Below are 102,005 nucleotides of genomic sequence, written 5' to 3' on the forward strand. Positions count from 1 at the left end.
GCAGTACCAGCAGAACATGGCAGAGCCCCTCATGCCAGTGACCCACGGGCCCTGGAGCCAGCACCTCGCTGCCAGGAGCGATCCCACCGGTCCCTGCTGCGTATTCCCTGCTCCTTGCTTCTGCTGGCACCAGCTTTCGTGAGGCCACAGAGTGAACCTGAGCAGCAACTCAACGGGCTGAAATGAGCTGGCTTGTTTTGCCAGGTTAGGCTTAATCTGGATCACATCCACATCACCTCACAAATGTTAGTGCTGGTACACGGGAGGCTGGTGCAGATGTGAGCAAGAGCAGCTGGGGAAGCGAGCGAGGCTGCTCTTTCCAGCAGCAGTGCTGGCTTAAAGGGCTTGGGGAACTATAATATTCTACCCCTCTCTTTCCCAGCATATTTACTGGGATGTCAGCCTCTCAAGAGGGCAGTAGCAGCTGCTTTAACAGCCCTGAAACTCCACAGTAGTCCTTAGAAACCTTTCATATGTTCTTAAATGTCAGGCCTCTGGGGGCCAATGCTTGGACTCCCTTTCCACAGACATCCCAGATCTTTTCCGAGATGTCCTGACTCACCACAGCTATCTGCTGAAACAGGTTTAACTGTATCTGACAACGTGTTTAGTGAACGAGTTGTTCTGACCCGGGGCTGGATGTTGAACAACGCGGGGATCTGCAGTTCTGTCAGGAACAGGCTACATTTCATTTCGTTCTGGTGCCTGCAGCTAGTTCTAGGGAAGAGGGTTAAAGCTAGCTCTGCTTCTATTTGCTTAGCTGTCCTCTGCATATGAGACTCAAAGCAATATTAAATACCATTGTTGACAGCAAATGTTTTGTGAGAAGGCTATGGAGGAGGTTGATTACACTTTTCCGAAGCCTCCTCTTCGCCATTAATGAGTTAGAGTCATTAAAAGTGATGAAGCTCAAGAACCTCTACAGCGTATGTAGCTGTACAGAGAAAAGTCTTCTCTCAGTAGCGGAGGAGTCTCACAGTGGTGTAGTAGTCTGTCCACCATAGCGGACACTTTCTAACTCGCAAGCTGCGTGTCTGATAAATAGTCTGAGTACGCCAGTTCCTGACACTCACTGGTGTGTGTTAGTCTTACCTAATGATGCACAGGAGGATTTTGACGCATTTCAGTTGGAGGAAATTACTGTCTTACGCGAGTCCTCTGCCTATCAGTGTTATGTCATTCTCCAGGTAGCAGTAAGCCCTCTTCGTGTCAGTCTAGCTGAACACAGCTACCTCAGATGCACAGAACAGCACGTCAGACTGCCTCCGAGGGGGACATGCAGACAGAGGACTTGGAGGTGGATCTGAATTTCACGTTCAACTCCAAGGATATTTCCTCAGTCAGAGCACTGGTGATTTACTCCTGTTTATGTATGCAACCCTTGCTGTCCTCAAGTTCCTACCGTTCACCTCCGCTCAGTGGGCAGCTCCACGACTGCCTGAGTCGTACCTCAGTCATAATGAACCTTCCACGTGGAACTGCTCCTGGGAGAGCATTTTAACCAGCAACAACAAGAGACAGGGCAGCAAACTTCCTGTCTAGCTGCTGGTATTCTTTCATCCGAGGCCATTAACAATGGCAGAGAAACTTGCTTTCATGAATGTGCTAGAACATGATGGGGAACATTGACGGCCTCAAGTGTGTTTGCAACCAGGTGACTGAACAGGAAAGAAGAATCAGAGAGGATATGATGATATTTAATTTATACAATGAATTATAAAATAAGTTGCATGTTATTTATAATAATTCATTAATAGGATTATATTTAATGGGCCTCCCGCTTTGGCCTCAATCCTGCCTTCTCTCTTACTTGCAGGCCTGGTGGCTGGCTTCGAGTTTGCCGTTCCAAGTGTCTGGAGGGAGCAGCTTTTAGAGGGAGGAGATAAGAGACAGGAGGTAATCATGGGCTGAGGGAAAGTAGTCCAGAGGAGTTTAAGTGAAGGAGAAATGGAAAACAGAGGGACAGAGAAACTTCCTTCCCCAAATGTACTAAAACATGCTGGAGAACGGCAGTGGTGGGGCTATCCAGCGTACGTGTGCGTGGAGAATGAGAGAGGATACTGCTCTGGCACCAGTGCGTGGAGACAGCAGAGCACAGACTCGGAGTTTGGGGAGGGCAGAGGCATAGAAGGGAGAGAGTGAGGAATCACAGAATCCTCCAAATAGGTGATGTTTGCCATTTTTTTAAGTGTGACCAAGAAGGGATATGGGACAGCTGTGTGCTAAAGGCAAAGCAGCAGTGTGCACAAAGCAACCAAAAGCTGGGTGAAAAGATAATCTGTGTATCTATAATCTACCCACAAAGTCCTCTTTTTAGGACGCTGGTGGTGGAGGAAAAGCCTAATGACAGGAGGAATGGTTGCTTCTGGTGACTGGGGCCATGCTGTGCAATCCTACACACTGCGTCTGTACAAACGGGTGAAGTGATGGTCCACTCATGTCAGGACGCAAGACGCCTCCCTTTGCTCCTGCATGTCTGGTTAGATGGGACTGGTGGATGAAGCAAGGATAGAGTTTGACAATACAGATAAAATTACTAATTGCTGAAAGGAGGGGTCCTGCCCCTGGCTGTAGTAACACTGCCATTCATCTAATGAATGCCGAGCCAATGAGCTGGTTGAAGGAGCCAGACCAGCAGAAAATTGTCTTTCTGTTGTGTTTAGTAGGATTAATTTTCTGTGAGCTTAGCTACCTGAACCAGCTCTCCTCAGGATGAGAGGAATGCCAGGAATGTGTATGTGGGGACAGGACGGGGAGAGCAGACCGGCTGTTTTGGCAGCAGCCAGCTCTTCGGTCAGCTTCGCCGTGTTGTCAGACTGCATCACGCTGCCATCCTGGCTGCGGTCGCCGTCAGCAGCAGTGCTGTGCTGGGGGTGCTGGTAGCCATTCCTTTCCTGCAGGTAACAGAAGGGGGTGAGGGGAGAAGTCGTAACAATCACCCTGCCCCCCTGTCCCCAAACCGGCAAGCATTTGCCCAGGTGGCCAGTTCGAGACACCAGGGTACTTCGCCTGCTCTTGATGAGCTCCTGTCCTGGCATTTCACAGCAGAATCCAGGCAAGCCCAGGATGCCTTCCCAGATGTTTTGGGATCATTCTAGCCTGGATGTGGAGAATGTCTAACACTTTCCTGAAGCTATGCGAGAACAGACACTGCGTTGGGGCCTACTTTGGGTTCAGTTTAGGTTTAACTTTGGCTCTGCAGAGTGTAAGGTTTTCTAGAGCCCACTGGGTCTAAGTAAAGGCTGTTGTGGTCGTTGGCAAGGCTTCATTTTGACAAGTCAACTACTGTGCAGAAGAGGAAAGGGGATATAATTCTGGCCTGTTAGTTAAAGCCTCAGTGCAGCAAGCATCCGAACACAAAGGATGAGTGTGAAGTTCATCCAGACTTGAAAAAACTCATGGAGGAAAAATTTCACATCCACCTGTTATCCAGATATGTGAAGGCAGGATAAAGGTCCAAATCCCCTCATTACCGAGAATGGAGACAACAAGGGACTGTGATTTTTTTAGCCCAAATGCAGGAGGGAGCTGGCAGTGAAGGGCTAGGCTTAAAATCACATAGGCCTTTTTTCAGTGTTAAAATACTACACTAAAATCAAGTGGACTGACAAAAGTGAGCCCTTCAAAACAGCTGACAGATCCAAGCTGTGCCTAACATTTCTTTTTAACACTTTTGATTCAGTTTAGCACGTGTAAGACAGCATAGGAATTTTTTTCTTAATGATATTTTGACCCAGTCTCAGGTGGCCTTCTACCGACTTAACTGTTTTTCAGGACCACAGCCCCATTTAATTACAGGCAGCCTATTTGCAGAGTATGTGAGGAAAGAAGGGTTGCAACAGAAGTGTTGAGTGTTACTAACTGGGAGACTGGGACACCTGATAATGAAGTATTTATCAGAACAGAAACTGACTTTCTGATTCAGTGACCTGCTAATTAGTGATCTAGAGTGCCACAAGAAAGACTGGAAGAGAGGCGGAGGTCTTTCTAGCATAATAGCGATGACCACACTCAGTGTGAAAAACTCAGATTAAAATCCCTTAATCTTAATCAAGACAAAGATTGAGGATTGATAGTATTGCACGGAAGTACCCTAGCCTAGGTCACCAGCTGGTCTCTGTGGGAAGAGGGGGACGAAGGCTCTGTATTTTGCCCAACAATTCCATGCTGGTCTCAGAATGCCACTGTGTCAAAACTGGGTATTCATCTACTCCCAAAACTTCAGTTTTGAGAAACTGTCATTTTTAGATAAAGAAGTGTTGTCAAAATGTTCCAGGCTGGCTATGATGCTTAGATAATTAGCTAGTTTTAAAATGTTTGCCTTCCCTTGGGTGTTCTAGGCTATGGTAGAGACTGAGACTTTGATTCTGTGTTGTTATATTATTCCTTGGTTGCCATAATTAATTACAGGCATTTGCAAATCCTGTAGGTATGTAGCTAAAAAGATCATCTAGACCATCCTCTATTTCCAGTACTAAATGTAGTTAGACCTTTCTGGTGCGTGTTTCTCTGACCTGCACCTAAAAATTTCAGTAAGGGGATTCCCAATTTCCATATGAAGCTCATTCCAATCTTTCACTGTGAAAATTCTCTCATACTTAACATAAAGATGCTCAGTGTGAGCCTCATTCTTCTCCCTTTGATGTCAAGTTCCTAAAGGTATTAGGTAAGAGCAGAGTTTGGCTAATACTTTAAGAAATCAGCCTCAGGCTATTTGCTCTGAGAAGCATTGTAGCGACGTGGAGAAACTCTTGGTCGGCTGTTCTGGAGATGAGGTTTCATATCACAGTTCTGCAAGTTTTTTCTTATATAACCTTTATCATATTACTTGTTTTTTTCACCCTGTTAATGGGTATACACGTATCGTATATACACGCAATAAAAGAGAATGAAAGAGTTTCGATTTTTTTTTTTAAGTAGCTTCTTGTAGTCCCATCAGAAATGAGAAGCACAAATGGGCATGTGGAGGCTATATTGTCAAAAATACAAGACATACACAGTATGGTGAGCCAGCAGTCCAGGTCCTGTGTGGCCTCTGCTTATCTCTGCCTTGAGGAATGCTTATGTCTTTCAGAGTGAGCAATACAGTACTGAAAAGACAAAGGGGCTGCACCCAAGAATTGAGCACAGTGAGAACTGCCTTATTGGCCGAGCTGGAATCTCCAAGTTAAATCTTTCCTGAATTTTTCACTTTTTGGACTTTAGAGACAGGCACCTCTATGATCTCTTCTGGTATTTTTTACTTGCCACACTTCCTCCTCTCCAGCAGTGATGTTCTACGCAGACCACTCTGCAGTCAGACTTTCTGTGTGTAACTCACCAGGAAACAGATTTTCTCTGTGTTTTTTTAATCTCTGTATTTCTGTCCACTTTCAAAAGACTCTCCATACACTGCACAGAGGTCCTTGGGCTATTGTGGTCCTGAGACTACATATGCATTTAACCTCTCACAAGCTGGTTTGGTGGTCATTACTACAATTTTGTTTCTTTTTTTACTTAATTAACAAGGAATGACAAATAACTTTTAAACAAAGGCATTTAAAGATATTTGATGTTCCTGTCCTCCTAAGTTTCTATCAGCACATAATTTTGTTTCAAATGTTATCATAAAACATGCTTTTTCTGTTTTCACACAGAAAAGCAGACTGATCATTTTTATGTAGGCCTGTGTTTTATATGTTAAAATGAAACCATGCAGGTTAATGAACCATTTTGAAATATTCTAAGTATATAAAGTCCCATAACAACTTTTTGTATTTTTCTCTTCTCAGTCACATGAAGAATCAAAATCAACTTCATAAGCCAATTGTTAGCCCAACGTGTGCTGGGGAGAGCTCTCTCCTTCTGAAAAACAAACATGCTTTAGACTAGGGCAAAAGTACAGACCTTTCGACTTCAGTCTTTCCGCTGCTCAGAATTCCTGTCTAAGTGCAGATTTAAAGTTATATTCATTTTCCTCCTTAACTACCTGCTCCTGCTTCTGCAGAATAAAAGTCAATGGAAATCTCATGATCGAGTGGGGAAAGAGGATCTCTCCACGTTCCCTGGGACAAGCAGGGCTGGGGCACTCCTGATAACAAGAGGGAAAATCGTCCGTATGGGTATTCCAGGATGCTCTGCAGATCATGATAGGGAGAAGCCCAACTGCAAAAACTCAATTCAGGTCCAGCAGGTCTTATTAACTCTGGTTCAGTGCCAATGCTGCAAGACTGCCAGCTGGCACCCGTAGCTAGTGGAGCGTCTTTGCAGCGTACTTCCCCGGCGCTCTGGTTCTGAAAGGGCCTTGTATGCACCAACGGGGCCAGCACGGGTCTGGCACCACATCCTGTCCAATGCACCCTTTTAGGACTTGAAGCGTAGATAACAGGCCCTTGGAGCCCTGGCACATATGTATTGACTTCTTCCAGAGCTGACTTGGATGTGTCTGCACTGCTCTTACCAGAACTCCGAGTTCCAGAAATGCAGAGAAGAGCCGCCTGACTGCACGGGGAAACCCAGGTTCCACTGGATTTCTGGCTCTGGCTGCGTGCTGAAGTAAAAAGGGCATTTCTAAGGTTGAACCGGTAGTTTATAACAAATTTGTCATACTTTCGCAAAATTTTTCTACTTTGCACACAGAGTAAATCTGGACACTTTGAGACCAAATCCACCCTTAGGATGACATTACAAGCTGAAAAAGGACTTTTAATAGAAGCTAATTATATTTTTAGCAACTTAAAGATGCTTAGTTCTCTCCATAAGACTGAATGCTCAGTTTGAAATGTCAGTGTGGTCTGCATACATTTGCTACTGCTGTTTCCCAGGCTAAATGCTATTTAAAAATATGAAAATAAGAGATTTTTTCAATAAAAGTACAATCCTTACAGGGCATTATGGACCTTGAAAGGCTTGGCAAGTATGGAGATCAATTCCCTGATCTGGAATTCCTGGGCTGGGTGTGCAGGAGGGAGTTATGAGAGTTCCTTGCTCTGGTCTCCAGGAGGGCGTTACCCCTCTCTGGCACCAGTGCTGCAGGAGGAAAAGCAGACACGAAGCAGAACAGGCTCCTCAGTGCTGCACCTCACTGAGTTAGGTGAAGCCTAGCAAGCAAAACCTGAACTCCACGCCTGAACTGTTCAGGGGAAGCAGAAATAGGACCTGATTACTTTTTCTGAGCTTCTATATCCTAATGGCTGCTGCTACTGTTAAATGTGATAAACTCCTGTTTGTTCACTTTAGCTCGCCGTCGGTACTCCCTGTTTGCTGGGGCAAGCCCAGGACGTTTCCCTCCCCACCTGTCAAACCTGGAGTGTGCTTTGGCATCCTGCCATTGCAGAGCCTCAACGACTTGAGCAGACCGCTTCAGAAACAAGACAGCCCAGTACTTACGCTGCCTCTGCTTCATGACCTTGTCTTCCCATCTGTATGCTTTCTGAAGAAGAAAGTGTTTGCTGGTCAGAGAGGTTTTCCACTTGCGCCTCCTTCAGCTTTCCATTACCGCTAAGAGGTTATATGGGGTGCAGCGCTATACACTGTACTGTACTATATGCAGAGGTGTTCAGACTTAATTTATTCCCTTCTCCTGGATAAAGATTATTGCAGCTGTGTGTTTTGGAAAACTATCAATGAAGGGAGTTCAGCTCATACAACACACTTTCAATAGGGTACTGTACTCTATATTTCCAGGTTCTGCTTTAATTACACTTGCATATTACCTTGGAGGAAGCTGAAATCTGGAAAATGTTTTCTCATATACCATGTCTTAAACCTTCCTGACCTTCTGTTTTATACCAAGTACATTTATGTTTGTGATGAAAACCAACCAATATGGGGCAAGGTTTGGCTATCTGGGATAATCTATCAGAGGCACATTGTCAGTCCCTCCTAGCAAAGACTGAGCAATGTTCACTAAGAAATGTCCCCATCGTCCCTCACCTCACCACTTTCCAGCAGTCATTCCCTCTTCCCTCCCTTCACATGGCTCCCAACAAGAGCCACAGGAGGTGGCCACGTGCTGTCAGTCGGGCAGAATAGTGGCCCTCTCCTGTGGCAGTGAGAGGCTCCTGCTGCTCTGAAGAATCCTCGGGGGACTGAGCGACAGGGATCATGCGGTGTCAACATATTGTCCATATCCCGAAAAAACAAGCAGAAGGCCCAGCCTCGTTTAGAGGGGCTGTGTCCAGCAGTGCACTCCCACAGCTCCTCAGAGGCTGGCGAGCAGGAGCAGCACCAGCATCCTCAGCGTGCCTCACACCGGGCCAGGGAGGCGAGCACTGCTGTTCAGCTTCCGTGCTGTCTGCACTGGAGACCACAGGAAAAAAAACAGCCTGATGTCCAGAATTAAAACCTCCTCAAGACAGCAGGGAGAGCAGGGCACCAGTGAGAACTTTCGCATGCCACATGCCCTGTGGCCAGGAGTAAGAGGTTAGAAGGAGTAAGGAGGTAGAAGCAGGTCACAGAGGTGCCCCATGGACTCGCAGCAAGAGGTGCAAACCTCCTTCAGCGATCAGAAAGCGTGTGCTGCTCAGGGCTGACAGCAGAACAAAAACTGTATGAATCAGGTATCTGCTCCGGAGCAGCATTCAAGTAACCTTTAAATCTGTGCCAAAGAGAGCACATCTTCATCTTCACGTCCTCAGGATGCCTGGAGAATATCCTGAGAGAAAGGATAAAACAGCGAATATGTGTGAGCAGCAGAGAGTCTGTCCAACCCTCTGCCCACCTCTTGAAGCCCAGCACTTCAACATTCAAGAAGTACAGATTGCTGTCAGCATCTTTCTTCTATTACTTCTTGAAGACCTCAGTCCTCCCGGAGGCACAGGAAGGCGGTGAGCCCGCCAGCCTGGGCCACAGCTCTCTGCTCCTGAGGCTAGCGCTGACGGGGCTAGTGAGCTTGCATCTTTACTTGTCTCGATGCCTCACCCTAAAAAGCAAAGTAATTTTTACTTCATAATGAGTAACAGGAATGATATAAATCTTGTCAAGCAGGAACTTTTAGTGGGACTAAGCTGCTTTTTCACTCAGCTGTAAACAAGAATTTTCAACTATGAGGCAAGAACTTATAAAATGGAAAGTTTTTCATTAGAAAGCAGTGATTATGGAAAAGCAGTGTTGGTCATAATAGAAGGCTGAGTTTGAACTCCGAATGTGATGCTGTAGTTGAGAGGGAAAGCTGAACCCTGGACTATAATGAAGGTCAAAATCCAGTAAAAGTACAGAGATGGTAGTTTCTCTGTGGCATTGATGAGACTGTTACTGCAACATTAAATGAGTCCTGGTGTTCACACTACACTAAGTATTTGGAGAAGTGAGAGTCTAAAGAAAAAAACACAAGATGAAGAAAAAGATCTGGCAAGGAAGGTGCACAGCAAAAGCATAAATAAGTTGATCTACCTCTTCTGTAGAAAATGAAAGAAAAAAATTCATCACAGTAAGCATAGGTGAACAATGCCCATGGGAGTAAGCTTTTTCATGTAGCAGACAAAGAAGCCAATTCACTGGTTCAAAGTGGAAACTTGACAGTAGGTAGAAATAGCTGCTTATTAAAAAATGAGGTGCTAATATTCACAGAATTAGCTTAGAGCTGAATGTGGTGAGCTTTTTAAAACTTTCGGTCTTTAAATCAATCCTGGATCTCTCTTTCCAAATACATAATAACCAGCTATTACATAGCGTCATTTAATTCCAAGGAACTTTAAAAATAGGCTTCCTTTTAAAAAAAAAATGGTGGGAAAAGAGAGACCACATCAGAAGGCCATGCTTCTCTAACAGGACAGTGGCCAAAGCCCTGTTAAGTCCTACTCAACGGATTAAGCCAGGAGGTCCCACTGTACTAGTTCAGTGCAAGTTTTGGGCTTCATACAGAACATAAGAATGGTTTTGCCAAGTCAGACCATGGATCCATCTAGCCCATCTCCTGTAGGCAACAGCAGATCCCTAAAAAGAAAATAAGGACAGGACAAATGTGCAGCACGGTTTTCCCGGCACGGCTTCTCAGCTTCCAGCAACCAGTGGCTCAGAAAGTCTCATAGACTCAAGTTCAGTGGATTTTCCTGGATTTTTGTTCCATGAACCTATTCAGTTTTTTAAACGTGTAGACTTTTAGCATCCAAAACAGGGTGTGGTCAGGAGTTCTGCAGCTGGGCTGCATTGTAGGAATCAGTATCTTTCTGCTTGTTTCAAACCTGTCCTGGACGGGTTCCATTTGGTGCATTGTGGTTCTTGTTTGGCAGAAAACTTGCTGCCAGTTCACATTCTTAGCCCTCATCACTTTTCCTTCTTGCCCCAGTCACCTCTCACTGAAGTGCTCCAGCCAATCTAATTACTCCTCTCACAGAAGCTGTTTCGTACTTCCAGTCGTTCTTACTGCCCTTCTCCAGCTCTGCTGTATCACAAAGTGTTCAAGAGTTGTGTAAATCCCTGGAGTACTTGCATATCGTTTTGTCATTTGTTCTCTATTTCTCTCCCAGTCATTCCTAAAGTTGCGTTTGCTGCCTTGAATGCTGTAAAAACTGAGCTGATGTTTCAGGGACTCGAGGTAAAATTTTTTACCTAGGCTAAGCACTGCTCATCAGGCTAAATGATCTTAATTGTTTTTCTTGCCTTTATCGCCTATGAATTAAACTACCATCCTTCAATCACATTATAAGAGTCAGTCAGTATCACCAGTCCCAGAATTTGCTTATAATTGCCAGGTCAGCGCAATGACCCTTTATAGTACTGAATTAAATTCCTTTTCTCCTGAGTCTCCCAAACCTCTGGAATTTCTCCAGAATTCCAAGATTTATTAAAAATCAGTAGGCTTGTTGGTGAAGGTTAAATGTTTTAAAACTCTGACAACACCAGCACAAGCTCTTCATCACTTTCTTATCTTACTGGCATGGGGAGTATTTCATTACTGTTGCAAGAAGTGAATTATTTCATATGGCTTTTTCTCTTACCAAAACCATTATAAAGTTTTGGGAGAAAGGTAGCTCTGTTGTGTTTATACTTTGAGATAAACAGGAGGTCATTTTTCTTAAAACTCCAAAGAATCAATCTTTTTGTAAAGTTTCTATGCCTCAGAAAGATTCCAGCTTATGTTTTCTGGAACTTATTGATGAAATATTATTCACACAACATTATTCCATAGGAAAAAAAAATGAAGTCATCAATAAACTTGTCCCATTTGTGTAATATTTCTGCATACATCTGAGATTCATCTTCCATCACTGAGCGACACCAAGAGGGTTTAAATTCCAGCATAGATGCTATGAAGTGAAGATGTGTGGACTGTAGGCAATAAATGTTCAAACATCTCAGCCTTGACCAAGCCTGGGCACCAGGCTATAGCTCAGAGATCTGTAAAAAAACTATGACATATACTGGAGTAGCTATTTGGGTGCGTGCCCGGAGCCCAAGTACCAGCTATGCTGCTGCCAGTCGCTCAAGTCCATCCTTTCTCTCCTCTCTCCCTCCTCACGCATGGTATTTCTTGCCTGTAGGACTCATCCAGCAGCTGTTCTCACAATGTACCTAAAATATCAGCCTGTTTTCCCGGTCCTTAGCCAGCAGTAAAAGGAATGAGTTGAATGTGGAAGCATTTAGCACAAGTCCTTCCTCTGTGTGACCTGTATCAGAAATCTAGGTCAGATCACCTGTTCCCCAAAGGGTGGACTCCCTGCAGGGTGCACTGGGGTAGATGTCTATCTTCGCTCTCCTTTGCAAGCTGTCCGGATTCATATTGTAGGGTGCAGGAAGGAACGTAACTTTCCCAAGCAGCGGTCAGAGCGCAGCTGCGCGGTGAGAGACACGGAGAGTTCCCCCCTCCTGGTGCCTCCAGACAGACAGAAGTGCAGCAGGGAGAAAGAGCTGGGCTCAAGCCCTCCACACCCTGGGCAAGTAAGAAAAAAAATAAAACCAGGGACTATTATGGTTAACAGGAGCCTCTCCACTGTTTTGGTTTTTTTTGTTTTGTTTTGTTTTGTTTTGTTTTGTTTTGTTTTGTTTTGTTTTGTTTTGTTTTGTTTTGTTTTGTTTTGTTTTCCTAGACAGTAAGGCTCTCTCCTGCCTGCAGCCGAATCCCAAAGGGACAGAGAGACCCAATCTGCAGGTACCTCTCCCCAGAGAGGAGACTCATTTGGGGCACCGTGCCTGGTGTCAGCACACAGACACTTCAGCTCGCTCTCCCAGGGCCTGGCTCTTCCTTCTGACTGTCTGTGAAGCCGCTTCAGTGCACTGAATCAGCCTGCTGGAGCGAAAAGCACCAGAATGCCAAAGCTAGGCACGCAAAGTAACTGTCCAGAGCTGCATGATCAGACTTTTTAACCTCAGGCTGCACATGGCTTGGAGAAGACAAAGTGTTCTTCTGCCTATAGCGCAGCAGTGAAATTTGTGATCTGTCTGAAAATCTTGTAAATGAAAGTGCCTCATCATCCAGACTCGGGTTTTGTAGCTCTGTTGCTTTGGACCTCCCACAAGAGCACACATGGCCACAGTCAATATTGTGCTAAAGCTACTGCTGTTTCTGGCTGTTCAATGCCACTGTCAGAAGCCATTCACCTTTGCTGGGCTTCATCAGCCTGCTCTTGCTCTAAGCCTCTGGGCCAGAGGTCTGAGTAAAGCCCTGAAAGCCACTAGTGTGAGAAGGACAGGCGAGTGGAAAGAAAGGATAATTATTCATACCAAGCCCTCAGAAAAAGGTTATTTTTCCTGGTAGGTGTGTAGACAAGTCTATTCCTACCAGCAGCACAGCCAGCACTGTTCCATTGCTCTGCAGAGGGATCTGGACAGGCTGGATCGATGGGCCAAGGTCAACTGCATGAGGTTTAATAAGGCCAAGTGCCGAGTCCTGCACTTGGGTCACAACAACCCCATGCAACGCTCCAGGCTTGGGGAGGAGTGGCTGGAGAGCTGCCTGGTGGAAAAGCACCTGGGGGTGCTGGTCGACAGCCGGCTGAACATGAGCCGGCAGTGTGCCCAGGTGGCCAAGGCAGCAGCGTCCTGGCCTGTATCAGCAATAGTGTGGCCAGCAGGACCTGGGAGGTGATCGTGCCCCTGTACTCACCACTGGTGAGGCCGCATCTCAAATACTGTGTTTTTGGGCCCCTCACTACAAGAAGGCCATTGAGCTGCTGGAGTGTGTCCAGAGAAGGGCAACAAAGCTGGTGAGGGGTCTGGAGCATAAGTCTTATGAGGAGCGGCTGAAGGAACTGGGGTTGTTCAGTCTGGAGAAGAGGTGGCTGAGGGGAGACCTTATTGTGCTCTGCAACTACCTGAAAGGGGGTTGTGGCAACGAGGGCGCTGGTCTCTTCTCCCAAGTAACCAGCAATAGGACAAGAGGAAATGGCCTCAAGTTGCGCCAGGGGAGGTTTAGATTGGATATTAGGAAAAATTTCTGTACTGCGAGAGTGGTCAAACATTGGAACAGGCTGCCCAGGGAGGTGGTGGAGTCACTATCACTGGAAGTGTTCAAAAAACATGTGGACGTGGCACTTTGGGACATGGTTTAGTGGGCATGGTGGTGTTGGGTTGACGGTTGGACTTGATGATCTTAAAAGGTCTTTCCCAACCTTAATGATTCTGTGATTTGGGTGTACATTCACTCTACAGTTACTCCTGTATTCAGCCCATCTTATGATTCACTCTTTCACCCAGTCTTCAGCCCCTGTGTCCTCCATTGCTGTGGGACTGCCTATCTGCCTCTCCCCAAAAGTCGCTCCCTCTCAAGTCTTTTCTCCCAACTCACATTCCCGCCGGTGCTTCTTTACAGCTCCTCCTCCTGTGGCATGTGCTTTTCCCCGCGCTACCATTAGCCTTTTATCCTCTCTAGCTGTGTTCCTGTAATCTGATCACTAACCGTATGAGTTAATGACTTCTTTGCCATCTGAAGTTTATGAGTCTTATTGCACCTTTGCAGAAAAGAGCTCCCGTGAAGATATACAGCCCCTTCTCTCAGCCCGTGGAGGACCCCAGTTGTGTTTCTCTTTCAACATTTATGGAGAAATATTAATGTTTTGAAGCCATTTGCATAAGCAAAATGAAATGTGTCTGGTTTTATCAATAAAAGGCTTCTTTCTGACTCTATGCTGTGATAAATGACATCTTGTAAAAAACAGGCAGAGAGTAACTGAACATACAGAAGAAATACCCTCAATTTAACGGCATTTCTCTGGCAGTACAATGGGCAGAGTCTGCTCATCCTGGATTCCTGGATGGCAAAACCTGGCACAAGATATTACAGCAAAGAAACTCTTAAGAGAAAAAACAGTGAAAAGAGCATTTTCTGTCTCCTAGCAGAGGGTCAGCCAATTAATCACTATTATTATTAACAGAGTAATTTTTTCTTGACAGCTGTGCCCTCCAAAATGACATCAGGGAGAACTGAATCCATTCGCATTACTTCAGCTAGCCAAGTCACTGCAGAAAGTTGAAACTAGTTCTGAAAAAAACAAAAAAAACCCCGCAGCAAAATAGGGATATCGGTGAACTTGGAATGACAGAATAAACTGGGCTATTCTGAGCACTCAGCAAAGTGTATTTACTGCACTGTATTTACTGTTTTTCAAAAAATTATTAAGATTTCCTTGTTTATTAAATTTGTTGAGAAGCAATGAAATCTCATGCAATTTTATTTTTAAATATCATTTTACTACCCAACAGCAACAGTAAATTCATAAAATAACACGTGGTTGACCAGGACTATGGAGTAGAAAAAAATTGTTTGCTTTGTACGTTCTTATTAGTCTTGGCTAAGATGTTATAAAAGCAGTATCTTTTAACACCTTTTATTATACAAGGGTCAAGGGGTTTTTATGTTTCTTAAAGAAAGCTTCAAATAGCCCACATAGCGGGTTACTGCATCTTTCATATGGCTGCTGTATAAACAAGAACATTTTACACAGGAAATGACATAACCATGTAAAAGTGTACATGGAGTTTAGGCACATATTCAAACACTAATGGGAATGCATTGTTTTAAATGGCATACTTTTATGTTTACCTATTGAGCTTAGTACCCATATTTTAGCCAAATACAACAAAAATTATCCACACATACCTGTCTTATAGTGTACTGTTTATTTGAAATTTGGACTTTCACAAAGACTCTCGTGGGACAGATAATGACCCTAAAAAGTGAATACAAATGAGGCATTCTCAGCGAGAGAGTGAAACTTGCCATCATAAAGGTGGAAAGCTGAACTTTTAACCTGTATTGCTTTACAGCTCAGGTTTCTGTGTGTTTCTACCGTCCAGTTGCTAACACCAATTCACCCTTGGGAAGAAAGCCATAACAATAATTTAGGGTGTCTATCTTTGCACATTATATAATGACCAGGCTAAAGAAAGTAGTGCCAAACTTCTGCAATTTCAAGGTTTTCTGTTTCTTTCCAGTTTCTTTGCTGGGGGTCAGCCCCAGACTGTGCCCTATCCCTAAACCTCTGTTTTCAGAGAGGAATGAAGGTTGAGTGACGTCCACCCAGGTTGTGCTTTTGTGCTTGTCCATGATAATGAATGTTTGTAATGGCCACCATTCATGTATCTTGGGAAGTTTCGATACGTGTTTCTGTTCTCACACCAGATAACCAAAACTGCATGTTTCCAGGTAAAGTCTTCACGAGATTTGCAACAGTTTGTGAGTAGAAATTGAACGGACATGTGGAATTCAGAAAAAAATGACAGCTCACTGTGGCAGCATCTTTTTGTTGCTATTGAAATTTTAGGTGAATTAAGAATATCAGAAACTGCTTTGAGAAGAGCAGTGAAAGAGGCCACTCTCTTCAACACAGATTTAAGTGACCATAACCATTCAGTAAGTACCTTATAATTAATTACAGAGACATAAGTCTGTGCTCGATGATCCCAATGGCTCAGACAATACACCAAATAAAGCACTTATAGGCTAGTATACATTTTCATCATGGTGAAAGTCAGTAGACCACTCCAGAATAAAACAGCGTTGAACTGGAATTCCCAGAGTTATCAAACAATTTCAGTAATGTAAATGCAAAAGAATACTCTGGACATTGCAGCACTGGTTTATAACCAGTGTTATAAACCAAGGATATTCCATGAGGGTTAAAAGTGGAAAAACTGCCCTAGTCCTGCAATCTACTATACCCACCATTATAAACTCCTCACTTTGAGCTGGACAAAACTTGGGTAGTGCTGGGATCATCCCTTCCAGATGTCACCGCTTTTGAGCTACCAGCTAAGCAAAGTGAATGTCATATTACCTCCTAATCTGAACACTTGGGCTGACCTACTAGTGGCTTTTTTTTTCTTTTTCCTTCAAGGTATAACTACTACTAGCAGAATTTTGGTTTTTGAACCATTACTAAAGCGTGTTTTTTAAGACTTCAGTGTGTCAGTATTTCTTTTCATTTTTCCTCAGTTCATACTGTTTGCTTTGAGATAATTGCAAATTCTTAGCATTTTTTTTTCCATTTAGATGCTGATACATACTCAATTTAATTACCATTTACCTGAATCTTTATCCTGCTTTATTCATGTATTGAGAAATTCATACAAGGACAAGAAACAAGAACGTCTGAGAGTTACCTGTTAGCTTTTAAAAGTTTGTATCATGACCATCCTCACTTGGATCCTCAGGCTGATCAACAGCTCTGCAGTGTGAAGTGTATAGCAACTCTCCTCCCCCGATTTCCAAACTATCATGCGTGTAACACCACAAAGCTGTCGCAGCATCTCACAAATCCAGCTGGAGCTGAAGAAAACTGCCAGTTGCAGGCAGCTATAATCCCAGGAGTTACCTTGTCTGTTAAGACAACTTAGATTTGCTTCAAGTGAATTTAAATAGGCAGTATTTGCTATTTTAAACTGATCACCCTGAGCCATCGAGGATCGTGCCTGGGTGGTTTATAAATGGCATGGCACAACAGAGAACAGAGATTTCACGGGGAATGTGCAAACAGGCATATGCATGGGAGAGCAGCACTCTCTTATGGAAGGAAGGAAGGAGACAACCCTTTCCCATGGGCATCTAGCCAACCTCTCCAGAAGGTAGATGTGGTCAGTGCTAGAGAAAGGATCCTTAAAAGCTGCAAGCCAGTCGCCTAGAAAACAGCCAGGAGCAAGAAAAGAACTGCTTGAACAGAATGGGCAAAAAAAGTCTGAGATGCCCTCTTGGCTGTGGACTTGGTAGGAGAATGATTTCCCTCCTACTGTAGCAATGGTAAATCATATCTAAATCAGCTTGTAGTAAAGCCTAGAATTAAAAGCTCCTTGTTGTTTCGAAAGTCGTATGAGACTGACTGGTGATAAGCAGTTAGTGCAGGGGACAGTAACTGTTGGTCCTGGCCTAAGACCCTGTCAGGACGAGGAAGAGCAGGACCTGGGAAGTACACACACTGAGAGTCCAGAAGGAAACAGAGGAGCCCTGGGGACAGCCCTGACCCATAAAGTAGATCCACAAGATGTCAGAATTTCTCATGCACGTTATGAAGTAGCTTCAAGTGCTCATCACCCTACATGTCTGTTAACCTGCTAGTTAGTGATTCGCCCTCCTGCCGAGTACAGCATTCTGACCCACCTCGTTCTGTGTTATCGCATGGCCTGCACCAAGCAGTATCAACTCCTGCAGGCAGAAATCACGGTGCTAAGCTATTACGAAGAGATCATACATATGAAAGCTCCCTCCCTTTTCTGTGCCACCATGCTGTAGGTTATGGTACATGACAGGTCTGCCTGCAAAGGGGAATGTTATGTGTCTGGCAGCAAGGCCACTTAACCAGGTATTTTAATCAGGTTAAAAGGCTCAGCAGCCTAGAGAGTGCAGGAGGAAGGGCAGAGCTTTTTGTCGCCGTTTCTCTATGGATATTAACCTGGAATTTATGATGGTTTGCTGCTAGTGTGAGCTAGAGCACATCCAGTCTGGGGTACTGACGGGGAGGACCTCAGGGGCCACATTCAGCCACATTCAGCTCCCTGCCACTACCCACATGAGCAATGCTGTGCAGAGGAGAGTTCAGATCATGTGACTTGATGGTTTAAACTGTGATGAAACAATATCAAACCTTAGCATATTTATATTTCATACTATTTCATACTACAAACCTTTATATTTCATACTATTGATAAGCTACTTCAATAATTTCTGATGGTTCTTATGGCCTTTCTGATCCCTCTACAGTTGACCATCTGGTACCTAGTTTTGTAGGTGGAAACATACGCAGAGTAATCCCACAGTAAATTTATGCACGTCTAGAATAGATAAAGAGGATGTGCAAACACACAGCCTTTGGAGGGTGGAATAAAAGGATATCAGAGCTCTTCTGCAATCATCTGCATAACTCATTTTTGCCCTGATAAACATCAAGTGATAGTGTCATTCCCCAACAGATCAAACCATGCCATACTTTCAGATCTGTCTTCCAATGTTTCCACAGTTTCTCTCTGTGGCAGCAGAGTTAGAGGCAAGCAAAATACATGGTCATGTTTTGCATACCACTAGTATTTTGCTGCACTGAAAAGTCCCTTTCACTTGTATTTATTGCACAAAAACATTAAAAACAATTTCTTAATAGCATTCTAATTATGCAGAGTTGGACAGCTAGACACAATGTAGCACTGTGTCAATAATTTATTACATCTTATGCCATAATTGAACACTTGTACTATGAGCATTTGAGAACAACTTGGACCTTACACAGAGTAATATATCTTGCTACATAATAATGGAAAGGTGGATACTTAAGAAAGATATGTAGCTTGGAGGAAAACATACATGGAAGCAAACAGCTCCTGCATCACCTATCTCCACATAAAACTTAAAACTAAATCAACATATTATATTTAATGACTCCTTTTTTATATATGCATAGTTTAAAGAGCTAATCAGAAAGAAATCATATTACAGTGTAACTATTTACACCAAGATGGGAGCACACCAGAACACAAACCTTCTCTTCTAGACATCAGGAATCTTTTTTTACATTTCGTAATGGACAAAGTACATGGGACCCAGACATAAATTCAGTCTCAAGAACATTGTTCAAAGGATCAAACAGGTCATATCCACAGCTCACTGATACCATCTTTACCCACTGCCTCGAGACTAAAAGCAGGCAATCTATAGGTGTGGAGGTATAATCTTCTCTATCATGGACTTCAGTTAGAACCAGCCTCATGTCATTGACACGAGGCCTTGTATCAGGCTGCATGACAGCATCCAAATGCTACTGAACATGCCCGTGGTGGAGAGACAATTAGAAGCACTGGATTTATTGCTACATCCTTGTAAACATACATACCCTAGAGGTAAGAAATCTAGTTAACCTTGTTTAAGGAGAGGTTATGTTCAATGTGTCATATTACCTTTCATAACATAATCATGTGAGCAACTGTTCTGCTACCTACAACCACATGACTCCACTACCATGTCCTCATACTGCTTGTAGACCACATTGTTTGCAGAGTCAATGAAAAGAATGCTAATAGGACTCAGCCTCGTTGGGACACAGCAAGTTGGGGGTGTCGATTCTGGGTCCATTGAGTTCATTAATGTTTGGATTACTGCATGATTGGTGGGCTCCAGATGGGACCGAAGGGGGAATTCACAAAGCCCTTCGCAGTGATATGCTTCATACTCTAGAGGGGCTATTATCCAGTCATCCCAGCCCATATCCTTAAAATTCACGTGGAGGGCTTTTCGGCTACACCTTGCCTTCAGATTCTTAGTGGGCCTCTTCCCTTGCCGTGTTGCTAGAGGAGCTCTTCTCTTCCGCCTCTGATTGAATAAGTACTCATAAACAGTTTTGTCATCTTGGCCGGATCTAGCTTTGATTTCATTGAAGAATAAGTCTCTTTTTTTTGTCCTCCCAAATACCAGGAAGAGAGCCTTTTCATTGACCTGTCTTCCTGTTCTATTAAATCCCACACTCCTGAGATCAACAGCTCTCCCCCTGTCAAAAGTTTCCAGCTCAAAACACAAGTTAACCAAGTTTTTAAAGTTTCTGAAAAGTTTCCAGATGTCAAACACTTCCCACTTTGGTGTATCTGTGATACTGACAGTACGTGAGTCCAGGAGTGTTGCTGCTTGTCTGTTTGTAGAGCAACTAAATAGTTTCACTTGAGAAGTTTTTCCAGAAGAATGAGACTTCCACGTATCAGAAGGTTTTTTCCTCAATATTCGAAGTTCTGCTCCCAGCAAACCATCTTTTTCTAATGCACTGATGTCAAAAATGTATTTTTGTTTTCTTATAGTTGGTGCTCGCTCATCTAAAAAAAGCACACACATTTTTAAATGTATATCAAGCACAGATCAGTATCAGTTAATCAATTCTTAATGGTTCTCCTGAAGTTTGCTCATAAGCCTAGAAGTTTTCTTAATTAGCCCACCAGACAGAAAGGGTAATTTTTGTCTAAGGGATCAGCTCTGTGCAGGGATCTAGAAGAGCTCAGTGACTCAAGAGGGAAATGAGTTTCTGAGTTTGCCTTGCAGAAATCTCATTTCTTTCACTGGCGGGCATTTTCTAACTTCAAAGTAGCAATTAGCCAATTGAAAAATAGTCCTTTTTCAGAGCTGAGCACTCACAGGGCCTATTCACCACTTCTATCCTACTTAAATTACCGAAACAGAGCTTCAGTGGTGCCCAGGCCTCATGCTGGCTCCAAACATGAGCAAATTTACCCTTAGACGACACAATAGTGAATTAGTCCTTTAAAACCAACATCCCCCAGGAACTGCCAGACACAAGGATAATTGCCTTATTAACTTAACCTCACGATTCACGACTTTTTCAAATTGGGAAGAAAAACATACCTCCCCTTAACCTGATGTTACATTTGCTTGGTTAAGCTCATGAGCAGCACTAACAAGGAATATGGCTGAGCCAACATTTTAGTGATGTTACATTAACAATGCCTTCCAGTGGCGAGCTGAGAACCTGAATGCAGCACTTGTGAGCAGCGCATCATCCCTTCCAAGAAACCAAGCTATTCATCATTGAATGGAAAACAAATCCAGTCCTGGATGAGTCTTCCATCACCATTACCTTACCAGCTGTAGCCTGTGTTGCTTCCTTCAGTACATGACAAAACTCTTACTAATGTCACTGGGAGCAACATGGGGCTCTCTGGCCAGAGCAGTAAGGTCAGCATTGTTCTTTGTGAGCCTGGTTATTTCTTGTGTGAAAGCAGACACTAGTCCAAATTCCAAAAAAAGTTTGGAACCAGAGTGTTGAACTGCAATTTCTGGAGTCCCAGAAGTTATTTACTCTTGTTAGTCTGTGCTTAGCTGTGGGCTTCTGTGGATGGTGGCACCTGAAAGCATAAGCTTTGAGCTAGTACAGATACACCCACCTTCTGCTATAATGACTCTTGGGTCTACACTGTAGTTCGTCACAATTCTACCTTGAACAAATTGAGCTGACCCTTTGATACTGAAACTTGTGGGTTTTTTTCATGGAATAGCCCTGTTCTTAGCATATGTTTTTAGACATACTTTATAATAAAATCTAATATTAGCCATTTCCAGAAGCTATTTATGGAAGGAAAATAAGACAAAAATTTAAAAGATTTTTAAACACCTAAGCATGCAAAGACTGATTGATTTTCAACAATATGCATCTAAATTATTTTCTAAACGTTTTGTTTGGCTGCCACACAACCATCTAGTTCTGCCTCTAAATGAATTTTCCAAGATAAGGCAGGAAGACAAAATCTGCAGCAAAGCTGTACGATTTCATTTACATTAAAAAGAGCTATTTGACTTTAACAAAGTATGATTATTTTCTGATGCTCTCTACATGTACAAACACACTCAGACATCTCTATCTGTCCACACACACACAGACACACGAGCTCCTTTCTTACCTTGTCCTTTGTCTATAAAGCTGGTTATTGTATTGGCAAGTCCAGCCTCCAGTTTTACACTTCCATTAACACCTTTTCTTTCTGCATCTGAGAGAGTCCTGTACAAAGAGAGCATGTATTCATGTGGCGTTATAGGGGGATGTCTGAAAGTTTCCTTAGTTTCCCTCTGGGTTACAGGCTCTTTAGTCTTTTTGGTTTTGAAAGAATCAGTGTCAGTACTGCTTGTGCCAGTTTTTTTCAAAGCCACCTTGCTGCTAAGATTTTGAACCTTTGGAGTCACTGTCCTTACTCCAGAAGGTCTGCTGGGGAGGTGTCCTATCTTGCCCTCCGTGGCTGCTGTTCTTGAGAAAACCTTCTTTGATTCATCGTTCTTGGCCAGCACAGCTCCAGCCTGAACAGCAGTGCTTTTAGCCCTAGCCTTTGAGGTCCCAGTACTATATCCATGGCTTGCAGTCCTCAGTGTACCTGCCCGTGCTGAGGGATTCCTCTCTTTTCCTTCTGCTTTTAAAAAACCTAGTTTAGATCCTGGATTACTCTGGCCTGCTTCAGAATTACTCAGCGCTCCAGGAACTAGATCCAGAGACAGCCAAGTCAAATGCCAAAGCAGTAAAGTGAGAAAATGCAGGATTTTCATCCTCTGGTCTTCCTCTGAATGCCACTAAAGAAAAAATCAGAAAAGGTTCCTCCAATTTGGCAGAAGAAAACATGAAAGAAATTAAAAACCAAAGTCAGCAAAAATGGTTTTCTTTTGAGATTAAAACATTTCAAATCTTGTTGTTCAATACTTGTATCCAGTCCCATAGTGGAAATGCTCATGTACTCAGATACGAACTCCCCTGACTTCAGTTAGCAGCTATAAAGAACTTGTTCTTGAAAAGAGAAAGTTTACCACCTCGTTTTCTTCTGTAAAACTGACTGAAAACTTGAAGGAGTCCTGTTTAAATCCAAGGGTTTTTTTTTCCAAGAAGGAAGAATGGCGTAATGCTGCCTCTGTGTTAAAAGGTTTTTTTAAAGTTTTGAATCCTTTCCAGTGAAAATATTTCACACACAGAGACCTGCAGGTGCTCAGAAATCTTTTACAAACCTGAACTCAGGAATTGGAAACGGAATTCCAACAAACCTATTTAATTACTCTCTGATGTCATGCTGTCTAAACTAATTTAACTGCGATATATTTCTTTAAAAAAATCTTCTTTACCCTTTTCATTAGCATGAGTCATACTCTGCCTCATGTGAAACAGTTCCACAGGCTCAAAACTCCAGAGGATGCCTTTTCAAGTGGCAATACAACCTTTACCTTAGCCTTCAATGAACTTCATGTTTAAATGGGACAAACTGCAAGATCAACAAGTGAGACCTGTCATACAGTCCACTGGACACATACATTAAAATATCTAAGTATAATTTGTTTAGCTCTTTTTCCAGAGAACTGTAACAGTGGCTTCACTTTGTCCTCCTGTGACTGAAGGGCTGGACTGGTAACGCAGGCGCTTAGCAAGGGTAAAGTTTAGTTTTTCACAAACACAACACAGCCATGCCCACAGTCAGTGTATTTTGGCGTATTTATTGCTGTGCTTTAAAAGAAATCCAAGTAAGCCCAGTTGGAGAAGAAGCTTCTGCCAGTGGGGATGCCCTTCGAGGTGGGCAGCGGCGCACTGTGGGGCAGCAGTGCGCCCTGCAGGCAGGCAGAGCCGCTCGGGGAGCTGGAGTCACCCCGAAACCCCAGTCTTTCCTCCAGAGGCTGCTGAACGCCAGCCTTTGTTTTAAAATCAGATGCAAAATTTTGAAAGGCCTCCTACCCCACGGCCACAAGAAGGCTGGTAGTTAGAAACCACTGTTACTTATGTGTCAAGGCTATCTGCTGCTTTCAGCCGTACAAAAGAGAGTGGGGAGCAAGCGAGTCTTTCACAAGCTGCAAAAAAATGAACAGTTGTTGTTCTAAATGAGCCTTTAGGAAATGAGGCACCGGGATGGATTGAACAGGGATTAACGGGACCCTTCTCTCACCTCGTGCTGACGCTAAGCCCAGTTCTCTTCCCTCAGCTGTTCTTATTTCTGAGGCAAGAAGGGAAAAGATGCAACACTTTTTAGCTTGAATTGTGCGTGCTTTAGCATTTCCCACCCTGAAACACCAAACTACTTTCAGAAATAACAACCTGCAACCCTTTCTACAGGAGGACCTCTGAATGCTTTACCTTGTTTTGATGGAGAAACTGAAGGATAAAAGAGTTCACTGCTTTCACAGAAGTCACAAATAAAGTAGATCCAAAAACCCACCCTCCTGATTTTGACCTAATGGCCCTTCGTCTGATGTCAGTTGTAGTTTTGCTATTCCCCATCAAAATAAAGCAGCTTTTCACAGAGTTACTTCTGACAAAACCGTTCCCCATGGTTGGGGCGAGGATCAAGATAGGATGTCCTGTTATGGCCCTACACTAATAACAGAACCACAGAATGGTTTGGGCTGGAAGGGACCTTTGGAGGCCATCTAGTCCAACCCCCCTGCCATGAGCAGGGACACCTTCAACTAGATCAGGTTGCTCAGAGCCCCGTCCAACCTGACCTGGGATGTTTCCAGGGATGGGAACATCTACCACCTCTCCGGGCAAGCTGGGCCAGTGCTTCACCAGCCTCACTGTCAAAAATGTCTTCCTTCGATCGAGGCGAGATCTTCCCCTCTTTCTGTTTAAAACCGTTACCCCTTGTCCTACCGCTGCAGGCCCTGCTAAAAGGTCTGTCCCCAGCTTTCTCAGAAGCCCCCTTTAAGCCCTGGCAGGCTGCAATAAGGTCTCCCCGGAGCCTTCTCTGCTCCAGCCCGAAGCACCCCAACTCGCTCAGCCTGTCCTCACAGCAGAGCTGTGCCACCCCTCTGAGCACGTTTGTGGCCTCCTCTGGCCCCGCTCCAACAGGCCCGTGTCTTTCCTGTGCTGAGGGCTCTAGAGCTGGACGCAGACGCAGCACTGCAGGGGGGGTGTCACCACAGTGGAGCAGAGGGGCAGAATCCCCTCCCTCGCCCTGCTGGCCACGCAGCTTTGGATGCAGCCAAGGATACAGTTGGCCTTCCGGGCTGAGAGTGGCCTATTGTCCAGCTTTTCATCCACCAGTACCCCAAGTGCTCCTTGGCAGGGCTGCTCTTAATCCCTTCATTCCCCAGCCTGTGCTGAGTGGCCCCGACCCAGGTGCAGGACCCTGCACTTGGCCGTGTTGAACCTCATGAGGTTCACACAGGCCCATTCCTCAAGTTTGTCCAGGTCCCTCTGTATGGCATCCCCTCCCTCAGGCACGTCAACTGCACCACTCAGCTTAGTGTCATCTGCAAACTTGCTGAGGGTGCATCGATCCCACGATGTCATTGATGAAGGTATTAAAGAGTCCTGGTCCCAGTACAGACCCCTGAGGGACACCGCTCATCACCGATCTCCATTTGGACATTGAGCCATTGACCACTACCCTCTGGATGCAAGTGGAGTGGATTTAATGTGGGTTATTCCAGCTGTCTAAGCTCAAACTCAAGTGGTTATCTTCAATATGTAGATGGAAACCCTCAGTCCAGTGCAGGCTTTAGATCAGATACAGGACACATAGGAAGAGATGTTCAAGGCATATGACCTCTCGCCACTGGCCAAGTTTACGTGTACCACTGGAGTGGCTTGGTTCATACAGCCCACTCGTCCTTCTTGGCCCATTCTGTAAAGGCAGCTCCTCACACAGTCTGTGTAGGGATTTGAAAAGAGAGAACTAACCGAGTCTCTGCTCCTTGGAAGTGCACTGCCTCTTGGTCTCCCAGTCCTAAAATTATGTCTACATGAGCTGTGCCACCTTCTCAGACAATTTCAGTGATTCCCTCTGGACATCTAGTGTGGGCTAGAGGAAAGGATCACTCCGGGGAGCTGAAGAAACATTTCACAGTCTTGAAAAAGTTGCCATTCCCTGAGGATAAAAGGCCCTACCCAGGTCTACATATCTGCATGTTCCATGTGACAGTGAGGTAGACCCTGGAGCCCCAGCACACAGGCCCCTTTCCAGGATACAGGCTTCTCCCTTCTTTCATTCTTGGGCAAAGGCACACACTAACACTTCCTGTGGTCCCGAAGCACGTACCTTGTGATCATATTGCCACCTGTAGGTCTTTGTCATTCGGATGCAGCACTGCTGCTGAACTCCAGCCAACTAAGTCCTACCCAGAGCTGCAGCAGGCAGCAGCAGGGTCCTTCTCAGGGGAAGCTCAGACCACCTGCTCGATCTGTCAGAGGACGCTGCAGAATAAAGGCAAGGGCTGAGCCAAGCAGAAAATTCTGGTCTTGCCCACAGAGCCCAGAACTCCCTGGCTGCACCCTAAAATATACCCTCTACGTTTGGTCACCCCAACATGGCTCCAGGGAGGCTCCGTTTGACATGAGATGCCAAGAATCAGAATTTGTTCACTGCTGCAAACTTGCAGTTTGAGCTGCACGTGGAAATCTTTATTCTAGTGATCTACCAGGAATTTCATTGTCCTTTTCCAGGTGAACTAACTTCCAGAACGGACTTACAGGATTGAGTTGGGTAAACTTCATGTATTAAGCCTTTGCTGTCAGATTGCTTTTGCTTATTGAAACTAATTAACATTGTATTTCTGGGATAATTTAGACCTCTGCACCATAGCTTTTTGGGGACAGATTTTTAAAAGCATGAAAAGCTAATTATAAGGAAAGAATAGCTCTGTGCTTTGTGAAAGGAAAGAATTACAGTAAACTCAGAGATGCTATAATTAAAAATTGCCTTGTCTTGGGACAAAGAAGAACAAAGATAATAAAGTTCCTGCTACCATGGGAAATTGTGACATAATTTTAAAAGGCTGTGCTACAATGCCATGATGATAAACAAAAAATTGGAAGTCCAAGGAAAGAATTGTGTCACTGTTTATCAAGGGACTTGGCTACGCCTCTGAACAGGAGCGAGCCTACAGAACACCTACTTCCCACGACATGTTCTGCCTCAAGAACGCTAGCAGTGAAAAGTACCTGGCTGCTGCACTGATGCATACGTGGTGGCTCCCGGGAGCCAGGGACAGCATGAAAAAGGACGCAGGAGCGTTAGTTCCCGCCTGGAGCCGGCGGAAGCCGGACCGGGCCTGTCAGGCAGCGGCGGGGCGGAGCCGCGCGGACGGCAGGTCCGGCTGCCGAGCGAGTCATGGCGGCGGGGGGTGAGGAGGCGGCGGGGAGCCAGGCGTCTCTGCGGCGCCGGCTGCAGAGCTCGCAGGAGGCGCGGCACCGCCAAGCGGTGCTGGTGCGGCAGCTGCAGGCGAAGGTGGGGAGCGGGGGCGCCCGCTCGGGGGGAGCTGCCCGGGGCCGGGGTGCCCTGGTCGCCCGCGCCGCTCTGAGCGGGGACTCGGCGGCGGCCATCTCGGGGGGCGAACGCGCGGCCTACCCGGGGCCCTCCCCCGCGCTGCCGCGGGAGGGACGGCGCCGAGCACGGAGCTCGGGGAAGGCCCCGGGAGCCGCCCTGCTCCGCCCGGCCCGCCCAGGCGTGCTCGGCGCCTCGCCCTGCCGCGCTCACCCCTCCGAACCTCTCCTTCGGTCTGTTCCGCACTGAAAGCAAGATGCCCGGCTTGCAAACGCCTTGGCTCGGCCACGTTAGCAGGGCACTGTCCCAGAGGTGGGAGTCGAGCCGGCGGGGTGCTCTCGGGCCCCGCGGGCAGAGGCAGGCAGCCCCGGCCTGCTTCGCCCGGGGCGCAGGAGTGCTGGCGGCGAGGAGGGGGCCGGGCCGGGGCGGTGGGTCGGGGCAGGCCGTGCCTTGCCTGGGCCAGTGCACGGCGGCGGGCACGGCGCTTGCTGTGAGGTCGCGCTGCTTTTTGCCCCTGCTCATCCTCTGCAGCCAAACAGAAATCGGCGTTCTGCAGTGGCTGTGCACGACTGCGCTAGCTTTACCTGCTAAACATTGAAAAGCTGTTTGAAATCTCCTTTCTGTAGCTTCAAGGACCCACTGGACTTTTATCCCATTGGAATTACTTATTTGGGGTACATGGTAGCCAGAGGCTAGGCATGGCCATCTAAATCTCTCTAGTCATTCTGATTACCACCGCTGTCTCAGGATGAGCAGATACGATTTCACACGACATGATATGGTATGATATCACACTATGTGTGAAAGATAACCCTGTCTCACTTCCTTTAGTATTAGATAAAGTTAAGATTCCCTACATTATAACAACTTCTTGTTGCCTGTGTGGGCAGTGCTGGGCAGGGCCCGGTGCTGGGGCTGTCGGGACCGGGAGAAAAGCCGGGGCAGGAGGAGCCGAGCCCCTCACAAGCTGCAGCCGCTCATGGCCATTGCGTGTGCCCATCCAGGTCCTGCAGTACCGGGCTCGGTGTCAAGAGCTGGAGCAGCGAGTGGGAGCAGCAGGGGTGAGTGTGCAGGTTGCGGACGAGAGGTCGCCTGCGTAGCATTCGTTGACGCAGACAGCACAAAGCTCCCCGAAGCCGGGGCAGAGGAAAACGAGGTTCTGCCACCTGAGGCTGGAAGGAAGCGCTGTACGGTTGCCCGTCGGTGGTTTGTCTGGTTGCCGCGCGTAGAGCAGCTGGTAGGCGCAGAAATGCCCATCCAGAAAAGCCTGTCAGGAAGGCTTTTAGCTGCGTGCAAGAGGGCTTTGCTGCTGGAGCAGCGTTTGTCCTAGGTCTCGGGAGAGGGCTGTGCTGCCTGGTATGCTACATGGCTGTCCCTGAAAAAGAGCCGCCTGAAACATGGCATGTTGGAAGGCGAGAATGCTGGCGTTCCACGTGCAGAGCCGGCTCTGCGCTTTTCTTTCCGCTTCACGGCTAAAGTGAACCCAGGGAACGAAGGGCAGGAGAGTGGGAGAGCGTTCCCGGGCTTCGGGTCAAAGTGAGCGCTCGCGGTCATGACCTGAGGATGCCTCGCTGTGAGAGTGCAACAGTGGGAGACTGAGGAGAGCTGCTGCCATTAGCTAGTAACGCCCTTCCCCTCCCTTCCTGTCCGTAGTCACAACACCGTTACGCCGGGAAGGAGCCCCGAGCTCCTGAGATGATAGCCAACAAAGGGAGGGGAAAGCGATGGGTGCTGACGGGAGCGAAGGGAACAGGAGAATTTGACTAAACATGTCCTTTCTCCTTCAGGGCTCCCTTGCAGGCAGGTGGGAAGCTGCCGAAGAGCACAGCCTGGAGAAAGTACTGCTTCAGTGGGAAGAGGAGCAGCAAAGGTACCAGGAAGGAGCGTTCCCTCATACTTGATACACTGGATGCTCGTGGAAGTGAGGGGAAACCCGTCAGTGCTACCTGGTCACCCCAGGGGAAGCGGCTGGGCAAGCGGCTTTGAAAGGAGAAAGGTCCACAGTCTGTTTTCCGTGGGGCAGTCCTAGGGGTGTGTGCTGAACAGCTCTGTTTTGGGTGGGGGGCTATTCCGGGCGACCTCCAAAGGACCCTTCCCAGCCTAAGCAGATGAGCTTGCCCTCACAGAGAGCTCTCAGTTAATGCTAGAAAGCACTTCTACTGCCTCTCGGTTTGACAACAAAGTCTGTGTTGAGGGAGCTGGGAAATGACGGGGATGCTGCTTGTGGACAGCAGTTGTTCAGAGGCCTCATTGTTGTTTCTCCCTTTCCTAGGTGTGAGAACCTGGCTGAAGTGAACAGTGTCCTGCGGGAGCACCTCGATAAAGCGAATGAGGTTAATTCAGCCCTCAGAGAAGATGTTGGAAAACTGACGGTGGATTGGATGAGGGCCCGGCAGGAGCTGGAATGTAAGGAGAGTGAATGGCGCGCTGAACGTGAGGTAAGGAGCGGCTACGGGAGTGTCACAGGCGATGCCAGGGTGGAATGCGAGTGCATTTTATTTGTGGCCTAGAGGACTTGCTGTGGGAAGGTTGTGGCTCTGTTGAGGCTGTGTTGGTGTTGACGAGCAGAAGCCAGGGGTGTGAGATGGAGGAGTGCGGGAGAAGGATGGACTTCACAACTCTATGAGAGTTATATTCCGAAGCCGTTTATTGTCTTGTCTGACTCCAATATATATCATAATCTTTGTTTAGTCACTGCGCACACACTCATGATTGGTTACAGCTTGTTACACGCATTATTGCAATTGGCTATATACAAAATATCACGCGCTGTCCATGCGCCTCTCACACAGTCAGGATTCGCTGCCTGCAGGTGTTCCTGTGCTCCTTTGCTGCCTCTTAGTTGTTTTCCACAGCTCCTTCTCCTCAAGGCCGAGCCGTGCAGATATCCAGCTGTTTACCAGCTTCTCAATGCCACAGCTCCTTCTTCTTAAGGTCGAGCCGTGCAGATCAACGCCACAGCTCCTTCTCCTTAAGGTCGAGCCATGCAGGGTGATCCCAACATCTCCCCCTTTTTGTTTATCTATAAACAAAACCTGATGTGTCATTTGCAACCTAAGGACTGTGAGGAAGATCGACATCTGTACATTGTATCGTCCTGTGCCGCGAACTCAGCCCAGCAGTCGGTAGGTGCCAGCTTTACGTGGGCGTCCCCACGGAGGCAACGGTGGCCTTGCCGTACACCAATCCCCCTGCTCTTTGGGAAATCCCGGTATTTATGCATTTGCCAAGGAACGAGTTTCGACGCACGTTGCCAGCGAGTGTCGGAACACGCCTCGGTTGTCACCTTTCAACACAGGGAACCTATGGCGCATGTGCCCGCTGGCCAGACGTGCTGCACGCGCCACAGCCATCCCGTCTATTGGTTCGTAGGCTTTGTTCACATGGCATCTTACCATAATCCAGCAGTCACATATCAACTATGCTTAAATTAATAGCAGAATATTACAAGGCAAACAATTCTAGTTGTACTACTCCTAGCGATAGAAGCTTTAAAGCTATGAAAACCAATATTATATCTTACCAAAGGATTTGTAGTTATAGAGCACTTTGCCTTAAAAGCTTTCCATGTTTGTCTAATGATAATTCTCAAATTAGGAACTAGGACACCCATGGCACAGTCCCCTGACCAGTTCCCGGGCAGCTGTTTCCCAGCCCATTGATCTCCACACAGCCACCATAACCCTTCTGGCAGATTGAAAAGGTATTGCCCGGGGAGGAAAGAGACAGACGGAAGGTGTCTTGTCCTGTTTGATTTGCTAATGTTACCCATACATTTTCTTTTGGCTGAGATGGCATCCAGGTTGCGATGACACCTGATAGTGTCAAGATGTGTCCGACGATGACGATGGTGACTGTTTCACCCATGGTTTTACCCATTTTGCGGGCACCCAACAAGTTCCAGAATCTGTAATGACACAAACATAACCTCGTCCCCAGGTTAGCAGTTGAAAAGGTCCTTCCCACATATTCTTTTCCAAATTTTTAACTTTTACTTGCACATTTTGTGTTAACTCAAACAGACTTCCTGTCATTCCTTTTACATGTTTCTCCTTCTGCTAGATGCAAATAATTTAACACATATAAGGCTTTATTCAAACGTTCTTGGGGTGGTGTGGTAGCCTCTCCCTCTTTTTGTTTTTGCAATAAACACTTCAGGGAATGATTCATTCGTTCAACAATAGCTTGTCCAGTTGGGGGTTGTGGTATTCCAGTAACATGCGTCACTCCCCAATGAGCAAAAAATGGTTGGGTTGACTGGGCTACATAACCAGGACCATTATCGGTTTTAATTTGTAGGGGTATACCATGGGCTGCGAATGCAGCTCGCAAATGCTTTTGTACATGCCTACTAGTTTCTCCTGTTTGTGCAGTGGCCCAAACTACTGCAGAATAGCAATCAATTGAAACATGAACATATTTAAATCTTCTGAAGTCAGTGACATGTGTCACATCCATCTGCCATAGTTGTAGCGAATGCAATCCTCGGGGACTTACTGTAATCGCGATTCCTGGGCCTATTTGTTGACAATTGGCACAAGTCTGTATAATAGCTCTAGCGTCACCTGCACTTAGATTAAATTGTCTCGCTAAAACTTTGGCAGATTGATGGCAAAAAGCATGAGAGGCTTGTGCTTGACCTAAACGGTCCGGGGCAGGTCCAGCCCATACTGCGGCAGTCAGCCGGTCAGCTCTTGCATTTCCTTCCACCAGTTCCCCTGGAAGGCTGGTATGGCTGCGTATATGCATAACGTAATAAGGACATCGTCTTTTCTGCAATAAAAACCAAAGTGTTCTAAATTGTTGATATAGCTGTTCCTGCTGTACCTGTCTGAGGATTGAACCTTCCAATCTTTGGAGTACTCCAGCTACATATAAAGAATCAGTAATTATATTCACAGGTTCTTCAGACCATAATTTAAAGGCTTCAATTACTGCCTGTAGTTCTACCTTTTGAACTGATCCTGGCACGACAAGTACCCGTTCTTTCTATTCTCTGTGCTCTCGCCATACTATTGCTGCCTTGCCTGTTTTCCCACCACCATCTATAAATACTGTAGCACCTTGAACTGGATATTGACTACACTTTGATTTTTCTCCTACTTCATGGTTTTTAAAAAAGGTAAACATTTTGTGTGATGGATAATTAATCTGAATGTCCCCTTCAAATCCTGCTAATGCAGTTTGGAAGGGAACAGAGTGCTGCAAAGCCCAAGTCAAATATTCTTGTTGTAATGCTATTAAAATTGTTTTCAGGTCCTTTGCCGACATATCAATAATTCTGTTGCGTCCTTTCATAATCAAATTTGCAAAACACTCTACTTTCGTGGTGATGGTTTTTCTGTGCTGCTGAGGCAAAAAGACCCACTCTAAAATTCTCAGTGGGTCTGCTTTTGATTCTAGCTTTGTTATCCACTGTATTATAAGCGCATAGGGATGTCGCTCGTGATTGATTACTGCCAAAGTGATCCCTATCGAGGGGTCTATCCTAGAACTAAATGCTTGAGTTACCTTTTCAGAAATGTTTGCTACTGCTTCCCGGGCTTCCTTGGTCAATTGTCGAGAAGAGTTTAACCTGCTATCCCCTCGCAAGAGCTGAACCAAAGGCTCCATATCTTGGTTTGTGATCCCACAAATAGGTCGAATCCAATTAACATCTCCTACCAATTTTTGTACATCATTTAATGTTTTAATCTGAATTCTTAATTCAACCTTTTGGGGGGTCACCGACGTTTCAGTGATCATCCACCCCAAGTACCTCCAAGGCGCTTCAGCTTGTATCTTTTCCGGTGCCACTTGCAGCCCACTTTGCCTCAAAAGCTCAACGAGCTCCCCGATCCTTTCTTCCGGATTTAAGTGATCACCAGCCATCAATATGTCATCCATATAATGATAGATGAAATATTGAGGCCACCTTTTTCTGATTGGCTGTAAAGCCCAATTTACATAAATTTGACACATCGTGGGCGAATTTTTCATGCCTTGTGGCAATACTGTCCAATGATATCTTTGCATGGGTTGCGCCTTGTTTGTACTTGGGACTGAGAATGCAAAATGTTTGGCATCGTCTTTATGCAGAGGGATTGTAAAAAAGCAATCTTTGAGATCTATAATCAAAAGCTTCCAATACTTCGGTATCATACAGGGAGATGGTAGCCCTGGTTGCAAGGCTCCCATGTCCACTATAACCTTATTGACTTCTCGCAAGTCATGCAATAATCTCCATTTTCCATTTTTCTTTGGAATCACAAAAACAGATGTGTTCCAAGGACTAGTGGTTGGCACAATATGGCCTTTTTCTAGCTGTTCTTTTACCAAATCTTCCAGGTGGGCGACCTTTTCTGTGGTCAGCGGCCATTGATTTACCCACACTGGATCATCGGTTTTCCATTCCAGTTTGAGCACAGGTTGCGTTTCAATGGCCACTACCGAAAACCCTGCGGATCGCTAGAGAGTGATACATTCATTTGACTCAGTACATCCCGCCCAAGCAAACTTAATGGTAATGCGGCTACATAGGGTCGTACTGAACACACTAGCCCGTCTGGATTTTCACAGGTTAGGGTTGTTACGCTCTGTTGTGTTGCAGAAAACCCACCAACCCCTACAAGTCTGTGAGCTGGAGACTGAGCCTGCCAGCCTGGCGGCCACTCTCGCTGACTGATTATGGTCACATCAGCTCCTGTATCCACTAACATATCGATGGTCCATTGTCGCGGTCGCACGGTGGGGTCAGGATGCCTAAACTTCATTTTCAAAGTTGGTTTTCTTCTGCTGATATCTAATGCTAGAAAGATTTCTGGTCTTCCTGTTGAGCCAAACCCCCCATTCCCCCTCACTGATTGCGCTGCCTGAGGTACAGAAGCAGTAAAAGGCACCAATTGTGCAATACGTGTGCCTGCAGGAACCGCAACAGGAGGAGATGGAGTCCACAACATTACTTTGATGGTTCCCGTATAACCAGCGTCAATGACTCCAGGGAGAACAAAAAGTCCCTGCTTTGTTGCTGAAGATCGTCCTAATAACAAAGCACTCAATCCATATCCTAATGGTCCATTCGCATTAGTTGGGACATCATAAACCGATGTGTCCCATAAGGTAACTTACTGTTGTTTCCACGTCCACTCCGGCGCTCCCTCTGGTTCGGGCGCTGAGGCTTGCCAAGCAGCCTGGTGGTGCTTCCCCATTTGTGTCATCGCGCAGGGTGCCTTCGCGCTCGGTCACCCGTTTCCCAATTTCATACCATCCCGATGATACTTTGAACAACATTCTGAGGCTTGATGACCAAATTTTTGACATCGACTACATGGTGCTCCTGCTGGGCCTATTCCTTGCTGAAAGGGTCCTTGTTGGAAGGATTTATGACCTGTCTCAATCTACCTAGGTCCTTTCCTTGTGGCCTTGCACTGAGCTCTAAAATGGCCTGTTTTTCCACAATTAAAACACTTTTTCTCCCCTTTTCCATTTATCAATGGCTTAATTGCTGCTGCAAAGGCACTTGCGAGTGTTTCTGCCTGATGTGTGGCAGAGCCTACTCTGTTGCAGGCTTCTACCATTTGTACTAACGTTGCTTCTTTTGGCAAAGCTAACAAAATTCTTTTACAATCTACATTGGCATTTTCTACCGCTAAATTCAACAACACTGCTAGTTTTGCGTCTTCATTGGTATACACCTTATTCAAAGCGTCTCTCGGACGATCAACAAAAGACATATATGGTTCATCTCTCCCTTGTCTAATTTGAGTATAAGATGGTTGCCTCTTTCCCTCCTCAGGGACTGTTCGCAACGCATTCAACGCTAGTCACCCAACTAATTGCAAGGCTTCTAAGGGCAGCCGAGCTTGCAATCTAACATCCACAAACAGTCCCTGGCCTGTCATTTGTTCCATAGTAATGTTCTGAAGTGGATCGCCGTCTTGACGCTCCAGGTTTTTCAGGGCTTCTTGCATACAGAGTTTATACCATCTGTCTGCCCACAATAACCTTTGGGTTGGTGTCAATAACATATCTATCATCTGCCGACAATCCCATGGTGTAAGAACCATTCCCGTGAATATGTTATCTAATAGAGCTTGCGTGAAAGGTGATTGCAAGCCATAATTTTGCACTGCCTTCTGCACTTCCTTAATCAAGTCCCAATGAAATGGGTCCCAGCGATTGGGCCCGTGAGGCTGTACACTAACGGGAAATGCCATCAGTAACTCTGTTTCCTCGTCTTTCATCGCTCATAAAAAAACGTCTTTCCACCGCTCTCTAGAGTCGCCTTTCATTCTAGGCTCTTGCCTCCCTATAGTCTCTACAACAGGCTCTTCTCCTTCGTCGCTGCTGTCAGGCAACGGGGGCCGTAAAGGTGGCAGGGGCTCGGCTGAGGTCTTCAAAACTACGGCTTTCGATCGGTTAAGTCTGGGGGTGGTGAAGCCTGCCCCATCAATCTTTCACACGAGCACACAGGGGAACATTGAATACATTGTTCTGGGCAACTTTGTCCCATCTTGCCCTCACATATATCATCGTAGATCTGTTTCTCTGACTTATCTGATGCAGCCAGTTCACCTGGTGCATCTGGCACCTCAGGAGGTGCAGTCGGAGTTGCTGAAGGTCCTGGACCCTCTGACTCAGTTAAAAAGGGATTGGTTGAAGGCGGTTTAACAGCCTCCTCCATATCAGCTGCAGCTTTTCTCTCTGCCTTTAAGGCTTTTAATGTGGTTAATATCAACTTCCACGCCGTCACTAACTCTGCGGCGGTTTTCTCAATATGCTCCCATAACATTTTTCCTATCTCCTCCCACGTCTCTGCCTTAAACGCCACAGAGGCATCGGGGGGTACCCTTTCTTTCGGCACCAAATTAGGGACCTTTTAAGTGTATATTCATCATATTTCAGTCCTCTCTTAGAGAGCATATGCAGCAGGAGTCTGACTATCGCCCCTTCTTCATGCGATGTGTTCTGCCCCATGCCACCCCGGTTGCTCACCTCACCTCGCTGGGTGCTTCTCCGTTGCAACGTGTTCCTTTTTCCTTGCGTCAGTCCCGCTGACTGCAGTTCTTCCAACCGGGCTTCTCCCGTGACGTCCTCTGCGCTCGACCGGTGTTCAACTATGAGATCCCATAGATCGTATCACGTTGGGGTCACCAGTTGTGGGAGAAGGATGGACTTCACAACTCTATGAGAGTTATATTCCGAAGCCGTTTATTGTCTTGTCTGACTCCAATATATATCATAATCTTTGTTTAGTCACTGCGCACACACTCATGATTGGTTACAGCTTGTTACACGCATTATTGCAACTGGCTATATACAAAATATCACGCGCTGTCCATGCGCCTCTCACACAGTCAGGATTCGCTGCCTGCAGGTGTTCCTGCGCTCCTTTGCTGCCTCTTAGTTGTTTTCCACAGCTCCTTCTCCTCAAGGCCGAGCCGTGCAGATATCCAGCTGTTTACCAGCTTCTCAATGCCACAGCTCCTTCTTCTTAAGGTCGAGCCGTGCAGATCAACGCCACAGCTCCTTCTCCTTAAGGTCGAGCCATGCAGGGTGATCCCAACAGAGGAGTGTCAGCAAATTGTGGTGATGGAAGATGCCCACCTGCTGTGAGCGTACTGCTCGGTCTTGGAGGCAAATGCTTGCTGTTGCTGGGCACTGCAGGGCAGTCACAGAAGACCGCTCGTCTTTTTAATAGTCCTGGAGTGTCCGTCTAGAGCAGTGGAGACCAGAGAGGACTGTGTGCTTTGAGGTTCAGAGGAGCCAGCAGAAGAACAAGGCAGGCCTCCCTTAACAGCCTGTTGGCAGGAAATCTGACGCGGGTCTCGGAGGGGCTTGTTTTTGTCTTCCTCCACCACGACCGCTGGACACCTCGGCAAGGCGAGAGGAGGAATCGTGATCAGTTTGCTTTGCTGCCGTCCACTCCTGCAGGAGGAGCGTGGACGTTCCCTTCTTGGCAGTCAGGTGGCAGGTCTGCTGAGGATGCTTCTGTGGTGGCTCCTGAGCCCTTGATGCCCCTGTTGCAGTGGTTGCTAAAGGAGACCTGGGGATGGTGGCTGTAGTCTCTCCTGTGTAGAGAGACTTGTGCAGTGGCAGCGAAGGCTGACTTGGCATTTCTTTTTGTCTTTGCACGTTCAGCTTTATGACAGCTACTTAAGGGGTGAACATAACCGTCTCCTCGGCCTGTGGCGCCAGGTGGTAACCTTCCGCCGTCATTTCCTGGCAATGAAGACTGCCACTGACCGGTGAGTAGAAGCTAAGGCTAGAGCTCTTGCAGAAGAGCTGTAGCTTCCCTTCACACCTGCTTTTTGAGCCTCGATGTTAACTTTAGTTGTGGCTGAAGCTCAGATTTCTCCTTTGGCAGTCTGAAGCAATGCCATTAAGCATGCTTTAGGCTATTTTCAGAACCGTTTTGTTCAATGCTGGTTTTCAGGTAACGCTGAGGGGCTTGGGCTATAGGCAATGCAGGGGCCCTAAACAGGTGACTTGACTATGGTGATGTTTGGGCATATTCACAGAGACACAGGTGTGTGTGGACACATTGGAAGAGACTCACCAGCGCTATGCATGCCGCACGTAGAGCAGTCCCTTCTGATGAAAGAATGATGAAAATCTGCCTTAAATCTCACTGAGTTTCTTTTCCCGCTGCTCCCAATGGAGAGATCATTCATGGATATATTTTTTTTTTTCTTCTGAATTCCAGCTTACATTTATTCTGGTCGCTTTGTATGTGCTTAGTCCTGTACCAGCATTGCTGAGAGAAAGAATATCTTCTCTACCCTGTTTCTGCATTTATCCAATTAATTTTGCTTAGTCCAATACCTCTTTTTGTGATTGTTTTCTTGTATTTGGGCTCTCTGAAGTTCCTTTCTTACAGTTGCCTTCTACACAAACAAATGTAGCATAGCCGTAATAGTACCTTCTTCTGGTGTCAGCATGCAGTTTATTTCCAACTCTGGGTTATTGTCAGCCATTTACCTTCTTTGGCGATAAGCCATCCTTAGTGTGTGGAGTGTGCCTGACTTACTATTCAATTCTTGTGATATTTGTGCTTTTTTTGTTACAACATTTTAAGCTTATTCTTACAGCACCTTGCTGGAATGTTTATTCTGTAGATATTGTTGTGAGCCTCTTAGCAGTCCAAGGGTTGATAATAATAGCCCGCTTAAGGCTGATCCCCTAGGTAGGTATAGAAGCTGGGGACCTTGGTAAAATGCCTTACATCTGTTGATGATAACTAGAGGATATTAATAAGAGAGAGCAGGAGCAACAGTTAATAAGAGTAATGAGAGGCTCATGAAGACTTCTGGCTGTGCCCTCCATTTCTTCCTCTCTCTGAGGAGAAAACAGGCTCATTTCTCAACCGTCCCTAGACTTGTTGCTCACCTGTCAACATGTGTCCTGGTCCCAAAGTGTCAGATGAATGATTCGTCCGCAACGAAGATGTCATCTTTCCTGCCAGCTTTTACTGTTGCGCAATTACGTGCTTCAGAGGTGAGTCGGCTGCTAAAGATGGTGGCGTGAACATGAGCTCTTTCTTTATTCTTCTTCAGAGATTTGTCTGAGCTGAAGGCAGAGCAAATGAGGGTTTCTGGATCTATACTTGTAAACTGCTCCCATCTAAAATCCGTCGTACAGCTCCGGCAGCCCATCACGCTGGGTAGAGCTGTCCTCAAGGATCGGGCAGAGCAGCAAGCGGGACAGGAGATAAACCAGGAGACTCAGGAAGTGATGAGCTTACAAGTCAAGGGGGACCTGGAGAAGAAGGAGCTTCAAGACAGGTGAAGGTGTTTTAAATGTGGCTGTTGCCAGCGTGATCTTTTGTGGCTGCTGCTTGGATTGCTAGCTGGGCTGTGCTCACGTTTAAAACACAGCCATTCTGCACAGCCTTGTTTCTGTCCCTCGTCAAAGTACTGCCTTCCGCAGAAAGGACAGAAAAAACGGTCTGAGTGACAGCAGCTCTTCTGAGTAAGCCCGGACTGGAAAAGAGATTGCGTCTTTCAGTGCTTTTGCCGTTAAGTGGTTCTTGGTGAGCGGTTGAGACCAGTATAAAGAGAGCTCTGTCTCTCGTACAGCCCTTTTGCTAGCCAGGGCTGTGCTAAAGGGAGTTGGGAGGCATTTGCCCAGGGCCATCATAAGCAGTGTAGCACCTGTGTACTGACAAGTCCTTGCAAGGCTGAGTGCAGAAGGCCTCTTTGGGGCAAGAAGTGCTGTTTTGCAACATTGAGCATATGAACCTGTAGAGATGAATGCTGCCCTTGCTGTATTTTCTGGGTTGAACTTTCTCTGCTATGCTTCTGGGAGCTGCTGAGCTCTTTAACAGGCGATGGTGTGCAATGCTTCTGGAATGGCACGTGGACCTTCTGTTCTCAGGGTGATGGAACTCTCGGCCTTGCTTGTACAGTCTCAGAAACAGAATGAGGAGAAGGAGACGACCATGAGGACACTTCACGACACCGTGGAGATTCTAGTATGTTTTCCCTTTATCTGGGAGGTGGCGCAGCGTTTGCTCTCCAGGCTCAGCACAAAGAGGTGTAGCTTCCTCAAGAGAAAGAGTGGCAAAGGTGCTAACTGTCTGGGAACGTCAGGCACATGGCCCAATATTCCTCGTGCGTTGGGCCCATGTGGAGTCAGTCCAGGTGCAGGCAGTGGCAGGGGGGCTGGAGACAGTTCAGGTGTCTTCCTCAGGGGGGTTGCAGCGGTGCTATTGTGCCTGTGGCTTTCAGTCTCTAGGGATGAGAGTTCCTTGGAATGGACAGCTTGACAGCAGTCTGTAGAAACTAGCTGTTGGTCTTTCTCCTCTTAGTTTTTGCAAAGAAGAAATTGAATAGATGTGGGAGGGAATATACTGGAGTCACTAGGGCTGAGGCTTATCGGCATGGCAGTGCTACTGAGGATGGGAATGCTACAGAGGGGAGCAGCTCTCCCCTGCCCACCCTTGCCTTATTCTGTTCCCAGGAAGGAAGTCGATTAGAGAAAGAATATGAAGCTTCATTGACTAGAAGTGTCAAAGAAGAGAATCTTTCCCTCCAGAAGCTGATAAAAGATATAATGGAGGTGAGTACAGAGTTCAGAGACTCATAGAACCATGGAATAGTCTGGGTTGGAAGGGGCCTTTAAAGATCACCTAGTCCAACCCCCCGGCAGTGAGCAGGGGCATCTTTAACTGGATCAGGTTGCTCAGGAGTTGGGACCACAATCGCGGAGCACTTGTGGCCACAGGGACAAAACTGCTTTGTTGACTGAAGAAATGAGAGAATTGAGTTTTGAATGACTCTAGGGTGAAGTGGGGGGAAAAGGAGAAATAGATAAAGGAAGCCCAATAGAATGAGAAAGAGTAACGGCTTGATGCGGGCTTTCAGGTGGTGTTAGATGACAGTGACAGTACGGTCAGCATTACCTGCCCTGAGAGTTCCCAGCATGCAGAGCCTAGCAACATCCTCTCTTGTCTGAGCCCCCTTGATGCAGAGCGTGCCTTTGTATTGGTTCAGGAAGCACTGGCAAGGAGGCGAGGAGCAACACAGGTGAGAATTTCTGCTTGTCTTCCCTGCTGGCTCAGCTGCTAATGCCATGCTTAGCTTGACAGCTTTCCATTTACTTTGCCAGTTGAGCCAGTTCCTTTCTAGCCTGCCCACTCTTGCTATTGAGTATTGCTACCTTGAGTATTACCTTGGCAGTCTCGCCAGCTCTGTGTTCTACTTCTTTTCTCTCCTTGATCTCCACCCCCTCGTGACAGCTTTTGCCTTCAGGCGAGCTGTCTCTCTGCTTGCTGCTTCCACTCCAGCTACCTGGAGCCATCTTCCCTGCTCCTTATGGCTTTTTTGTGCTCTTTCCCTGCCCATTCCTTGCAGGCCGTAAGAGAAGAGCTTTCTGCCAGGCAGGACTCTCTCAATTTCCTGCAGCAGCAGCACAGACAGCAGGAAGAGAAGTGCAGGAAGCTGCAGCAAAGGCTTGAGCAACTGGAGGAGGAATGCAAGGCGTCCAGCAGCCACCGGCAGCACCTCCAGGCTCTGGTAGAAGCCCTCCAAAGGTGAGTGTTTCCTCCTCCTCCTGCGCTCTAGAGGCAATCTGCTTCCAGTGCTGGGAGTCCGGAGGATTTATGGGCAAAGAACTCGCCTGCCCTGCCACGCTTGGCACTTTGTCATCCTCCTGTCACTGCTTTTCATGCTCTACTGTGCATCGTAAGGCTGTCTTGGAGATTCCGAGCGTTGTTGGACTACAAGAGGCCTCCCTCTCGACATGCTGCTTCTCTGAATTGTGTTCTTTGGGTGCCCTTCCTAGCCACTGCTGCTCACTGAATGAAGGCAAAAGCCTGCCTTCCTTTCTCCTTCCCTCCTCGGTTACCTGGCAAGGGGAAGAGCAAGGTCTTCCTTACCGTGCTCCCCACAACTCCATCCTGGCGTGATGAAAATGGGACCTGTGACTCTTCAGGCCTCTGTGTTCTTCTAAGTGAGCCTTGTCTCTGCAGTGACTGTGCAAACCTTGAGCAAACCAGGGAAGAGCTACAGCAACAGCTTGAAGTAACGGAGCAAGAAGCCTCGCGTCTGCGTCAAAGTAACTCTGAACTGCAGTTGAAGGGAGATTCAGCCCAGAGGGAAAAGGTGGAGCAGCAACAGGCGATGGAGAGAGCACGTTGTGACCAGGAGCTCCTGTGAGCGTTAAAGCTTTCTCTGGGCAGGGGTGGGCATTGCTGGACTTGAGGAGGCCCACCGTAAAAGAATGAATTTTGCATGCTCCTCGTTTGTAGCACAGAAGGGTGATGGGACTGCGTGGGCAGGTCTGGCTACCTACTGACACACAGCATAGCTGCCTCCTTGTACTTTCTTTATGACCCTTTAAAAAAAGTCATTCCAAACCTGGCCAGAGTAGTTGCTGACAGGCATAAGCTGAAACAAGAGAGGCTCAGACTGGATTCAAGGAGAACAAAAAATTTGAACCATGAAGGCGATCATGCAGCAGAACAGGTAGCTCAGGGAGGCCATCCAGATGCCATCCCTTGAAATTTGGGAGACCCGAGTGGAGAGAGCCTCGAGCAACCTGGGCTGATCCCATAGCTGACCCCAGGTGCTTTGAGTTGAAGATTGGGCTAGAGGCCTCCTGGGGTCCCTGCCAGCCTGAACCATCCTGTGATCCTATGATTATTGGACTGGAAATTCATACACATCTCCTCCCCAAACAGATTGCAGGCTCTTCCTTCATCTCACTGCTGAAGGCAAGAGCAATTGTGGGAATATGAATCTGGACTTAGAAAGTCTGTCTTGCCCAAAGACGAACTTTGGAAAGTCTCGTATCCAATGTGTGGAAAAGGAGAGAGAGAACTAACAGGCAGGAAGCGGTTGAGAGTACCTGAACCTTTTGGAAACGTTCTGTGATTTCTGGAAGCTTGTTTTACTTTCTCAGTGACAAGTGTTTCACCTACATCAATGACAAAGAGTGAGGCAGCTCTAGTCAGGGAATTCCAGTATTTGTTAGGTGCAAATAGGAAGCTGTTGGAAGTCATTCAAACTGCCATATCTGGGACACAGGATGTGCTCTTGGTTTTGGAAATGAGCATATTTTTACATTAACCACTTGTTTGCCTTTCCCCTTCTCCTAGACTGAAGGACTTAGCCGCACTTGAAGGCAAACATTCATTATTACAGAGTGAGCTGGCAGTCGCGAGAGAGGCACTGGAGGAATCGCACCTTCAGAGGGATCTGCTGAAGCAAGAGAAACACGAGCTTACGGTGGCACTGGAGAAGGTATGGTCACCATCTTGCTAGGCAGCACTTGTGGGAGAGGGAGTTGTGATAACAACACCACCGCAGATGCTGCTTCTGGCAGTAGAGAACAGGGACAACGTTGTTCTCCATCTTGGAAAATGGTGATCAGAGCACCCAGGCTCTTTGGGGTAGTTAGTCCCCACGTGCTTATTGGGAGCGCTGAACTGGGAGTATGTCAGAAACGCACGGGGGTGTGGACTTGCTGCTTGAAGTCGGGGATTTTCCTGCCTTTGTTGTCATGTTGTTCTTTTGTCTCTTCAGGCTGAGCAGTCGGTAGCAGAGTTGACCGGGGCTCACAATAAGCTGAGTGCTGAAATAGCTGATCTGCGTGTTGCAACAGCAACCATGAGCAGCATCAATGAAGCTCTCGCACTGGATAAAGTGCAGCTGAACAAACTTGTGCTGCAGGTGAGCAGCGCTGCCAAAGAGCTTGTGAGGTGTTTGTCTCCAGCTGCTGCTGCTGCTTCTGAGACTTCTTGCCTTCCGACCGTACGGCTGACTGAATATGGACATGTTGTTCCTCTTCCTGTGCATGCCAAAGCTTCTTCACAGTAAACTCTGTATTTTATTTATACATAAAACTGTATTTTGTTTCCTCTCTGCTTCTGTGATTGTAGCTGGAGCAAGAGAATGAAGTTCTGTCAGGTAGAGTGGCCGACATGGCGAGAGCAAAGATGTCTGACCAGGAGAAGCTGAGCCTGTGTAAAAGAGCAAATGATGAGCTCTGCGCAGAGAAAGCCCACCTGAAGCAGCTGCTGCAGGAAGCAGAGGAGCAACAGGAGAGGCTGCAGGCAGAGCTGAGGTGGCTGGCAGAGGAGAAGGAAGAAACCCAAGAGAAACTCAGTCAGGTGAGACCAAAAACCTGGTGCTTCTGGGTGGGCATTGGGCTGCTTGGCTCAGTGAAGCTGCATCCGTTGGATTCTGCAGTGGTTTTGTCCAGGAGACACATGGCAGTGCTGGAGGTCATGCTTTTACTGTCATGTTTACTTCTTCTTGGAAACGTCTTGATGGCTTGCAGAGCTTTTGGTAAGCTGCAAAGAGACGATTGCATTGTCCATGAATCTGAGTGGGGCTACTACTCTCACATGTGGTCAAAGCAGCAAACTGTGTAGCTCCGAGTCCTTTTTCTGAGGTGAAAAGCAGGGCTGCATGTTCCTATTTATGTTTTTCATTGAGAAGTCTGCAACTTTCAAAACTCCATTTGTCTGAGCCTAGAGAGCGGGACAAAGCTGCAAGTCAGTGCCTGCTGTCATGTATTGCTAAGAGTGGCAGTGACATCCTGAAATTGTTGAAATGGTATTGTAAGACATACATGCAACTTTGTGGCTGGAAAGCTGCCTAGGGGAAAAGGACCTGGGGGTGCTGGTCGACAGCCAGCTGCGTATCGTCTGGCAGCGTGCCCAGGTGGCCAAGAAGGCCAACAGCATCCTGGCTTGTGTCAGAAACAGGTCCTGCCCAGCAGGACTAGGGCAGGCAGTGATCGTGCCCCTGTGCTTGGCAGTGGTGAGGCCCCACCTCAACTACTGTGTTCAGTTTTATGCCCCTTGCTCCAAGAAAGACACTGAGGTGCTGGAGCGTGTCCAGAGAAGGGCAACGAAGCTGGTGAGGGGTCTGGAGCACAAGTCTGATGAGGAGCAGCTGAGGGAACTGGGGATGTTTAGCCTGGAGAAGAGGAGGCTGAGGGGAGACCTTATCACTCTCTACAAGTACCTGAACGGGGGTTGTAGCGAGGTGGGTGTCAGTCTTGGCCATTATTAGGTGTGCGGTGGGACTCGATGATCTTAAAGGTCTTTCCCAACCGAAATGATTCTGTGATTCTATGGATTGTTAGAGTCTCTTTAGGCGTTGAGGAAGAAGAGGAGAAAGAGGTGATCACACAAGACTCTTCAGTCAGGACTAACTGATTTTGGTAGCCTGGAAGAAGAGCTTGGGAGAATCATGTCCCTGGAGGAGACTAGGGAGTTTGTCATCACGGAAATGTCAGTGTCACAATGTATGATCTTGGGTATTATGGGATAGCTTTGAGAGAATTGTTTGTTTCTGACGGTCTGTTCTCTGTTAGATAGCCTTAGTTTTGGAGTATGTGGTATGTTTGGCAAATACCCAGCAGCGGTGTTAGACTGAAGAAAAAAGCCCAAAAATTGTGGTTAATCTTCAAGCTGGAATACCAGCAAGGTATATTAGACAACTTGTTTGTGTAAGACAAGTAAACAGTGTTCTTGACATGAGCTACTGTGCCAACAGAGTCTACCATCTCTTTGGCCACATCAGCCAGACTTTAGACACCAAAGTAGGTGACACTTTGAGTATTTTCTTTTTCTAGAAGGTGAAACCATGTGTATTTTCACTTTCTCCCATGAGCAAAGATGCTTTTGCTCAAACCTTCCTGAAAATTTCCAGCACTACAATAGATCCTGGTAGAATGTCAGTTTGCAAGGTGGCAGTTCTGGAAAATGCAGAATTTGTGCATGAAAACACGTAGTGTGGGATACGTACGTTTGTCGTGAAGGAGCTGTGTGGTCCCCGGCACGCCAGCAGGGCCTTACGCATCTCTTCCAAGTTAACGGTGCCAGTGCCTTTTGGCAGCCCAGGGTATGAGCGCGGTATACAGCAGATGCTGTTAAGCTTTCAGCCCACGGTACAGGAGCTCTTTCTGCGGTAGCTGGTTCACCAGTGGCACTGGCTGGCTCTGCACAGAACTCCAGAGAAAGGGCTCTAACTGTATTTTGTCCCGCTTTCAGGTTTACCATCAGCAAGAGTTGGCAAGCAGTGGTCTGGAGCAGTTGCGCCAGGAGTCCTGTCGCCAAGGGCACGCGCTGGCCGAGGCATCCAAAGAGAAGGAATTGCTGGTGCATGAGAAGGCCGCCCTAGAGGTGCGACTGGCAGCCATGGAGCGGGACAACCAAGGCCTTTCAGAGCAGTTGGCGGAAACCAGGTAAAGGCAGGGAGGAGAGCCTAGGCAGGACGTTATTTAATGTCTGTAATTATAAAGGTAATCATTACACGAGGTTTTATTGCATCTTGCGTGCTTTTCAGATGTTTTCACCTTCCATGCACAGAAAATGGAAGACTCTCGAGCCAAAAGAAAAAAGAGTCTACCATGATTTGAGTGTTATTTTCTGACAGCTAAAGCTCCCCTGAGCCTTGGGCTCATGTTTCTGCCCCCTTGCACTTCACACAGGTGTGAAGTCCAAAGCAAGCCAACTTGGCTCTGCGTTGAGTAGCAATTAAACCATGCAGACATTTACTGAAACCTGAAGTTTCTCTCTAGTTTTGGTTTCTTGTTCTGTGCCTTTGAACATAGATCTTCCCTTAATAAGTAGCTTGGCATGGGATCTTCAGAATTCAAGGCTGTTGCGTACGGACATTGTGAGGAGGGCACTGCCATTTAGGGTGAAGCTAGAGGCTGAAAATCTTGAGGGCCTTCTGTTTCTAAGCTAACTCCTGTCAAGTATGGTGCAGGACCTAGAGCTGGTTACAGCAGTAGCAGAGAAACCTCTTTTGAATTCTCACCAGTCTTTGGGGATTGTTGCCCATCACTGATGCCTGGGTCCTGGGCTCCTTACCACCTGCTGTTCAGAGACAGACGTTGTGGAGAAGTTATACAGGGAAGGAACAAGCTTCTGTGCTTCTGCTGTATCGGGTTTCTGAGATCACATGTGACAAGTTCTGCTTTTCCCTTCCACAAAGAAAAAGAGAAAAAGACTTGAGATGTTTGTCCTCCTCTTAGGTGTTTTTTAGAAGACTCCTGAACTTGCAGATCTGTACATTTGGTATTTGAGATTGATTGTCGTACTTCTTGACTTCTACACTTTACCACTCCAGAGTATGTTGTTAGCAAGGCTGATAAACGCCATTTTGACTCAGTGTGTTTCTTGAGAGCTGCTGCTTCTTTGGAGCTCCAGCTTCTCTTATTTGATCCAACTGAATTATGTTTGGTCAATTATTGGGCTGTTATTAAATTATTAAATGTTCAGCTTCTTTTTTTTTTTTTTCCGCCAAAGAGATAAATGCTATTTTTAAAAAGAGATCAGTTAGTTATGAAGAACCTTTGGCAATAGATAATGAAAAATCAGCAACTGTTCTTGCCAGATGCTGTTCTCAAGAGCCTTTTGTTGTCACAGTTTTGGAGTCCCATCTTTTCTGTTTTAGAGCCTGAGTTCTATTTATCCATGAAATGGGGCACATTTACTCTGGACTGCCCGAGATCGGCGTAATCAGAAATCTGTGCTTGTTCTCCTTCTTGGAGATCGATCCTCCGTTGTCCATCAAAGCAGTGAAATCCTCCCGTTGAGGGTTTTACTGTTGTACCACTCGGGTGCCCCGTTGCCCTGAAGGACGTTACCCTGATGGCATCCCTGTACTAGTGAGGCGGTGCTGTGTATTGGAGGACGCTGGCACGCAGGGCGCTGTGTGAGGTCAGGGAGGTAACTGCAGCTCCTGGTTCCAGAATCCTGTGTATCTATGCACCAGCTGGTTGAAGCCTCTGGAGTAACAGTTTGCCTCTGCAGTACTACAGCTTCCTGTCTAAGGAGTGACAAGTCATTTGGGCTACTGCCTACTTAGTTAGCAACGTGGAAATAAAGGTAGCAAGTTTTTCTCTTGACCTTCCCAGCGTTTAAACGGAAGGATACCTGTCTCTCCTTTCAGATCGTTCTTGTTCAGATAAAATCTAGTTCTGATTTCTTACAAATGCTGCTACCAGCATGAGATTTTACTATATCACCTGATGTATTTCTTTGGCCCCTTTTAAATATAGGGAGTCTGGAAAACTACCTACCTATACCTATGCTATGAACAGCACTAAAAAGTCATGAGTCAGGGTAATACTCTTCTGTTTTCTGTGCTGCTGCAGAGCAACCTGGAAGTGCTGATGAGATTAAGGGCTGCGAGCAGAGGCTGGGCTTTTGCTTGCCGGCACAGACGTTGTGGGCACAGCTACCCGCGTGTCCTAGATCGGACAACAGCAATTTAAGATTTGTCTACTGAGATCAAACTCGGCTGGGCTTTTTGCGTTACGCTTGGTCATAAGGAAAGCCCGGGCATTCCCTCGGAGGGGCCTGCATTGCTCTTGCAACGGTAGAAATGTGATGTCTGTATAGAAGTTTCCATGCAAGCCATTTTCCATCCTCAGGTGTAGGGACCTTGAACGACTTCCTACTGGAATAAGTCTGTGTGGGTATCAGGAACAAGAAGCTCCTTTCTCTCCGTATTCACAACTTGCAGGTCTGTGAAGGAGGCCCTGGAATCCAGCCTGTTTGAGGCTCAGCAGCACTTATTTCAGCTGGAGATCAGCAGGAGTCAGCTTGAAATCCAACTTCACACAGTCAAGCAAACCAAGGAGGTGATACAAGGTGAGAGCCTCATGTGCCTTGTTTCTGGTGGTGCCCTGCCCTAGGGAAGGTGGTATAAAAATGGCTCTGTGTCCGCAGTGCTTCTGCGGAGTGAAGGAGCTGGAGGCAGATCCCTCCTAGACCGAAATTCAAATGGCGTAAGGTCAGCAAAGTCAGAAGCGCTGCTTGTGTAGACTCTGAATCTTGCCGTTTGCCGTGTTTGCAGGGGAAGTGCAGTGCCTTCAATGTGAGCTGGAAGCAGAGCGATCTCTCGTGAAGCAGGAACGGGAAAACATGGCGCAGCAGCTCTTGCGGACAGAACAGCAGTGTGACAGTACCCTCCAGCTTCGGGAGGCTGATCATGAAGCGGAAATAAACAAGCTCCTGCAAGACCTGGTAGGAAACAATATGCTTCTGAATTCTTGACGCAAGCCTTGTGGGCTGGCTTCAGGAGAAGAACAGCCTGAGCATGTGAAAGGGCAGCAATCATCTGTCACAGGCCACACGTTGCTAGGCCAGGCAGCAGAGCCAATGGCTCGCACTTGAAGGCCCGTGAAGACCCACGGGGCTATGGTGGGAGAGTATATGCAGCCACAGGTTCTGTGTGGGCGTAAGACGAGTTCAACAGAAGATTGGGTGGTCTCCACCCAAAGCATGGCAGCAAAGGGCTAGGATCTTACCAGATTGCCCTGAAGTCTACCATGAAGTAGATTCCTACCACTGCTGCCGACTGCAGTCGCGGGAACATTGTTCCTTTCTTTCTGTGCTTTCACAGTTGACAGAGGTACTGTCTGTGGGCTTGGTGCGTATAGGGCAGGCCCCTGGTTCCTGGTACTTCAGTTCGTGGCCTGTGTTGTGACTAGGGCATCAGGGTACTGGTCTCTTTCTCACCCTGCAGTCCATCTACACCTTGTCATTGATGAAAAGGCAGGTGAGCTTTGAAAATAGAGACTCTGAGAATAGAGAGAAATCATGAGGAGAGAGGTGCTAGGAAACAGGCAGCCATCAAAGAGGGGAAGGAGACATCCCCTTTTCTTTGTGGTTGGACTCAATGGTCTTAAAGGTGTTTTCCAACCTAAATGATTCTATGGTTCTTCTCTGTGCTGAGCCTCCCTTTAAGTTCCTTGATGGGACATGATTTATGGATGGCAGAAAGCCACTGCTGTGCACTGTTGAGGTGGGGATTTGTGGGAGGGATGAAGCTTTGCTTTTTTTTTTTGCGGAGCTTGTCTGGGAGTTCATCTTGAAGCTTTTTCTTCCACTCATCAGGCAAGCGAGCGGGAAGGGCACCATTCAGAGCTGCAGGAGATGCTGGAGCATTGGAAAAAAGAGAAGGCAGAGACAGAAGGTGAGCACGAGAAGCAGCTGTTTGATTTGAAGCAGAAAGTTGCTACTATGCAAGCTCAACAAGAAGAGGAGTGGACCAGAGTTGAGAATGCCAAGCAAGAGGTACAGACTGTGAAAGGAGGACTTGTGTGGTTTTTTGCAAGGCTAGAGTTGTGGGAGATGGCTGTATATTGGGCTGTGTGGAATATGCCCTACCTGTTTTCTACATTGAATTTGGTGAGGTGAAAGGCGAGCAGGGCTATCTTTGAGACTAGGAATGAGACCTCTCATAGAAAGCCAGGCAGAAATGTCACCTTTCAGTTAAGTTTTTTGTGCTGCTCTTGTGTTCTGGCTCTTTTAAGCCTTACCTCAGAGTATCTTCACAGTTCCCTTAACAGTCCTCTTTTGGTATTCACTCCATTTAAGACCAAACTGAGTTTGTAGGACTGAATCCCCATGAGGATAAGGTTTTTGTTTGGAGGAGAGGGGGGGCATGGCAGGATTGTTGACAAAAGAAAAAAGTTTTTAAATACTTCTCTGAAATATTTCCGAACAGTAAAACAGAGGTGCCTTCTTGGCTGTGTTTTAAGTCATTTGCTGGGAAGCTTGTGTGCCCAGATCTGCTGTGCCAAAGGAGCCCTCTCATACACTGAGAGCCCTCCTTCTGTCTTGCCCAAAGTCCTCTTTATGCAGACTGCCTAGGGACAGCAGTACCCCCAACTGTGTCTACAGGTATTGAAATGACAGCACAGTGCTCAGAGATGGCTGCATCCCTGTAATGTCAGTACTTTACCTAAGTATACTGAATACCTTAGAACTGAAGTCATTTTCACCAAACCCCAAGTAGAATACATGAGTTTTCTGAAAAAACTGCTAGCTTTGGCCCTCTGGCAGCCTTGCATTTTCTCTGCTGCTAATTAGGTGCAAAAGTCGCTATTGAAAGACAAACAGGACACAGCAGAAGACGAGGGATAGACCAGCAAGGCAAGACACTTGAGAAATGCCACACATTTTCCTGTTAGATGACTAAGAATTTGTTGCACACTCAATCACAGATGGACCATGGATGGACCATGTTTATACTGCCAATCTCTTGTAGGAAGCTGTGTCTCCAAGTGGGCAGATAATGACTTAGAAGACCAGCAGCATAGTGCTTTGAGAATGTGTAAGCCCATCAGTCTTTGAGCCTTGCCACAAGAATTTTGTATGGGAAGCTTAAATCCATCTTTTCTTTCTCCCTGTGCAGGTCCTGCTAGAAAAGGAGCGTGAGAAGGATGCTTTATTAGAGACACTACTCCAAACTCAGGGTGACCTAAAAGAAGCCTGCCAGCAGCTAGAGCAGCTCAGGCAGGAGATGAAAGAGAAGCAAGAAAATGGGCAGGTAAGTGTGATTAGTATGGTAGGTTAAAAGAACAGACAGTTGGCAATTGGACATAAGCCAAGAGGGGCTGAGAGAGCCCAGTAACAGAGTGAAGGACAGTAAAACCGAAATAAAATGTAAGTCCTGTGACTGAGAAGGCAAGGACTACTGCAGGCACTGAAAGCACAGAGCCTGGTAAGCTCCAGAGATAAGCAACAGGAAGGAAAGGTTAAAGTGGAGGCAGACCTGGGCAGGAAAGCAGAAAAACGTGGATGAATGAACGTGATTTTGAGACAGGAAGAGGAGAGAGGTGACCCTGATGGCACGTCCCAGTAACTTGCTCTCCATTTGTGTTTACAGAACATGACAGAAAAGCTGCAAGCAGAGCTGGACAAAACTCGGAGAGAGATCAAGGCAGTGGAGGAGAGGCACAAGGAAGAAATCCAAACCACCAAAGAGGAAATTAACACTGTTCTGCAGGAGAGGGATGCTCTACGAAACCAGGTGACTGGAACAGCAATAGATGACTCTAGTCATCAAACAGGTGGTCTCTCCCCTTCTTGCCTTTCCATTGCAGAGCAGCAGGCTGATGGGGTAGTCCCTCCGACTGCCACCTTACTGTGGTCTCCATCTCAGCTGGTCTGAAGGAGACTTACTGGTCAGCTGAATTGCAGCTGCTGCCCTGGACAGATGGGTTAGTCCCTCTACCTGTTTGCCAGTGATCATCAGAATGGATTTCTGCTGGCCAGTTACTGCTAGCCATGTTCCGTGAGGTGGTTTTTCAGATGAACGTGGTGACCCATGTGGATTTTTCAACAAGTCGGCTGTATCCACTGTGAATCTAGTACTGTCATGACAGGGTGAAATTTAAAGTTGTTCTGTCCCTTTCCTCACAGTGTGTGATATGTCTGGCAGTGATAAGCTGTAGTCTTTGACTGCTTTGTTCTGTTTTGCTTGAGGTGGAAGAGTTGACGTCTCAGTTAGCAGCCTCCAAAGAGTCCCAGCAAGTGATTGGCCGCAAAGCTCAGCAAGATCTGAGTGAGGCACAGGAACTGTCAAGGCAGAAGGTGCTGGAGGTTGTGCACCTCCAGAAGATCCTGGAGGAGAAGAGGAGTCAATGGGAGGAGGCAGAACATCAGAACAAGGAGCTGCAAACGTGTCTGCAGTCCTTGCAGGAGGAAAGGAGTCGATGGGAAGAAGCGGAGCACCGCAACAGAGAATTTCAGACTTTGCTGAAGGTCCTTGAGAGTGAAAAAGCCAGGTAAACAAAAGCCAGTGAGAGTCTCCCTTCTGTTTGATGGCTTGATGCTTTTTCCAGATCTTTGCATATACAAGCGGCTCTGGCAGCATTTCCTAAAAAGCAGACTTCTGAACTACCCATGCAGAGATGTTTCATTCTCTTGATGCTGTGTTTCATTTTCTTCTAATCCTTCAGTTACTGTTTTTCTGAAGACAGTGGCTTTTGGAGTAGTCCTTTCCTTCAAAGGCGGTGTTCTTTTGTTAGGTCGGCACATTAATACTGATAAACGAGACTTTCAGGGGGTTCAAACCTGAAATGCACCGAAGGAGGCAGGTGGAGCTGCAGTACAGTGAGCTGGATTGATCCATCAGCTCCTCCTCGGGTCCAGTAAACTTGAAGCATTTGGGATCTGTATCGGTCTTCCATCCCGATACCTCTGGTTGGGAGAAGCCATCTTAAAACCATGGTTTTGAACTAAGCCAGATTCCCCTCTGAGACACCCAAGAAAGAAGAATGTTTCTGATTGCCATCTGTTTCCTCGCTCCTCAGAAAATCCCCACAGGTGTCTGGAGAGGCTCGAGCAGGGTCCCTGCCAGCCTCAGCAGCTGCAGATAGGACTGACTGTCCAAGGAGTGCACGAAAGAAGAGAAAGGGTAGGCAGTACTTCCCCTGGTAAAGTCTTCAGCACATGTCTTCCCTGAAGAAGAGAAATAAAAGGCAGTGCAGTCTTGCTTCCCCTGCGAGGGATCCTGCGTCTTCTAGACGGATCTGAGCATTTCCTCCAAGCCTCCATTACCACGGCTGGTGTCAGCCGTCGTTTCTCTAGCTGAAAGTGATATGGGTGCTGGCAAAACTCCCCAAAGATCACCTTGCTGTCAGTTGCTGCTCTTCCTATCAGGACATGCAAGCTAGGGGGAGAAAATGTCTCTGCATTATTGACAAAACATCTCCCTTGGCATCTCATTAGTCAAAAGAAAAACTTTCCTCTTCCCTGATGTCTTCATTTCAGGACTTGGTTGTGTTTCTATTCACATTCCCATCTCCAGAAAGATCGGGTATGTAGGCAGTAATTCCCCTTTCTTCTGTGGAAGCAAGCGTAGTGGGCACATGCTTGGGTGTGGCTGCCAACCTGCCTTAGGACTGAAGCAGCAGCCCGGATGTTTAGACAAACCTCAGCAGACAAAGCACTTTTCCCCTTGGTGGTGGAAGTCCTAAGAGTTTATTAAACGTTATGCCACATAGTAATGAGTTGCATGCTTTGTCTGGCAGGCTGACCTTGTCTCTGGAGGAGAAGGAACTGAGCCTCAGAACCCTGGAAGAAAACAACCTTGCCCAGCAAAACGAGGTGTCTCAGCTTCTTTCTGCTGTTCACCAGGCCCAGAAGCTGCATTCAGACCACAGAAGGGAAATACAAGAGCTCAACAACCAGGTGAGCTAGGCACTAGCATTCTTCTCCAGGGACATAGAATCCCACCTTCAGCTTGTAGGCCCCAGCTTGTTTCCCCTCCCAACAACGTACACACCTTCTGTACTCTGCCCAGGGACTTTGCACATGGAGGTCAAGGCTGGATCTGCGATGTTCTGCCTGTGCTTTCCCCTATTCTCTCATGGTTCACGGCATTAAATCTCTGAGGAGAAACGGAAGGCTCCTTTGGAGCTTCTCAGTACCTCTGTTACAAACGTTGTCCCCAGATGGCATTTCTGCCTTCGACGGGCACTGAGCAGTCTGGTGAAACAGAAGTGGTTATGGCAGTCTGTGGAAGTCACTTCCATCTCAGCCGGTTCCTCGGGCATTTTGGAGATGCCCCATGAAGGATGCCAATTGTCTCCCTTTCACTTCTACTCCTGAGCATCCCTGGCAGCCCCTCTCTCCATGTGGGGATGCTTGATCTGCCACCTCACCTGCCAGCCACCCGCTCTCACACTCACCCCGCCCACAGAGCTTCGTTTCTGAGGTTGGAAAGCACGAAAGCCTGACAGTTTGATCATTCCTTTGGGGATGGGGAAACTGCTTTCGGGCCCCTCAGCCTCCAGGTACCTGTTTCTAGCTTATTTTGCTCAGTTTGAATCCTTGGCTTTGTGCCTTCTGTTTCCAGTGGTTGATTTGCTTGAGGTGATTTCTCCTTCATTGCTTCCTCTAGTTCCCGCTCCGCTGCCTCAGGAGCAGCGGTGTCCCTGAGGCTCTGTGCGTCTGTGTTCTAGATACAGTCACTGCAGGCGGTAGTGCTGGAGAAGGAGGCTGACCTGGCAGCTCAAGAGAAGCAGCTGCTGCAGGATCTGGAGGAGTCCCGAGCCGGCGAACGTTGCCTGAGGGAGACTCTGCGCACGCTGGAGGCTGAGACGTCTGAACTGCGCTTGAGGCTTCGTAGCACAGAGAACAGAGCAGAGGCATTGGCCGCGGAGCGTCAGCAGGCTGACAGCGCCCGCTGTGAAGCGCGATCCCAGCTGGAGCAACTGCACTTGGTTCTCCACCACACGATCTGTGACAGCAGAGACTTGGTCGCTTGGAGCTCAGGCAAGTGTGGCAGACTGGCTGAGCAAGTCCATAGAGCACGTACAGGAGAGCAGATGGAGGGAGGGGTGGTTCGCTGTAATCCCGATGTGGTAGCCTCATCCTTTCCGCTTCGGCTGCCTCAAGCCTCGGGAAGTCTTGAAAGCCTGTTATCGCTGCAGAGAGGCAAGTCCATGTTTGTACATGGAGAAATGACCAGCATGAAAATGAAAGAGGGCCCAAGTCATGCCAAGTCAGAGGGCACGTGCCTTCTTCCTTGGGGCAGCGCTGTCTTTAGCGGTCATCCAAATAACGCTAGCCTGTGACACACGTCTTGCTGTAATGTGAGCTCTCAGACGACGTCAAAGGCACCGCCACCTTCTCCTGTGTAGAAAGGTGGCCTTGTTGGTTGGAGGCCCTTCAGTTAAAGCTTGAAACAGAATGGCTTCTTTCTTCAGAACAGGGACATGTGTGGGGCCAAACTGTTTCTCAGGCCAGGGACCCCCCTGCAGAGCTGACAGTGGACAGAGTGGCAGCAGCCCTACAAGACCTGCATCAGCACCTGAAGCAGACTCAGCAAGATCTGGTAACGTGTGTCTGGTGCAGCCAGAGATCCCGTCCCTCGGTGGGACAGAACCGACGAGCAGAGTGCCCAAGCCAGAATGGGGGTAAATTCTTGTAGGGCAGGTTGGCTTGCTGCCGTGGGGAGTAAGGAGAATGATGATAACAGCTACCATTACTGTCCAACACCCCCTCCTGCCTTGGCTACTTCTGCCTTAGCGTTTGCACCTCTTTGTCTCCTGCCAGCAGTGAGGTGATGCTTCTCTTCTCTCCTCTTCCAGAATGATGCGAGGAAGAAGGTAGAGGACTTGGAGCTGGAGCTGAGCAAGAGGCAAGCTGAGAGGGACCATTTCAGCGCCCACAATCAAGAGCTGCAGAAACAGTTGGCTCAAAGCCAGGAAGGTACAGCTTCTCCTTTCCAACCCACTGACCCCATCCTGTCTCACCAGCGGGGTTCTCTGATACCAGGCGGAGGGAAAGTGCAGTGCCCAGAGATGGGAAAGGGAGTAAAACAACAAGCAAGAGACTTCTCGGTAGAACTACTAGTGGAAGCTTTTGAGAGAGAAGGATCCAGTGGCTGGCAGTGCATCTCGCTGTGCTACCGGTGACACATGTGCAGAGGTGGTGCCTTCGGGTCACGGGTCACTGCTAGGTAGGGGTAGCTTGATGCCTCACAGCATCCGTCTCCATATGCTCTGTAACAGCACCAACCTGCAAAAAGGCTTGTCTTTAGTGACTTCCTTTTCCTCTTACGTGGCAGATTCACCGAGCGTTAGTTCAGTGTTAAGTTCCTGCGTTATTGCATCCTTTCTTCCGCTGCTTTTCCTCGTTCCCCGGTGCCTCGTGCTTCTGCATCCTTCTTACCTGTTTTCTTGCTGATACTGATTTGGTGTCTGAGCTTAGAGCCATAGCAAACACAGGTTCTGACTTCCCTAGCCACTTCTTACTTACGCCTTTGCTAACGTGTTCACGTTGGGTTTATCTATAAACTGTTTTTCACATGTAGCTAGTCACCTCTTCCTCTAATCTGCAGGCCATCCCAGAGCCTCCAGGGCTATTGGCCTCTCTACATCATAGCTGGACAGGCATCCCTGCTCCTTCCTCTGTCATTGTTTTCCCACTCTCCCCATCAGAAAAGCTTTTTCATCTCATCGCCTTGTTTTCTGTGTCTCAGACTGCAGGAACAGGGAAGGGTGGGCATTGCTCATTGCCTCTGCCACAGGCTGTCGCCTGCTCATGTCCTGCCTTTACGTGCTCAGCATTTCTTCATGTTCCCGCTCTGAGATGGCACTGCTGGTCATTTTTCAGACTCTTTACAGGAGAGATTGTCTCAGGCCTTAGATCATCCCTTTTTCTGGAACAGCCGTAGTTTTACCACATGTGTTACATATGATAAGAGCTTCTGTGCTTTAAATTCTGCCATTGGATGGATCCTGCTTGGCCCACGCCTCAGTTCTTTTCCTCTTTAGTTCCTGTCTATCAGTTTGGTCTATTGGCTTAGTTTTAGCTCCTGTCTATCTGTAGTCCTCCTTGCTTCAGGTCTCGGTCCTGGTGTGATGCTCAATTGTTCTGGCCTTGCTGTTGTCCTAGTATCACTGGGATACTTCCTTTCTTCTTTTTTCTGCCCATGCACAACGTACTCCCCAGCGTCCTTTTGGACAAGTAGCAAAGTGCATCTTCAAGCACAACACTGACATCTGTTCTTTTCTCTAACGTCTCTTAAGTCTTCCTGGTCAATTAGCTGTGTTATAGTCAGTCTTTGCTTTTGCTGCTGCTTCCTTTTCCTTTCGCGCACTAGATCTGGCTCTCACCTGCTGTCTGTGTCCTTGCTTCATGGACGTTGGTTCAACCTGCTTCTGACACTGTGGGTGATGTGCTGCCATGCCCTTAGCCCCGGCCTTTCAACAAGCAGAAGAGCAAACACATTTTCATATTCTTCTGAACCTTGCCACATTCCATTCTTCTTTTTTTTCTCTGCCTGGAAGTTTCCTGTACTCATGTCCCCGTGTGGGCTTAGTCCTGGAAAACACAGACAGGCAGAGAAAAAATGATGTTTTCTCGATAGGGTGCAAATCAGGGTTTGGTTTTGCTTCGCTTTTCACTTTCTCCTTCTCCTTCCCCTTTGCTGCTGCAGAGACACAGATGGCAGAATGCAAGAAGAACTCTCTACAAGCTGCCTTGCAGGAAGAGGCCACTGCTCTAAAGGAGGAGGCTGTGACTCTGCGTCAAGAGGTGGCATCTTTGGAAAGGAAACTGGAGAGCACCGAGAAGCAAAGGAAGGATGTCCTGGTGAGGCTGGCAGATGCCGTGAAGCGCCATTCCTTACACTTTTTTTTTGCCTTCTGTTACTAATTCTGAGGAGCAACTTTTTCCGTTGGAGAGCTGATTTTGGGTGGTGGTGTACAGGTTCAGTCCAGATGTGAGAAGATACAGAGTAGTTTCCCTCATTTTCCCCTTCCTTCCACTCCTCCTTCCTTGTTTCCCAGGCTTTTGCTTTCCTGCCAGGCCGTGTAGCTGCATTAGCAGGGTCATCACCTTGGGTAAGAGAAGACAGTCCAGAAAGGAGAGATTGCTAAGATGACCAATGTCACAGACTGTGTGGAGAGACCACAGACCACTACAAGAGCAGAAGAATACTGCTTAGACCAGTGGTGTTTTTTCTGGTTTAACTTTTCCAGATGCGTTCTTGTGAATAAGTAGGAAAAGATGCCATAGTCATAGAAAACTCAGTTATGATTTGGGGTGTTTATTTTCCTCAGTTCTGAAGATTTCTATGCTTGAAGCTTAAGTCAAGGTAATTTCCAAACTTGTTGCTACTTACCTTGCATGGTTTGGCAATTAATGGTGTCCAAATCCATATGTAGATTTATCAATGTCTGGATCAGGAAAACAGGGGGAGAAGACAAAGCTGGATAAAGAGGGGCAAAAAGAAAGATGGGACTGGCTGAAGAAGCTGGGCAAGACGCAACCTAAAGAGTGGTGCAGGAAAGGGCTCCACCATCCCAAGAGGCAGGGAGAGAGGGGGCAGCGGTCGTTCACTCTCTTATCCAGGAGATGAACAAGAGCCACCTGATGAAGGTAGTGAGAGCTGCGCTGCAGGCAGAGCACAGGTGGTGGTGTACTTACAGCAGAGCAGACCTGTTGAACGCCTTAGCAAAGGGTGCCGCAAATACAGCAGGTCTGCATGGCCTCAGGAGGAGGCTGCGAAAGTTCTCACAAGCTGGAACAGTGCTGGGCTTGGGGAGGTATCATGTCAGTCTGCCCCACCCTGAGGCTTTCTTCCCAGTGTATGCGCTTATAGGCACCGTTACGTACAGGAGAGTAGCTTAGACATTTGAGCCAGTGCAGCTGTTCTTACATGACCAATATTTTCCCACTTCTCCATTTCACAATGACTCCCAAAATCAGCTGTGGACAGAGTTTGGTAAACACAGTGCACTTCCCAAATCTTCGTTGAGAGACAGCAGAACATTTACATCGAGCAGGGAAACCAACTGAATAGCTGCTAATTTCTAGTAAAAGCTCAAACTTCAGTGCTTGACTGCCACTGGAGCAGGACTTCAAGGCTACTATGAAACCCAAACGTATGTAAACGGAATTGTTGATTCATTTCCTCCCTGTTTTACAGCATGAGCGGGACAGACTACAAGCACTTCAAGAAAAACTGGTATGGGAGATAAAACTTCTTCAGGAATCAGTCACAGGCTCTGAAACCCGAGCAAATACAGCAACAGATATGAATCACTCCCTGGAACAAGAACTCCAAACTACATTGTCTATCTTAAAAATTAAAAATGAGGAAGTGGAATGGCAATGGGAGAAAATCCAGATGCTACAGAAAGACGCAGCAGAGGTGAAAGCTTTGCAGGAGACTCTCACTCACATGACTGCCCTCCTGTCAGAGAGGGAGGGAGAATTGAAGTTATACCAGGAACAGATGAGAATGCTGGAAAAGCAGAAAGAAATGCATAAAACTGCTCTTGATCAGGTTATTAAGGACATAGCAGAGGAAAAAGAGAAGACAGAATCCCAGCAAGAACACATACAGGAGCTGGAGAAGCAGCATGAAAAACAAAGGACTGCTGTCAGCAAGATGAGCCAAGAGCTGGAGGAGAGAGACCGGGAGATCAGATCCCAGCAAGAAAAGATACAGGAGCTGGAGAAGCAGCTGGAATTGCAGAGGGCTGCTGTCAGCAAGATGAGCAAAGAGCTGGAGGGGAGAGACCAGGAGATCAGATCCCAGGAGGGGAAAATAATGATTCTAGAGCAACACGGTACATCACAAGTGAGAAATCTGCTTGCGGATCTTGATCATATGAAAGGAAACTTGAAGGAGAAAAACTTAGAGCTTATGTCTCTGACTCAGCAGATGCAGGAACTGGAAAAGGAGAGAGAACAGGTAAAATCTCTGCACGCAAGCCTTGAACACCTGAAGGCACTTCTGAAGGACAGAGAGAGTGAGTGTGATTCTCAAAGGGATCAGTTAAGTCTCTTGCAGCAGTACAAGGAACAGCAAGAGGGACACCTGCAAGAGCTTCGTGGTAAAGTAGAGAAGATGACAGTTTCTTTATCTGAAAAAGAGCGAGAGCTTGAGTCACAACAAAAGCAAATCCAGGAAGCTGAAGAAGTCATGGGAATGCAGTTAAGGACTGTCCGTGACCAACTGGAGCAGACCTCAGCAACCTTAAAAGAAAAGGACAGACTCCTAGACATGCACAAGCAGCAAACAAGGAGCTATGAGGAAAAAACAGAAGAACAGATTAATATCTTACACAGAGACTTAGAATACACTAAGGCAATACTGAAAGACAAGGATTTAATGATTGAGTCTCAGAGGGAAGTGATTGAGGCCTTCCAAAAACAAGAACAAGACTCCGAACAGCAGAAGGAAATTCTGCAGCATCTTCAAGTGGCACTACAGGAGCAAGGACAAGAAATCTTATGCCTTAGAAAGCAATGTGAGGCACGCAAGGAAAAGGAGGAAAAGCATGCAGCTGAGCAAAACACATCTCAAACACATCTTCAAGCACCAAAACTGACTCTGAAAGACAGCGAAAAAAAGATAGAGGTTCTGGAGGAGACTATCTCTAGGCTTCAACAGCAAAAGGAGGAGGCAGCGCTGCAGACTAAAGCCATCCTGCACAAACTAGAACGTGCTGAATTGTTTCTAGAAGCTAGAGATCAAGAGATAGTGTCTTTGCAAGAGCATGTCCGGGCCCTTCAGGAGCAGAAGGAGTTGGAAGGCAAGCAAGCCAAGAGTCTAGAGCAGGATCTAGACAAAATGAGCCAAATAGTGAAGAAGAACCATTTGGAATTCCTCAGGCAGACAGAGCAAATTAACATGTTGCAGCTTCATGAAGAAAGCATGAAAGAAGCACTAGCATCCTGCCAGAAGCAAGTGAATCTGCTTGAGGAAGTGGTGAGGAAGAGAGATGAAGACAATGCAACTCTTCTGCAAAAACTGGAGCGCCAAGAAGAAGACCTGGAGGCCTTGCAGAATCTCCAGCTTAGGCGAACCAAGAAGAACGAAGAGCTTAGACAGCACGGAGAGCAAGAGAAGCTCCTGGAAGAAGGCTTGCCTGAGAGGGAAGGAGAGACCAAGGCTCAAGGTGAGCTACAAGAGTTAGAAGAGGAAATAAGAGGTCTTCGGGAAGATCTCCAGCACGTTCAGCAGACTCTGACAAAGAAGGATGAAGAGATCAAGCGCCAGAGAGACAGAGTCAGGTATTTAGAGAAGACTCTGACAGGGAGAGAACGAGAGCTTAGGAGGCAGAGTGAACTCCTGAAAAAACTGGCATCAGCTTTGCGATGGAACGGTGAAGGGGAGACCCTACAGAAACAAATCCAGAAACTCCAGAAATGGGAGGAAGAGGAAGCCGAGAAGAGGAAAGTTCTCCAGGAGAGAGACCATCTCCTGAAAAGGCAGAAGGAGCTAAGCCGACAACTGGAAGATGAGAGGAGAGCAAAGGGGGAAGAATTGGAGCGTGTGGTTGCTATTTTGAAGCAGACTGAAAGCGGAGAAATCGAATGGAAAGAGAAGGCACAAGCACTGACTCTTGCCCTCACCAAGAGTGAAATGGCCAATGGGACTCTGAGGCAAGAAGTAGCCATCCTGCAGAGTATGGTTTCGGAGAGGGACAAGGACCGGTTTCATCTTCAGGTAGGCACTGTGATTGATCATCAGTCACCTAAAATGTCTAGAAGGGATTCTAAAGATGTTTCCCATAAAAACATGGGAATATATGTTCCCATAAAGATACGACCTGCTTGGCCAAAGAAACCAGGATTGCAGCCAGCAAGCTTGCCTGTCTTTGTAGCTGTGGCCAGAGACCGTTCACATGCTCGAATGTGTTCTGTTGAGTCCAGAAGTACTGAGCTTGCTGTGAAAACTCAGTCAAGTCCAAAGGTTGGGGGTGGGTAATTCCCATCTCCTGTCTAGGCAAGTTTAGCCGGCGTGTCATGGTTAGGATTGGGCATGGAAAGGAAAGGGCACAGCGGACCAAACTAATGCGCTAAACTTGGTAGAATTTTATAGCGATGTCTGAACAGCAGCTACACTGCCGGTGCTTAGAGGATGCTTTCAGAGGTGCAGATTTCTGAGGTGCAGCTTTTCCACTGTATTAAATAGAATGGAATTCGTAGCGTTGCCTGATCAGGGTAAAAGCTTCACTGCACACTCAGGATGTCTGTGTGCCGCAGTCCAAAAAGCACGAAGGCAAATTTGTGCGCATTTCTCCAAGTTGATGTGGAGGAGGGCCCCTAGGAAGAACGTGTGTTGTTTTGGCCTGTGGACCAGGAGGAGAAGAAGGGACTTGGCACTGTCCATTCCCGAGTCCGCTCACTCTCCCTGGCGTGTTGATCCTGGCCCTCCTAACCTTTATGTGGCACCAGCTCCCATAATCTCCTCTCTGGACACCCAGCAGGCTGTTGCAGAAGGGGAGCAGCTACCGTGGCTCTCGGAGAAGGGACTCCTGTTGCAGCGGCTGGAATGCCTGCAGCGAGCAGTTGCGAGGCTGGCACATGAGAAGACGGAGCTGCAGCAGTTCAATGCTGAGCTCAAGAGGACTCTTGAGCAGGTAAAACAGGCTTTCGCCGCCTCTGCAAAGCCTCGTGGTCCTCTGGAGCACAACATATTTCCACAGGCAGCGCTTTGGAGTCCTCTGCTTGTTTCCTTCCCTCTCCCACTTCCCCCTGTGGACACACACTTTTGTACTTTCCCTCTCTTCTGGCACCCCATTGCCCTCACAAATGCACATTCACTCCGGTACCACCCTTCTCGCCCACACACACATTTGACTCTCGTGTCAGGAACTGTTTCCTCTTGCTCTTTCTCTTTGCACAGTCTACATCGAGCGCCTTCTGCCCGTAACGTTCTCTGGTGCAATGAACAGTCTCTGAGCAGACATCTTCTTGCCATGGCGTGATGTCCAGAGGTCCTTTTGCTCCTTGTTCGGTGGCAGGTTTCTGTGACCCTTTCTCCTCTGCAACATGCAGGTGGAACGTGAACGGAGGAGACTGAAGAGAGCTTATGGTGGTCGGTCGCTGCCAGATGCCCGTGGATTTTCTCTCTCGGAGTCTGACCAGCACAAGATGCCTGCTTCTAGGGAGGTGAGGACAGAATCTGACTTGGTGGGAGGAGGCTGTGGCCACAAGGAGGAACAATGGCAACTCCCAGTGGCAGCAGCCCCCCAGTACAGACCTAATAACGGAAGTTGAATATATTCAACCGTGCCCCGACCAAACTGGAGACTAAAAAGAAACGCTTGCATTTTCTTCACAGGAGGAGTCTCCCGCTCACTGCAGTCGATTATCTGAGCTACAGAACCAGGTGAGGAGTAGGAGAGTTCTCGCCGAAAACCACTGTGGCTGTTTTGATGGGCACAGCTTTGCATTGTGCTTCAGGCCGAGTTTTGTCTGGCTGTCAGGAAGGGAGCACCCCAGGCACTGTCAGTTAGACACATCTGTTGGCCCTGGCCAAACAACATCATTCACCTAGGTCTAGTCTCTGACTCGCCTCAAGGTCAGGCAGGATGGGAGAGGGACTGGAGGAAATTCTGAAATTGGTACTCACCTGAAAATAGAGAATATTCTAATCCATCAAGCTGTATCTTATATACCAGATCATAACAGGACAGTGTTTCAGTGCCTTGTGTAAGCAGTAGTCCTGCTGCTGAGGAAAAAGCCTTTGGAACTAAGGTGTCAGTAGCCCAAATCTCTCTTTTGAAAAGAAGGCTTGGGCTACTAAATCCTGTGGGAACCTCTCTCTTGAAGGTACATGTAACGTCTCGGTGTTGTACGTGTCAATGGTATGCCAGAAAGAACCTCGAAATCGCTGATAACCTGAGCTGAGCTCCGGGTGACTCTGGGAACCTGCTACTTCCCATCCCACATGGACAAAGTGGTTGTTAGGGCTGGAGTTAGAGGGTGCGCCGTCCCTGACAGCCGGTACCGTGGAGCTACGGGTGGTCCTACCAGCGTGGGCTTGCCTGAGCTCGGCCTGTTGCCTCTTTCAGGTGTCCCTTCTGCAGAGGCAGCTGGCACAAGAGCGAAAGCACAAGCAGGACTACATCGAGTGCTGCGCAAAGACCAGCCAGGAGCTGTCGGACCTTCACCAGGAGCTGTCCTACTCCTTAGCGGCTGTGGTCAGGAAGCCCACTGCTGCTGTTCTGGAGGCAGAGACGCGGAAGCTGGATCAGATTCTGAACCATCTTCTGTAGAGGAGCGGCTGCAGCATCACGGGGCTCCTGTCGTCTTCTCCCCAGAAGCGCATTGTGTGTTGCTGTGGGACATGGGGGTGCATTTGTTTGGTTTGCATTTGGAAGCACGTGACAGTGATTTTTGGAAACTTTTTGTAATAAAAGTAATTTTGCAGGACTGCCCTCTTTCTGTAGGAAGAAGCCAGTGGTAGGTGCCTGTTAGGAGCCGTTGTCTGCATTAACCTCTGGAGTTCCCAGCGCTGCCAGTGATGAGAGGGAAACAGAGGTGTTCTCAAAAGGAAGGGGCGAAGAGTACAGGCCAGGGATCGCAGGTGGGGCAAGAGAGGGGTTTTTCCCTACTTTCCCTGCTTTTCGTTCCCTTCCTTTCCTTTTCCTTTCTTTTCTTACAGCACAGCAAGCGCCTGTGTTCTCCCGAGCTGATCCGCTTTCCGCTTGGTCACTGCGCCTGCCAGCCTGAGGGAGAGCTCGGTTGTTCTCCGCAGGGCATCAGTAACAAACTCCGGCCCGTTCCAACACGGAGGCGATGGGTGGCCTGGAGAGGATGTCACCCCAAGTGAAAACTGCTGTGTACCCGCCGCTTCGCCTTGGCATCGAGCCCTTTCCAGCTCACCGGCCTCGGCGCAGCCCGCGTCTCTCGGGTATCCTTCAGCGGCCCGGGGGCCGTTGGCAGGGAGGGACAGAAGAGGGCCAGGCAGCAGCAAGGCCCTTGCCACCCCGGAGGAGACCGGGTGTCCCGGGCCCTCCCCGCCAGCCTGTTATGGCTCATCCTTGTACATCCATACACACCAGAAACACTTCTGGCAAAGTGTTGCAGTCTAACAGCGATACTGTCCTGACGTTTCCAACAGCTTGGCAGCAGAGGTGCTGGAGAGAGTGAAATGTTATCTTTTTTAGAAAAACAGTGGAAGCAAGACTATTTGTGTTGGTTGTCAGAGCTGGAAGTGCTCAGAGAGGTGTTTTTTGCAACTGTTGTATGAAAAGATAGTACGAGATATACCAGATAACTGTGTAAGTACCCTGTCATTTGAATGGTTACCGTACCCTGTCATTTGAAGGGTTACCAAACCCTGAACACTTGGACATCAAATGACATCCCCGAGTACCTGCTAGAAGTCAGGCCCAGGCTAACTTCTTTTTTTTTTTTTTTTTTTTTTTAAATTCAAGCTCTGGCTTTTGGTTATTTACATCACTGTGTACTCTTCCTGGAGATGACAGTCTTTATTTCTGGAAAGTAAGCCTTTTACTCATGAAGCCAGACATTGTGATTTGAGCATCATCATGGGTACCGAACCGTTACGGGACCCTCTATCACAACGTGTGATGAGCAGGAAAGATTCAAAGGAGAATGCTGGAGGTAGCAACGGTTCAAGGGTGGGTGTCACCGGGGAAATTTGTGGGGCCGTTGTTATGCGCTTGGAATTTTGCACATCTCCATTCTCATCAGGTCTGCAGTTCACATGAGCGATAGGTTTGCACAGACGTTGAATGTGTAACGTAGCACGTGCGTTTGGGACGTTCAGATCTTCCAGGGGAGAGTGTGTGTGATTGCCAGGGAGTGTCAGGGAGGATTGGCACCTAACAGCCGTATCCCTTTCAAATTCCAGGATAAAGTTTTAACAACTTTTTCCTTTTTTTTTTTCCTCTTTTGTCGCGTTTTGTCGATTTAGTGCTTTATTTTTGCATGCAGCGTATTTTCATGGGTGTATACATTGGGTCACTGTTTATTGTGTTAAGGGTTTTTTTGCCCTGCTCCCTCTCAGGTGCCTTCTCTGCTCCTCTTCTGTGATACTGTTTCGTGTTTCCTGCAGCAACAGTCAGTTCCCTCCCAGTAGAGTTAATGCCTCCTCCTTCCCATCTTGATGTCCACTAAAATAATTTGCATAAACCAGTTGTTACCAGCATCAGTGTGTAGTTATGGCTTTCAGCATGGCTGCCTGTCAGGAACAGGGGAAACTCCGTACCTCTCTGAGGACAACATCTGCTGCTATTGTCACCTATGAAAATGAGTTGCTTGATGTCTATCTTGTTTAAACAAACATTTAACAATCCAAGCACCAGTACAACTGCTTTGTTTATATAGATTCAGACCTTTTGATGAAAGATTACTATCGCCTGCAGGTAGCTGGGGATTTTCTCTTGGCACCAGGAGAAAGTTTCCAGCAGCATCATGTACATGGTATTTTCTTTTCCTCTTTATTGTGGCATTTAGCTTCCAAGTGTATCTGACTGTTTTCTTGGAATATCTTTGCTTTGGCATCCCTAACAGCAACAGGTCTGCTTCAGCGGGGAGGCCGTTGTTGAAGCTTGTTACAGAGGCTTAGAACCCTCATGAACAAATAGAAAAGTGGTTCCCGGAGGTGCTGCCCCATGGGTGTGGAAGAACTTGGAGCAGAATGAGAGACTGCCCAGAAACAGTCTCACTTGGTCCGTAAAACTTTGCTGCTCTGCTGTCAGCCAGCCTCAGGTAAGGTGTTCAGCCCAGGACCTGAATGTCAGTGTCTCTGGCAGGGATATTTTGGAGAGTCTCTCAGGAGAATTTTAAAGCAATTCAGCCCTCTTTGAGTAACGTGTCAGTTGTAAGGGACTTCCTCAAGTATGTCTATAATGTGCAGTGACCAGAGTTAAAGTGGTAGTTTATGCCTCCTATCTTTAACAGGAACTTGGTTAAAAAGATTTGTGGTTTAATGGAACGATTGCAGTTCCCTTGGTCAAGCATTTGAAGCGTGAAGTTTGTAGTAAAGGTTTCAGAAAGCTTTAGTTTCAGCCTGGTTTTCTCCCCTTCCTACCACTCCCTTCAGTTTAACCTGCACCACTGAGCCACAGGTCCGGGGAGAATGAGAATGTGCTTTGTGAGAGTAGCTGGTGTATTGGAGGAAAACTAGCAAGCTTTTGATCACAGTTTCTACAGCTGAAACGAAGAAGCGCTTTTGTGCAAAAGCCTTGCCTGTTTTTCCCCGCAATATTAGACGATCTAGTAAAACGTTTCCCTTCTTCCCGCAGAAGTTGCTTCATGCGCTTAAAATAGCGCGACAACAGCAACCTCACTATAGCTGGGATTTCCAGCTGCGCAGCACATATCGAAGGTAACATCTAGTCGCCGTAACAGGCACGAATGGCAGCTGGCTGTCCCGAGAGCAAGTACTTGGTGTACATAGAGGAGGAGGTGAGGTCAGGATAGCTCTCTGACTGCACGTGCCCCAGACGTCTTGCACAACTGAATTGAAAAACACAGGCCTTGCACTGGGGAAAATACAGGTGAAAACCAGAAAGAACTATGCAGTTTCTGTAAATTTTTTGGAGGCAGAGTTAGGAATGTTAGAGTTTTGATGACAGTGAAGAGGAGGAGGAGGAGGGATGATGGGCAGGCAAACTTTCCACTTTCTGGGAATTCTTGACACATTGAATAATGAGAAATACTCTTCTCCATGTGCAACTGTTCTCAGCTCTCGGGATCTCCAGAGTCTGTTAGGGTCTACTGAGAGTCCTCGGTGACTCTCTCGAGTACTTCCCGTCTCACCACGAACCCATGTAAATGTTTTGCATTTACAGCACCCTGTTGCGAGGCAGTCAGCAAGCAGGTCTGCTCTGCTGTAAGAAAAACCACCTCCCCTCACTTGCTTGCTCCCACTAGCTGTATCTGATGGCCCTTGTTCCTCTGTTGGACAGGACTGGATGGTTGCTGCCCGCTCTCTCCCTGCCTCTCGGGATGTCGTAGACCTTTCCTGAGCCAGCCTACGGGCCATGGCTTTCCCCTGATGAAGAGTCCCAGCTTACGGCAACGGTCCTTTGTGGAAGCCATTGGAGCTCTGAGCTTCCTTGCTGGATTTCTCTGAACGTTCAGCTCCGTCTGGAGGTACCAGACTGCACCTAGGACTAGGATCCAGGCTAAGCATGATGTGGGCAGTGGCATAATGATTTTCCTCCTTTTGTTCTCTCTTGCTTTCCTAGTTATTCATAATATTTTATCCCCACCCTCCCTTCCCCACTGCGACGAGCGAGGGAAGGCAAGCAGTCGACTCAATATGAGTGATAAGGCAAGCTTCAACTTTATTGCAAAACCTTACACATATTTATACACTAAGTTCTACCTTATGCATACTTGTCTTACAATCATTGGCTTAGCTCTAAAGATTGCATTATCATACTCCTCCTACTTGCGGTTACTGCTACGTGGTCCGGGTTCCATCCTGTTTTTCTTATACAGTGCTTCTTCTTAGCTGTTTACCACAGCTCCTTCTCCTCAAGGCCGAGCCCTGCAGGTGTCCAGCTGTTTACCAGCTTCCCAATGCCACAGCTCCCTCTTCTCAAGGCTGAGCCGTGCAGATATCCAGCTGTTTACCAGCTTCTCAATGCTGCAGCTCCTTCTCCTTAAGGTCGAGCCGTGCAGAGTGATCCCAACATCTCCCCCTTTTTGTTTTTGTATAAACAAAACCTGATGGATCATTCGCAACCCGAGGACTGTGAGAAAGATGGACGCTCTCTACATTCTTGTATCGTCCTGTGCCGCGAACTCAGCCCAGCAGTTGGTAGGTGCCAGCTTTACGTGGGCGTCCCCACGGAGGCAACGGTGGCCTTGCCGTACACCGGCCCACTGCCCTTCAGGAAATCCCGGTATTACATATTTGTAGAGGAACGAGTTTCGACACACATGGCCAGCGAGTGTCGGAACTCACCTCAGTTGTCACCTTTTAACACAGGGAGCCTATGGCGTATGCGCCCGCTGGCCAGACGTGCTGCACGCGCCACAGCCACCCTGTCTATTGGTTCGTAGGCTTTGTTCACACGGCATTTTTTCATAACCCAGCAGTCACATATCAACTTATGCTTAAGTCAATAGCAGAATATTACAAAGCAAAACAATTCTAGCTGTACTACTTCTAGTGATATAAACTACTCCTAGTGACAGAAAAAAGGTACTTGTATAAGGCTATGAAGACCAATATTATATCTTACCAAAGCATTTGTAGTTATAGAACACTTTGCCTCAAAAGCTTTCCACGTTCATCTCATGATACCGCAAATTTCAGTGTGATTTACCCCTACATTTTCTTTTGACTGAGGTGGCATCCAGATTGCGATGACACCTGATAGTGTCATGATGTGTCCAACAATGACGATGGCAACTGCCCCACCCATGGCCTCACCCACTTCGAGGCACCTGCAAAGTGGGTTACCCATGGTTTTACCCATGGTTTTAAACAGCCACCACTGTCAACCTCGTCCCCTGGTTAGCAGTTGAAAAGGTCCTTTCTCCTTCCGCAAATAATTTAACACATATAAGGCTTTATTCAAACGTTCTTAGGGTAACGTGGTAGCCTCTCCTCCTTTTTGTTTTGAGCGTGATTATCTAACAAAGCTCATTCATTGGGTGTGTAAGATACTCGTTGGAGTTATTAGCTAGCCAAGCATTCTTTACTACCTTTTGAACCATTCCTTGTAGACAATGCAATAAACATGGTACAATAAGCATTAGTATTAAGATAACAAGTACTATAACAACTGCCCCTTTTATTAAGTCTTGTAACCATCCACTTAGGCCCAAACTTGACAGCTATGATTCGAGGTTTAGTGAACTTGTCTGTAACCTGTCCGTTAAGTCCTTCAGTTTTTGTAATTGTTGAGTTACCGACTGTGATGTATCTGTTAAATTCATACAACACATGCCATCAAACTCCTCACACCCGTGCCCTTGGGCCAAAAGTAGGAAGTCGATAGCTGCCCTATTTTGCAATGTCGCATGCCTTATTGAGTCAGTTTCCATTAACAAAGCACTGAGTGTTGCAGAAGTAGCATTGGTTTGTTTCGCTAGCCAACATCCCAATTTATTTAAAGTGGTTAAGCCTTGGGCAGCAGCGACCCCAGGGGCAAGGAAAGAGGCTAGTATGGTTTTGTCCGCAGTCCAAAAATCCAGTTGGTCATTGCACTCTTCCTGATATTTTCAAGTCTGTCGTCTTATTCTATGCCATCGGGTAAGGTTCAATATCATAGAAGTGTTGGGAGTTAACAATGTTAGGTGCCCCAATGTGTAAGGACCACGTCTCAAACGGGAGGGAACACCTTGCCATGCACGATCACCACAAATCAAGAATATTCCTTTAGGGAGTCTCATTGGGACAATAGTAGAGCGTGAGATGTTGCTCGTTGTATAATTACACCAATTGGTAGCATTCTGAAAAACGGCTAACGTGGGGTTTACATCCTGCGACCTGGTATCGTCCTGTCCTGTATAATTAAAATATAAACAGGTAGGGGCTGTTATGTATCCTAAAATACCCAACTCCTGCAGTTCCAACAACTCCTGTGGTCCGTGTGTCATCCATCCGTCCCACTTATCCATAGCTGCAGAGGTGTTTGTTATTTTTTAAAAACAAGGTTAGATCAGGGGTGGTCTTCTTTACCACCATTGTCGAATCATAGTCCCCTAAGGGCAGACCAACTAAGCATGTTGTAAACAGATTCTCAGCAGTGGATATAGATAAGCAAAGGTGGCCTTGGCCCGTTTGATTGGCTAGTGTAACCCAGATATTTTTTCTTGGTTGAACGGAAAACCACGCCTGAACCTGGCATATCAAACACGTGACTGTCAGACTCACGAACAAGAGGATTTGCGTCCTGCGTCGGTAAAGACTGTCATCCCATTCACTGGGGTCTCCGATCGCATAGGCATTTCTTCAAACTGTTGATTAGCCAACAGTGACAATAATCTATCGGACGGATAGCTATTTGTAACCTGTTCTAAAAAATCAGAGATTGCGATCTGAAACTCCAGAGAACTGGCTAACAACCAATCTAAGTACTTTTGAGATACAGGAACATAAATTATTACAGGTTCTAATCCAGATATTTCTACAATTCTTTGTCTTCCCTTAATAATGAGTTGTGCAAATAATTCATATCTGGTGACCACTATTTTTCTGGGTTGATAGGAGAGAAAAACCCATTCTAATACTTTCAAACTGTTTGCTGTATTTCCTAACTGTACGATCAACCCTAGTGGATATTGCCGTTCCCCTCCTGAATTAACTATCATAAGCGAGATACTCTCAGTAGGTGAACATCTGTGAGCATAGGTTGTTGCTATCTTCTCAGTAATTTTCTGCAAAGCCTGGTGTTGATCCTCGTCCAGTTGACGTCGCTCTGGAGCCTCCACCGAAGACTCCAGGAGCGGCATCAATGGCCTCAGATCATCATTAGTAATTCCGCAAATATTGCGAACCCACTGTATATCCCCCATTAATTTTTGGACATCAGAAAGATTTTCTATTTTCGCCTTAATCTTTATTTTTTGTGGGTGGACCGCTGCCCTGGTAATAATCCAGCTCAAATATTGCCATGGTCCCTTCTTTTGAATTTTTTTCGGTGCTATTTTTAAACCCCGTTTTCCTAAATAGTGCTCTAAGTGCTGTAAAATGTGGTCTGCATTCAATTGTGTCCCTGCTATTAATATATCAACTATATAATGATACATTATTAAATCTGGATACTTTTTCCACACCGGTTCTAGAGCCCATGCCACAAATGTCTGACACATCGTAGGTGAATTTTGCATTCCTTGTGGTAACACTACCCAATGATACTTTTTGCTAGCTCTCCTTTATTTACCGATGGTACCGTAAAGGCAAACTTCTCCGCATCCTCAGCTGCTAAGGGAATGGTAAAAAAGCAATTGAAATATACTCTTCGATTCCCTGCAAAAGAAATGATACATTTGTGACAATAATTACAACGACATAGAACAAACCCACAACACCGTTTTACAAATATGGCATATTGAAGTTCCTGCTCTTGACCGTCCGGGGAGAGCCGCTGAGACAGTCAACGAGCCGTCATTCCGCATACAAAAGAGTGAAAGCATCAGCTGGCGGTACGTCGGAGTTGACTGCGTCCGTGGGACGTGTGACAAGGTCTTCAGGATTTACTGCCGGCCGTACCGACCTGGTCGGTACCTGCTTCACTCCGTCCCCTCCCTCTCTGCCAAAGTCTCTTGTCTCATGCCGCGCCAATGTTGGGCAGGGTCGTATCTCGACTTGGGGGAAGGATCGCCCCAGGCAGCCCCCTCCTGTTGCGGCACGGGCGACCAGCGCTCAGGTTCCGGGTCAGGAGGCGGGGGCCAAGGAGGACTCGCCACCTCTGTTGGTTGCGTTAGCGGGGGGCGGGGCGGGAGGTGTGGGGGGGGGGCGGGTCGGGGTCGCTCGTTCTCATCATCCCCAGCTCGGCCTCCCTTCTCTCCCGGGGCTGTGGCATTGGCAGCTGCTGGCGCCGCCGTCCGCTCTGATTTTATCCCCTTTATAGAGTCTCTGACTAATCGCCAGGTTGTTAACACTTTCGCAGCCGTATGATCCTCTTTAGAGGCTGCCTCAAACACCAATTTCCCTGCTTTCTCCCAGGTAGGTAACTCAAAAGCTGTTGCAGAGTCTGCTGCTAGCCCCTGGCTCTTCAAAACAGTCTCCAATAGCAATCGCCACGTTGTTGCTAGCTCCGCTGCTTGCCCATCTCCTTTCGAGACTCACCCCATGGATCTTTCACATGGGCACACAGGGGAACACTGAGTACATTGTTCTGGGCAACGTTGTCCCGTCTTGCCCTCACATACATCATCGTAGATCTGTTTCTCTGACTTATCTGATGCAGCCAGTTCACTCGGTGCATCTGGCACCTCAGGAGGTGCAGTCGGAGTTGCTGAAGGTCCTGGACCCTCTGACTCAGTTAAAAAGGGATTGGTTGAAGACGGTTTAACAGCCTCCTCCATATCAGCTGCAGCTTTTCTCTCTGCCTTTAAGGCTTTTAATGTGGTTAACATCAACTTCCATGCCTTCACTAACTCTGCAGTGGTTTTATCTCCATTCCCAATATGTTCCTATAACATTTTTCCTATCTCCTCCCACGTCTCTGCCTTAAACGCCACAGACGCATTGGGGGGGTACCCTTTTTGGCACCAAATTAGGAGCCTTCTAAGTGTATATTCATCATATTTCAGTCCTCTCTTAGAGAGCATATGCGGCAGGAGTCTGACCATCGCCCCTTCTTCATGCGATGCGTTCTGCCTTTAGTTCTTTTAATGTCTCTAGGATCAACCTCCAGAGCGTCGTAAATTTTATACTGTCTTTGTTGCCTGTGCTATTCGCTTTTCAGTTTTATATCTTTTCATGCAATTAATAACATCTCTCCAAGATTTCATTAATTTTTTTGCTGAATTATCATCATCGATTACTAGATCCCACAAACAATCTCCATAAGAACGCCACTCGTCTACTTCAAACATACTTTCAGGGTCTTTAAAAAACCCTTTCGCTTTCCCTAACGCAATTAACCCAGCCAGATCTTTTAATTGGCTTACTCCCCGCTTTTCTAAAAAGCATTTTAAGATTTCGAACGCTACCTCTATTTCCATTGCGTGCTATGTTGACCTTCTTAATTATCCGGTCAATTATTTTTGCAGCCTTTTCCCGCGGGTAGCCTTCTTTCGGACAGCGAACCCCTTCTTAATTATCCTGGGTTCAAGCACGGATCAGGCGCGCCGTGGCAGCGTCTGCCGATCTTCTGCTCCCTGGTCACTGCTACCAGTGCTTCTCCGATCTCGCTGTCTGGTGAAAAACAAGGATGGGGTCCCTGTTCGGGCGCCACTTGCGACGAGCGAGGGAAGGCAAGCAGTCGACTCAATATGAGTGATAAGGCAAGCTTCAACTTTATTGCAAAACCTTACACATATTTATACACTAAGTTCTACCTTATGCATACTTGTCTTACAATCATTGGCTTAGCCCTAAAGATTGCATTATCATACTCCTCCTACTTGCGGTTACTGCTACGTGGTCCGGGTTCCATCCTGTTTTTCTTATACAGTGCTTCTTCTTAGCTGTTTACCACAGCTCCTTCTCCTCAAGGCCGAGCCCTGCAGATGTCCAGCTGTTTACCAGCTTCCCAATGCCACAGCTCCCTCTTCTCAAGGCCGAGCCGTGCAGATATCCAGCTGTTTACCAGCTTCTCAATGCTGCAGCTCCTTCTCCTTAAGGTCGAGCCGTGCAGAGTGATCCCAACACCCCGCCCCCCAAACCTTTTCCTGGGCAACGTTTTCATGGCACCAACCAACAACCAAGGAGTTTTCCCTGAGTCCCAAGGGGAACAGACAGCTCAGAGCTCAGAGCCTGGTCTGTATTTGAAGCTGAGACTGTTTTCTGCCTTATCTTCCTTCATAATTTTTTTTTTTAAGTTTACAGAAAGGAGGAGAGTTTTTTCCCTTTTAATTACAAATAAAGATCTTCACCAGAATTGGTCAAAGCTCTGCAAGCTCCCCTGGAAACATCTCATTTGGATCATAATTCCACATAGGAACTTATGTGCATGTGATCCCTTTGGTAAGGTCTATGTTAATGCTCAGTCCTATTAATACACTTAACAGGATGTCACGCGGGATGAAGTGATGGATGAAGAAGCTGGATGCTACCTCTTCTGAAACGCCAGTGTCCAAAGGCTTGAAAGCTCAGCTGCACACCAGCTGGAGGTGTGCTTTGCAGGCCTGTGCCTGAGGTTACTCTACCTCCATCTGTCCCAAATCAATAGGCCTGTATGTTGTGTAGCAGAGCGGAGCAGAAGTGGGAGTGTGAGGAGAATGGGAGTGGGAAGTGGAGTGTAGGCAGACTGGAGATGTTGGCTGTGAGCTGTGGGGTTGGTGTGGACAGTGGATGAGTGCCCAAGTTTCGTGCACAGTGGAGAGCAGGCGTAGCTGATTTTAATAACCCAGCCTCGTTTCCAGAGGTAGCACGTACTCGCCCAGGGACAGCGTTTCAGTGCTTGGGGAATTGATTGGAACTCCTCCGCCATCATTATCTGACCAATCATTTCTGGCAGTTCCAGCACCATGTCCGTACTGCCAAACATAACTCCTGCCTGTAATTTTTTCAGTAAATCCGTTCCCAGTAAATGAATCGGACTGCCTTCCATTGACACGAGCTGGTGGTATGATAGATGTGGACCTACTTCTACTGATAAAGAGGTTGTTAGCCCCAATGTCACCGGGTGCCCCTCAATTCCCTGCACTTGTACTTTGTCTTAATTAACCAGAGTGTCATTTATAGCATAGGGTAGGTCATACCCGTGTCTATTACAAACTCTAAAGAGTGATTATTGACTTTTACCACGACTCGAGTATGATCTCCTACCACCGTTAGTTCGCATGCCGTGAGGGTTCCGGGCTTTCCCAGCTCCTGTCATTGTTGAGTCATCCTGAGGGAAGTCTGCCAGTTCCTTGGCATTTTCTCTGCTTGGTGACTTCCATACGGGGGCGTTCCCAAATCCTCTGGTCATTTGTGGCCGAACTGGACAATCTCTCTGCCAGTGGCCTGATTTCTTACAGTATGCACAACAGTTTGGGTCCAATTGTCCGCTCCTGATGGCTCCTGCTGTTCCCGCACCCCTCCCTCCTCGGCCCCGTCCTGTCAGATTCTTTCCTCTCTCTCTCGTTACCTGAGTGCCTCCCAATGCAATGGCCAACATAATGACTTCCGCTCGCTTTCTTCTGTCCTTTTCCTTCTCTTCTTTTTCTGAGCTGCCCTCGTGTACCTGCTTAGTCTTTAGCGGACTTTCCCCCTGCCATCCTGGAGCATGCTTTACAGAGTATTTATGAATGTCTGGGGCTGGCCGTTGAACGAACACACTCACTGCCAATTTCTCATTCAAGTCCTCTTCAGTCACTCCTCCAGAGCGCAATAACGCTCGCCGCAAGCGATGCCAAAAGTCGCTCAGGTGTTCATCTGATCTTTGCCTCGCTTCCTCAACTCCTTCCCAACTCCTTCCCAGTTCACACTGGTTTGTCCTGCAGCCTTTGTTGCCAGGACCAGATTATGGTGGGCTGTTTAACATGCAGCTCAGTCCCTTGTGTTGTTATAACCGCAATTAGTCTTTATAATTGGGTCTGCTCTTGGCCAAGCTGTCTGTTTCCATCACGATTTGCTAATCCTCTCTCTTTTCTCCAATATCCGATGATGGGCAGCTACAGCCTCGGGGTCTAAGGCGTAGCAGGAGCAGCCTGCAGTGGAGAAGGGGATAGGGTTTCGGCTCAAGTCTCCCCGTGTTTGTGGTTCTAGCATCTTAGCCGAATCCCCATGTGCCCCTGGTCGCTTAAAAGCCCAATTATCCCAGAGAAGCCAGGAGCTCATTTGCTGAAGTTTCTGATCCTGCGAGCATTGGTGCAGGAAAGTCGTATCAAAGGAACCTTCCCGGGGCCACTGCTCGGAGGCTGTCCCCTCCCGCATTTCAGCTGCCCGCTTGTCCTGACAGAGAACTATAGCTCCAGATTTGCGGAGTCCTTAAGTACCATCAATTTTCTTCCCGTTTTCCAGAATTTCCGCCAGCAGCAAATTTGACTTTACCTATTGAACCCGCCATAGCTTATGCTGCCCCTGGTTTTGTACCTTCCTGGTGGACGTGGATCCCGCAAGGACAATCAGGTGAACTCACCCGGTGCCGGCTGTGCTGTATGCCATCGCCACAGTCACCAGGTCGGAAACCTGCAGAGTCCCATCTGGGCTGCCGCATTGTTTGCCCCAGGCAAACCACTCGCGGGATGGCTGCTGGTGCAAGTGGGTGTAAGGAATCTGCTTGTGCCGCATCTTTGCAGGCTCCAGGTAGAACTGCTCATTGCGGTAGGACTCTGCCCAATGCATTCTTCCTTAACTTTTATCTTTCTTTATACTTAAGCACCAATGTGTGTTTAATTCACCTCCAGGGGTACCATAAAAATTCCCCAAAGCAGGAAACAGAGCCTGGCCTACCCACAGAGCCTCTCGAGCCTTTGGTTTAACGCTCTGCCCATCTGCAGAGAGAAAGTAACACCAGCTGCAGGCAGCCTACAGCAGTCACTTCGAGGGATGCTCATAGCCCTGAGATGCAGGGACAAGGGCTAGAAGCAATGCAGGGGCCCTAAACAGGTGACTTGACTATGGTGATGTTTGGTGATTCACAGAGACACAGGCGAGTGTGGACACATTGGAAGAGACTCACCAGCGCTATGCATGCCGCAGGTAGAGCAGTCCCTTTTATAGAATGATGAAAATCTGCCTTAAATCTCACTGAGTTGCTTTTCCCGCTGCTCCCATTGGAGAGGTCGTTCATGGATGTATTTTTTTTCTTCTCATTCCCAGCTTACATTTATTCTGGTCAGTTTGCATCCGCTTCTTCAGCGCAAGTCCCCGACTTGAGGCTGCTTTGCCCGTGACAGGGAAGAGGTCGGAAAAGGAAAAGGGGGTAAACCCGAGCCAAGCCCGAGCACCTTTGGTGCGGCAGTCCCTTGCGTCTCCTGCCGGTGGGCGAGGATGCCGGCTTGGCTTCACCGAAGCACGGAACAGTCGAGGTGGGAAGGGGCCTGTGGAGATGGCCTCTCAAAGCCCGGTCAGCAAGAGCGGGTGGTCCTCGGGCCTGTCCAAACGGGCCTCCAGGCGGGCCCGCCCCACCGCCCGGTGGACAGCAGCCGGGCGGCGTCTCGGCAACCCAGTGAGGTGACAATGTGGCGACGTGGCAACGCGATGATGGAACGATGCGCGATTGCGCTCTATAGCCGCTGGCTGGGGGACCGGCTGGGGCGGCCGCAGCTGGGTGCCTCTGGAGCGAGAGGTGCCAGCGCAGGGTCGCAGCTCCAGGAGAGCTCTTGGAAGAGGCCATGGAGCGCCGTGTCGCTGCTGGCGTCCGAAAGGCAGACGCAATGCCGAGCGCACCAGGGAAGGGGAGAGAGGTGAGCAGCGGGCCGCTGGAGGGGGCTGGGCCGGGGAGCCTGCGCCATGGGGGGGCTGCTCCGGGCCCTGGGGACGTGCCCTGTCTTGCAAGGGCCGTGCAGGAGGCCTGTCGAGCTAGCGCCTGATTGTCTCTGTCTTCCTAGTGCGGGCACAGAAGACGGGACCCGGGAGAAGGAGCTGCTGGGCTGATGGACCCTAGGCTGCTGGACCTCCCCCTCGGGTTCAAGGTCCCCGTACCGCCCGGCTGCAAGCCTGTCTTCTGCAGGGCAAAGCTGGGGGAAAAGGTAAAGGCAGTAGAAAGGGGTAGAAAAGCTCTGCTCTTTGGCGGGGTCCCCGTCACGCAGAGAAGCCCTCGTGGCCACCTGCCGTACAGCGGCAGCTGCAGCCCTTGCGTCGGACAGGGCTGGGGAGCCGAGGGAAGCGCCTGGCTCCGTGGTGCCGAGAGGAAGGAGGACTTGCCCGTAGTTCCAGGCTGGCCAGAGGTGGATGGAGAAGAGTGTTGGAGTCAGCTCTTCCCACTACCTTTCCCTTTCCACAAGGGCGGCTTGTGGCACCTCCCATTTTGCAATCGGACTGAATTGCCCGAGGAAAAGACCCGGCTGTAGGCACCGCTTCAGCTTAGCTCCTTCCAGCTGCAGCGCCGGGCACAGCCCTCTCACGCCCGCAGTACGCAGCTCCTTGTATTGCTACAGCAACAGTAGACAGCCCCCAGACTCTCCGTTGGAGAGTCTCGGAAGTAGAGAGACCTTTCCTCTGGGTGGGAAGTAAGCCCGGGATTAGCCTGTACCTCGGAGGTTTGGAAATGCCGCCCTGCGCGAGGGAGGAGCTCGGGGGTGCGTTCGTCTCTGCTGCGCTCTGCTGCCCCGTTCCTAGTCCGGAACATCCCTCTTACAGCTTCACCGGCCCTCGTGCTACTTTGACCTGGGAGATCCCTACTGTCGCCTAACGCGCACAGAGTACAACAGCCTGCATGACCCGCACCTGCGGGTGTACCACAAGCGCAAAGTCAACATCCGGAGGCTGAAGAGAGGGGGTTACGTCACCGCCGACGGCAAAGTAGGTTTGGACGTCGTCGGACTGGTAAAAAGGCTTCCCTCCGAGCGGGGTTCCCCGAGCGCAGAGGGCGGGTGTGCAGGGGAGCAGCTGCCCTCCGAACCGCTGGGTTCGGGCCGTTTCGGGGAAGGCAGTCTGCGTAGCTGGCTTGACAGCACTCGGGGCATTTCTGCCCTCGTCTCTCCGCAGGTGGTTTGCACTCTGAAGGAGTTCAATGAGTACAGGGAGTACCTGGCCAGGCTCAAGCTGGAGGCAGAGAGAAGGTCGAGGCGAGAAGAGGTAGGCAAAGCTCAGTGTTGGCGGGCAGCAGCCGGCGGCGCGCTGCCGAGGGCTGGGGCTTTACTTGCCGCATCTCGGGGAGGCGGTCGGCGCAGAAGAGGCGAGGGCTGTGCTGCTGGGCCGGGCGTTGTGGCGGGGCCAGGACCAGCCAGCTCGGAGCCGAGCTAGCGCAGGGTGCTGGGGCGGGCACGGGCAGGACGGTCACGTGAAGCACGGGGAGGCCGGAGGGAAGCCCTTCTCGTCTGCCCGCGACGCGTGGCTGAAGCAGAGCGCTGGCCCGGGCCCGCGTGAAGCCTCAGCGCGCAGGGGCGTGAGCGCTTGTCCAGGCAACAGCGAGCCACAACCTGCTGTCTCCTTTCAGGAAAGGCTTCGGGAAGAGCTGCCCAAATTAAAGGACGTCCCCAAGCCGCTGGTAGCGAGCAACACATCTTGCCTGGCAGAGTGGCTGCTGCGCCCTCGGAAGCCATCTTGCTCACCTCCGCCCAAGAGCAGAAAGGACTCCCTGAAATCGGGGCGATGCAGAAGAGTGAAAGCAGCCTGCGACGAGGGCCAAACCTGCTCCCAAGCTGAGCTGGGACAGGAAGGTGCCAAGCTGCCCCGGGGGGTCAGTAGCGATGCAGCCAGCGGGTTCCGAGCTGCCTCTGCACAACAACCTGCAGCAGGAGCCCAGAAGCTTGGAGAGGTGGCTGAGACTGTGGTGGAGGAGGTGTTTGAGAGGGTGAAGGCTCCTTGGGATCAGTGTGCCTGGGTTTTAAGGAGGGCTGCCCTGGCGATCAGAGGAACAATGAGCGGCGGCGCCGGAAGAGCAGAGCCGTCGGAGACTTCTCCTCCAGGTTGCTGTCAGGAGGTTGCCCTGCTGGCCAAAGAGCTTGCAGCGAGCGTGTTGGAGAGCTTGGGCAACCGTTTGGCGTCCAGCACACCCAAAGCGTCCGAGCCAGGGCCGGCAGCCAGGCGGAAGGAGCAGCCTGTTGCCAAAGGAGCCAGCCGAGTGGGCAAATGGGAGGAAGAGAAATCGGGGCAGGCGGAAATGGCAGCTTCCGACGGAGCATTTTCAGAGGCTTCCCTTGCCAGGCTCACCAGAGAAGTTGTTGACGGTGTTTGCTGCACCATGGAATCCTTTGTGGCTTCCCCGTTTAAACAACACTCTTGCTGCAGCGATTCCAAAATCCTGGAGCTTCCCAGGGGAAATGTCTCCAATAGGCAGCCGCAGCCACCCCAGACACCTTTCTCAAGGCAGGGTGGGGAAGAAGGACGAGGATTGCCCAGAGCGTCTGAACAGCGGAGCCTGGCAGCAAGCAAGGGAGCAAAGCTGCCTGTGTCGCAACCACTGGCAAACACAACCGCTGCCGATGACTTGCGACTGAGCCGCACGGCTGCCAGGGAGGGCATCCAAACTGCACGGACCCCCAAAGTTCATTTTGGAAGCCGTGTAGCAGAACCGCCAAGACCACGAGATGGAAAGGAGAGCTGTCCCGCTGAGAACGCCCTCCCCGCCACGGGCGCACGCGTTTCCAGACAGCCCGTCCCCCCAGCAGGTCCGAAGCCGCCTGCCCAGACAGGAGCACGGCGCAGATCGGTGCGCGTCACGCACTTGTCCGAGGCGAGCCCCAGCAGCCCGTATGAGAAGCGAGGGCGTTAGTTGGGAGGCTTGTGGACGACGTCCTGAGGAGGCGTGTGGCAAGAGAGGTGCAGAGCCCCTGGGCAGCTCCACCAGGCACCAAGGACAGACCTTACACCCTTGTGCTCGCAATAAAGTGTTCACTCGCAAGTGCTTGCTTGTGCCTACCTTCGTTCAAGCCAGGCCATACTGGGCCTGGGCGTTTTCCCTGCTATAACCTGTCTCATCCTCTTCCCCCCGACAGCCTCTCTCACGCTAAGGCCCAATTTGACAGGGAATCTTAACCAGGGAGGCGAGAAGTAGCCAGCATTTTTGCCTCGTTTAGCAAGCTTTGCTGCCGGGCTGGTGGAGGGACGGGTCCCGTTCTCGGAAGCCTGCTTTTCACATTGTGTGAAGGGTAATGTTGGTCTTTGCCTCGAGAGCCTTTTTCCAGGGCCCTTTCTCCTCCGACCGAGCTCCCCAAGCGGCTCTGCACGAATACTTCTCGCCGCTCCGGGGACGGCTCTGCCACACGGCGTTTGGGTCTCGTCTGTCCGGAGCCCGGGGACGGGTATATTGCGGAGGCCCAGAATCGTGCACGTGAGCAGGTTCAGGCAGGCGGTGCCAGGGCTCACCCCAAGGGAGCGGGGGGAGCAGCCCCCTCTCTACCGGGAACTCGCTACGCTGCAGTGCCGCAGGCTGGGCCCTTGACCCTGCGAGGTGCAGCATCCCCTGGGGAAGGGAGGCCTTCGGCCCCCCGCAGAGACAAGTCAAACCCTTGGCAGGAAGCAGAGCCTGGCCTGCCCCGCTTGCCCCCAAAGCCCGTTGTCCGTGACGCGCTCAGCACTGGCGGCTGGAGCTGGACCCTGGGTGGCAGCCCATGTGCCCGGTGCCGGCTACTGGCGCGGGGGCGAGTGCCTGCATCTTCCCCAGAGTGTGCGGGGGGAGGTGGGGTGGCTGGTGGGAGATTTGTCGTCTGCCAGCAACCGTCAGGCTGGACCATACTGGGCCATACATACAGGCATACATTGCCCTTGACTGGTTCTCATCCTCAAGCTTCCCACTATCAGACAGCCACAGGCATCCCAGGTGCCTTTCTCAGCATTACAGGAGCAATGTACTCTGGGAGTGACGATGGTGGCAACAGACCAGGCTGGATGGCCGGAGGGCAGCGTCTGGTTCCCTTTACTCAGCACTTGCCCCCCACTTTTGCAGTCGTGCATGCAATTGTAGCTCCCTCATGACAAGAAATACGGTGCTAAACTGATGCGAGTCCTGTGGACCCCCAAGGTGGTGAGGGGGCTGGCATGCACAGCTTGTAATACAGCTTGGCTTGGCTTGCTTAGCCTGGAGACAAGAAGGCTTTGGTGGCCCTGATAGCAGCCTAGCATGGAGCCTCCGAGGTGGTTATCAGGAAGATGGGACCACACTAACACCAGTTGCAGTCCGTGTTGTTAGCAATCACCAGGTGATCTCTTACAGTGTCATGGGCCTGGCTGCTGCTGTGTCAAATGTAACGTTCAGAAGCTTGCAGCACTCAGGTTTATCTTAAGGCAGTGCCACAATCTCGGTGTAGTGCAAAGATTCACCCAAGTCTGTTGCACAGCAGCACAGCATCAATAAGGTTAACAGACTGGCACTGGGACACATTTATACGTGGTAAGGTAGATGGCATAAAAGTGGACTGAAAGTGCCCCCTAAAACTTTAATGCTCATCTTCAGATCTTCACCCCGTTCTGTATCATGAGGAAAATGATCGGCATTGCATTTGTATCTTTGCTTGCTGGGTGCCCTGCCCTACGTATCCTTGTCCCAGGCTCATCTGGGTCATATTGCCCCCAGAGAAACATCTGCTTCCTCCTGCCCTGGGGGTTCCATCATTTGGCATCAGCCAGCACCTGCGTACAGCTGTGCCGCAAAATCTGCTTGGCTCAGTGGCTCAGCTCTGGGTCAGGTTAGCTGGTTGGGTCAGTTCTGGTCAGTCCGTTAAGCCAGTCTGGCAAGTTTAACTTCTCTAGTCAAGCAACGCCTAGCGGCACCAGGCTACGAAAAGCCCAGGCAGGCCCTCGTGCACCGGCAGTTGCTTGCATCAAAACACCCAGCACTTCCCGAGCTTCTCTAGCTGAAGGGTAGCAGAAAGGGAGGACAAGGCAAAGGTCCACTTTCATCTCCCACATGGCAAGGGAGGGGCAAGAGAGCAGCATTTCCATCCGGAGACCTTTGAGAACCCGTAGGTATTACAAGCCAGGCCAGCGCGGACTCCAGCTGAATCTATAGGATAAACAGAACTGTGTACGAATGAGCAGGGCTGGCATGTGCCCCTGGGGCTCTGGGGATGAGCTCCAACTGTTACTCACCATCATTTGCAAGTCACAGGGAACTAAGGGCAGAGTGGAGGAAAGGAGAACAGCAAAGAACCACCTGAAAATCAGTGAGAGGAGAGATTCTGGAAGTGGTTGAACCTTAAAGCCAATATCACATAGGAGGCAAAAGGGAGAGAAAATAAAGTGATTTAGCAGCAACTCTGGGCTATTCTGAAGGGGAGCTGCTCTAGCAGTAACCTGATGTCATTTCCTCTGCTTTTAATACACTCAAGTGCAGCCCTGCGGAGAAAGACTTGGGGGTACTGGTGGATGAAAAGCTGGACATGAGCCGGCAACGGGTGCTCGCAGGCCAGGCGGCCAACTCTGTCCTGGGCTGCACCCAAAGCCGTGTGTCCAGCAGGGCGAGGGAGGGGATTCTGCCCCTCTACTCCACAGGGGTGAGACCCCCCTGCAGTGCTGCATCCAGCTCTGGAGCCCTCGGCACAGGAGAGACATGGACCTGTTGGAGCGGGGCCGGAGGAGGCCACAAACATGCTCCAAGGGCTGGAACAGCTCTGCTGGGAGGACAGGCTGCGAGAGCTGGGGAGGTTCAGCCTGGAGCAGAGAAGGTTCCGGGGAGACCTTATTGCAGCTGCCAGGGCTTAAAGGGGTCTTAGAAGAAAGATGGGGACAGACTTTTTACCAGGGCCTGTAGCGATAGCACAAGGGGTAACCCTAAAAGAGGGTCGATTTTGACTAGATCTAAGGAAGACATTTTCGACAATAAGGCTGGTGAAGCAATGGCCCAGGTTGCCCAGAGAGGTGGTAGATGCCCCATCCCTGGAAACACCCCAGGTCAGGTTGGACAGGGCTCTGAGCAACCTCATGAATAGAACAGAACAGAATTGAATCGAATAATCTGGGTTGGAAAAGACCTTTAAGACCATCGAGTCCCACTATTAACCTAACACTGCCAAGTCCAACACTAAACCATGTCTCTGAGTAAGTGCCACATCTACACATCTTCTAAGTACCTCGAGGGATGGTCACTCAACCACTTCCCTGGGCGGCCTGTTCCAAAGCTTGATAACCCTCTCGGTGAAGAAATATTTCCGAATATCCCATCTAACCCTCCCCTGGCACAACTTGAGGCCTTTTCCTTTATCCTATCACTTGTTACTTGGGAAAAGAGACTGACACCCACGTCGCTACAACCTCCTTTATGGTAGTTGTAGAGATAAGGTCTCCCCTCAGCCTCCTCTTCTCCAGGCTAAACATCCCCAGTTCCCTCAGCTGTTCCTCAGAAGACTTGCGCCCTAACATGTTGAAGATATCCCCACTCATGGCAGGGGGGTTGGACTACATGACCCTTAAAGGTCCCTTCCAACCCAAAGTATTCTGATTCTATGCAATACGTTGACACAGGCAGTGCCGTTTTGCCTCTCCCATAGCTCTGCCTTTTGAAAGCATCCTTTTGCTGACTGAAGCACATGTAGCAGAGACCCATCGTGGTGAGGTGAATCAGCCCATCTCCAGGTGACTGCATTCATGGTGGAGAGAGTGAGACACCTCAGCTCCACTACTATACCCCACCAAGGGCTCCAGCCCACTGTGTTTAAGCACATCTGCCACTCCTTTCCCAACTCCCAAAGGGAGACGCCTCAGCTGGGCTGACGCTGCTGTGGGGCCGCATCACCTGCAGGAGCCCATCCCACAGGGAGGTGGATGCGAGAGGACCTTTGCTCAGCGACTAGAGTTTAAATACCATGAGGCTGGTGCTTAACACAGGGCAAGCCCCATTGCTGCTCCCACTGCCAGGACCAGTGGGGCAACTGTTCTCACCCACACTCTGCTGGCTGCTGTTGCTTCCAGCTGGCTTCCTACCATCTTTCTTCAGCGCTTGCCCACCTGTGTGCACTCCGCTGGGTCTTGTCCCTTACACTAGCTCCTTCCCTGGACAGGAGATTTCCTGCAGGCGTGGGACATAAACAAGACAGTCAGCTGTAACTCAGGGAAACAGTATCTAAACCCCTCTCTGCTGGGCAAAGGAATTAGAGCGAGCCGAGGGGCAGGGAAACACACTGAAATGCTAAACGGCCACCAGCCCCTGCCTTTGGTTGGAAAAGAGTTTTGACCGAGTGCTCAGGGAGATTATCTGCACTGCTCAAAGCTTCCTTTAAAAGCAGAGACTTTGCAAATGCCCCCCACCTCTATTTTCTTTTTTTTTTCCCCCCAGATGAGGAAACTTGGTCACAGGGTCAGAGACTTACCTAACACTATGTAACAGGTAGGGCAGGGCTTCCCATGCTTCCCACCTGGCTAACCAGTGCTCTGTCCTCTAAACCGAGCTTCCACCTTTTGCCTCAGCCCTTCAACCCCAGCCAGCCGGTTTTGCCGTAGCTTGGACTAACCAGCTCCAAAGCCTGGGCAGGCAAACAATGCGCCAGCGAACACGGGGAACACACATCGCTCTTACTTGACACCAGGGACATTAACACAGACAAATGAGATGGGAACAGAACATTCCTACAAGACACAACTTGAATTCATGTTTATTTTTTATATATATATATATTTTTATATATATTTACCTTTGTCTAGATTAAACTGGGTGAGATTTTATCATATACATTTTTTTGGTATAATACATGAGAAACAGGAACGGGAACATAGCAAATATAAATCAGTACATTCCTTGAGCAAATTCTTTGCCACACTGAGACTGAAAAATGGCATGCAATGGGGAGACAGAGAGAAGGGAAATCAATTTTATTTAAAAAAAAAAGGAATAAAGACAATCTAGGTACAACTGTCAACAGAGGAGCAGCACTATATACGGCCAACGCGTATAAATTAAAAGTAAATTCCACTCTGACATCTACTATGCTTTAAAGTGCAACGAAGCCCAATTTATTTACCTACAGAATACAGGAAAGATCACCCCCTCTCCCCATTCCAATCTATCCCTTAAAACAAACAAATAAACCAAAACCCAAAACAAACCCAAAGAAAAAACCCAATAAAATAAATCTAAAGGATATACATTATCCACAGTCCTACAGAGACGTCTACATCTACTCAGTAGCACCAAGAATCTGATATGGGTGTAATTAAAATCAATTAAAACTCGGGAGCAATGGTAACATCTGTTTGCTGCTTCTGCAGACCTCCTGCCCTTTATTAGTGTCTTGGAGGAGAGGCGGCTCTCCCTGTGCTGAAAGCAAAGGCGACAGTGTCCTGTCCTCTCTCCGTCACCGGCCGAACCGTTCTGGCAGCAGGCTACAGGGACGCGCACACACACATACACAGCACGGTGAGAGCAGCCGAAGGTTACACACAGGGGATGGGAAGTCGAGGCCCCATGGGTGCGCGTGGGTGTCTGTACGTATGTGCGCACATGGGTGTGCGTGCGTGGAGGGAGCGGGACCCATCGACACAGAGGTGAAGGGCTGTGCAAGTCCAACACACGCCACGAGCCTCTGGTGACAGGGTGATGGGAAGGGGAGGGAGGGAGGGAGGGAAAGGGAGTCAGCACAGTCCCCTCTGGTTGTGTTGTCTTCCAAGGCCGGGGGCCTGTGCGCCACAGTTCATCTGTCTCGACACGCCACCTCCCGGCAGGCCTCAGTAGCCAAAGGTTTCCTGGGAAGCATAGACCATGTAGAGGAAGCCATCCTCGTCCTTCTCCTGCTCGTAGATCTCTGAGATGGGGGTGGACACACTCACCATGCTGTGCTGGTTCACCAGCAGGAAGAAAGCCTGGGTGGGATTCAGCTGCAAGCGACGCCTGTGGGGGCAAGGGCAGGAGGGCCTGAGTCAACCCACCTGGGGCAGGCACCGCGACGGCACGTCCACCTCCCCCCAGCAATGCTGTTCACATGGGGCCAGGCCCTCCCACAGGCTCAGGACATGGTGCCTGTGAGCCCAGCGGAGCTGCTCGGGGCTCCAAGGCCTCCGGAGTCGGGACTCTGCAAAGCCCCTTTCTCCAAGCGCTGCCGGCACGGGCAAAGCAGAGGGGCCTCTTCCATCTGAGCTGGAGGATAAAAGAAGGGGATTGGAGTCCCCCTCATCAGCTCATGGGGCATCCCTATGAGGGAGACGTCACGGTTCCTCACCAGTTGCTAGGAACCTGCCTCCCCTCAGCCCCCCAAGCACTGTACCACAACACAAGGATGCTGTGGTTGTCATGTCCCCATCACCACCCTCATCAGCTGCCTCTGCCTCACCCTCACCCCACCACCCTGTGTGCAGGGCCTGTGGGTGAGGACAGGCTCACAGCACGCCAGCCGGGGCCACCCCACTCACCAGATTATTTTGACCAATTCACTCATGTTGACATGGTCTGGGACGAGGAACTTGGTCTTGTCCAGCACTGGCAGCTGTTTCTCCCCTTTATAGCGTTCGATGATGACCTGGGAGAAAGTCATCAGGGTCAGCCACAGTTTACAGTGCCCCAAGCACTGGCCTCAAGGTCAAACTAGAACAAGTGGAAAAGTTGAGCTAAGGCCCCACTTTGCTTCACCCTCCCAGGAAAACAACAACAAAAAAAAAGGACATGAGCAATGACCATCAGGTTGGCTACAGACAGCTCTTGAGCAACGAGTCATCTGTCTGCCTGAGCCACATGGTGGAGAGCATCCAAGGTAAGTGAACTACAGCACCACTTGCTCTGGCTGGCTGACAAACAGCAGGCGTCAGTGGATTGATATAGCTACCTCTCCTGACATGCAGGAGATCCGGAAGAGGAGTGAAGTGTATTTTAACATCATTTTCAGACTGACCAAAACCACAGGTTTTGCTGGCTTGAGCTAAGGATTGAACTCATGGTGCACAGCAAGAGACATTTTTCTTCCCTTTTGTGCCACTGCTCGGGGCTGCTGCTGTTCAGCGTCACCCTGCTTGCTCGGGAAGAGCTGCGGATATTCCCCAACAAGGAGCTGTTAGAAATCACCCTGAAACCACCCAAAGCATTCCTTCAGAAAAGGGTAGTTTGGATTTCACCAGTCCCACTCCTCATGTTAACGCTAGACACACTGACGCCAAAAAGGATCAGAAACCCATGGACGTTTCTCCTGTGTGCTACCACAACTGCGCGGTGAGCTTCCAGACTTCGGCACAGTGCCACCACGGGGACAGCCCAACCAAGAGGCCTTACCACACTTACGTTCTGAAATGGCTAAACAATGTTTAGTTCGGTTTTCCTGCTATTACAATTAATGAATTTCTTCTGTTAAGGAGTGTCCGCTGACGGCTACAACTGCTATTCTACACCAGCTTGGAAACGCACTATTTGTATTCTAAGAAAGAAGGCAGTTAAAAGAAGTAATTACATTACTTATAAAGCTCAATACGTGCCCATTACAGTGATACACTGACTCTCACATCTCTCCAGTACGTAGTTGTTTTCTCCACAGAAAGACGCTTGTATACTAATCAGTTCATCATCCTCTCCGAGTTGAGACTGAACATTATTTTTCACTATAAGGCAAGGAGTTCCCACAAATAATTTTCCCAGGTCTTTTCCAAAAACACACGGAAGACTGCAAATGCCTTTGGATAGTGAAGGGATGGAGCAGCACGCAGAGAGCAGGATCCCCAGAGGATGGCTCTGTGGAGCCAAAAGCATGAAGGGAACCTCTGGGAATGTTGATTTGCCTTTCCCTTAATCATTTGTTGACACACCAGCCTCCATCAGCAGCAGCAACGTAACTGCTGCTGCCTCTACCCTAAAGCAAATCAGACACTGGTTGGGATGCTGCGGTATCACCAGTGAGCTGGGAATGTCTGATGAGTTCCCCAGACTTGCTTGTCTCAAGGCCCGCCCGGACGGGCCAAGCTTTCTTGCAGGCAGTTCCCGGATGAGGGAGGAGTGCGAGGCACCTTGGCGAGAGCTCTCTACCTAAATGTCCTCTGAAGAGCCCATCCTGGACAAAGCTCACACAAGGGGAACCCAGGAGCCCGAGGGCTGGACAAGCAGCATACGAAGGCCTCCGTGAATCCACAAATGTATTCTCACATTGTCCATTGTCTCCTCTTGATACTAAGCAAGAGTGCCAGAGAAAAAGACCAGAGAAAGCCAGGTATTACTCCTTCAGCGCCTTTGGCAAGACGGAGATCTGATGAAAGACTAATTTTCTGCAACAGACTAAATCGTACATCAGATGCCCCTCACCAACCTGCTAATGTCCCTTCCTCCCACCAGGAGGAGAGCAGAGGAAGGAGAAAGACAAGCAGAGCCATCCTACTGTATTTAATTTGAGTCTTACTTGGACAGATGAGAATTTTTGGGAGATGAACAGTCTCAAGGGGCTGGACACTCACAACAACCACATACAGGGCATGCTGCTCTGGCCACTGGGAAACAGGCAAGAGCGGGACCTCAAGTTTCTAACGGCAGTTTGCAGAACGGGGCAGCTACGCAGCAACTGTTTGTGCATATACAAAAGAGGCAGAGAGGGCCCTGCGCACCTGGGCTGTGCCTCATTTCTCACATCTAGCAGGAACAGAGGCGGACATCTCTAATTACCAGCCAGTTCCATCCCACAAAGAAAAGCCTCTTAATTAGCCCGAGAATGGGCTGAGAAGGATGTCCTGGCTGTTAAAGCAGCAACTGCCTTGTGCCCTGAGGAGACAGAGGGCCTGTCATGTAGAAGAGCTCCAACAGTTTCTTGTCTCCGGAACACGAGCTGCTCTTTGGGTAACCCAGCTATGGGAATAGGTGGCCAATGGACAAAATGTTCTTGTCTAGCTTTGGAGGGAAACGCATGATCACATGCTAATATTACATCCCTGTGGCCACAGGGCTTGTATACAAAGCCACCTCCCCTGCCGCATCCTCTTCTAAGCTGCTGCCTCAGGCCAGGGGCTTCCTCAGTGTGGGACGCCTGCTCTTGCAGTGGGAACCCACCATAGACCTCACCGCAGAAATAACATGAGCTGGGCACAGGTGGAAAGGCTTAGGGCAGAGCCTGGGGTCCCAGTCCCATTGCAGAGGGGGCTTGGGCAGCATTTCAAAACTCAGACCTTGTTCTGGGGCCAGTCTGAAGACGTGGAAAGGGATTTTGGTAGAGGATGAGGCCAATCTGGGAGCATGGAGCGGTGGCAGCTCCCGAGTTTTAACTGCTTTTAATTACACCCACAACAGATTCTTGGTGCTACTGAGTAGACGTAGGTGTCTCTGTAGGACTGTGGATAATGTATATCCTTTAGATTTATTTTATTGGGTTTTTTGTTGATCCATCTTGAGTCATGTCAGCCCTGGGCACTGGGCCTGCAGCTCCCTGGCACAGCCCTTGCAGGAGCCTAGAAAAGGCTGCCCCTTCCTCCAAGTCTGCACTTTGGGTTTCTGTGCACCACTGTGCCGGGGCAGGGGATTTATTTGGGCTCCCTCACCTGCCGTTGCCTCTCCATGCTCCTCTGTGGGTGTGCAGATGAGCTTTTTATCACGCAACCTAAGAGACCTCTCTGCACGGCCCAAACACGCCGTAGTATTCAGGACAGACCCCTTCACACTGGGATGATGCCACCATTTGCTTTCAGTGGAGGTAACTTCACTGAAACTAGTAATTTGGGCCAGTCAAGCAGCGCTGAGGTCCCCAGGGTGATGGAGGCATGCCGCCATCCCTACTGAGTAACTGGGGCAGACATCAGAAATGCCCAAGAAGCCCTGTCCTTGTTCCAGAGACCTCCTGTGCACTCTGTTGCCTTGCAATTGTGAGATTTCTCAGTCCCCACAGCAGCATGCTCCCAATAACCCACTGCCGACCACCTACTGCTGCCTCTGGACCACCACTCCAAGCAAACGGCTTAACGGCCCTGGGCAATCCCTGCAAACACAGGTTCAGCTTTACACTTGCACTAAGCACAGGAGTATTTCTTTCAAAAAAAGAAACAAAACAACCAAAAAACACACTCAGAAGGTTTGCAGGGACTCTGGTTAGATGCACTTTTCCTCTACTAATAGCAGGTATCTAGCAAATTGTCAGAACAGGAAAATAGCCAACTCTCCTCAAGGAGCTTTGCCCCTTTTCCCCGCCGCCCCCACAAAATGCAGCCCTAGATAAAACCACATGTCAAATTTGTCAAAAGGCTAAGAACAGCGTTTTCAAAAACGCCCATTAATTCAGGATTTTTTTTCCCCCTCCCCTCTCTTCCCGCCCCACACCTTCACTTTGATACCACAAGAAAAAGGATTAATTCGCTATTATGAGCAAATGCCAATAAAACCCGAATGAACGCTTGCTTTCATAAACTTTCCACCATAACTTTTCAACTATTTTCACTTTCTTTCTTCTGGCCAACACTCCAGCCCTCCGATTCAATACTTGGACAAGGATTACTATGAGATCGACATATATCCTCTAAGATTTTTCCAGCCATGAGGACATTCCCTCTGACCCACAGGACACAAACACTGACGAACCATCTGTGCGCGCTGCTCTCACACTGGCAGCCTGATCACTCAGAGCAGCGGGGAGGGGAGATGCACGACTTTCCCTCAGCATAACACAGCAGCGGGAGAGAGGCTCACGTCAGGAGGAGCTCAAGAGGGAGAACAATCCCCATTTCTCTGTGACAACAAGAAGATACCAGAATCCCTTGGCAAGACAGGAAGGCCTTGCTACCAAACCAGGAGAAAAAAGGTGTAAGGCAGCATCTGGGCCAGGCACGTTAAAGTTCACCAAGTAAATGGACATACAGAGCTATTCAACACGGACATCACCAATGGCTCAAGACAAACCTGAGCTACAAAACTACTTGGAGACTGGACATTTGCTACCACTGCCTTGGCACCTAGCACTGGCCTCTGACAAACAGCGTGCTGGAACACGCGGACCTTCGGTCTGACCAAAACAAGCTGTCCTTGAGCAGCAAGGGCAGAGCACGCTAACCAAAACAGTTCTGACGGGGGCTGGGCTACCCTCGCGTATCCCCTTCCCCCCCGGCCAGGCTCGGACGCAGCAGCGGGCGAAGGAAAAGGGCCACGACACAACGCACACGCACCAACCAAAGCTCCTCCCGGGACGCTGATGCTCAGCAGCACACAGGAGGGGCACGACTGCCTTCGCCTGCCGGTTCCCAACCTGCCCAGGCACAGCAGAACGGCTGCCAGCGGCCGCACACCTGAGCCCAGCCCGGCCCGGCAGCAGCAACCAAGACCGGCCGCCTCGGAGCGCGGCAGGACGAGGGCCCACAGCCGATGCACGAAGGCTTCTGGCGGGCGGCGACGGGGCTGGAGCCGGGCGCCGAGGAGCCGCTGCCCGCCCAGCTTTCCAGCGCACAACCCGGCCCCGGCCCTCCCGCCCCACGGTACCCCGGCCCCAGCTGCGGCACCACCGGCCCCGCCGCCTCACAGAACCGCCCGGCCCGGCCCCGCTCGACGCCCCGCCCGGCGCCCCTCCCGCTCCCAGACCGACCCGGCCGGTGCTGGTGTCGGCGGCGGCGCGGAGCAGGGCGCAGAGCAGCGGCAGCAGGGAGCCCGCCGCGGCCAGGCCCCGGCGCCGCCTCGGCGCCATGGCAGCGCGGCGGGGCTCCCGCCAGCGCTCCGGCCCAGCGGCGCCTGCGCGCGGAAGCCGGAAGTGGAAGGCAGCCGCCGCCGCCGCCCCGCCTCTTCCTCCGGCGGGCCGGGCCGGGCCGGGTCGGGCCGGGCCGTGTTCGGGGGTGCCGCTCGCTGCTGCGGCTGCCTCACGGCGTCGTTGGTAACGGTCTGATGGTCTTCAGCAGACGTGTGTGTAGAAGCCCCCGGTGCAGGAGGCCAGCCGTGTACACCCCATGACGAGCCCTGAGAAGAGGAAAAGTGGGGCTGGCAGTTTGTTGGCCGGGGGTCCTGCCTTGAAGCCGTCGCAGTCTGAAAGGAAGTGGGGTGCTTCTGAGATGTGCAGCCAGGTGGAAGCATGGATTTCTGTGCTATCTCAGAGAGACCCAAGGGCTGTGTCAGACCCCATGAAAAGCTGGACATGAGCCGGCGATGTGCCCGTAGCCCAGAAGGCCAGCCAGGGCCTGGGCTGCACCCAAAGCCACATGGCCAGCAGGGCAAGGGAGGGGATTCTGCCCCTCTGCCCCGCTCTGGGGAGACCCCCCTGCAGTGCTGCGTCCAGCTCTGGAGCCCTCAGCACAGGAGACACAGAGACTTGTTGGAGCGAGGCCAGAGGAGGCCACAAATGTGCTCAGAGGAGTGGCACAGCTCTGCTGTGAGGACAGGCTGAGCGAGCTGGGGTGCTTCGGGCTGGAGCAGAGAAGGCTCCGGGGAGACCTTATTGCAGCCTGCCAGGGCTTAAAGGGGGCTTCTGAGAAAGCTGGGGACAGACCTTTTAGCAGAGCCTGTAGTGGTAGGACAAGGGGTAATGGTTTTAAACTGAAAGAGGGTAGATTTAGGCTAGATGTAAGGCAGAAATTTTTGACAATGAGGGCAGTGAAGCACTGGCCCAGGTTGCCCAGAGAGATGGTAGATGCCCCATCCCTGGAAACATCCCAGGTCAGGTTGGACGGGGCTCTGAGCAACCTGATACAGTCGAAGATGTCCCTGCCCAATGCGCCAGTCTATCTGGATTCCTCTGCAAGGCATCTTGTCCCTCAAGAGAGTCAACAGCACATCCCAGTTTCGTATCCTCAGCAAACTCGCTAATGGTGCATTCCACTCCTCCATCCAGATCATTGATAGAAATATTGAACAGAACTGGCCGCAGGATTGAGCCCTGAAGGACACAGCTGGTGACCGGCCGCCAGCCAGATGTAGCCCCATTCACCTCAACACTTCAGGCCCTGCCCTTCAGCCGGTTCTTCACCCACCGCACCATAAACCTGCTCATCCCACAGATGGACAGCTTGTCCAGAAGGTTGCTGTGAGGGACAGTGTCAGAAGCCTTACTAAAATCCAGAAAAACATCCCCCCCCATCCTCAGGGATGTTAATTCAAAGCTTTTGGGGAATGATAGCATCTAATTGCATATTATTCGACTCAGCCAGTCCCCTTAGCTCAAGGATCCGTTGCCTGCGTCTGTGCAATCGCTGCTGCAGCACTCCTAGTTGAACAGAGTGGAAACTGGTGCTTGGACATCCTCCAATGGTATAAGCAGGCAATGTCACCACAGCAAATACACCACTATGAGCTGATTCTAACAATGAAAAACATAGAACTTAAGCAGTGTAATACACTGGACCCTGCTATTCTGCTCCCTTTACCTGGGGAAGAACTCCTATCATGACTGTATAGTAACAAGCTGTGAAGCTGAAAAGGCTCGAGGACATTGAACAGATGTGCCATTTCTAGATCCCAGTCTGGAACTATTTGTAAGTAAGTGGGTCTTCATATTATCTGAATGGCAAGTGTGTTATGGGTTATTCAATAACTACGGAGAATGGAGTAGTGGAGACTTCACCACTCAGTCTGAAGCTGAGTGCACAAGCAGCAGAATTAATGGCATTAACAGAGGTCTATCAGCTGGCCAAAGAAAAGACTGTGAATATTTGTACTGATTCTCAGCATGCATTTGGAGTATGCCATGCTACTAGGCAGTTATGGAGGCTGTGTGGGTTTATACTAGTGGAAGTGAAACATCCAATGCTCTTCACATTACTGAACTGTTAAAAGCTGTACAATTCCAGAGAAACTTGCTGTCATTCATCAGCCAGCCCACACCCACAGAAGGACAAAAGAAGAGTTAAGAAATGGTCTAACAGATATTGCCGTTAAAGCCGCAGCACGACAGCCGTACCAACCACCGGCCTTGCAAACAGTCCCAACAGTCCAACCTGGTGTTGCCCACTCCTGCAAGGATGTGTTTGACTGTTCCTGGTGAAGAAATGGCCTCTAGGAAGAGGTATGAAGTTGGTGTACAGCAGAAAATTAGACTTTTCACTAAGTATCCTGTGAAACAGGAGGCCGGGTTACTTCTGGCGTGCCTTACTAACCACCAGCCTCTGGAGGAGGAACTGGAAAGAGGGACTTCAGGGATTGATGAAGGAAACATCTTGCCACAAGGAAGCGCTGGTATGAAATCATCAGAATCCACCATAAGTGGGGGAAAGGTAAAGGCGGCAGGCGGAGATCGCAGCCACTGACTCAACTGAGGGACTGTGCAAATTGCCCCCCCACCTGCCAAGAGCACGCGTGCTGATTGACATAGCAAGCGAGGCTAATTGAAAGATAACTGACCAGTAGCAAGTGTTACGGTAATCACTAGCCAGTGAGCATAGGTTTAGGTGGGTTTTTACTAATCAAGTAACAAGATAAATACGTAGTAGTTCCTTTGTGTGGGCTGCTAGCTTTGTGGAATACCGCCAGCACCCATATCTGCACAAAGACGCAATAACAGAACACCTCTGCGCTGTGTGTATATTGGCGCGTTGCACACCGGTTCTTAAGGAAGAAGTTGAAGTTGTTATTTGTATAAGCTCTGCATAAGACGCTTCGGAGAAGATACGCAGCAGTAGCATAGTTTTGTTTCCACACATTGTAACATAGGGAAGAGATCCCTCGTTTTGTATTTGGAGTTTTTGCGTATGAAACGTTGGCTTAGGAAATTTTTCTCAGTACCGAAATGGGTAAGTACTATCTTTCTAAAAAGCTCCTCTTTTTTCTCTCTTAGGATGCATCCTAAAGAATTGGAATAAATTTGGAGGGGACCAATGACTAAAGATAAATTAAAATGGTATTGTAACCAATGGTGGCCACAATATCAATTGGAAGATGGTGAAAGATGGCCTGAAAATGGGCCTTTGAAGTATAACACTATATTGCAGTTAATGTTGTTTTGTCATCAACTTGGGAAAATGGGATGAAGTTTTGTATGTTGATGCTTTTATGATTCTGTGCAGAAATCCTGATATTCAGAAAAAATGTAAACTAACAACTGACCTAGTGATGTATACAGCTTCTGATTAAAAAAAAAAAAAAAAAGAGCGGTTGTAGCCTAGGCTGTGATAATAAAAAATTGCAGATGAAAAAGAACAGAGGGATGTACAACTGTTAGTCCCAGCAGCCCCACCTGTATTGAAAAATAGCGTGGGACAATTGCCAATTGATTCTAATTCACAATCGGGTGATGAGAATGTCAGCCCCATTTCCAGTCAGACTAGAGGGCACACGCAGCCAGTTATTGAGGCTCCCTGGAGACAAGCAGTGGGACTGAGCGATTGCCAGTTTTTGTACATGTTCTGTTCGCTACCTCTGACCTGTTTAATTGGAAACTGTTGGTTTGTACAGAGAAAATCCTGAAGGAATGCACTGGCTTTTAGAGACTGACTTACAATCCTAGCCAGGGAGGTGTACAACCGCTTTCTTTACAGCAGAGGAAAAAAGAATGATAATAAAAGCCAGGGAAGAGGGTGGGAAAAGAAATCAACAGGAGGACCCTGGGGTTTATTTGCCTCCTAGAAAAGATCCAGAGTGGGATCTTAATAGAGGCGGGGAGAGCCCAGCTGAGGCAATACCAACAGTTAATATTATATGGGGTCCTGCATGGAGTACCAAAACCGAAAAATGTGCCTCCTCCCAGCTTCTTGTGCACGCCCCCTTCTCGCTGGCAGGCCGGCGTGGGAGGCTGGACAGTCCTTGACTGCTTGGCGCTGGCTGGGGACGTGAGTACTTTATCAACATTGGTTTTGTCCCAAATACAAACCACAGCACTATACCAACTACTAGGAAGAAAAGTAACTCTATCTCAGCCAAAACCAGGACAGAGGTGAGACAGGGCCCCAGTGAAAATCCATCGGCCTTTTACGAGAGATTAGGTGAAGTAGTTAGAAAATGGATGGGCTTGAATCTGGACAATGCGGTAAATCAGAGGATGTTCAATATGTTCAAAATGTTCATTGGGCAGTCGACTCAGGATACAAGGAGAAAGTTGCAGAAAGTTGAGGGGGCTGGGGGAATGTCGATTTTGCAAGTGATAGAAATGGCATATAAAGCGTATAACGATTGGGAGGAGGGAAAAAAAAAGGAAAAACAGCAGAATGAGGTTGCAAGTATCTTTGCTGGCAGCAGCAATAAATGGAAACGATGTCAGAGGAAGAGGCAGAGGAAGTGTATGGGGAGGGTTCAGAGGTAGAGGTAAGGGTTGTGGAGGTAGTAGCGGAGGCCACTGTGAAACCCCTCTAAAAACAAATCAATGTGCCCATTGTCAACAGGAGGGTCACTGGGAGAAAGAATGTCCACGTCTTTTGAATGGAGAAAAGAGGGAAACGGGGGAAGCTGTTGGAGTAATGACAGAGATTGCATTAGATTGAAGGGGACCAGAGGAATCTATTAAAGTTTCCCCAGCCGATCCTCTGGTTCTAGTTAAGCTGGGGAATGAAATAATAGATTTCATTAATAATGAATAATTAATGAATAATTAATAATGAAATAATACTAGTTGTAAGGGACCATTAAGCAAGACTAAGATAAGCCTTGTTGGTGTGACAGGGAAAAGAACTTCCAGACCATGTTTACAGCCTATGGAGCTCTCAGTTGGGGATGACACTTAAATTCCTCTATATGCCAGAATGTCCTTTACCATTACTCAGATGAGATTTACTTTGTAAGTTAAATGCACAATTAACCTTCTCTAAGGATTCTGTTCAGTTACGTATTCCTCCAGAGAATGCATGGAGGGCCCAGATGTGTTTGTTAACTGAGAATAATGATGTGGAAGAAGGAGGCATTCCAGATGAAGGAGGCATTCTGGATGCGGTGATACCTTTAGTATGGGCTTCGAGAACGCCAGGACAAGCAAAGAATGTGACTCCGGTCAAGATTGAGCTAAAACCAGGAGCCCAGACGGTAAGAAAGGAACAATATCCTATTAAATGGGAAGTTTGGAGGGGACTGGAGCCTATAAACAATTCCTTCTTAGAACATAGACAATTTGGGGAATGTCAGTCAATGTTTAATACCCCAATTCTGACTGTAAAGAAACCTCACTCTCATGAATATAGGTTGATACAGGATCTACGAGAGGTTAATGCAAGAGTTACAGACGTACCCCTATGGTTCCAAATCCATATACCCTCCTCGCCTCAATCCTGATAGTGATACCTACTTTACCGTATCGGACTTGAAAGATGCTTTCTTTTGTATACCTGTGAACTAACAGAGCCAGACCATTTTTGCTTTTAAATGGGAAAACCTGACCACAGGACAGAAAATGCAACTCTGCTGGGCGGTCCTCCCTCAAGGGTTCAAAATTAGCCCCACACTGTTTGGTAATGCATTGGCAAAAGAACTAGAGCAATGGCACAGTTTAGCCAGCTACCGAGTGTCCAAGAAAAAAACCCCATCGGAAAAGAAAGAGTCCAGCATATGGGATTTGAGGTTACAAAAGAAAAAAGAGAATTAAGTACCAAAAGGAAGGCGGCTATTTGTAGGATTGCAGTACCTGCATCAAAGAAACAATGAAGGGGATTTTTAGGAATGGCCGGATGGGCTTGGCTACGGATTCCTAATTTCAGACTAATTGCCAAGCCGTTGTATGCTGCTATAAAAGGACTTGGAGGGATCTTAGAATGGACAGCAAAATGCCATGAAAGCTTTGATGAAATTAAGAGAAAACTGATGGAAGCCCCTGCCTTGGGACTACCGAATTTAAGAAAACCCTCTCAATTATATGTACATGAGAGACAACAGATAGCATTGGGAGCACTAACACAAAACCTGGGAGTCTGGAAGAGACCAGTGGGGTACTTTTCCAAACAAGTGGATGAGGTCAGGAAAGGTTGGCCTACCTGCTTGAGGGCAGTAGTAGCAACTGTAACCCGAATTGTAGAATCTTGAAAACTGACACTGGGGCAACCCATTACTGTGCTTGTGCTTCATGCTGTATGATCCCTCCTTGAAAATAAAGGACACCACTGGATTTCCCCAAATTGATTAGCTAAATATCAAGTTGTGTTATTAGAAGAAGGTGATGTCACACTTTCTTTGACTTCCACCTTGAATCCTGCCACCTTACTCCCAATCTCTGAGTCTGATGAACTGCAACATGATTGTCTAACCACTATTGAACAAGTGTATTCCAGCAGACCAGACCTACAGGATGAACCCCTGCCTGACGCGGAAGTGGAGCTCTTCACTGGTGGCAGCAGCTACACGAGGGAAGGAAAACGAAGAGCTGGATACACAGTGGTAACCAATACCCAGACATGAGAAACCAAAGCACTGCCTAGTCATACATCCGCTCAAAAGGCAGAATTAATAGCCTTGAGCTATTAATTTATTTCCTATTAATTTAGCTATTAATTATAAGTTCCTCGAGACTGGAACTAAGTTGCGGAAAGAACACGGATATATATATTGATTCCAAATACGCATTTGGAGTGGTACATGTACATGGGGCAATTTGGCTATTAAACTCACCGGGGACTCTCATAAAATATGGAATAGAAATTATGAGGCTATCACAAGCAGTCCTCCAACCAAAAGAGGTTGCAATAATGCATTGTAGAGCCCACCAAAAGGGAAATAATGAAATTATAAAAGGAAATAAGAAAGCAGATTGGCTAGCTAGAGAGCCAGCCCTAAAAGAGTCAAACCTAGAAGGAGCTTTAATTCAGGGTCTTGTTTAGAATTGCTGCCACCAAAATACATTGAGAAAGAAAACCAACTGGCATAACAATTAGACTGCACCAAAAATGATCAAGGATGGTAGGTAACACCACTAAAACAGTTCTTGGTCCCTGAGAAAATGGTGGAAAATCTGCTTAAAAGACTACACCAAGAAACACATACAGGAGCAGATGCGCTGATAATAACTGCTAAGAGAAATTTTTTTTGACTGAAAATGCAGATTGTAGCAGCCATTGTAGTGAAGAAATGTACTATCTGCCGTAGCAATAACCCAAAATTGGGGAAAAGATTATAGGAGGAAGTGTGAAACAAGGAATAACTCCTGGGTAATACTGGCAAACAGACTTTTCAGAATTACCTAGATGTAACCGATATAAGTATCTATTGGTATTAGTAGATACCTTCTCTGGTTGGCCAGAGGCTTTTCCTTGCTGTACCAACAAAGCTAGAGAACCGATTAGGATTTTGTTAAAAGAAATTATACCTAGATTTGGTATTCCAGAAGGTATCTCTTCTGAAATTGGGCTTTATTCTACTGCAGAAGTAGTGCAAGTTTTTACAAATTAAGTGGGAGTTGCACACCCCTTGGTGGCCAGAGTCTAGTGGGAAAGTAGAAAGAATGAATCAGACTTTCAAAAGACAAGTTGCAAAACTTTGTCAGGAAGCCCACCTTAAGCGGACAGAGGCCTTACCCTTAGCTCTGTTGCAAATTTGAATAAGCCCTAGGGTTAAGGAAAGAGTAAGTCCCTTTGAGATTGTATATGGGAAGGCGAATCTTCTGACCATCAGGGGAGACCAAATGCATATAAAAGGACAGACCAACGTTAAGAATATTTGATTTCTCTTTCACAGACTTTATCTTCACTGCACGGGTACCTAAATCAAAAGGTTTCTCTTCCATTGGATACACCAGTTCACCCATTCCAACCAGGAGACACCGTTTACCTACAGACCTGGAAAGATGAACCACTAAAGGAGAAGTGGAAAGGACCTTATACTGTACTATTAAAGACTTATATTGCAGTCAAAGTAGAGGGGATTGATTCCTGGATACACTACACACGAGTGAAAAGGGCACCAGAACCAGATCAAGAAACGTGAACCTCCACGCCATCTGGAGAACTCAAGCTTCGATTGACCAGGGACTTTTAAAATGCAATTTGCTTATGTAGATGTTGAATGTCTACAAGGCCAATTGTTTTAGTGTTGGGAAAGCAAAAGTCTTGGCAGTGGTTTCAATTTGTTTAATGCTCACTGTGTGTGAAGGAAATCTAGTTTTGCGACTCATCCAGTCATTTGGGAGAATCCATAATAGTAGTTACCTGAGGCAAATGGGAGGCTCTAGTGTGCAGGTGGGTAGGAGTTAACAATATCATAAAGGTTACAACATTAGAATGAAACCAGATCCTGGTGGTCAAGAAGACGAAGAAGTGTTTGTACTTAAGCAGTAAACCGTGAAGACTTAGCTGTTCCCGCACTCTTGAAAAACGTAACTGTCATGAGGTCAGCAGAATCCACAGTAATTGGGATAAAGGTAAAGGTGGCAGAGGGAGATCGTGACCACCGAGTCAAGTGAGGGACTCTGTGAATTACCCCCCTACTCTTTCTAGGACCATGCGCACCAATTTGAGTATGTGTAACCAGTAACGGGCAATGTGGTAATTACCAGCCAGTGAATTTAACCTTGGTGGGTTCTCTGTTGTTTTTGCTGATAACAGGATAATGTAACAGGATAAATATGTGGTAATTCCTCTGTGTGGGGTGCTAGCTTTGTAGAATACCACCTAGCACCCGTATCTGCGCAAATATGCTATAAATAAAATAACTCTGTGTGTATATTGGCGTGTTGCGCACCGGCTATATGACTCCATGTTTGGGACAACGCTATCACAAAGTGTGATGAGCAGGAAAGATTCAAAGGGGAATGCGGGAGGTAGTAACAATTCAAGGGTGGGTTTCACTGCAGAAATTTCTGGGGGCGTTGTTATGCGCTTGGAATTTTACACATCTCCATTCTCATCAGGTCTGCAGTTCACATGAGCGATATAGGTTTGCGCAGACATTGAATGTGTAATGCAGCACGTGCGTTTGGGACGTTCAGATCTTCCAGGAGAGAGTGTGTGTGATTGCCAGGGAGTGTCACAGAGGATTGGCACCTAACAGCCGTATCCCTTTCAAATTCCAGGATGAAGTTTTAACAACGTTTTTCTTTTTCTCTTTCTTTTGTCATGTTGTGTTGATTTACTGCTCGCTGAGCTCCTGAAATTCTCTGCTGTAAAATTCAGTGGATGTCTTTGCAGGGATGTCACCATGCTCACAGCATCACAGGCTATCCCAGCTGATGTGTAGCCATCAGATCCTTCCCCTGATCTTTACTGATACCTAACACACTACAATTATGAAATAGTCTTTATTTTAGGAATGATTGAACTGCAGAGGTCTGACAAACCTTTGAAGGGGTTCTTAGTGTAACTAGAACCTTCTCCTTTTCCGATACCCTGGCATCGAGTGCACAGGGAGTTCTGCTGTGCCATGCCTGGCCTCCCTCTGTCTTCTTTTCTCTAAAGACACAAATCAGGAAGTAGATGTTAACAGCAATGGGTCAAAAATCCCAATCA

General features: G+C 48.4%; 2 protein-coding genes across 2 annotated transcripts; one reads left to right on the forward strand and one right to left on the reverse strand.

Annotated features, from left to right (window-relative positions):
• Window positions 1-19,049: 19,049 nt before the first annotated feature.
• GDF5 (growth differentiation factor 5) lies at window positions 19,050-22,426 on the reverse strand (the record flags this gene model as incomplete). The annotated part of the gene is made up of 2 exons (XM_082007426.1): window positions 19,050-20,196; window positions 21,793-22,426. The coding sequence occupies 2 exons, from the start codon at window positions 22,424-22,426 to the stop codon at window positions 19,328-19,330; spliced, it is 1,503 nt and encodes a 500-aa protein (XP_081863552.1). The 3' UTR covers window positions 19,050-19,327.
• Window positions 22,427-26,906: 4,480 nt separating this feature from the next.
• Window positions 26,907-63,993, forward strand: LOC309410842 (centrosome-associated protein CEP250-like). The gene is given in 31 exon segments (XM_082007318.1): window positions 26,907-27,081; window positions 28,122-28,178; window positions 28,905-28,987; window positions 29,390-29,555; window positions 37,237-37,343; window positions 38,652-38,879; window positions 39,472-39,568; window positions 40,057-40,155; window positions 40,461-40,622; window positions 40,950-41,128; window positions 41,567-41,749; window positions 42,695-42,839; window positions 43,122-43,268; window positions 43,478-43,708; window positions 45,602-45,795; window positions 48,087-48,214; window positions 48,420-48,589; window positions 49,463-49,642; window positions 50,766-50,900; window positions 51,240-51,383; window positions 51,839-52,140; window positions 53,389-53,548; window positions 54,322-54,639; window positions 55,071-55,196; window positions 55,453-55,573; window positions 57,306-57,460; window positions 58,800-61,331; window positions 62,092-62,247; window positions 62,666-62,779; window positions 62,952-62,999; window positions 63,685-63,993. Coding segments are annotated over 31 exon segments (7,188 nt in total). The 5' UTR covers window positions 26,907-26,964; the 3' UTR covers window positions 63,889-63,993.
• The last annotated feature ends 38,012 nt before the right edge of the window (window positions 63,994-102,005 follow it).

This window comes from Phaethon aethereus (genome assembly GCF_964289735.1).
Source record: "Phaethon aethereus genome assembly, chromosome: 16".
NCBI classification, from domain to species: domain Eukaryota; kingdom Metazoa; phylum Chordata; class Aves; order Phaethontiformes; family Phaethontidae; genus Phaethon; species Phaethon aethereus.